The 142338-nt window shown below is 42.7% G+C and overlaps 7 protein-coding genes across 8 annotated transcripts; 5 read left to right on the plus strand and 2 right to left on the minus strand.

Moving 5' to 3' along the window:
• The first annotated feature begins 402 nt into the window (after positions 1 to 402).
• Positions 403 to 33890, plus strand: HEPHL1 (hephaestin like 1). The gene is made up of 20 exons (XM_040055221.1): positions 403 to 572; positions 8813 to 9057; positions 9838 to 10050; positions 11826 to 12005; positions 12952 to 13206; positions 14235 to 14403; positions 15077 to 15213; positions 15369 to 15500; positions 18387 to 18598; positions 19061 to 19211; positions 20382 to 20594; positions 23118 to 23331; positions 24923 to 25062; positions 26082 to 26222; positions 29288 to 29394; positions 29878 to 30100; positions 30805 to 30944; positions 31537 to 31696; positions 33009 to 33098; positions 33179 to 33890. Exons 1-20 carry the CDS (start codon positions 403 to 405, stop codon positions 33379 to 33381), a joined length of 3495 nt encoding a protein of 1164 aa, XP_039911155.1. The 3' UTR covers positions 33382 to 33890.
• Positions 33891 to 38991: 5101 nt separating this feature from the next.
• PANX1 (pannexin 1) lies at positions 38992 to 62596 on the plus strand. The gene is made up of 5 exons (XM_040057195.1): positions 38992 to 39250; positions 48235 to 48374; positions 57542 to 57765; positions 59255 to 59925; positions 61594 to 62596. The coding sequence occupies exons 1-5, from the start codon at positions 39070 to 39072 to the stop codon at positions 61671 to 61673; spliced, it is 1296 nt and encodes a 431-aa protein (XP_039913129.1). The 5' UTR covers positions 38992 to 39069; the 3' UTR covers positions 61674 to 62596.
• Positions 62597 to 71385: 8789 nt separating this feature from the next.
• On the minus strand, positions 71386 to 76222 carry GPR83 (G protein-coupled receptor 83). The gene is made up of 4 exons (XM_040056126.2): positions 75836 to 76222; positions 74845 to 74970; positions 73681 to 73814; positions 71386 to 72865 (listed from the first exon to the last, which is right to left on the minus strand). Exons 1-4 carry the CDS (start codon positions 76220 to 76222, stop codon positions 72241 to 72243), a joined length of 1272 nt encoding a protein of 423 aa, XP_039912060.1. The 3' UTR covers positions 71386 to 72240.
• A 3123-nt stretch (positions 76223 to 79345) lies between these two features.
• On the minus strand, positions 79346 to 99289 carry MRE11 (MRE11 homolog, double strand break repair nuclease). Of its 2 annotated transcripts, XM_040056288.2 has the most exons (19): positions 99059 to 99289; positions 98420 to 98552; positions 95882 to 96042; positions 95169 to 95256; positions 94150 to 94291; positions 92622 to 92736; positions 91411 to 91596; positions 90785 to 90956; positions 89985 to 90065; positions 89328 to 89454; positions 87469 to 87569; positions 86166 to 86339; positions 84963 to 85025; positions 83746 to 83962; positions 82748 to 82831; positions 81727 to 81782; positions 81206 to 81273; positions 80758 to 80836; positions 79346 to 79697 (listed from the first exon to the last, which is right to left on the minus strand). In XM_040056288.2, exons 1-19 carry the CDS (start codon positions 99076 to 99078, stop codon positions 79653 to 79655), a joined length of 2112 nt encoding a protein of 703 aa, XP_039912222.1. In that variant the 5' UTR covers positions 99079 to 99289; the 3' UTR covers positions 79346 to 79652. The 2 variants fall into 2 exon arrangements, with proteins under 2 accessions (XP_039912222.1, XP_039912223.1); XM_040056289.2 differs by lacking the exon at positions 99059 to 99289 and having other exon boundaries at positions 95882 to 96023; positions 98420 to 98550.
• A 39-nt stretch (positions 99290 to 99328) lies between these two features.
• Positions 99329 to 101541, plus strand: ANKRD49 (ankyrin repeat domain 49). The gene is made up of 3 exons (XM_040056290.2): positions 99329 to 99387; positions 99867 to 100137; positions 100587 to 101541. The coding sequence occupies exons 2-3, from the start codon at positions 99880 to 99882 to the stop codon at positions 101043 to 101045; spliced, it is 717 nt and encodes a 238-aa protein (XP_039912224.1). The 5' UTR covers positions 99329 to 99387; positions 99867 to 99879; the 3' UTR covers positions 101046 to 101541.
• A 1253-nt stretch (positions 101542 to 102794) lies between these two features.
• Positions 102795 to 107115, plus strand: C2H11orf97 (chromosome 2 C11orf97 homolog). Its single transcript, XM_040055222.1, has 4 exons — positions 102795 to 102987; positions 103462 to 103566; positions 105243 to 105368; positions 107030 to 107115. Exons 1-4 carry the CDS (start codon positions 102795 to 102797, stop codon positions 107035 to 107037), a joined length of 432 nt encoding a protein of 143 aa, XP_039911156.1. The 3' UTR covers positions 107038 to 107115.
• A 6745-nt stretch (positions 107116 to 113860) lies between these two features.
• On the plus strand, positions 113861 to 118934 carry FUT4 (fucosyltransferase 4). The gene has a single exon (XM_040055223.2). It carries the CDS (start codon positions 113861 to 113863, stop codon positions 115058 to 115060), a length of 1200 nt encoding a protein of 399 aa, XP_039911157.1. The 3' UTR covers positions 115061 to 118934.
• The last annotated feature ends 23404 nt before the right edge of the window (positions 118935 to 142338 follow it).

Genomic DNA, 142338 nt, shown 5'->3' on the forward strand with positions numbered 1-142338 from the left:
AGTTAAAACAAAAATTTTAAAGAACACTTTTTACAGGGATGCCAAAAAGACTGAGCCATCCTCTGCCCCAATATGCCACATCACTTAGTCTGGAAAAAGGAGGACTAAAAAGCATTCAAACTTCTAAAAACCACCAACTTGCTCTAGCCTGGACAGGTAAGTGAGTAAATTACTCACTAACCAAAGGATTGGCAAAGGTCCTGCCATGACAGCAACCTTCTCCCTGCTCTGCGTAGCCTGGCTCTCTACCTATCCCAGTCCTAACCTGCTGGAAAGGAGGAGCTTTGCTCTGTCCCTTCCTTATTTATAACTTGTAGAGAGCTGGGAGGGAGGGAGGGGTGAGCTCCCTGTGGTGCACCCTGCTGCTGCCTGCCCGTGCCAGCCTCGCAGTCGCCACCACAAATGCCTTCCGCGCAGCGCGGTGGCTGCCTCCGCGCCCTGGGGTTCCTCTGGCTGTGGGCGCTGGTGGAAGCAAAGACCAGAACTTACTACCTTGGGATTGTGGAAGAGAACTGGGACTATGCACCATCTGGGAAAAACCTCATCACAGGGCAAAGCCTCTTAGAGGACAAGTAAGTGACTGGGGGCTTTGATAAGCTGGAGGTGTACCAACAGCTCCAGGACAAAATTGGTAAATGTTGTAATTTTGCTGCAAATGTCTTTAGATGGCCTTTTCCTTGTTTTTATTCTGATGATGTTGTCATGGGTGGGAACATAGCTTCAAGGCAAGAGTAGACTTTGATTGCTTTCTCTTCCATTGTAGTTGATTAAGCAAGCTGATAGCATGTATTTGAAGAGGATGTTAATAAACTGATTTTTGTCAAAATAGCATCAGGTATGGGCTCAAAATTCCCTACCTGTATTTCATAGAGACGCAGGTATCCCTGGGAGTTGGTATCAAAAAGCAAACTGCAACTTTGCTATAACTAAGCACACTCTTCGCAGTAAAACACAAAACCCCGTTTTCTGGCATATTAAGTAATTTTAAGTATTTTCCCTGATAAAATTTGGGTAACTTGGTAAGATATTCTGAAATTCAGATGCGTATGGTATCTACGAATGAGATACAAGTCCCTATATCCATGCAGTCTGTACAACTGTGGGGACTTCCATTTTGGAAATGTGTGCTTAGATACGCAACAGTAAATGGCCAGATGCAATTCCTGGTGATCTCTGAAACTGGGGAGCGTAGGTGAGCACTGTGATGAATCGCACCTCGGCCAGTGAAAACAGGTGTCTGTTCTCATGTCCACAGGGCTGGGGCCGGCTGTGTTCCTCCCACAGCAGGAGAGCTGGCCTGGATGTTGGATGGAGATTGCTCCAATCCCTGGTGCCTGTCGAGAGAATAATTTGGGATGGAAGGGACCTTTAAAGGGTCCTCTCGTTCACCTCCCCTGCCATGTTCGGGGTCATCTTCAATTAGGTCAGGTTGCTCAGAGGCACTTCCAAGCTGAATTTGAGCGCTTCCAAGGATGAGGCATCCACCACCTCTCTGGGCAATGTGTGCTGGTGTTTTACCACCTTCATTGTTAAAAACTTTTCTCTTACATCTGAATTGACTCTTTTAGTTAAAAACCATTGTTTCTTACATCATGGGACTCAAATGTGTGGGAATATTTTTAAGATGTCATTGACATTTTTGAGGTATTTTGGGGATTCTTCCTCAGTGTCTAGGCTTGGGATTGGAGTGAGAGCTGTGAGTAGGTGAGGAGGTCCTGGTCTCTGTACCAGGTTTGGAGGTTTACTGGGAGCTAGATGCTGCATCCCAGAAACTAGAAATAGAAATGTACATTCTGACTTTTCAGGAAATCCCAAGCAAGTCCGGACATGTCTCTAGTGGTCAGTAATTTCAGAATCACTCACAGATGAATTTCATAAAAGAAACTATTTTGTCACAAGAAGGAGATGAGAAAGAGTTTTATTTTTCAACACAAATTTATGCTTAAGTTTTTAACAGCTAGAGGTCCTCAATGGCATCCAAGTCAATAGGTATTACATTTATAGGTAGAATTAAGGGTAATAGTTTGTTCCCAGCCCATGAAAACAAGCTTTACTGGCAAAATTGTTCTCCATTTATATTAAATATCTGAATTTCTCACTTTCCTAGTCTTTATAGCAGAGGATAACTTTCTCCACTCACTAAACTAGAAGATCTCTCACTACAGAGTAGTTCAGCTTTAACTGAAGAGCAGCTACTTATAAATCCACTTCAGTGGAGAGGTCTTCAATAGAGAGATACCCTAGAGAGATTGGAATCTGTTCTGTAAATTGTACTTTTGAGGCTGTCTGTGCTTTGTGCTCCCTTAACATCAAGTGGCACATTTACTTCTAAATCTGTGACATAAATGCAATTTTTCTACTAAATGGCAACACGGGGACGGAAGATACCTTATGTCTTCAATCATCATGGCAATGTAATAATTACAGAATGCTAATTACAGAAGGTTTACCCACAAATGATTTTAATCTACACTACACATTCAAAGCTGGGAGGATATTTGCCATGAGCTCCCTACATGCAGAATAATTAAGTAATTTTTGTTATTTTATTCCATTTTTAAATTGTATTGAGTTGAGCCAGGATGAAGTGGTGTGTTCTTGAATAATAGTGTGTCTGCATAAGCATGTGTGTTAAATAGTGAACCAGAAATAACTATTTTAACTATACAGCTTTTTAGGATAATCTTTAATGTAGATGTTAAGCAGTATACTAATGGGCTACTTTTCAGCTAATTAATTGGTTCCTATGGATATTATAAAAAAAGTAGTTCCATAAGCAAAGTTTAAAGATCAGTTTCCAGATAGGGATATGAATATCTTTTGAACCAGTTGGCTGAGCCAAGCACTTCTCACCTTGTGAAGCATCCTCACAGCACCCATCTGATGCGGCACTATCCCAGTTTTATTGAGACCAAAGTGAAGATAAAGAGGTTGCAGACAAGCTGATTATCTTTAAAAGAATTGGTGCATACACAAAAAGGAATGTTCCCTTTGATTCCAGCTAGCCCACAGAGATATAATCAAAACCACTTATTCTTCAGTACGTAATGAAAATCTTGAATTAGCAAGTGTGCAATGGAAAGTGTTACATTACCTGGATCAGATAGTGATCAAATAGTGATTAGATAGTGATTTAAGAGATGATTTTCAATTGTGCTTGCCAAAGTCAATAATATCTTCCTCAACCTTTAGTTATTAGTAGAAAAGAGGATAAAGGAGGCTTTGGTAGCTGACGCGTGGGGCTAGAAACCACGTGAGCTGATTCTGGCACCAGACACAACTATGCTGCTCAATTCCTGCTGTGCTGGTGCTGATTGAGCTGCCTCTGGAGCCAGGAATCCTAGTGCTGCATCAGAACCTGCCTGGGTGTGAGCTGAAAAGACTGCCTCTCGTCAGAGCTGACTAGCCCAAATGAGCCCTGTCTTAGCAGAACTATTCTGCTTGGATGATAATTTTTATTATGCCTTGTCTTACTGCAGTGCTCTGGAGCCAGCATGCTGCTTGCACAAAATCAATTATCTTGCTGAACATCAGGACTTTTAAAGACTAATGAGGCTGTTCACCTCTGCCCTTTGTCTTGTCTTAGCTTGAGACCTCAGACTGTTCTACTAATTCTCATAATCTGGAGTGTTGTGAGTATAACCAAGGCATTTCGCTCTCTATTCTCCCTTCAGAAATTAAACTTACATTTTCTGGAGCACACAGGGCTTTGGAAATCGCAGGTCCAGATTATGGCCACTGAGCACAGGTGAGCTGTGAAGGTGGTCAGTGTTCCTTCCCACCTGACATAATTGGTTGAAGAGCCGACGTCATTAAACCATGCTGGACTAGACACACAGGGTGCAAGGTGCTGTCAGTGCTGCTGGATGTGCTGCAGATCCCAGTGAGATTTCATGAGTTAGGGCATGGCTATTGCTGCTGCAGGAGGGTGAGCTTGGATGTTTTCTGCTTTCTTTAATTGTCACATGGAAAATGACCTTTTAAGAGTAAAATATACCTAGGTATTGTGGTTTGACATCCACCAGTCATTCTTTCCCCACTGTAGCTCAGTCCTCAGGATTAAAGTTCAGCTGATAATCCCTTGAAATTAACTTGATACTGGTTTATATGATGGATGCTTAAATCTTGCTCTGCTGGTGGTGGACGTTAGTAAGTTTTGCCTGATGTAGCAGCTCATCCCTTCTCTTTAGGCCACCAATCCTACATTTATCTGGGCCAAGTCTTGCACCCACCAACACTAACGGGTGTTTTTTGTTACCACAGTATCAAAACACAGTTTGTGCAATTTGCCTATGAGGAGATCCCACCCAGAGAAATGACGGTGAAACGATCATCATAGATGCTACACTAATGACTGAGTCATTATGAGGCCAAATAACCCAATTGCAACAGCAGAGATGATCATTGTGGGAAGGGTCAGCATCAAAAAGGTATTTGAGGTGAAATCCTGGCTCTAATGAAGCCTGAGAGGAGCTTTGTTACTGACTTCAGGGGCAAGTTTATTGCAGGAGGGAAGCTGTCATACCACACCAGTGACATCTCAGAGCCTCATCTAAGATTTTATGGATTTTATTGACCTCTGTGGCTCATGTGGGTCAGAAAAAGCCCAAAAACATCCTTTGAGGGCTTTGTGTCTCTGTCTTTTGAGGACACTCAGCTTTGTTGTTTGGCACTTTGTGGTCAGGGCTCCATCTACCAAGGTGAGTTGGCACCACTGGTCCCCCTTCCATGGCCATCCCTCAAGTACAGACATTGTGCTGGCCTGGGCATGGGAGTCATGGTTTCTTGGAGGGTTACCTTAAAGTAAAAAACCATTGTGGCAGTCTGGAGCCCTGTCCTGGCACTGTCCTGGCTTGCTTCAGCCACAGAAAAAATCAGGAACTTTGAGGAAATAAAATGGTTATAAACCCAAACACAGAGTATGTAAAGAGGGTGGAGAATAAGGAAGGTTTTACCATCTACAGAATTTAGGGAATAAACCCATAAAGATGGTTGTTTAAATGGTTATGAGTGTAAAATCTATGGGACTTTAATGGGACAATGACTATAAAAAGAAATTTTGCATTTGTGTACATTTGCACCCAGGAGTGTACAGTAGCTATTGGGAATGTTAACCACAGGAGAAAATTTGGGACTCCACTCCTAGCAGTTATTCTGAGTGCTATTTTTTGGCACTCAGTGGTGATTACAGCAGCAAACAAACTCAGGAGGCTTTGAAACTGTATCTGCGAGGATCTGTCTCCGGGCTACTGAAGAGCTGTTTGCTTGGCCATGCATGGGTGTCCTCCCATTTCTTACTGCTCACCGTAACACAGTGCTCATGTAAGCACCTCTTGGAAAATATAACCTCTGTTAGGTTGTAGCCTTGAGGTCAAAGCTAACATAAGCACAGTAAAAGTTATGGCAAAACTTCTGTGTGATAAAAGAAATGGGTGTAGAAATTGCACTTCACACATGGATTTTCCTGGAAATGGCAGATTTTCTGCACGTCTAGTCTTGATTTGAAGTAGAATCTACATGATCTTGTTTTACTCTCTGTGGAAGTTGTATTGCTTGTCATTGCAGGGAACCGGATGTCTACAATTGTGCTTATACTTATTTTAAAGAACAAGAGTTAATTTCCTGTTAATAATTTCCTGTTCCACTCAGGGGCATTTCCAACTTTTCTTGGAGCTTTGGAAGTGCTGAGAAGGGTCAAGCAAAAAATGAAATCAGACACAAACAAAGGCAGGATTTGCATGGTGTTCTTAGTCAGAACAAGAACTTTGTGCCAATTTGCAAACCTGCTTACCTCTATATGTGACCTCAAGACTGGAGGAGATGGAGGAAGGAATTTAGGAAGTTTGCATAGGTACTGCCCCAGAGGATGGAGTATTCCCCTTCACTGTAGGAAGAAAGGCTGTCTGAGCATCCTGACTTCATGCACATGAAGTGCAGGCTGACAACTGAGTTGGAGGGAAATAGTTAAAATTTAGAGGAGCAGCTCTTACATCTGCAGAAGATTAGAAAGATGGAAGAGGTTCAGACAGCAGCATCACAAAGCCACCAGAAGGATGAAGCAATTTGAAGTGAGCAGGAGAGTATGAAGAGGCAGGGAGAAGCTTTGTCTTCTTGTGACAAGAGAGGAATGACAGATAGGAAACATTTTGGCATGAGGTCCAGTGTGGATAGTCCTTGTGCAAAAGGACTTTGAGCACTGTAATGTGAAGCACAGCAACACCTGTAAAGAGTGCGGCACGGAGCTGCCAGCTACTTGGGAAGACTGAGGTGGGCCCCCCCAAATCCTCCTGGATGAAATGGGGCAGCCTGGGCACCTAGAATGGGACTCATAAGAACCAGAGTGCTGTTTTCAGGCACTGAGGGCAACTGAAAGGACATGCTGAAAATACATCTCTGTACACACAGAGCATGACCTACACTGTGACTGGCTGCAGCTGATACCCATTACACCCATTTGAATAGTCCTCCTTCCAGAAAGCTGCCACTAAAAGACTAAAAGACTTCTTTTCCTGACTTCTAGATGGCTTCAAGTAGGAAGCAAGCACAGATCCAGATATTATAGCATAGTTTTGAGCACTGAGACTTCCTCAGTGCCTAAGCCTAGAGGGTTTTCTCACGGTAATTTCTTGAACTTTGATAACTAACTGGATTTTGGGATCACAGTCTATGCATTTAAAGGAGCTAGGCTCATGTGAAGTGTTTAACAAAGCCTGACGAAGAAGTGCATTTTTCTGGGGTACAATTGTCCTTTTTCAGAACAATGTATCCCAGGGGTGTTATGGGAGCGTGCAATGTTGTCGGGACATAAAGACACTGTCATCATGGCGAAAGCATGGTGCCACTGCACCAAAATATTTGGTGGCTGGTGAAATTGGAAAATAAAAACCTGATGAAAAATATCTCCTGAAAATAGGAACTTTCTGAAAAAATCAATTTGATATTTTTCTAGAGAAAATTTCTTATTTTAAAATTCAAATTAGGGCATTGCCATGTGAATACATTGCCATGAGGTAAGGAAGCACATGCATTTACACTGCACTCCTACTGACACCACCTCCTACTCTGTGGCAAACACTCTGGTAGCAGCTCTTCCCCCAGGCAATAGAAGGTATCTTCTCCTTGGTGAGTGTGGTGTTACTTGCCAGGTCTTGCTATGTGCACAGACTACAGACCTGTTAATTCACTGAAAATCCAGATTTCTTGACAACTCCTTCCTCAATCCTGCCTTTGGGGTGTATTTATCGGGCATACATTATTCTGTGAAGAAGCAGAATGAGAAGCTTCTGTCCCTTCTCCCCATCCTGCCCCACTATTTCTGCTCCAATATAATTTGTAATGTTTTAATTAATGCCAAAGCTTGTGGCTTCTTACAAAGCACACATTTCAAATGGAAAAGTGTACTTTTTGGAGGCTTTTATATCTGGATCACTTCTGTCTGTTTTAGACAGGGATTGTGGAAGTGTAATGACCACAAGTGGGGGATGTTGTGTGTTATGGTGGCATAGAAATCACAAAATCACAGAAGGGTTGGGGTAGAGGAGAAGTGGATGTTGTGGTGAAGAACCTAAAGCAAATCATGACTTTCAACTTATGTGACATCCACCACTTCCGTTGCTTGCACTTCACAAAATAATTTAAACAAAATTGGTTAAGCAAGCTAACTGACCAGTCAAAAACTTCACAATAAATATGAAATTTCTTTATTTCTGCCAGTAATACTTCAGGAAAATTTAGTTCAACTTTTTAATGAGTTTTTTAGGAAGCATGCAAGTTCAAACAATCTTCAGGGGATGAAAAAACTCATGGTCTATTATGGTGAAATTAGTAATACTATCCCCTGCTTGCTGTGTAGCAAAGGGTTTAATTTCTGCCTTCATCGAGTGTTATAATTAGGGATGGAGATTGTATATCATATTTACCAGCTGTAACATGGAGGGAATTAAAAAATGGATTTTATATCATCAGAGATAGGATGAACATGGGTCATCAGTATGATGTTACAGTTAAAAGGGCAAAACTGATTCCCAGTTATGTAAGAAATATTGACTGGGAGCATCTCTGGCCCTAGCTGGAATATTACTTGCCTGTTGTGTGAGTTCTTGTGTTCAGATTTCAACAGAGATAGAGAAATATTTGCTTTCAAAAGGGAGCTTTGCGTAAGATTTGTGGCATAAAGAATGTCTGTGTTCTTGGTTTGTCCAGACGAAGGGTAGGAGGCAATTTAGTCAATTAATTAAAACTTATGCAAGTGTCTGCATAGAAAAGAAGTTTCTGATGGTAGGTGGCTCCTTTGATCTGAGACAGAACTCGGCTGGAACCAGTGGTTGCAGTGTGGAGCTGGATGATATTAGACTGCAAATGCAATTTAGGCTTCGAAGGAAGCAGGTATTTAAAAGCTGTTAAATGTTAACCACTGACTATATGGTGGGTTCTCCATCACTTGAAGTTGCTATAAACATAGACTCTGGAATGTGGAAGTTATACATTTCATGCAAAACACATTTAATGCTACTCTTCCAGGGAGTTGAGCTGGTTGATTAGAATCTCTCTTATTGGCTTTTGAAAAAAAATCTTAATTTGGTTTTATTTTCCTTCTGAACAATCATGCTTTCAGAGGTGAGGTTTCAAACCTTCAAAAAAGGGAGAAGTTGTTAAAACTGAGCATCTTGATGCTTGAGTGGTCCTGAGCTTTAATTCCACCAGCCACAAGATGTGTCCCAGGGAACTATTTATCTGCACTGCAAGCACCAGTCATTTTATCATTTCTTAAGGCAGATTTACTGTCTCTCAAATTTTCCCTTCCCAACACTAGGTTTGCAAAGGTATATGCAACAAGAGGAGCCAACCGGATAGGACGTGTGTACAAAAAGGCTCTTTTTAGGCAATTCACAGATGACACTTACTCCCAGGAGATCCCCAAAGCACCATGGCTGGGGTTCCTTGGTCCGGTCCTGAAGGCAGAAGAAGAGGATGTCTTTATTATTCATCTGAAAAACTTTGCTTCCCGCCCATACTCTGTGCACCCACATGGAGTCTTCTATGACAAGGACTCTGAAGGTAAAATCTGGCTTGCCTTTTCCTCTTTTTCCCTGGGGTAACTAATATTGTGGCTACAAGTCTGTCCAAGTATTTATTGTTATTGACATTGACATCAGAGGACTTTAGATCACCCTCTCATAAACTCATCAGTAATTGCAGCTGATGACTAAAACCAGGAACAGCCTCATCTCAAAACTTTTTGCCACAAACTTTCGACACCTGGGATAAACCCAGTACTGAAACAGGTTAGATGGGTCTTTCTGCCTGAATTATTTTTCTGAATCATAAGTTACCAAAACATCTTCCCTCCTTCCTTCCACCTCTCGTCTATTTGAATAGATGGAGTTCTTGCAACTGAATGGTCTCCTCTCTTTTGCCCTATAACAGACATGATCTAATTTTCAGAATCCCGGACCTATGCATGTGTGTTTTTTTTAGAAGATTGTGTGGATGTGCCTACAGTCAGTATTCTAGTCAGTTTTCTGTGAAAAAATACACACTGTTAGATGACAAAATTCTAGATGACTGATAAGATTGAAGATACTAGGAAAAAACAGGGCCTGTTAATGCATTTTTAAAGCTTTATCTACCAATAAAAAAATGGATTTTAACTCCCAATATATTTGTGGAGAATTTGACAAAAATTCTGATTTTTTTCATAATTTCTCAGTGATTCTGTATTTATGAATGCTGTTATTATTTTATAAATACAAGTTAAAGTAGAATAAATTACACACTCATTTAACAAAAACAACTGAGGGATAGCTAAAGTCTTCCTTTTTCCTTTTTATGTATTAGGAGCACTTTACCCTGATGGAACTGGCGGTAAAAGCAAAGAGGACGACTTTGTTGTTCCCGGTGGAAATTACACATACACATGGCCAGTAAGGAAAGATTATTCCCCAACTTTGGCAGACTCAAACTGCTTGACTTGGATTTACCATTCTCACATTGACACACCAAGAGATATTGCATCTGGTTTAATTGGGCCTCTGCTGGTGTGTAAAAAAGGTACTGAGCTAGAAGCACTGATAGAGCGAGCCCCTCTGCCAAGCTTGGCATCTTAACAGTCATTTTTGCTTACAGGTTTAAACATGATGGTCTAGAGTCTATCCCTACATAGCCCATAAAAAGGGGCAAGGAATAGATGGGCCATTCCAGGAGCATCCCAGGGTAGGTATTGTAGCTCTGGGACAACCCTCTTCCTGCTCCCCTTTGGCTTCACGATAGATTTGCCTCGGCTGGTGGAGGGCCTGCAGCATGCTCTGTGACCATCCCATTGTGGCCGAGACCGAAAATAAGTGTTCCCAAACTGGGGAAGTTTCAGGATGAACAAAGGACTTATTGCTCAGGAGATCAAATTAGAGCTGGGTGGGTGAATTTGGCATTAGCGTTTACATGTTTGAAAGCCCAGTCTTTGTAGTTTTTTCCACATAGAGAGTATGTATTTATTTTTGTTTCCAAGTTATATCTCACAACCATATGGGGATGTGCACTGAACAGCCTGTCCTGTGTATTCCATAGCCTGCTGATGTTGTGCTGGAGCCATCATGAGCCAGCCCTCTCCTCTTTATCAGCTGAGTCATTGCCCCCTCTCCCCCTGGGCACATGTAACTCTGCCACCTCTTTTCAGAAACTCCCGAGTACAAAATCAGCCCTGATTTCATATACAGAACTTCTAAGTGAAGTAGGTTCTACACAGGAAGAAGAGAAAGACTTAAGTGAGGAAAAGGCAGGCCTGGTTTCCAGCTTAACTCACACAATTAAAATGCCTCAGACTTACATTCTCCTCAAGAGCCTTTGAAATCCACAGAACTGAATATGTGACACTGAGCTGATAACTACGAGACAACACATGAAGCTAAGAGACAGCATATTCCCAACAATCCTAGCCTGAAAGGCTAGATTATCTGCGTGTTTGGCCTTGAATTCATGAAGGTGGATATCTAAATGATGTTACTGCTCTAGCCCTCCAGGCAGTGGAGGCGGACACAGGACTAAGAGCAAGTTTCCTCCCATAGAAGGCAGAGGAGGTGAAATTTTTTGTGGGATCAGACTGATTGGAATGAAGTCTACACTCTCCAGTGGGTGATAATAAGACAACTCAGTATCACCAGTCCTATAGTCTCAGGCTGCTCCCCAAATAGATACTGGGATAAAGATATTGAACTTAGCTGGAATAAATTCTGTGCATCCTGTCTTCAGCCTTTTTAAATTTAAGTACCTAGTCCTAGATAACTCTCACGGAGTCCTTGTCAGTCTGTGGAGAGCGAGCAACAATTTAGGGGGCCACTGTGGGGGTATGGTTCAGCAGTGCAACAGAAATACAGGCTACCACTCAACACTCCTTAATTCCTTGTCAAAAAAACCATGGGTCACTGGTTTCTGGATAGATCCAGCTCATGACCTGGCTCACTGTCTAGGAAGACAGATGCTAACGCTCACTGAAGGATGGGGTTGGGTGCAAAGGGTCAGAGAGTGGGGAAATGGGACAACAGATATCTGGACAACAGATACTAGTGCTTGTGCTCACGTCAGACCAAAGAGATACCGAAATATCAGCTTGACTTAGCTTGGCTTTGCCTTCTGGAGGCACTCATCTGTTCAAAGTCTGTTGGAGGGGGGTCAAAATGCCTTAGAAGAGCAAAATTCGGTGAAATTCATCTTGCTGTGCAGACTTTGGGCAAAGAACCGTATTCCCTCAAGTGCTCCAAGGTTATTGTCATTTTTATATTCAATCCCATCCCAGGCTTTTTTTATCACTTTCCTTTTCGTTTGCAATTTAGGAACTGCAGATGACACCACAATAGAAGGGACTGGTGCTGCTAATGCTTTTGCCCTGATGTTTAGCATTGTAGATGAAAACTTCAGCTGGTACCTTGATGAGAATATAAACACCTTCTGCTTAGAACCAGACACAGTTGACAAAGAGGATGAAGGTTTCCAGACCAGCAACCGAATGCACGGTGAGAAGGACTTTTGAGTAAAGGGTGACCTACAGCAGTGACCAGGCTCTTTTCAACTCAGTAGGACTTTCTGTCCCCTGTGCTGTCTCTCCTTTATCTGTGTCAGCAAGGAAAGGGTCAGAATGTTGAAGTACTGTGTTGATAAAAACCTCTCCCTAAAACAGCATGACACTTGCAGAAAGGAGATTCAGCTTTCATGCCCAGCTCTGACATTTGTTTAGCATTTTATCTTAGGCAACAATTGAAGCTTTTTTTTTTTTTTTTGTCCAGCTGTGAAAACAGCAAATAAAGCTGTAGAGCAATTTGATGAGATGTGTGTACTGAAAGAATTCTCAAAATGCTTGTGGATGGTGGGCTGGCTGGTATAAACACTCCTGCCCTTCAAAGATATATTGGCCAACGGTACTTTGTGTTATTTGGACATTAGGTGTAAGAGGTTAATTTTAGATATTTCTGTATATTTTGTTCATTCCAGGGAGCCTAGGAAATAAAATATTTTGCAAAGTATGAGTCTCATTCTCATAGCGTCCTGATACATTATCAGATGTGGAAGCTGAGGTAGACAGAGCTGACTTCACTGATTTGGCTGATATAATTTTCAAATCTAAATTGCTTGAGCCTGGCATATAATGGTATATTTATGACTTATGACAAGAGGAAATAGATTTAAGCCATGCTAAATAGCTGCAGAACAAGTTAACTTCATTTTTTGGTGATGACTTGGCCTTTGCAACAACTTGATATTACCCAGGATGTTTTTCACAGACACAGAGAATTTGGGGCATTTGATCAAAATGCTACTCTTCATCAAGGAGCCTTTGAGGGCCTTATTCAGTGTGAACATTCGGGTAGTTTCTTTTCTGGGCCAGGAAATGATCATCCTTAGAAGTGGGATCAGAGGCACTTCTCTTTCACCTCTCATAAAGACTCATACTTTTGTTTTTAGCTATTAACGGTTATATATATGGCAATCTCCCCGGCTTGGAGATGTGCGCTGACACTTCCATGTCCTGGCACTTGTTTGGCATGGGAAGCGAGATCGATATCCACGCTGCTTATTTCTATGGCCACACGTTCACTAGCAGAGACCAGAGAGCAGACGTCGTCGGTCTCTTCCCGGCAACATTCATCACGGCCGAGATGACTCCTGGCAGCCCCGGGAGGTGGCTGATAACGTGCCAGGTCAACGAGCACTTACGAGGTACGCTGCTCTACATCTCCCTCATCAGCCTCTGTTATGCTTGGATGAGAAAACTGGGAGATGTTTCCAGGGAAAGCCAGATTTGACACTTTTTTGGGGGGGGATTTAGGAACAATTTGCAGCTGTTTCACCAGATAAAGATAATGATTATGAGTTTATTCACCAGAAATTATGCATGTTGGGCCAACTCGTCAGCTAATACGAATGACTTGGCCGTGTAAGTCGTGTGAGGAAGACTTGCTAGACCCAGCACTGTCACCATGCTTCCTAGGTAAACACAAGACTTTGATGAGCAATGAGAGGAGCTTTCAACACCAGTTTTTCAACACAGGGTTTTTTTGTTGTAGATAAGTACTTACACATAAAAAAAAATAATCATGCCAGCTGAACACTTAATAGCTTTTTGCTTTATGGAAATCAGGCAAAACTTGGCCGTGTTTTCAGAAAACATTGTGTGAATGAATATGATGGTGATGTTCTGATATTTCTGCGGTGCAAGACCCCAAAAGAATGTATCATAAACTAGGTGTCAGGGCAGCAGGCAATGTATAATTTTCATAGCAGAGGTGAGTTGGGAGAATTTTTACATATTGATTCCAGTGGGATTTGCATCAGGCAAGACAGACTTAATTCTGGCAAGCAACAAATACCTTCATTAGAAGTAACCCGTCTGTATTTCAACGGAAGTCAGGGGGAGATTAGGCTATTTTTCAGATTTCTGGAGGCACTCTGACCTCCAAAATCATTCTACCATCCTTATGCAGATTTAGGAATTGAGTAAGTCCAGTAACGAGTGTCACTGATGTCTGTGGGTTTCACCTGTTGCATAAAGTGTACCACCTTGCAAAGGAAGAGTGTTGGTACCTGGCCCATTATACACAGAGAACGTATTTTGAAATAGGAACTCACTCTAGTAATGGTTTCCAATCCATGTAGCTCCCAGAGAGTTTTGAATGTGCATTTGCATCCATGAGATTGCTGACTCTGCAGCTGGTCAGGGACTGTCTCCAGACTCTTTCTCCTCCCAGGTGGCATGGAGGCGCTATATGATGTTCAGATCTGCCAAAAAAACCTGTCTCACTCTTCACCAATCAGTCATAAGAGAAGATATTACATTGCTGCCGAAGAAGTGCTCTGGAATTATGGACCTGACGGTTATGATAAATTCACTGGGCAGGGTTTGAACGCCACTGGCAGGTAAGGTTTCTTGTCAACTCCCGTTGTGCTTTAATTTCAGGAGTCTGTGTGACACTGCCCCAGTGATTCACATGGGCTAGGTCCTGCACTGTCATTAACTTTAATTGAAAGGGGCAGGGAGGAATGGATTTAAACAGCCTTGTCAGGAAGCTAGATACATAACTGCAACACTTCAAGGTGTCTTCTGGAAGCACTTATCTTACTCCATTAAATCTGGGGAAAGTGAGGCACGCCAAGTTCAACAGTTAATGACCCTTCTTCAAGACTCTTCAGGTAGCTTTCACACTTATAATCAGTGCTGTTCAGAGGTGGCACAGTAGCAGAATTTTCCCCCTTGATATTACTGATGGAGACAAATTGCATTATAGTGTCTCTCAGAAAAGCCAGCAAGGATTAGACACACATTGTGCACAGTTCTTTCCCTAAGGTAAGTTGATATAGATACCTCCCTAAGTAAATCAGGGTTAAACATAAAAGTATAATGTACAATGAATGCTCATTTGTTGGCAAATTCAAACCAGTAATATCTTTCTTTGTGTGCTAGAAAAGTGTACGCAGATTAGTCACTTGGGGGGGTCATTTCTCCTGTGTCTGGAGTAATAACTTTATCTGAAATGAAGGGTTCTGCTTGAACCTTCAATTATTTAACCAGTCCAATTTGCTAATTCTACAGTGAATCTGCAACATATTTCACACAAGGGACTGACAGAATAGGAGGGCAATACTGGAAAGTTCGCTATGTGGGATATACTGACGCAACGTTCAGTAAGAAGACTTGGTCAGAGGACATGAAGCACCTGGGAATACTTGGTACAGTGAATATTTTCCCCTCCTGTCATTACATCAGGTTTGAATGTAGAACCATCTGGACTGAGAGGGGAATTTATTGCACACAGCTCTCTCTTAATTTGGTGTAAATATGCTGGAGAGCAGTCCTAATACCTTCCCTCACTCTGTTTTTTAAGGCCCTGTTATAAAAGCTGAAGTGGGAGATACGGTGCTGGTTACTTTTGCCAACAAAGCCAGAAGAAGCTATAGCATTATGGCCCATGGTGTAAGCTTCAGCAAGCTGTCAGAAGGTGCTCCCTACTTAGATGGTAAGTTTTGGCTGCACTACTATATCATCACATCCACAATACTTGAGTCCAAAAATCTGCTGCTGAGCTCTGCAGGTTTGCCCTTTTGTGGATGCTAAGGGACAAAAAGGATGATTTGATTCATTTGTCTCTACCCTTCATGACACAATCACTGGGACTCCACAGTCTGCAAATGTGATGGTTCTTCTCCTTGGATATGTACCAGACAAGATATCTAAAACTAGCTGAGGTCTATGTTGAACAAAAGTCACAAGCACAATCCAATTTATATTAGTTCTAATCTAATATCGTTCCATTGCAAGAAGTGGATCTCCTCTGGACATACTCCAGAATTATGATTCTTAGGATCTGGCATGATGACCCTGCTGAGTCTTTGGCTATAGTTATCCTCATGGTCTCAGCTGCATCTCTCCCAGTTCTCTAATCCAGGCTGGGCATTGCCCTTGCTGTCATGATAGTCAGTTTCAAAGGCAGCTTTTATCTGATTGCCCTAGAACATGAAGCAGTGATAATCCTTATTAATTATCATAAATACATAAATGCTGGAATGGAGCATTTACAAAAATCTTCCTCTCATTTTGTGCAAGAACAGTCTTATTGTCTAAATTTAACTATTGAACGTTAAATATCATGTTTAATTGGTAGGCACCTTTTACAGTCAGTGACAAGAAGACCCTCTGGAGATGTGATTCTGTCTCCACCAACCACAGAAGTCTAGAGTTTGAGTTAGGGATTAAGCTTGAGATGACCCAATCAAGGTGAAATGAATCCCATTCATAGTATCCACAGAGAAAACGCTGTGGTCTTTGAAAAAGTTTTTGCTGCATTTTCAGCACTGAAAAGAAATGTATTTTTCTTGTTGCCTAAATTTCTTTGTTTCCACTACAATATCAAAAAATAACTATGTAAAGTTGCATCAAAAGTAACTCATGGGACATAATCCCTCTTTTAAAAATTGTGCTGAGAGAGAACTAGGTCAACGTGTAAAACTCATCATACAATAAAATCAACGCAAAAACGCTTTATTAAATTATTGTCTCTTGTTGCTGACCTTTCAACTCAACAAATTTGCCAGGAGGCAAAATATAAAAAAACAGCTGGCTTCAGTTCAGCCTTGAAGTTATCTGCACAGACCCTAATGCCACCCATGTCAGAGACAGCTCTCCAATGGAAGGGCAGCTTCCTGCTTGCAGAGCTGTCGTGCTTTCATTTAACAGCCCCTGGTCATAGTGCTCTTCAGCACTGCACACTTCAGTGTGTAGCAAAATCAACCCAAAACCTACAATTCAGCAGCCATGTGAGCTGGCACATCTCTGGGTCTTTGGTGGGAAGAATGACTCCAGATTCATCAATAATCTTTCTGCCCCTCCTTCTCCCCTTTGAACTCCTGTGCCGTGAATTTCTGTTGCCTCTATCTCCAAGTGTATACATGCAGGAATCCTGCAGGTATACATGCAGAGGTTGTATGTTTATGCTGAGGGTAAATAATTTTTCAGAGGTTGTGCATTGTCTAAGTGCAGCTTACTCATGTAAATAAAAATACTTACGTCTAGAGTTGTCTGCAGATACCTGTTTTGCTCAGTGCTCTCAGGAAATACCCTTGCATGTTGCGTTTGACACTTGTCAGCCTCAGAGGGCATTTGACTCCAAGTCAGTGTTTGTCTCATTGAGGACTGTTGCAGGATGAATCCAGTAGTATTGGATACTGTGGTGTCACTGAGACACACAAAGCAATCACACGCAGACAAGAGATTTTCGCAGAGGTTCCTCTGATCCAGCTCCCAGGTGAAAGAGCGGAGAGAAGAGACCCCTTTGTTTATTCTTTTACTTTTATACATTTGTGGGTCTAGCAGAAGATTGGCTTTTTGGGGTTTCCACCCCTCAGCCTCAGTGGCTAGACGAATTGTCAGTTACAATTGTTTTCAGGTTAGAAATATGCAAACAAAGGACAAAGAATGAAAAACAAAGGGTTTGTTTATATTACTTCTGTGGGAAAGGTAGAAAAACTGCTCTAATATTCTACAGTAACTAAAAGATCTGACTCCATTTATGAAAATCCAAAGGCTAATAAAAAACTCAGAAAAACCAGGGTAACACTGTGGAAGCTATACTCTGCTTTCTGTTGCAGTTTGCAGCTGTGCTCAGATGTTATACTGCTATTTTCACTTGTGTCTAAGTTTCTAAGATTTTCTTGGAGTACTAGAGACTGACTGTGCTGAGAAAATATAGACAATGGATGCTTAAGTGTCAAAGAAAATCTAAATCCACCCTTTGCGTGGCAGCAGATAATGGCCCAAATCCTTTAAAAGTAGCCTCCCACAAAGAACAATATCATCCACTCTCTGGAGATGCTGACAAAGGCTCTTGTGCATTTTTACAAAATCAAAAAGAAACAATTACCAGGATCAGATTTGTTTTGAACTTCTAAAGAGCCACAGCTCCAGCTCCCCTGACTAATGCAACTGATTTGTTGGCGCTTAATGAAAAGCAGAGCCTGAGTTTGTGCCCCAGATAAATTCCTTGATAGGGCAGGTAAGCTACAAACATTAGAGGAAGCCGTTTAAGCACTAGGATGAGCTCTGCATGTCTTGTCTGACTGAATCCAGATAATCCAAAGTGGAGTTGGAAGGTGTCTGAGTGGAGCAGCTAAACTTGTTCTGCAGGGAGTGGGCTTGGTTGTCCCCATGGAATGGGGCTCATGTGAGATGTTCCTATGGCATAACTGCCCAAACTATGGGATGGTGCTCGAGCCCAAAGTATGGGGTGGTGGCAAGGTGGAGCTTCTCCGCTGAAATCAGTAGCTGTGCCTGACTGCCATCTAACTCTCGTAGTCAGGAAGACAAAGCCTTCCTGTAATCTCGGTGCATCTCCGCTTTCTCTCTGCAGGCTACCTGAAGCCAGGAGCGCGTGTCAAGCCAGGTGAAACCTTCACGTACAAATGGAGGGTGCCTGAAAATGGAGGTCCAGCAGAGAATGACCCCCCGTGCCTGACCTACCTGTACTATTCAGCCACCGATGCTGTCAAGGACACCAACTCTGGCCTCGTGGGACCTTTGCTGGTCTGTCGGAAGAACACCCTGAATCACGACGGGACACAGGTGCCCAGCGTGAATATTTGCTTGTCCCTAAGAGCAGGGTGCTGCACTGGGGGCTCCCACACAGGCAATTTGCCCAGTTCCCAGCTCAGTTTGCAGAGATTAAATTAAATGTGACTCCTCAGGGTTAAAGCTGATCTAAGGGGATAGTTAAGAAGACAATATCATCATTCCTTAATATCCTGGCTTTTCCCTAGCTTTTCTGTCTTTTCCATGCAAATAATAACCCTTTTCACACCGCATAATGGACTCCTTATTTTTCCTTCTGACTGATGAAAAGGTACCAATTTCCGTCTCTATGCAGACTTAGTAAGAAGGTGGCTTCAGGGAAAAGAATGCTTTCTTATAAAAACCTATTCATTTTTATTGAATAGCCTTTTATTTTTTTTTTCCTTGTCTTTTTTTTTTTTTTTTTTTTTTTTTTTTTTTTTTTTTTTTCTGTCTTGTCTTCCTTCTTGTCCACAGAAAGGAATAGACAGAGAATTCTACCTCCTCTTTTCAATCTTTGATGAGAATGACAGCTGGTATCTGAACAAGAATATTGAAGCATTTACTGGAGACCCTTCGAAAGTAGATGAAAATGATGCCGATTTCATGGAATCCAACAAAATGCATGGTATAAAATACCTAATATCTCTTAATGATACCTTTCCTTCAATCATATTAGGCAGGTTTTGTCATCATTCATAGCTCTCCGCACTGCACTGGAGAGTGATCTGGAAAGCTGTCAGTCAGCTTATGGCCATCTCCTGATGCCCTTGGAGTCCACGTTGAAACCCCAGTCACAATGGCAATGAATGCACCCGTCTACCAACTACATCTGGAAAAAGGGAGTAGAACATTGGTCTTAGATGTAATACTTAGTTCTATAAAAAGGCACAATGCCAGAGACAGGCATCAGTTGAAGAAGAAGCCAATGTTCATTAGTGTTTTAAATTTCACTGCTGGCCTTGGCACTTGACTCATGCAGTAAAGTCTACCTGCCCTGCTCTGCCATCTCCCATTTGGGCAGTGAACACCTCTGGAAGTGGAGATGCAAAGACTAGGGGAATGGCCAAAAATATTCTACAACATCGTTTCTGGATGCAAGTATCTGACTTCAGCATGCATCTCCTCCAAGGTATCCCTGGGATGACAGACTTGAGCAAATCACATAATCTATCCTTGCTTTAGATATATATTGTTAGGGAACTCTGGGGCTTTCTGGACCTATTCTTCTGCTATGAGATAGATCTCATAATGAAGTTTTGTTCTTTTATAGCATCTTTCACACATTGATCACAGTCAACACTTGAGGATTAGGGAGTTTAGTCTTATAACACCCTTGGAAAAGAAAGATATACATTTAGGAAGTAAAGGTGGAAATCAAAGGTCAAAATCACATAAAAAGACACCACCAGAACTGAATTTGTAACTCAGACTCTTTATGGCCCCCTCCATAGCCTTAATGGCCTGGTTATACATTCTCCAGGCTGAAAGGAAGTACCAAATTTGTACACTTGGCTGGTGTCTGGGAGCTACACTGAAAAGCTCGGAGGAGGAGTGCTACATCATTGCAAAGGGATGTTACAAGATTTTACAGGTCAAAACCAAAGAGGTAGAAGTTCTGTGTTTATAGGAATAGCACTTAAATGTTAATTTGGTGTCATCCAATGCTGCCTTTGGTTCACAAAATGCCCCTTTAGTGACTTGCTGAGTTGTGAGTCTCTGGCCAGGTAGGCAGTAGGAGGCTCTGTGATGTATTTCTGTGGACTGCTGCTAACCAGGATTTTTCCATCTCCTCCAGCTGTCAACGGTTATTTGTATGGCAATCTGCCAGGCCTGACCATGTGCAAGAACGACAAGGTCTCCTGGCACCTCATTGGGCTGGGCAGTCACTACGACATGCACGGGGTTCATTTTCAAGGAAACACCATCGACTTGAGAGGGACGACGAGGGATGGGCTGGCCTTGTTTCCTCATTTATCAGGGACAGCACTAATGCAGCCAGACCGTGTGGGTACGTTCATGAACTGATTTTGGTTGTGTGGCACTCGTAGATACCAGTCAGCCAAAATAACAGACAGTGAGATGATCTGCTCTGGACAAGGAGGCTGAAAGCATGGAGAGAGACTCTGGGGACCCGGCACAGCTGAGAATTCAGGCTGGATTACTTCTCTGGGAAGCTGCATAAATCAAATATGCATGTGCAACAAAGACCAGAGGATTTAACGACCTGGGGATGGGCAGAGCAGCAGGCAGAGAGATAACTAATCGGATGCTCACAGAATTTTATAATTTTCCAAACAGACTTATTTAGAAAAGCAATTCCCTGCCATGTCAGCATCATTTAAGGTATTTTAGAACTTCAACAAAAGCTTTTCAATAATAGTCAGTCTCTAGGAGTTTCTTCAGAAGCTTATACATTAAAGGTACTTTTAAATCTCATGGGTAATCCAGTGATTCATACTTCAAACTAGGAGAGTATGAGTTGTTTACTGGAGACATCAAATAATCTTCATAATATAGAGTACAACATTGCTGTACACTGGTGCAACTCTGTTTAAATTAACAGAGTCATCAGGGCTGTACAAGGTTATGCCAAGGGCATCCATGGCCAGGGCACCGGATAGAAATGTATATTGGAGCTGTGTATGTGCCAGGTTAGACCTCTGTTGCAGATGCCTGTAAGACAAATTAATTTTTCCTTACACTAATCCCAAAAATTTCCACCAGCTGCCATGAAACTGCATTGTAGAACTCACACAAAACAATTTTTCTAAGAGATTATTAATTTTTGGCTAACCTTCTACTGCAATAAGAGAAATTAAATGTATTACCAGATCTTTACAATCACCAATGCATGTGATTTTTTTAAAAATAACATGTTATTTTATTTTTTTCATCACTTTTGCCTCTGAAGCACAGGAAATGGACTGACATCTAGTCTGGACAGAGCTATGCTTCTAATTCTGGATCTATCACTGACACACATACAAAGCAGTTGTGAAAGACCTTTCCTTCTTCACACAGTGCTAGCAGGTGGAGCTGTACAGGACAACATCAGAGTCAGCTTCTGTTTGAGTAAATGGGGAGGAGAGAAGGAGAGTATAAATATTAAAATCTGCCCATGAACATGCCAAAATGTGCTCCCACAATCACTACCATCTTTGACCACCAGAGCTACCAAAAAAAAAAAAGGCCCATGGTAGCTTGGCCTTTCATGGAGGGAAAGCAAAAGGTCAGAAAATTACAGTTTATCTCAACTGTGCATGTAGATAAATGATTTTAAGCAAACATTCCTGTAAAGTGGGTCTGTATCTGCATTGCGGAGCCCTTCATCAGCCTGATTACACCAGGCAAACTGCAGAGGCTCAGTGGAGAGTCTCGTGCACTGAAGGCTGCTACAGTGGCTCTGTGCTCAGGGATAAGGAATCAGCATCTCTGAAACACACCCCTTGTTCCTCCATGCCTTTATGAGTTTTGCAATGAATGCTTCCTCCTACGTCTTCTTGTGTTCCTCATGGGCATAACTGCAGCATGGGCTCACTGGCAGTGAAGGCTTGCTGGCAAGCTTATTCCTGCTGCCAGATATCTGAGTGCTTTCCAGAGTTTCCTTGGCCAAGCTAATCTAACTCAAACAGTTAGAAGTAATTTATGGTGATTTTTCAGTGAAGATGGAGCAGGCTAGTTTTTCCTATGGAGCAAAACAAGATCAAGTCCTGCACTTTTTCACAATAACCCCATGTAATGCCAAAGGCTGTGGGCAGAGTGTCTGGAAATCTCAGCAGAAGAAGACCTGGGGGTGCTGGTGAGCAGCAGCTGAACACGATCCAGCTGTGCTCAGGTGGCCAAGAAGGCCGATGGCATCCTGGCCTGGATCAGCCGTGGTGTGGCCAGCAGGAGCAGGGCAGTGACCGTCCCCCTGCCCTGGGCACTGCTGAGGCCACACCTCAAATCCTGTGTTCAGTTCTGGGCCCCTCCCTGCAAGAAAGACATTGAGGGGCTGGAGTGTGTCCAGAGAAGGGCAACGGAGATGGGGAAGGGTCTGGAGCACAAGTCTGATGAGGAGTGGCTGAGGGAGAGTTTAGCCAGGAGAAAAGGAGGCTCAGAGGGAATGTTCTCACTCTCTATAACTAGTGGGGTGTTAGTCTCCTTTCCCAGGTATTAACAAGTGACAGAAAAAGAGGAAATAACCTCAGATTGCATCAGGGAGTTTTCGTTCATTGGAGCAGGCTGCCCAGGAAGTGGTGGAGTTGCCACCCCTGGCAATTTAAAAGATTGTATATACAGCCCTTAGGGACACAGTTTAGTGGTAGTCTTGGCAGTGCTGGGTTAGTGGCTGGCTTAATAATCTTGGAGGTCTTTCCCAGCCCAGAATATTCTATCATTCTACTTAAACATTCCCCTTGCTTGACTTTCTATACAGCACCATAGATTAGGATTGCCTGAGGACAGATCAGAGATGTACCCAAGACCTAATTTGCAAAGCTGCTTGCTAGGATTTTTTAACCGCTTAAATGTCATGTGCTTTTCTTTCCAGGCACATTCAAAGTGGTTTGCAGGACCTTTGATCACTTTGTTGGTGGGATGAAACATCTCTACGAGGTCGGCAGCTGCCGCAACACCACCAGAGCCCAGCAGCAGCGTGGAGCCATGAGGCTCTACTACATTGCTGCAGAGGAAGTTGAGTGGGACTATGCCTCAAATAAGAGCTCGGCACCAAAGATTTACAACATCAGCAGCTATGAGGAAAGGTACACCAACCCCAAAAAACAGTTGTGGGCACAGGACACACTTAGAGTGGAGGGGAAACTTTGAAGCACTTTTTCATGATGCCAGCCTTGTATTTTTTAGGAGGATCTCTTCGCCAAACATAATACGCGAGTACGTATTTACAAAGTCACAGCCTCTCAGACTAGACTAGTTCATAGGCAATCCAGTTTCAAATGGTTAATTTCAGAGTGTCTTGTAATGCTGTTGAATTCAAGGTGGCTTCCAAATTTGTGTCCCAGCCCTGGCTCAACCTTACAATGATGCCCCCCAACCTCCTCCTCTCCCTTACTCTCCCCCGCCTTGCCATCCCAGAGTTCCGGTTTTCATAGAGGAGAAAGGTACCTGTTCCAAATGTGAGCTCCTGTAAGCAATGCAGATGCATGAACGGGGTGATGAGCCTCCTTTCCTGCAGCACGGTAGCCCCTAGAGCCCCTGAAAAGATCAGAATATAAGTAACCCTGCAAGTGAATCAATGTACTGTGTTAAGGAATAAAAAAACTTGCAAAAAAAAAAAAAAAAAAAAACACATTCCAGATCATACTGCATAGACTGGTCTCTGAGGAGTCTTTGGTCAATGCAAAAAGGAACATGTCAAAAATAAACCTTAGAAAAACATCTGGGAAACTGCTTCTTGTACAGAGGAAGGAGAGTCTGTTAAAAACACACCTGAAGGGTCACAGGTGATGATGTGAGTTTAAAGAAAACATAAACTCCAATACTGTCAAAGGCTGCTGCTGCACACATAGCTCACTACAGAGTAAGCAGTAACCCTGGGGCAGTTTTTGGTTTTATTTAGTGTATTGTGAGCCAACCTGGCAACTCCCTTGCCAGGGGCACCTTGGAGATGAGCTGCCGGGAGACAGCTGCTCCCAGAAGAGGGTGAACGCTCAGCTGCACAGCGGGTTGTGAGTGTCCTCTGCCGGCGAATCAGCCCTCTGGGATCCCAAGGGAGCAGCAACAAATTGAGGGTAAACCTGGAAAGCAGCCTCTTCCAGGTGCAGAAGGGAAATAGATTTCTCCCTTTATGGTCATGCTGGGAAAGCATCCAACCTGTCCAGCACACAGCGGCAAGAGGGAAGGGTAAAGCAGCTCCCTCTTATCTCAGATGATGGCATTTATTTTAGAAGGACAAGCTTTGTTTATCATCTTGCCATGGCTGACTAATAGCCAAGGCAGCAAAAGCAGCCATCATGATGAGAGGATTCAGGTTTCCAGGAACAGGCATTCTCTTTTATCGGAGCGAACAATGCAGCTGGAGAGGGCAGCTGAAACCACTCTCATCTCGCCTCCTGCCTCTGCTCTGACAGCTCTGGTAAAGGATTTGTGTTCCTAGAATTCTGGGAGAGTGCAGCTTACCCTCAGCTTTACCTGTTTGGAGAGGGTGTGCATTCAGTGAGGATTATCACTCTCGCTATTTGCTATCTAAATACCCTTGCATCTCTCATGGCCTTCAAACCCATCAGCACATTGGATCAAGGTGTACATTCACATTGCATCTATTGTGAATAACACAACAGTTACCAGCTTTCAGGTACGTACACTTTAGTGCTTTTACTGCCTTTTATTTTGCAGCTATGGGCATATTTTTCTGGACCAAGCAGAGGACTTGATCGGTTCAAAATACAAGAAGGTGGTTTACAGGGAGTACACAAGTGGTGACTTCACACAGCGCAAAGTGAGGACAGAAGAGGAGGAACACTTGGAAATCCTGGGCAAGTAGCTCTCATGTCTCACAGACCAAGCCTGTGGTCAGCAAGAGGATTGTTTTCCAAAAACTGAGATGTTTTCTAGCTTTTTCAGGAAGGAAAGTAAGGAACAGTGATGCCTGTTCCAGGTATCAGTGATTTTACACACTATTTATGTAATTGCTGAGTGTAAAGATCCTTTCCAAATTAAAAAATTCATTTTTGAACATGAATAAGGAGTATCCTAAGGAGTGCTATAATAGCAGTTCCAGGATTCACCTTAGCTTCAGAGGTTATAACATGGGGGAGACTCTTGTAAACAGATTAAGACAATATTAAGGAGATGGATTTGGGTTTGCAATTGGACAAGACGTAATTTTACCCACCAAAAAATAACCGTCAGCTCATGTTTTTTTATGGGGTGAAAAGCAGGCAAAAATTGGTCATAAAACAGTCATAGAATCATAGAATATTTTGAGTTGGAAGATCATTGAAGTCCAGCTCCTGGCCCTGCACAAGATCACTGAGCGTAAACACCTCCTGAGCTCTGTCAGGCTTGGTGCTGTGACCACTTCCAGCGCCCAGCTATCCTCTGAGTGAAGAACCTTTTCCTAATATCGACACCAAGCCTCCCCTGTACAGTTTCATGCTGTTCCCTCAGGATAACCTTCTCTAGGAATATATTTACCGTTTCCTTTTCTGAAGCTCGGGAGCTAAAAAAAAAAGTTAAAAATGCAGCAATTACCAGCTTGAGAAATAAAATTTTGAGAGATTCAAAATATCCTCAGGATCTTTCCTTAAAAACCAGCTGTCCAAAGACCTGTCTTCAGTGAGAACAGTTCTCTTCATTGATTGAAAAGAGATTATTTACACGTATTGAGCTTTCCATCAGCTGAGATAAACCAATTTTGATGGCTTTCCCGGAAGAATAGAAAAGCCCAATGGTTTTGATAGAGACCTTGGCTCTACTCCTAGGCCAAGCTATTGAAAGTTTGTTGAATTCAGAAAAGCAGCACTAATCACTGGCCTCTTCTGTTTGAATTTAGGGCCACTACTCCATGCCGAGGTCGGTGACTCTGTACTGATTGTATTTAAGAACAAAGCCAGCAGGCCTTACTCAATAAGTGCACATGGTGTAGAAGAAGTGGGTTGTGAAGAAGAGCCTGAAACACCAATTACCCTCCCTGGTAAGGCTCCACCACCCCCCCACCCCTTTTTTTTTTTTTCTAATTTCTTTTCTTTGAGCTACAAAAGCTGTATATAAAAGCATTTTAGCACATGAATGAGAATCTCTCTTTCAAACTTGCCCATGTCTATATGTTCTCCCAGGCATAATATGCTCAACGTTTATTCAGCTACAGTTCTGAGTTTTTATACAAGTAGGTTCTTGATCCAGTGAGCATGTTTGGGCAGAGAATAAGCCTTCATTCCTATCAGGGGTAGAAACAGGAATGCAATATCACTGGAGAACCTCCAAAAGAGAGAGAAGCAGGCCCATAATCATGGCAAGAGAAATGTGAGCCAGTGCTGCATTTGTCTCCAGACTGACACTCTAACAATGTCTTAAAAACTTTCAAATTCAGAGGTAAGAATTGCAGATGTTGATATTAACTCTGCCTCTCTCAAGCTACACAGAACTGGCATTTGCATTCAGAGTCGTGCATAAAATGCAAAATGTAGCTGTGATGCGAATTAACAACCTTTGGAAAAGGGTACCAAATATGCCTCAATTTCTTGTGAGGAAAACAGTGGAAAATAGCTTTTAATATAGAAAAATTCCAGTTAAACTTTTTGAACTTCAAATTTTTTCATTGGGTTTACGTTCTAGTAGAAAGTCAAACCCAGGCATTGCAGTCAATCCAAAGTGTACGCACCTTTGCTTTTCTAACATCCATGCAATTTTTTCACAGCATTTGTGAACTGCAGTGTGAAATTAAATTAAAATATATTTTGATGTAATAAGCTCTTTGCAAGCTGAAATTCCTTTCCTTTGAGCAGCTGTGTTGGTACAGTACAAATACACAGAAATTCATGTCCAGATATGAGAAAACATCTGCCTTGCTGGAGTTTGATGAATGTATACCTGAGGTCAATACATGAGGAAGGGGGAAAAAAGGAACCGATTTATATACAATTCTCTTGTTTTGTTATTTGCTCCATGATGTTGTTGATGCTGTTAGGCTGGCGGTTGAGATGGAACAAGGGGAACACTACTGTCGTGTCTCCTGTGTCCACATGGGAGCAGGCTTGGGATGAGTTAGATGAGGGAAGGTGTCTGTGCTTGAGAGTAAGCCAAAAGCATTCTTCAGCAAGCCCCAAGGAGAGACTTAGAGTTTGGAAAAAAGTAGTTTTAACATAGAAAACAAATCGTTGAGAACAAGAAAAATTTCTGGGCACCTCAGTCTCCACCACCATCATCTAGAAATCCTCACTGTCTGTCTTCCTAGGCCAGGCTAGACTACTCATCCCACTCTTGCCCAAGACTGTCTAATTCTACTAAAACTTAAATCAATCATCAGACAGATTTGCATCCTGAAAAACTGTACTCCTGAGAGCACTGCCAGCTCCTAAAGAAATTGTGGGGGACGTGGTAAATGGATGCAGAGATCATATCCATAACAGCCTAGGCTAAACCAGCCCTCATCTGCCACAGCTTTGTTCCCTCCCTGTCCATTCTTCCATTTAGCCAGAAAAAAAAGGGGAGAAAACATCAGTTTTCCTCATGTTTATCACTCTTTTCAGGGGTTATACCTTATTTACACTTCAAAGATGGGTCTTCAATGCCTTCTGAATTGTGTCAACTTTTAAGTAAGGTGGAGATTTTTATCCATCTACAGCCTCCAAACATCCTGAGGTGAGGAGGAAAAACCAAGGAAGGGGTAGAGGACCATGACTAGCCTCCCTTCTCACATCACGCTCTCTAAAAAGAGGTGATGACATGTAGGTGGATACACTTCCCTGGCCTATGTCTCCATGCCATGGCCTTCTTGTCTCCATGACATGGTGCTTATCCTGTAAGAGTAAATGATATTGCAATACTTACATGGGACCCATCTCATGTTGTATGAGAGTTGAGAGTCACCATTTTTTTGTTTTTGTAGTTACCGCTGTACAATAAAACCCGCTGTTCATGATGCAAGAACAGTGTAGTCGCTCAGTGACACAAAACTAGGCTCAGTCGCATCCCAACCCTTTAAGCTTGAAAACTCTCCTTGCCCAGATGCCCACAGCTATGTTGGGTGGTAGCTGTACTAAAGCCATGGTTCTGTGATTGTCTGGTTTTCACCTGACTCATAGCATGTCCCAAGATGCTCTTGGCTGTTGTCGCCCTAAAAGACTTTTGGCACAGAGATTCCTTGGTTCAACATTTCTTCACCACTTAAAAGGGAAGGTGATTACCACATCTTGGTTTCCTACCCTTTCCTGCAGTACCGGCAAAAAAAACCCAAAAAACCAAACCAAACCAACCAACAAACAAACAAACATACAAAAAAAAGCAGGGAAACACATCATAGGCAGTTCATCTGAACACAGATGTTTGTGTTCAGTGTAGAGAAATGATCCTCACCCAAACAGATCATTTTCTCATCCATTTGTTACCATTTTTTAAAAATCAGAGCTCAGGGAATTACTGCTCAGGGAGGATGTGGCAGAGATGGTGACATTTGGGATGGGACAGAGGTTCTCTGGTAACTGCTGTGGAGCAGGGGCTTATCTGGAGGAAGAAAGAGCCCCCCTGCTGCTCCCAGATAGCAGGTTGGTACATATTCACCTCTCCTATCTGGGACCCCAGCTGACACACTTCTGCAGCACCCTCTGCAAAATCCCAGTGGCAACTGCCACTTCTTTTTGCCCTTTTCAACTGAGGAGGTCCAAGAAACATTTTCTGGGCTTGGCTCCCAATGCCTCGACTGACCTTAAGCATCAGCAGCCGAGATCACTGAGTGACCACAACTTTTGCCAAGGGGAAAGATGAAGAGTCCTCTCTGTAAACTTCCTTCTGAGGGATGTCACTTTTGTCAGTAGCATTTGCAGATCTTTTCCAGAACAATCTGCCTTCATTTACACCACTGGAACCTCACTGACGTCCTGGAAGGCAGAACCATATCCCTATCCCATTGCTGCATGCTTCCACAGGTAGTTTTGATGCAGACAGTTGTTTGATGAGGAGGGTAGGAGGTCTGAGTTAGATACTATTCAAAGCCTCCAATACTTAGCTGCTCAAGGAAAAATTGTTCTCTCTCTGTTTCAGGGGAAATAAACACCTACAGGTGGAACGTCCCAGAACGATCTGGTCCCGGCAAAACAGATCCAAATTGTATCACTTGGGTTTATTATTCAACGGCAAATTTTGTTAAGGTAACCAAGAAACGGCCATTAAAGGTTGCATTGCTTTGGCTAACATGATGTGCCTTGTGTAATGTTTCTGAAAGGATCCTGCTTCTCATCTGGGAGAGGACCACAAGCAAGAGAAACCATTTACAGAGCTAGATGTCCTCTTTACTAACAGTTGCACGTGCCTGGGTAATTTAATCTACAGAAATCCCAAGGCATATACCACAGTAATGTGATTTCCTCCTTAAAGAATAGTTGAAGGGATTATGGGTAAAGACAAAACATTGCATAAAATCATGCAATCACAGAATGAGTAAGGTTGAAAGGAACTTCTGGAGGTCATTGCTTTGGCAAATTACCGCAGAGGCACACAGAGAAAGAAGTTTTAATCAGACTGATTTTTTTCTCATCTGCTAGGAAAAAGCAATTTAATCTTCAGTTAATCTGTATCTATTTCAAAACTGGATGAACTGAAAATCTGTAACACATATATTTATTTTATTTCAGGATACATACAGTGGTCTGATTGGGCCTCTTGTAGTTTGCCGAAAAGGAACTTTAGATGAAAGAGGTCTAAGGAAAGACATCGATCGTGAATTTACTCTTCTCTTTATGGTGTTCGATGAAAATGAATCCTGGTATTTGAAAGAAAACATTGAAACATACCTTCATAAGAATCCTGATGATTTTAATTCCACTGAGAACTTTGAAGAAGGCAACAGCCTGCATGGTATGAAGGACTTGGCAGCAGCAGCCAAGAGGAAAGAGGTTTATTTTTTGTTTTAGGAAGACATTGGACTTAGCCTGCAGTTACCAAACCGACAACTTCATAAAGTGCAATGCTGGATACAAAAAGATTTCACAAGTCAAGATATATTTCTAGATAATTTACTCTTATACTTTTGGGAAGAGGCTGCTCTGCCAGAATTCCTTGTCATTGGGAGCCGTGTTCCTCCAAGGCTTGTTTTCTAGGAGTGTAGGGATGATATTTTAAAACTGTGTCTGTGTTTGCAGCCAGTCCAGGAGCCAGGCAGAATAGACTGGATGGAGACACACACAGCCCTGTCAAAGCAAACTCTTCTTTTTATAGCTGATACCCATTTTAGGCAACAATTCTATTCCCTCTTTTTCCATGTAGCTTCTCAGCATAAATCCAGTTTGCTCAGGAGTTCAATCTCAACCAGTAAAAAAAAACCAGTTTGATGCTTTGTAAGACAGAAAAATGTTTGCTGATGTATACTTACACAATTTGGAAACTGAAACAAAAGTATGACTCTCTCCTTGCAGTGGGGAGACTTGTCCTGACCACACATACCTGTCCCCTCTCTGCCTGAGCACTCCTCCCCTGAAAGTGCAAAGGGTACCTGAAGTGGAGGTTATAATCACCCATACTGTGGCAAAATATTAATCATTCCTATTTTGTCTTTCCTCCAGCAATCAACGGGAAGATTTACAACAGTCTTTTGGGTCTAACGATGAATGAAGGTGATAGGACAAACTGGTATTTGATAGGAATGGGCAATGAAGTGGATATCCACACAGTTCACTTCCATGCACAGACCTTCATCTTCAAGGTTAGTAAAATAAATCAAAGTAAAACTTTTACAGTATGATGGGAAATTTATGAGAAAAACAAACAAACAAAAATTTCCATATTTCCAGCCTGGTTTTGTCACTTAGGCACAGAGCCTTGGGCTGATGCTGAGGCTGGTGGGAGTTTTGCATTTGAAGGAAATACAAAATGAATGAGATCCTTGTGAGACTTCTATTACTCTAGTAGAGGACATGCTTAGGTGGGTTAAAATATGTGATTACCCATAGGTGTACGGGAAGATACAGGGAGGAAATTAAGAGTTATGCCAAGTTAGAGTATGGTTTTATGCTGTGATGGTTTTCCACTGGCAGGACTACCTGAAAAATCTACCTTTCAAAGAAACACCTTTGCTCAACCAACAGTTGGAGTCATCAGGAAAGGGTCTGCTGTTGTATAATGGATTAAATAAGAGGTGTCCACAGACCTCAGTTTCTCTGGCTGATGCTCACTAGAAATGTACAAGAAGCATTTGATCTACCTTAAGGAGCTGGAAGCCTAACTGGAATATTTCAGTTCCCGTGGGGGAGTATTTGAGGCACAACTCTCACAATTCTGGTTTTGCTTTGCCACAGACAGATAAGGACCACAGAGGAGATGTATATGACCTTTTCCCTGGGACTTTCCAGACGGTTGAACTCGTAGCAGAAAACCCTGGCACATGGCTTCTGCACTGCCACGTGGCCGATCACATCCATGCTGGCATGGAGACAACCTACACCATCAATAAATCAGGTGCAGTATCAGAAACATCCTTGGACTCAGGTGGTATTGCAGCACAACTGGATGGAAGGCAGGGATGAAGAGAGCTCACCTGTGCACTATTGGGAAGCACCTGCACTGCCACAGCCAGTTAGCAGTGATAAGAGACAGGACAAACACCTCTAATGACACGGCAAAGACAGCAATCTTTGGTGCCCTTTACTGCAACTTGAAAGCAGTTGATGCTTCACAAGTGGCCTTCTGAGACAGTGGCAGCCTAGGGACCATTTGTCCTTTAAAGGTAGTGCAGAAAACGTGCAAAGCTGTCTTTCAGCCTTTTTGCCACACTGTGTGGGGAAGGCCTACAATCTGGCACGGTGCTGGTTCTTTCCTGTGACCCCTGATGACTTGCAGAGCTGTTTAGGCTCCTCCCTGCACAGGCAGACACCAGCTGGGATAAAAGCAGCTCCAGAAAATGGTTGTTCATCTTGTCCAAGAAATGGGTGATCACTTGACTAAAAGAAGTTGGCAAAATTTTTGAGTGCTGCTTGTCTCTTCCAAGACATGCGAGTGAAGACAAAAGCAATTTGTGAGCCTCTCCACATCACGTAATTTCATAACTAAACCTCTGCATCCAGCATCTCCCGCCTAGGAATGTAGCCACTGTGGTGGCTACATTCCTCTAAAAGAGGTGAAACAGTGCCAGTAGGCAGACCTCATACCTATAACCCTGTAACAGCACAATGACAAATGTGGATGCCAAATGTAGCCAAAATACTCCTTCCTTGGATATGATGAATTTATTTGATTCCACATATTCATGTGGGCTGTGAGATTTCAAAAGGACAAGCAAATGCAGAACTGAATCATGGAATGGTTTGGGTTGGAAAGGACCTTAAAGATCATCTAGTTCCAACCCCCCTGCCATGGACAGGGACATCTTCCACTAGACCAGGTTGTTCAAGGCCCCATCCAGCCTGGCCTCGAAGACTGCCAGGGATGGAGCATCCACAGCTTCTCAGGGCAACCTGTGCCAGTGCCTCACCACCCTCACCACAAAAAAATGTGTTCCTTATATCCCATCTAAATCTACCCTCTTTCAGTTTCAAAGTTACTCCTTGTCCCATCACTACAGTAGGTAGTGGAGTAACAGAGATGCCTACAGAGAAGGGGAATGTTGCTCATGAAACTGCCCAGATGAACAACTGTGATGATCTGATTACAATTTCTGTTCAGATCAACAAGGTAGAAATAATGAAATAAAGTCAACTCTACTTTTTCAAGAGAGAAAAAAATTATTTATTAAGGCTTTCAACTTAACCATGTTTTTTTTCTCCCTGAGAAGAGAGACGAGAGTGGGAAGTTCCTTCAGAAGGAGGACACACAACTGGAGCATACAATACAACTACTGCAACAAATGGAACCACTGCAAAGGGTAAGGATTTTTTTTAAAATGCCATTTAAAACTCTTCAGATTCATGCGCAGATTTCTTATTAAAGACTCTCTTTTAACAGATTATGACAACAAACTGGGCAATTTTTTCGGCAAAACTTTGAGTCCTGGAGAAGCCAGCCTGATACTCGCAGCTTTTTTTTGCATTGGACTTGTTCTGCTGTCAACAGCATTAATCTTCTTCTGCTTCATCACCCACCAAGGAAATAGAATCCATTACACAGCTCTGCATGATAAAAGTGCATTTCTGGCAGATTCCCTGTAAATCCCCACTTTCAATATTGTTCATAGGGACTCACTGGATTTCACAACATAGAACCATAAAACAATTAAGGATGGAAAACACCTCTAAGATCATTGAGTCCAACCATTTACCTAATACTGCCAGGCAACATGCTGCGAGTAAAACTGGAGCAGGGCACATGCTGACAGTCCTACCCCACGGCCAGTGCTCACAAGAGTGAACACGAGCTGTAGGGCTCAGCTCCGAGAGCCATGTACCACCCATCACCATTTCCACTCCTCTGGAGTTCAGATGAGTTTTGTCCAAGATCCAATCTGGCAGCTGAGCAGAGCAGCACACCTCTTGGCATCCACAGGGTTTTCACAGGAGTAAGGATGAGGCAGAATGGCATCCATGTGCTCTGTGCAGAAACACGGGGTTCACACTAGGGAATCAACGCCACCAGGGACAGACTTAAGTTGTTGGCTTCTGAAGGAGCAGGTGCTAATCTCCTGCAGTCCCTGCAGTTTCCCAAAGTCTGGCTCAATGAATCCACCACCATTCAAGTGATTGTCCCCCTTTTTTTTTTTTTTTTTCCCCATGTTAAATGAGGAAACTGTGCTCCGGGGTCAAATTTATGAAGACCTGCAAATAAATTTTAGCACCTAATGGGTTCAGCAGTGCCTGGGCTGTTAGTTTCTAATAGCTTTTATTTATCTCTAAAAATCTAGCCCTGAATAACCTCCAAGAGATTAATTGACTTAATGCTGCTTGTTATGGTCCTGATTCTGTACCTCTTCTTTGCACTGAGCAACACCTCTCTCCCTACCTGTAATGAAGCCATCAGCAGGATGATCCCTGTGCTCTGCAAGGCAGACAGACAGAATTAGGACATGTTTAGTGATACTTGAATGTTTATAGCTCATTTTTTGTTAGGTTGTGTTCATTCTTGCCTGCTCATGCCTGCTATAACTCTTCCAGAGGAATTCCCTTTGTAAAAGAGCTCTTGCAGAGGAATTCCCTCTGAACAAAGACCTTTGTAAAACTGTTTACACAGATTTGATTTTGAATGTAAATTCAAGTTGCTGGTTTGTTTTTTTTTAATTCTATTTTTTCCACTTCTGTACTCTAAAGTATGTTCAAAGGTAGGAAATTTTACTGTGGAACACCCTTACTGTAGCTTAAGTGTGTCCTGCATTGATGTCCAGTCAAACAATATGTTGAAGGTTCTTGGATGTCTCTCAGTAATTTCTTTGTTTTCCTCAGTCATTTGAAAGCACACACATGAAGCAGAAATGCAGGACCGAGCCCTTATAGAATTTTCTTCATATCAACAAGCAAAGTTTCCTTCTCAAATCTCCCGTTTGAGCTGGCAAAAACAGATACTCTAAACCCTTTTATCTTCCTGTCCTCTAAACATTAAAATGGGGTCTCTTGTTCTGTGCAAAAATACTGTCTGTGCAGAACTTTTGTTCTCTGTGTACATATGAAATTAAAGCTTTTCACTTAAAATGCACTGTTAAGAAAGGAAATTATTTGGTACTTCACTTCTAGGGTAGCCAGTGGCCTGATGTTTTAGAAAGAGTCATAAGTATCTTTTGACTGTAGAAACTAGTTTGCCAAAGTGATTACACTGATAATAAAAAAATCCAGCTATTTGTATGAGCCTCCTGGCACAGTTCATTTCCTCTGTCCTGCTCCTCAGCTGGGCAGTGGCTGTGAAAGCAGAACAAAGGCTCCAAAAGGGCCCAGGACATTACTGCTGCCGGACCAGGTGACACAGCCTGCCACAGGGATCATGAAACGTCACAAAAAGTGTCAAGAAACGAGTTTACCACTGCCTGCCTGGTGCAGGCAGCCCTGTGCCCTCTGTGCCCTGACACCTGTGTTGAAGGACAGCATCTGTGTTGGGCTAAAGCACCGGCAAGAACAGAGTTAAACAACAAAATGAACAGAAGATCAAGTCACCAAGGCAGGGATGTTCTCCACTGAGTGCTACAGGCCATCAAAGTATGAAAAATCTGGATTGTAAGCTGGGGTAGCAGTTGGGAACTGTCCTAAATCCACAAGCTTGAAAGGTGACAAATACAAGGTCAACCTTCAAAAACTTTCCAGAGGCTGAAACAGCTCTGTCAGCCACACAACAGGAGCTGGCTGAAACTTCTGAAAACAAAACCAGGAAAGTGTCCAAAGGAATAGAAGAGAACATAGAAGAATTTATACTTTTTTTTTTTTTTTTCCCATAAGAAAATTGTGTCTTAGGAAGGTTTTTGAAGAACTCAGTGCATAGGTAAGAAACATGGATGAATATAAACTGCTTACATTTCCATAAGGTCTTTGGGAAGGTCTTCAGTTAAAGTTTTTTAAGGAAATTAAATCACCATGAGATGAGGAGTCCATGGAGGTTAAATAACTGGTTAAAAGACAGTGAAAAGTGGTCAGATTTTCTCGGGTTTTCTCTCTGAGATTCAGGTGGTTTTAGAGTTTTTTTGCCCTCTGCAAAACTCTGAGCCAAACGCAAGAAAGAAACGGAGTCTTCAGGTTCTGATTTTTCAAGGTTGCATGCTTCATTTATTGTTTCTTATCTTACAAATTTCTCAGTGCCCAACAAAGGTCTGTGCAGCTGCTCGGGCATCTGGTGACTCCTCGACTCCTCCTGCGTGGGGCTGTCACTATCTTTTATACTAATTGCTACGTATTCTTTATTTATCATTATTTGTCAATACCTATCACTTATACTAAACAGGTCATCCCTACTCTGACCCAATCTCTTTAAACTACTTTGTGCCACTGTCACTGCAGAAAATGGAGTGAGGGAAGAAGAAAGAAGAAGCAGGAGACAACGCCCCAAATCCTCCATCTTGCCCCCATTCACTTCAATACTAAAAACCCAAACCTACTATTTTCTTACCCTGTGATAAGCTAAACTACTATCTTTCACACTCCTGTGGCTTGCAATCCTTCCCGCAGTGCAGGAAGCCTTTCCCATGGACTGGGATCAAAGCCAATGTCCCTCTGGGCTCTGGGCCAGGGTTCCAGACCCTTCTGTCCAGGTCTCTGACCCTCCAGGGCAGCCAAAGGAATGCCCTGGACTCCAACAAGATTTCATGTTGAAAGTCACTCATGGGCTGCTACATGACTCGTAGTCCATGCTTGTCCTTGCTCTTCACTATTTTACTAAGTGTTGAAAACCACTTAGTCCTATTACATAAATGTCTGGGGCACCTGCACCTTGTATACAGCATGAGTCAAATCCCCTGGCCTCATCCAGCAAAGCAGCACAAGACAGTCACAAAAAGAACAAGAAAGGGAATCAGTATTGTAGAAAAATATTCCATATGAGGAATGATTTTCTTGGCTAATGACTTGGAAAACATAGGAAAGACAATTGAAAGCAGACAAGATAACAGTTTTATAAAGGGGAATTTGAGTGGAGAAGGGAATAGTTTGTCCTTTTTGTAGAAAGCAATGAGCCGGGGGAGTGTTACGTGAAAGCACAGCACAGGAGGTGGTGTGATTTTCAAGGACCCAATTCTTGAATGAAGATTAATCTAAACTTTGATCATTACTAGTTCTCAAAAAAGGTGAAAGCTAAAATGAATATTTGTCGTTATGGTCTGAAAGACCAAGATACCACAAGGATATTTTATAAAAAATTATGTCCTAACTATTGCACAGTAACAGAAAATATTCTTATTTTAGATATTCAAATTCATAAAGAAGAAGATTTCTTTCCCTCATCTCCTTACATATAGACTCCAGCAGCACAAAAATAAAACAAAACCTCCCACCCTGCTAGCCACTTCATTGATATTCTTCCCCCGGGCAACTGTGTATTATGAAATTCAATGAAAACCCCTTCCTCTGACAGTATCCTGCTAAAAACATATAAAATTGTCAATGTGAGAATTATTCTCCCTTTGCAAGGAGCACACATTAATGAATTATGGTCAAGTATAACCATCTATAATTAAATTCCCTTGACAGAGTACAGCTTGTGCAGTAGCTACTCTCCCCCCAAACCACATGGTTATCAGTCTTGTAAATTCAGTTTAGATCACTATGCTTCATTTTTCAGTGTTCAACTAGTATGAACAAAGAGTGATTTCCGACAGTAGGTTTGTAGATAAAGATTTTTTTTTTTTTAAATACTGTGAATAATGACTACTTATGCAACCATGTTCTCTAAAAACCACAGGAAAGGGAGGCCATATTTTACACGAGTCACTTCATGTTGACATATCAATCACAGATTTTTTTCCACTTAAAAAAGAAAAAAGTTAATTAGATATACTCTGCAGAATCTTAGTCACTTTATATGCAATAGGATCTTCATGGGGCAGATGTGGGACTTCTTCTGTGACTCCTGGGCTGAGGATAATCCAAGCTCACAGAGATCCAGAAACCTCCAGGAAAAGTACAGAGGGGCAAATAAATTAAGGGTTATTGAAAGTGAAGGGACTTCACCAGTGACTCCCCAAAAAAACTGACCTGAAAAGCAGTGATCAAACATTTTGGGCGGGGAAAATGCCACAGTACGCGATACTAGGCAGGTTAGGGGCTTGGAACATCTGTCAAACTGTGCTGGGGAGATGAGTGCTGGGACTCATCAACCTGGAGGAAGTGCCTCAGGGCCTCTCCTAGTGTGTGTCAAACAGCTGCTGGAGGAGTAGCATGGACAGAGTCAGATTGTTCTTGGCAGTGCCTGGTGAGCCGACCTGAGCTGCTGAGCACAAACTTGACACAAGAAGTCTCCATTCAAACACTGTACCTGGGCTGAGGCAATCACAGACATGAGTACAGACTGGGAGAACCCACTGAGAGCCCACCTCATTAGGGGCTCTTGTGGATGAAAAGCTGGACATGAACAAACTCTGGTCAGAGTGCAAAAAGCTAAATTCATCATGGGCTGCATGAGAAAGAGTGTGGCCAGCAGTCCAAGAGAAATGATTCTTCCCCTCTACTTTGACAGCCCACCTGGAGTGCTCTGTCCAGCTCTAGGGCCCCCAACACAAGAAAGACATGGACACTCTACAGCACATCCAGAGGAGGCCACAATGGTGCTCTGTGCAGGGGCTGGAGCAACTCTCCTAGAAGACAGACTGAGAGAATTGGGATTACTCAGCACAGAGAAGACAAGGCTCTAGACAGACCTCTCTGCAGCTCTTCGGTATCTAAGGGGGTTATAAAAAGAGGGAGAACGACACTTTACAAAGACATGCAGTGATAGGAGAAAGGGGAATGGCTTTACACTGCAGGAGGAGGGTAGGCTTAGAATAGATTTTATGAAGAAAGTCTTTATTGTGAGGATGGTGGCACAGGTCGCCCAGAGAAGCAGCAGATGCCCCATCCCCGGTGGCGTTTAAGGCCAGGCTGAATCTGGTCCCGTGGAAGTTGTTCCTGCCCACAGCACGGGGGCCGGAACTAGGTGATCTTTAAAGTTCCTTCTAGGCCAAGCGGTTCCGCGGGCCGTGAGCCCCTGGCCGCCCGGCAGCGCCCACAGCCCCCCTTCAGGGCCGCAGCTCGCCGCTCCGCGCCCCCCGCCCCTCGCCGGGCGGGGCCGGGCCGGGCCGGGCCGCGGGGGCGTTCCCGAGCGGGGCCCGGCCCAGCCTCACCCGGCGCGGCGCAGGCCAGCGCAGCCGTGCCGAGCCGAGCCGAGCCGAGCCGAGCCGAGCCGAGCCGAGCCGAGCCGAGCCGAGCCGAGCCGAGCCGAGCCGAGTGGAGCCCGCAATGGCCATCGCGCACATCGCCACCGAGTACGTCTTCTCCGATTTCCTGCTGAAGGAGCCGCCGGAGACGCGCTACAAGGGGCTGCGGCTGGAGCTGGCTCTCGACAAGATCGTCACCTGCATCGCCGTGGGGCTGCCGCTGCTCCTCATCTCCCTCGCCTTCGCCCAGGAGGTCTCCATCGGTAACTCCGGCAGCCCTCCTTTCCCGGTCCCGGCGCCTCCCGCGGCGGACAAAGGGCTCGGCGGGGCGGGGGCTGCGGAGCGGAGCTCGGGCGGGAGGGAACGCGGCGCTCGGTGGAGCTCAGCTGCCGGGAGGGTTCCCGCTCGGGGCAGGGCTGAGGGCGCCTTTGGGCCGCGGGAAGGAGAGCTGCCTTCCCGGAAACAGCCGGCCCGGAGAGCATCCCTGGCAGCAGGCTCATTCAGGTGTGCTGGGCTTCCCGGCCGGCCCTCCCCGCGCTAACCCGCGCCCTCCTGCTCTCCGGGGCATTCCCTGGCCGCTGCCGTTCTCTCGGCGCCTCCCGAGCAGGAGCCTGTCAGCCCAGCATCTCCTCCCGTGGGAGCGATGGGGGAGCGCCGAAGCCGTGCCGCCCTTTGTTTCCCAGCGCGGTTCAGACTGGAGCAGCCGGCCGGGATGTGTCCCGGGAACTGCCCGTCTGCTGCCGCTCCCGGCGCTCGGGATGTTTGGCGGTGGGATCTCGGTGTCGCGGGGCAGCTGTCAGGGACAGGTGCCGCGGAGAGGGGCTGTCAGAGCTCTGCCTTGGCGCTGCGGGCGGCTCGGAGGGGTCACCCACAGGACGGGCAGTGGGAGAGCTCTCTAAAGCTTTCCGCTGCTCCTCTGCCCTCCTGCAGCTGTTCCAGTTCAGTTGTCAATTTCTGCTGTGACTCGGCAGGTGAAATTATGCTTTACAGGTAAAGGGCCAAGTTTCCTAACTATTTTACTATCCGTTTATTTACCCACCTCTCCAAGTTGCAGAAGGGATCGTGCAGCAGCCCTTGGTGTGAGGAGTGGAACTAAATGATCTTTAAGGCCTCCTTCAACCCAAGCTTTTCTATGATTTGCTAAGAATAGCGCTATGTGAATGAAGATTTCAAAGGTGTATAAGCAATACTGTCCATTTTGAGACAGGGTTGAATCACAGGATTTCCAGCCTTTCAAAGAGTTACTTTGATTTGCTTCATGTACCTGTTTTTTGGCATTCAATGTTACATCTACAGGATTGAGTCAAAGTGAATGTCAGGAGAGTGGAAACTGGAACGGCACCAGTTGAATGAATGGTGAATCTGTGCAAAGCCATCATGAATAGCATTAGTCAGATACCAGACTACTTAAAAGATATGACGCCCCAGATTGCTGTATTTACAAACAGCTACACACCTATTGCACTAGATGTGCACTTGACCCAGATCCCTGTGGCCTGCAATAACTGCACGGGGACAGCCAAACTGGCAATGCTGAGCCCAGATCTGAGGCCCGTGGCAGCTCTGTTCATCCAGAAACTGGATAGATACATCCATATTTCTGCAGTCTAACCCGCTTCTTTTATTTTAGATCTGCTACTGATATATGCACATTTCTTCCTCTTAAAGCAATGAAAAAGAGGATTTGTGTTTCTGTACAGTAGCTTGTATATGGGCCCCTTAATTCTTTCTACTTCTACTCTTGAAGTGCTGGATCCAGTTTGAAATAGTGCCTGGGTACCAACATTTCTTTTATTTCTTTCATTTTACTCCCTTACACAGAGATCAAGCACACAGTTGAACTGCAGAGTTTGGTAACGTGTGCCTTTCTTTCAGATTAGTCAAGTTCACATCTTTCAGTTATTTCAATATTAAAACTATTTCAAGTTGAATCTGTGAGTGCAGTAGATTCATTAAGCAAGAACAAAAACGTGGGCTAAACATCTTGCTAGTGTTTCTTTTTGTTTATAATCCTGAGAACCTGTTAGAAGAGATCATTGGGTTGGAAACCCAATGAGCTTTTTTAGTTGAAAAAGAAATATACAAATAATAGAAGAACTTATTGTTGTTATTTCCGGGCATGGGTGACACTGCACCACGTGGTGTCCATACAGAAAGTGATAGTAAATCTGCCATGCTGCTGTGACAGCTGTCACCTACTTCCCACACAGTCCTTGCAGCTCAACAGGCTGGCTGCTTATGGGACAGCCCAAAGCTGCTTCCATTAAGGATTTGGGGGAATACTGAGGATTGTAAGGGCTGGAAATGCCTGGTTGTCTGTGCTGTGGTGTTCAGCCAGCGATAAAATAGGCAACAAGGTCTGTTTTCAAACACTTTGTGATGTAATCACGCTTTAAAAAAGCTCAGGAGTGCTAAACTGAGGGAAAATTTCAGGGTCTGTTTTTAGGTCTGAAGAGGAACAACTCAGAGGTGGATATGGAAGTGCTTGGTGGAAATACCTGCCTCAGAGTACAAAAACTGAACACCCTTTCCAAAAATGAATGCTCAGTTCCTATTTCTGTTGGGATAATTGCATTCTTCCCACCTTGGATTCTCTTGGCACCTCATCCTGTCACCTTTCCTTCCTGCTCTGCTTTCCTGTTCTGTTGCAGTGTGGTGTCAGACATCTGCAATTTTCCTCCTACACGTGGTTGCTCTTAAGTGTGCGGAATTACTATAATGTGTACAAAGGCTATGGAAGTTTTCTGATGCCACCAAGTTTAGTTTTGATGGGAGTTTCAGGAAATAAATGATATTTCAGCTGAATCACAGAGGATTTTTCTGCTAGGGGTGTGGAAAACCCAGCTGCAGCACCCAACTGGTGAACAGTGCTGAAACTCTGGGGTTACTGCCTGCGCCTCACTTTGGCATCCTTCAGGGGCAGGAGGAGAACTAACCTGAGTTTACTTTTGGCTGTATTTTAGAAACCCATGGTTAGTTGTAGTTTTGTGAGCTGGTTCTGGTAGTAGTTAAGCAGAGACTGAGCTGTTGTCTGCTATCCCTGGGAATCTTTGCTGCTTGAAATCCTGTACCTGTTACCTCTTTGCAGCTAGACCTTGTTTTCTACAATTTTACGTAATTTTATGCAATTTTGTTTGTACTGGGAATGGGAAAATGGTAATAACAATAGGATTGTGAGGATTGTGTTGTACATATATATTACTTAAATATACACAATATTATTTCCTTATATTATTTGGCAGTTTTTGGGTAAATTATACTAGACGTGATCAGGTAGTGTGGTAACAGAAACCATCTAAATATAGCTAAATCACCAATTCTTCCTATAAAGGGGGAAAAACCCTGAGAGATGGGGCACCCTCAGCAGTGTATGAGCCAGAAATGAATAGAATTTCATCTGTCCCATTTTTTGTAAGAACAGCTCTGAGCTGGGATTGAAATTCCAGTTTCTAAACTCAGATTGTGTGTATTGCAAGATGTGCTTTCTTACTGTAGACAGCTTGACTGAAAACATAGACATTTATTCCCAAGGTGCTGCTTGGAGCAGGATGCTGCTGCCCTAAGCGGGTACAGTCTGATGAGCAGAGAGGAAATCGAAACAAGCTGCTTTGTTTGGCCTCTGCCAAAATTCTGCTTAGTTCTGGAAAAAGTACCCATGGCTGTCTTGGGTTGCAGCTGAAAAAAAAGCAGATGTGAGAAGAGCTGTCCACTCAACATCAAATATTTTCATCTTTTTCTGTAGGAAGGAAACTGTGAGCTGCTCATCCGTACTTGTCACCAAATGATGTCTGACCTCCTGCACACAACAGCATCCAGGCACAGCTGTGCAGTGGGCAGCCTGTACTGGCTGTGGGAGGTGATGGCTGGGAAGGGACACAAGAAGGGAGGGAAAGAGTGGAGAAGAATGGAATTTTGTGGTGGCCACAGCAGCCCTTACTACGTGTTTGGTTTGGCTGTTGGTTGTGCGTGGCTCATACGTAGCTGGGATGAAATAATCCACGTGTTTTAGCATCTCTCTTTTATCATATAAGAAAACACCTTCTAAACCTTTCCAGGACACAGAAACTATCACATGTTAACTAAAGACAGCTGAGAAACTTGGTTGTAATCATAATGAAGGCTTAGGTGGTGCTTATCACCTTATAAGGTGGCTTATCAGTTGTGGCAGGATGCTGGGCTAGGAAGTACTTGACCATGGGCCAACCCACAGCATCTGCATGGATCTGTCAAAATGGAGATTTGCTGCACTAGAACCATTAAATCACAACAAATATACTGGAAACAACAGTCATAACTCTGGAACTGGGCTCCTTTCTTCTCTTGCTACCTCCTGTCTGGTCCTCCCTTCTGATGTCCCTCTCCCTTCATGTTCGCCAGTTCCTGGGGTGGCTTTTAGGAAATAATCCTATTTTGTGGCTTTGTAAGAGCTGGGGGCTAAAGTTGGGCTGGGTGTACTTAAGCCCAAGACTAATATTATGGCAGCTGCTGGCTGAGAGCTGGGAAAACCCCTCCCAGTGCTGCTGAAGCAGGCTGTATGCTAATAGTTACATTTGCACACCTGAAATTTAATGCAGCAGGATGCTGTGAAACCCGGGGCGTTGATGAAGAACTGAGGCAACAAGTGTGTGAGTAGCCTCAGCCCAGAGCAGCTAGACAGGCTGAGAACTTCTGTCAGCAGAGGTGCAGATCCCAGCAGGATACACTCTCTGCTGGGATTCACTCTCTGCTGTGCTGCTCTTTGGTATATAAGAAGTGCTCAGGAAAGAGCAGAAGTCCCAGCATCAGGCACAGGCCTGCCTGGGCAGCCAGGACAAACTTGTGAAAACACTTGCTTTACTATCAAGTTCTGAACTGTCATTGGGTGAGCATTTCCAGCTGTTGGTAAGATTTTTTTCTGTTTAATTCATATAGAGCCAGCTTTACATTTCCTGTGGAAATGATGGGGAACTGATTTAGGTGCCAGAATAAATGTAAAAACAATCATGCACCTCTGGTGTTGCCTGAGATTTGGGGTACTACCCATGTTGGCAGGGAAGCCAGATGGCCGCTGCCACTGTTTCGTAATGCTTCTCCTTCAGATGAAGGGAAACATTTTGTTTTCCTTAAATCTCAGGGGTGGAAATTTAATTTACAATTCTTTTTCCCCGTGAATCAAAAAAACTTATCACTCTGAAGGCTATGCCTGATAAATACCCAGTTCTTTTCCCACTGCATGATTTTGAGACTTCTCTGAGGGATAACTTGCAGCCCTGTGGAGAGAGAACTACAGCTGCTAATTCCTCTGACCCACTTCACTTAAACATTGTATCACCTGAGCTTTACATTCTGCTAGTCCTCCTTTGCCAGAGTACCTCTGGGAACAGGTTCTTTTCTCCAGGGCACCCATTTCCTCTATACTTCCTTCTTCGACAGGTTCTGTTTCACCCAACCTTCCACTCTGGTCATTTCTTTGTTATGCATTGGGATTCCTTTTTTCATTGCTTAAAATATTTTTTAATTTTGGTGCGGAGGATGTGTGCTGGATAATGCCTGGCAGTCCGTACATTGTCCATGTGTGTCTTGATTTTCTTGTTTAGGTTTTTCTTTAGTGGCTACTAAAGAGCATAATTCTCGCTAGATCAAATCAGATGTTTGGGTATCACAGCAAGTTCATTTTGCTTTGTGGAAAATTATAGTAATAATTAATGGCCAGGTTTTCCTCCAAGCGTATGCAAATCTTTTTGCAGTGACTGCAGTGTATTAGAATCCAAATAATTACTTACTGAAGGTTTAATCCTGTCAACTGCAATCATTTGATCCTGGTTCAAGAAAAATAGTTAAGCCTATGATTAGCATTGATTCTTGAAAGTCCTGTCTGTTAGTTGTAGTTTCTTAATTAGATGTGTAAGTCAGCAGAGAGGGTTTGAGCCACTGAAGAAGAAACCAGTCTGGTTTGCTGGCTTTACCCTCTCTTTTGTAAAGGGTGCTCATCTCTCAGCTCATGCTGCCTTGGACCCAGCAAGACAGTCCAGTACTGGACAGGGATTCTCCTTTCACTTTGAGATTTCCTTGGGGTTCTGGGAGTTTCTTCTCATACACAAATTTCCTGTGTAGGAGCTGCAGAAGAGCCAGTTGCAGGGTAAGAAAGGGTATTCCTGGTACAGACGTGGAGGCAATAGCTGGAAGTTTCTTGGCACAGCACCCATGAGGACATGCCACAGCTGGGAGGGGTGACAGCTCGTCCTTGCTGTGCACTGGCTGCAGTGACTCAGGCTTGTACTCTGCACTCAGTTGCATGCCTGAAAGTAATTCCTGCTGCCAACAACCAGCTCCATCTGGTAATCTTAGCACTCTTGGAAAAGTGTCATTTCATCATATGTGATTGCACACCTATTGCTGCCTTAATTTTCTGCAGCTCTTTTGGGTGGTCTGTCTTTAGGACAGCCATCATAAATGGCATTTTTTTATCCCCATTTTTTTTCTAGAGTAAAAGCCAAATCCCTATTGCTCTTTCTCCAAAGCTAATTTATTATCGGGAAATGATTACCAAAAAAGTGCATTGCCAAGTGTAATAAATTGGCCAAAGACTCTTGTGACGACTGCTTAACAAATGCAGTCATTTGTTATTCCTCATCCTTCTTGCTGTATATTTCATCTCCCTGCTTTTCTGGGCTTGTTTGCAGCTTTTCTTTTTCCCAAGCTATTACTTGTGGGAGCAAAGGACAGGAATGGCTTCATGTCACCAAGCCAGGAGGCTGTTCCTGTGATAGCAGAGGACTATTAGCCTCTCATAAACTAGCCCTGTGCATAGCTGTGTGCACAGAGGGTCTGTGGAAGGCATGTAGCCCTGTGCCAAATTTCTCTGATAGAAACTACAGATTTCCTTTTTCAGCTTCCTCCAGAATAGTCCAACATAAAGTAAATTATCTCTCTATATATACACTGCTATTACTTCTTTGGAGGAGACAAGGAAGAAAGGAAGAAAAGATGGAAAATGGGGACCATTTTCTGGGGCGTGTAATGGTCTGTGTTTTGTAAGAATGGTGCACACAAGCATCTTCCCTGTATAAGTCCTAACATTACTACCATTACTGCAAAGTTGTAATTTGAATTAACAAGTGTTCACAAACAAGACTGCAATCAGTTAGTTAAAAACCAGAACAACAACTGGAGTGTCCCCCTGCTTGAGGCTGATCTCTGTCTGCTTGGCTGCCAAGTCAGGTTTCCAGTGCCCCTGGTGAAACGCTGGGGGTTGTGAGTGATGGTCACTGCTCTGCTGCAGCACTGGCATCGCTGTAGCTATTCTGGTATGAAGTTGTGCACATGACATTTTGGAGAAGGAGGCTGGCTGCCTTTTTCATCACTAGTTTTTGTAGAAGGGGCCTGCCTGCCTTTTAAACACTCCATCACTTTAAGTGGTGTTCCACCCGTTAATGAGAATGAACACATTAGTCAGGAATGTGTTTCTTTTTGTGGATACACAAACATGAATAAGACAAAGCATCTTTCTGAGCACTCCATTGCTCTTCTTTTGAAAGGGTCACTTGTTTGCTTCTCCACACTGGGCACAGCCACCAGCAGGAGACTGGTTAAATGATGAGAGCAGGGCATGAATCGTCCCCATCCAGTGAAGAGACGACATTAAATGCCTGCCTTTTTCTTTGCTTCTTTTCCTATTTTTTTTTTTTCCCGTGGTATATTATTTCTTAGCTTTTCACAACTAATGGAAATCATCTGGAAGACAAAAACTCCCAAGGCTTTGGGGGAGTGCAAGTGCTTGTCTGGTGCCAACTTTGCTAAATCACGTGAGCTCTGCTCTGATAAACAGTAACTTGTTTTCCATAAGAGAGACTCGTGACAGGTCAAACCATGATGATCAAACCATGTCTTTATGATACTACAGCCCTAGAAATAATTATAATAGTGAATCATATGGAAAGGCTTTTATTCATAAAGCTCCTTGACTATGCTACATTGTAAAGAGGCTGTACAAGTTACAAGGCGAATGCAGTTGCCTCCTTTTCCCAAAGGAGTTCTTATTCTCTGAAAACTAAGCTAGCAAAAAGGCACGACCATTGATACAGTCTTATATTACATACTTACTCCCATAAAGCACTCAGCAATGCCATTAGCATAACTTAGATAAATATGTTTAGGGGAAAAAAATATAGCAATATTTTCCCCCGTTGGTCTTTAGATATTGGTAAAAATGTTGGAAGTGTTGCTCTTAGAAGAAATGTCCATGGAAGAGCCATTATTTGGTGAATGACTGTTCTGTTGCAACATTTATGAAAGTCTGGTGGAAACGTATGTGTGTTGAGGGGTTTGCTTTCACTATCAAAACTTCAGAAAGGAAGTTGAACCCCTTCATCCTGTTTTACAAGGCTGAGGAGCCACTGATACTCCATGTCCCATAACCACTCTTCCTGGCTGAGGTATGCTGTGGGAGGAGTCACCTGCTGCCTGTGACTGGACAGAGCAGAATTTGACCCTAAGGCTGGCAAGTAGCTGCTCTTGCTGTCAGTTAGGGCCTTGATCTTAATTTGAAGCTCCTGAGTAGCTGGAGAGATCCTGGGAGTAAATGGGAATGATGGTGTCGTGCATAATCTTGGACGCAGCACATCACTGCACTGATGAGGCGGGGCCTGGCACCCTCTGGAGGTATCTGGGGCCACAATTTCCCTGCCAAAAACTACAGGAGGAAATCCTTGTTTTCACAGATATAATTTGAAGCCCTCCAAGTAATTTGCAGTTTCAGAGGCAGAAGTGGCAGCACCCTGGGAAAACCTACCCTTCCATCATTGCAAGGAGTGCCGGGCCGCAAGAATGGTGTTTGAGGTCTTGTTACAATAGACATGTGAGCTGTAGCTTGTGTTCTTGGGAAGTTGTAACACGATGGTATGTGATGGCATTTGTTGCCTCAGGCCTGATCTGCTCAAACTTTGTTACTTCCCCTTTGGCCAGCCTGAGTTAAGTGCTGGTGAGAAAGGTCTTTAAGGTCACATTCCCCACAAAACTTACAGAAACAGGCCGAAAAGATAAGTGTTCTCATGTGCTGTCTCAACCCTTTGGAGACTTCCTTAGATGAATCCCTGCAGGAGTTACAGCCTTTGAACTGCTGTGCTTTGTCTGATTGCTTAACCTGTTAACTTTGGATACCATAACATCTTAAATGTGCGCTTTGACTTCCAAAACTAGTTTTCTTCTTCTCTTTTTTTTTTTTTTTTAATCTTTCGAGGATGCAATAACTTTTGCTTTGTTTTCCCAGGTGCTCAGATAAGCTGTTTTGCACCCAGCTCTTTCTCCTGGCGACAAGCTGCTTATGTGGACTCCTACTGCTGGGCAGCTGTGCAGCAGAGGCAACCATCCCACAACAACTTAGAAAACATACCCCTGTGGCTGCATAAAGTATGTATAGGTCTCCATCTCCTGGCAAAGTTATTCCCAGATAGAAACCTACCTTTGCCTCACTTTTCTTGTTTCTCTGCTCTGCTGTAGTCCTTGCCTTTGACTTGACTTTCTATTTTTAGAATGTTTTCTTCTCCTTACTTCCAAAGAGGGTAGTACTAGAGAAGGTATTTTCTGCTTATAAATAATGGGTCACCAATTATCTGACACAAGAATAATGTTAATGTTGCTGTGTTGCCCTGGAGTGAATGCTTCACCTGGCTTTAGCCAGGAGCTATTTTAAAACTGGAATACAGGACACAACAATTGCTTTAATGCTTATATCAAAAGCTTATTTTAGGAAAAGAGGGTAATAAAAACATTTTGTATTTTTGTTGTGTTACTCTTGGCCAGTTGTGCATGGAGAGAGACTTGTGGCAGATAGACATTTTGGGAGAGATGAAATGAATCACTGGTACCAACAGGTTTAACCCCTGTCTTCAGCGTGCTCTTCTGTATGGCCACAGACGAACCATGAGCTGGCTTTCATTGCTTCAGGTAAATCAGCATCATGTGAAGCACAGAAAGAGATTTATTTTATGGGTTAAAAGTGCAGTAGGTTTTAAGACACTGGAGCTGGCTCAAAGCAGTTAGCAGGGGTTTGGCAGGAGTCACACACTGAGTTAATGCCACGCCAAAGCCTGGAGCTGACTCAGTTCGAGAGGCAGCTTCGGCTTGCTCGGGCAGTGCTGATGCCAAAGAAAGAAATGCTTGTTGGGCTCTGGAAATTTGTGTTCTGCCTTCCTCAGCCCTTTTATTACTTGCCCCAGCAAATAAACTCCTGGCACCTGGAAGCAGAGGAGAACCTGGTGCTAGAGGGAGCTCAGGTATTAGACCTGCAGCACCTGTATTTCTGGCTTTTGCTTCTGTATCCTGAGCCTCAGATTTTATTATGTGGTCATCCGGTGGTATAATCTCTGAGAGACTACTCAAGGCTGTCTCTGATTTGTTTGCTGACAAAAATCATTAATTGAGGATTTACTGTTGGCTTCTCCAGTTAGCTGCACAGATAACCTCTCATGAATATTAAAGCCAAACTTGTTGGTTTCTAGCCTGAACTCTTCTTTGCACTGTTAGAGCTCCACTTCAGCCAGACCTTCTACAGAGGCCAGTCTAAGCTGCTGGAACATCTCACAGCCCTGGAAACTCCACCAAACCTGGATATTTTGCTGCCCCTTTCTCTTGAGGGAATGAGCTCTTGTTACCCAAATTCTTTATTTTGAATTTAATGCGATAGTCACCTGCTGATAGCACTGGGTCTGCTTGTTGGCCAGCCAAAAATAGCTTAAGCACTCATACTTTTATGATGCCACCCATGCTAATTTGCTGACTAGTGCTGTGCCAGAAATTGCTGCAGTTCCTCCATGACTTGTAGGTATATGATGTTTCCTTGTAAATATCCTGCAGACTGCCTGCAGGATGTGCATTTGCACAGCTGAGCCAGGGGCTGTAACAGGCTGGTGACTCATCTTCCTAGATCCATGATTAGCCACCCTACCTTTTGATCCAGGCATTGGGAGCTGCAGATACTCTTGGGAGGTCAGCATTGACTAATATGCTTCTGGTTGTTGATCAGCCTCTATGCCTTACAAGTTTACAGGGCAGGAGTGGCATTACAGCTGTTTAACAGTGAACTTTGGTTCCCACTGTGGTGTTTGAAGGCTGTTCTTTGCGTCCAGGGCCAACAGCTGCTGGGTTGGCTTTGGATCACTTCTGTAGGAAGACTTGGGTTCTCCCCCCAACCTTGCACTGCAAAGTATGCAGAAGCTCATTGCTCTGCGGATTTTGGCTCGGTAATAATTTTAACAATGGCTGGAGCAGAGCCTTTTGGGAGCACAGTGATGTTAAGGAGAAAAGGGAGACTTCCTGTGCTCAGATCAGTGGAGACCTGACTCTGCAGTGTAAGGACAGGGATGCACATAGAGCGACAGCAGGGGTCATTAGGCCCAGTTCTTCTTAAAACAACACTTAAAACTTTTTTCCTGCTTTCTGGGAAGCAGAGCTTTTATTTGCAGCGCATCTCAGGTCCTTTCCAAAACTCTGACTCACTCAGTATCTCACTGTATTGGCATGCTAGAAGGCTCCATAAAAAACTCTTAAGGAGGCATTATATGAAGATTTTAGGGGAATGAGGTTGTAGGCCCCATTACTGATTTAAATGGGTGGATTTCCTTCTGGCATACTCTCTGTGCTCTGTGAGAAGTGCTGCCTCCTGGGATGGTGCTCAGTGTGGTAGAGAGAGAAAGTAGGAGCAGGTGTAGCTCTTTGGTGAAGAAGCCAACTTGTAGTAACTTGCACTGCTTTTGTTCTCAGCGTCTGGTTGCTCTGGAGGATTGTCAAACCCAGGCTGCATTACAGAAAAACTGGAACCTTACCATCTCCCTCCTATTTCAGAGTTCTAGTTTGCTCTGGGATTTTTGGTTTTCTGGTAAGAGTTTCAGTTCTGGGCACTCCCCAAAGCTTGGCACCTTTACTGGTTGTCCTCTCTGCTCTCGGAGATCTCTCCCAGGGGTTGAATTTATCAGTTTGTAAACTGAAAAGGAGCATATTGCAAACTTCTGGGTTCCTTGACTCTCTAGTGGTTGGTGTGCTCCTACAGGGTGCCCAGGACCTCTCTCCATGGAGAATGGGAGTTCTGAAATTTCCAGTGATCCTGGAAACTCTTGACACTAGATTAAATAACTGCAGATAGATAAATGTAAAGAAGAGACTGAGTTGGTCCTGCATTCTTATTTTAATGCTAAGATTTCCTTCTCTTTGTCAGTGAAAGAGCTGTCAAAATTATTATATAGTTAAGTCCTCTGACAAGAGACAAACCTCTTCAGGTTTGTCATTGATGAAACTTACTCTGGTCAGGCTTCACTGTTTTGTTGCCTCTGTTTTCTTATGGGATTTTCCATTCAGGTTTAACTCCCTTAAGAGGTTTCTTGTGTCTGTCTGAAGTGTCAGAGCAGAGATGTTGGTTTCTAGAGGTGAGTGGGAAAGACAGACAGTCAGTGGTGATGAGGGATGGAGGAGTTTTGTCTTTGCCTGCCCTGTGCAAATAAAGATGAATGCTCCAGCTGACAAGTTATTTTGGTAAAACTTGTCTTGATTCTTAATTGGAAGGAGAAGCTTTCTTAATTGGAAGGAGAAGCTTTTGGCCATTGTGTGTAGGGGTGGAGACTGCAGTGTGAAGCCTTTTTTAATCCATAGTGCACAGAGAAATTTATAAAAGCTCAAGCAGGAAAACAGTGAGCATCATCTTACTGGCTCTTGATGGCAACCAAGCAGGTTGAGGGGTGGTTGAACACTGAATGATGACCAGTTTATAGCCCTGAAATTTGGATTGCTAGGCTGGAGCTGCCTATGATCAAGTGTCTTCTAGGGATTTTTTTTTTTTAATTACTGTGTTCTCTAGTCTGCTATTAACTGGAGAGAAGCAAAGAAGATAAAGGTAAGCAAAGAAGAGGTGAAGGGTCATTGAGAAGAAGCGGATTTACACTCAGAAGAAATGCAGGCAAACAATTCACCTGACTGAAAGAAGAGGTCTGCACATGTGGCACAGCCAGGAGAGGTCAGTTGTCTGGCAGATCTTTCAAAGTTCAGGACAGGTGCTTTGGGACCTGCTGAAAGCACTGCATACAGAGAGTGGTTCTGCAGTCTTTGTATGCATGAAGTAAAATTATGTGAAAACCCTTGCTTTTTATAAAAGACATGAGATTTACCATGGAGTCTTGAGTTGTTCTTTGAGTCACGTGTCTGTAAATACACCAAAACAAACCTTGGGGTTATTAATTTTATTGATGATACAGTTATAATCATGAATTTTACCTGCTTCTAGTTACACATTGTTTGTACAATTTCTTAGTTGACTGAGGGCTCCTCATGTTTCACCTGTAAACCCTTCTCAGAGAGATTAAGGGCTGTCAGATCAAGGAAACCCATATGCAGGTGCATTAATAAATAATTGTTTGAAAGTGTAGTGCTAGAGCTACTTCAGTCTGTTGCTGATGGAGTCATCTACTTCACTCATAAGAGAGAGGCAGCAATGTGTTGATATAAAACAGTGAGTTAATACTGTTCAATGGTAAATGTGACAGTGGTTTATCAAGATTCAGTGGGAAGATACACTTCATTATTTAGTGCATGGAGGATAGAATGAGAACTGTTAGGGAGACCCTCCTGTTGAGCCATGAGGTTCAGAAAGGACTCCTTGTATTCTAAACTTCTCAGGGAGGAGTTCAGGTGTGGCTAGGTCCAAACTTAGTCCCAGACTTCTCGACAGTTTATGTCTAAATGGTTATATGTGCACTGCCAATCCTTCATATCACTTAGCTAAGACTTCAAGCATGCTATTAATCACCTACAGACAGTGAGTTATAGCAAGGAATTTCTCAGCCTTGAGGAGTGACCTTGAGAGGTATCCCTGCTCAAGGGGAGAGCCTGGCATGCAGTCTGTAGCCATGCAGGAAAGTTTTACAGGCCCTGGGCTGCCCACTGCTTATGGAGTGTGATGACCGACTTGTGTACACCAGCAAGAGGTCTGGGGCACTGTTCCAGGCAGCCCTTGACTACCACGTTGCTGTCCCAAAGTCCAGAATAAACTGGATACAACCATCACAGCCTCCTCTGGTGATCATGTCTTGAGCTAATTGAAAATGAGGAAGTACAGTTTTGAAGCTGTATCAAAACAGAGAGTATGTAACAGGTGGGGTAAAGGTCACGTAGGGTTTGAGATTCACTTGTAGATTTGGGGACAGGATAGGATCTCATTTAGAGTGGTCCGTCATTTATAGCTGTTTCTGCTGAACACCAATGAGACACCTCCCATTGCTGCAAACAGGAATAGGGTCGTATCCAGAGGGAGTTCAATGTCTTTGCTTCTGGAAACGTGTAATTACTGTCATTAGCCTGTTTGGGGACTAGTGCCTTTGCTTGGGCTCTTTTCGAAGTTGGAATTGAACAGGGAGACATCTCACCATGTTCACGTATTTTAATGTCAAATGAGTGAAGGCACTTCAGTGCTTCATTCTTTCAATTGTCTGCCAATTAATTTTCTCAAAGCTATTACCCAGACCTGTGCAGCTAAAGTTTTGTGCTATTGTACTTCAAGCTACTCTTTGACCGTGGTCAGGTAGGCGGAAGTCAGAATGCTTTCAGTCACTTGTATGGTGTCTGCTAGAGGAAGTAAGAACTGAAGATGCAGTAAAATTAGAAAGCTGTTGTTTTCTAAATAACTGTTTATTTTCATCTTCTTCCAGGCATTTTTATCCAGACCCTGGCAAGCTTTCTGTAGATTAGGTCCTTGAAAATGCCTTTTGCGTCACTCCACCAATTCCAGCTTGTTGGTTTTTTTGGGTTTTTTTTTAATGATAAAAGCATATTTGAGGTTATAAAGCAGTTATTTAAAATGCCCTTTTAACTTATTTGCTGTGTATTTTCTTCATCTTAGCACAGTTGAAGCTGGTGATGACAGACTATTTTGTGTTTTAGTCTGATTTTATCTTTCACTTTTGGGAGAGTGTGGTGCTTATTCATCTTCAAAAGATAGTTTTATGATTCTAGCCCCTTATGTTCTTCTGCAAATGGACTGCTCAAATGCCTCCTCTTCTCTACCCATGCACATGCTCTTGCTGAGCAGTAGCTGAGTACTAACAAATTTACTTAAGCAGCCTGGAATGTGCACAGGGCTCGAAGGCTTGTCAAGTGACATGACCTGCAGCAGTACAGGGGTAGCCTCTTGGCTTCCAAGTGCTCTGCTTCCTTGGGAGCCTGCTGTCCCCCACAGTGTGCCATCAGACTCAGGCAGGAGAACCTGCTTCCAGCATCCTTAGCTTTCAGGAGCTCAGCAATACATAGCAGAAAACATACAGGGCACTGCAGTTTGAGTCCCTGCTGCACACACCACTTGTTTTGTCAGTCCCATACTGGATATGTTGAAAAGGAACTTGATAACTACACAGCAAAGGAAAAACTGAGTTTTACTTCTGGGCCAGTATCTTTCTCTGGCGTATCTTTGACCATCCGGTTTGTGGGATCGGCGACACTTCCTTCTGCTTCAATGCTACAGACTGCGCAAGGCTGAAGTGGCATTTCCTCCTTGTGTAGTCGGCGCCTTGGGAGCAAATAAACCATAAAACCGTAAACCGTAAAAGAAAGGCAGATGGCACATGGTTGTCTGTGCACAAATACCACAGAGTCCTCTTCTTAAAATGGGAAGTTATTATGTTTGACTGTCAAGTGTAGTCAGATGAGCTGGACAACCCAAGTCTGTTGCTCTCTGAAACCTAGGACTCATGCCAGATGACTTTGCATTTTCACTTCAGCCTGTCACTCACAACCTTAAATTTTAATGATTCAGAACAATTTGCTGGTTATCTAAGCCTACTGTTAGCAAATAGAACAAGTGTATCTTTCATTTTTACTTTCATTTTTAAAAAAGCCAGGATCTGGGAAGGATGGAGTTGTGCATGAAGTGCTGTGGAAGAGATGACCAATACAGACTTTAGTTTGCAAACCAGAGCTGCGCTGATGATCGTGTTGTTGCTCTGGTTTTGGGACTATTCCGAAAAGAGTTGTATAGAGTTTACTTATGCTGCCATAAGCTGCAGCTTTGGGAGTGATGAGAGGCTGGGGAGAGGAAGCCCAGCAAATGCATGGCAAATGTGCCTTTTCCCCAGCAGCATGATGCTCCTGGATGAGGAGACAGTGGTGAAGGAGCTGGGGAGAGGAGGAGGTGCAAGGCAAGATGGCAGAGGCTGGTTTTTTCAAGGCAACAGCCTAATGAGGGCAGGCTCGAGGGGGACATTGGAGGACATCTGGGAAGGAGCAAGAGGGCTGATGCCCATGTACAACACAAGTGCAGAATTCTTTAAAATTATAAAGGAAGAAGTAGAGACTGGAACAATGGAGGTTTGGGGCTGTAACTTCATTGTGAAAACTATCTTGCCTCTTACCACATGTCTTGTAGTACTCAGGGCGAAGAGCTCTCTAGGATTATATGGGATACTGCTGATGGTGTTTCCAGTTTTGAGGGTCAGGAAGGGAATGAATAAATCGTATGCCTGTAAAATTTGAAATGAGTGAGTACTAAAGCCAAGCGGTGCCAACCAATGTAAGGTGTTTTGGTTGCTCCTTACACTAAATCAGATGTGTCTTTGTCATTTCTTTCCTCACCTGGCACCAGTGGAATTTGGCTCAGAGGTGTATGACACAGGTGTAAGTGAAGTCCAACAGGCTTTGCGGCTATACAAGCAATCTTAAGCATTTGCTAAGACCTATGGAAAATGTGTTTCAGCAGCTTAGATAAGAGTAAGATGGGTTCAAAGACAGATTGTTTCTATTTCTACATAATAGAGAATTTAGAGGTCTAATAGAGCCTGGACGTGAAACTGTGAAGTTTTGGGTAGACCAAGGCATCAGGACTCAGACCTGATTGTGGTCTTGTGGCATTGTCCACAGTTATAAATAAGAAGACCAAGTTCTTGTGCTGTTGATGAGATGTCCAAAACACGTTGGACATGCCAGAGCTTTACATCTCAATTGGAAAGTCTCCACTTGGGAGAAGGAAGATGATGTGATGTTATCTGTTGTGTGCAGAGGAAGGAGAGGCAGCAGTGAAGGCAGAGCTCTGCACGGTTTTTATGGGCTGCAGTGGGTAGAGGAAGTCAGTCATGTAAGGTCTAATACATCATATGCATTCCTACTGCCAATAATAACACAGGATTTTGCTTTAATGGTAGGTGATATTAGAAGTAGTTTTCCTGAATAAAATGTTTCATAACATCAAATTACTTGTTTTGTGCATGGAAAACTTTACTCTCTCTTGATTAATGCAAACACAAGTTAACATAGTTATATTAGGGTCAGATTTTCTTCTTGTTAAATACCTGCAAATGTACGTGTAGCTTTTCCACTTGCTGTGATTAATGACTTCAGTTCAAGCTTCCTCTAACAATCTCCGCTGGCTTTGCCAATGAATGTGTGCATGGGCACATGGCTGTAACACTTGTGATGCCTTACATCTGTTTCATATTTGTTCAACTCATTTAAAGCTCCTTATGAACTGATGCTGGATTTGAGTTAGCGTGCTTGCTATCAAAAGCTGAATGTAATGAATTAGAGGTTGGCCGAATCTGCAGTGCATTTCATTAGCAAACTGCTCATCTAACCAGATCTTACATCATGTCTCTGCATACATAATGTATGTGTCAGAATATAATGTCAGAGTACATAGAAAACACCACCTTTCCTGCAGCTGGAAGGAATTACAGTAAAAATTGCATGACAGAAGCTACTTGTGAATGAATAGAAGAAAGATGGAAAAGCTTCGGACTTGTATTTTATACATGCTTCAGCCCTTTCCCTGAGCAGTTGTGACCATGTAAGAGCTGACTTTTCAGGGCTGCATTAACACCAGACCATTCTGATGTTGGATGTTGGTTTCCATTTAGGTATTATCTGAAAATATTTTAATACCTGAAGTATTACAGCCACACTTACATCCTTTACAGTCACTGGATGTCATGCTCTCTGAGCAGATGTGTGTTTGCAGGCAAAGCAGAGCTCTAGCAGCTCTGTTCTTTAACCTGGCAGCTAATGGAAAGCAGGAGAGATTTTGCTGGTATTTGGAGTGTTTTAGTTGCCGTGAACAGTGGTGACACATCGAGGAGGGAGAGTTAGGCAACACTATCTTCTTTCAGTCAGCCCTTCTGATAGCTGCTTTGCTTTGCTATTTGTTTTTCCCCAGGTTAATGCTGTCTTTCTCAATGTCAGCTCCAGCAGTTCTGAGTATACAGAAGATGGAAAATGTTATCAGGATCATGGCACCTTTATTCTGCATGCCTTTTTTTTTTTTTTTTTTAAATTTTTAAAAAATTATTTATTTTTTATTTTTTATTTTTTTTCCTTCTTTCCTTTGGTGGGAGTAAGCAGCAGCAAAGTTATTGGAGCTGTTTGAAAAGAGATTTTGCTTCCCTGCATATCCCGAGTAATCACAAAATTGGGTGTTAGTAGAAGGATTTAAATAAAGTTATAGGGATTTAATAGGCCTCTAGGAAGCCTAATGCTTATGGGAAATGGTGGTGATTGGCTGAATTACTACTTATGCAGGTGAAGCCTAATTAGGGTTTATTTTCTCCCTGCAGTTCTTCCCATACATCCTTCTGCTTGTTGCTATCCTGCTGTATCTACCATGTTTGTTCTGGCGCTTCACTGCAGCACCTCACCTTTCCTCAGACCTGAAATTTATCATGGAAGAACTTGACAAAGCCTATAACAGGGCAATCAAAGCTGCTAATAGCATTCGAAGTGGAGACCCCAGGGACCCTACTGACTTGATTCCAGCTGCTAATGAGAACTTGACACAGAGGTAAGATGCTGGAGCTTGGGTTCCTCTGCCCTTTTCTTCAAGTTTGTAACAAGTGTGACATCTCTACTCACTTAAAAATTTATTGCAAAGGTTTGAGTGGTGACTTGACACAGTTTTAAGTTTGGTTAAAAATAAAGAGTATCTCTGAAATGATTACTTTGGTACTTGGAGCTGGAACTTAGCATTTTCTTTTTTCAAAGAAAACATGTAATGAGCTCTTCAGATTACTTAGTACCTGAGATGTTCTGATTTCTCTAGTTGCAATAGGTGTTAAATAGTTTTGCCCACCAGAGTGTAAGAAAAGAGATACTTCAGTCCTCAGTTCTCAATGTTCTTGACAGTCACTTGCACACTGCCAAGTTACTTGCTGTAACTTGTTGCTGTTCTCTAAGATATAGGTCTGCAAAGCTTCTGATCAAAAAAATGATTATAAAAACCCTAACATCAAAACCACAAAAGCAACCCCCTCCCATTCTGATCAAGCTGGTGCACTGTTCCAACCAGATCCAGTTCCTTCTTCCTTGTAGGTCAGGGTACCTGTTTCTGTATGTGGGGGTACAAGTAGTGCACTGGGAATTTGGGTCTCCTCTTTGACATATGGAGTGAGGTCTTGACAAGTAAAAAGCCTTCAAGTGTTCTGTTTTTGAACAAGTGCTTGGAGAGTCTGCTTTTTCACATGGATTTGCTTTCTGCACCTGTTCTGTACTTGGACAAAAATATTTTGTTGCCATGAGAGTTACAAATTTATTTCAATTTTCCAGCATTTGAACTCTTTGTTTCTTAAGCGACTTTTCTATATTAGTGTTGCTATTTTTCATTTATCTGCTATTCTATTTGTTTTCTATTGACTTCAATAAAACTACCCTTCATTTGCCTCAATAAGAGGATGTGAACATGTTGGAGTAGGTCTGGAGGAAGATTGTCGAGATGATTGGAGGGATGGAACACCTCTCCTACAGATACAGGCTGGGAAAGCTGGGGTTGTTCAGCCTGAAGAAGAGAAGGGTCCAGGGAGACCTTAAAGCACCTTCCAGTACCTAAAAGGAAAAAAATACTGGAGAGGGGGTTTTTAGAGGGGCATGTAGTGACAGGACAATGAGGAATGGCTTTAAACTGAAAGAAAGTAGGTTTAGATTAGATTTTTTCCTTGCATCAGGAAAAACATCTTCCCTGTGAGGACGGTGAGGCTGGCACAGGGAAGCTGTGGGTGCCCCATCTCTCAAAGTGCTAAGGGCTGAGTTAGGTGGGGCTTTGAGCAACATGTTCTAGTGGAAGGGTGTCCCTGTCCATGGCAGAGCATGGGGATTGCTTGGAAATAGATGATGTTTAAAGAACCCGTCTAATGGAAACCATATTGTGATTCTATGATTTTAAGAAGGTTTCCAATCTTTTGTCTCTTTTAGAACACTAGGTCTTGTTGATATTTGAGGTAGGTGAATACTGCAGCATCTAATCTATATGATTTGATTTTTTTTTCTCTCTTTTTCAGTTTGTGGGAAATATCTGAAAGCTACTTTAAGTACCCAATTGTGGAGCAGTACCTGAAGACAAAAAAGAATTCCAAGTGCTTAATAATTAAATACATTACATGCCGTTTGCTCACACTAGTAATTACTTTCATTGCATGCCTCTATCTGGGTTACTACATTAGTCTCTCCTCTTTGAGTGATGAGTTTCTCTGCACTATCAAAACTGGGATCCTGAAGAACGACACAACTGTTCCAGAAGTGGTTCAGTGCAAGCTTATTGCTGTTGGTGTCTTCAAGGTACTCAGCTACATTAACCTGATAGTCTATCTGCTGTTGATGCCCCTGGTAGTGTATGCAATGTGTGTTCCATGGAGGTGGAATTCAGGTTTTCTCAAAGTGTATGAAATCTTGCCAACTTTTGATGTTCTGAAACTTAAGTCGAAGCATTTTGATGACTTAAGCCTTTACCTCCTCTTTCTTGAGGAAAACGTGAGTGAACTTAAATCATTTAAATGCCTTAAAGTGCTGGAGAACATTGCAGTTTCTGAGAAGTTTGATGTCATGCAGCTTTTGGTAAACCTTGGTACTATTAAGACTGATACCATAGATGGGAAGCCAGGGACCGCTGAGTTGGAGAAGCCTGAAGAAACAATTACAGATGAGCTGGAAAAAGATGCAACAGAATTACAAGGTAAGCTGATCTAGATGTGTATTCCTACCAAAAAACTTACTAATATATTCTATAAGGTGATGGACCTGCTTATTCCTTGCTATGCTGCCTGCTGTGTTAAGTGCTGTAACCTCCAAAGACTGCAGTGGTGTAAGTCTGTGACACAGCTAAACCCTGTTTGTTAGGCTGGTGGTCCTTGCTGACATCTCTGCTCTGGCACTAAGCTGTTGGAACTTTAACTGCTTAAGACCCCCCTGCACACTAAGAGAGAGCTCTAGGGTAGGTTGGGTTTGAAGCAGCTCAGGTGAGAAAGCTGGTGGTTTCAGGACTTTTTTTCAGAAAGAAGCTGCAAACTGTAGTAACTGCTGCTTCTGCTTCTATTCAGACTTTGGCAGAAGTCTTGGGTGAATATAAAAATAAGTCTGATGCTCAGAAATGCTGCTGGCAGAGGAACAGAAAATGACAAAAGAAGGGAAGTGGGACTGGGGTTAGTGAACATGCTCCAGTTCCTGCTTTCACAGAGAGCAAGGAAGATTGACTGCAAAGAGATTTTTATCAAAATGGTCTGAGTCAATCTGTGTTGGTGCAAATTTTCTGGATATCCCACCAGTCTGCAGACATAGTCAGCTTGAACAGTCACTCTTGTAATATACAGTCTAGGATTCTGTCCTAAAAACTGTGGTATATCTTAATTGTGAAACCAGTTCCTTCCTCAAGTACAGAATTAGAGAAGACAAATATCCAGGGAGAGGTATAAACCAAAAGTGAGGATGCATTAAAATTTAGAAGCTTACCTTGAGTACGTGAACACAATGCTGTAGGAAAGTTAGAGGGCTGTTTCAAAGGTAGGAAAAGAATAAATCTATTTTCTCTTCAGAAAGCTATGCCCTGTAATTAATAAAAAAGAAGCATCAGTACCCAGAGGTTAGCTGTTCCTCTGTACTTGGGTCAAACAGTTCTGGTAGTCTGAGATTTGGAGAAGTCAACTTATATACAACAGGGGAATTCAGAACAAACAAGCAGAATTATTTTTGAACCAGAAGAAGCCCTTTTGGCAGCCAGCTCTTGTGCAGCAGCTCAGGGTAATTCTGACATCATATTGTTTTCCTCTCCAATCTGTCTGATTTTGAAATGACAGGGGAGTTTGGAAGTAAAATATAACAGCCTAAGGTGGAGATCTGGGCTCAAGGAGCTGAAAAAGTTGATAGAAAATCTGACTCATTTCTGTCTGAAAGCAGAATTTCTGAGATTGTTTTCATCTCATGAAAACACTTCAAGGATTTATTTTTGTCCAGATCAGAACAAGCTCATGCTTGAAGCTCTGTTAAAATGCATTGCAGAAAGAAGCTGCTGTGTTTGTGACCAGCTCGGGCTGGTGCAGCCCCTCTCCTGCCTGGGGACAGCTGCAGGCTCCACCGCCCATCAACAAAGCTTTGCCCACAGCTCATCGTCTTGTCCTCTGTCCCTTGTGGTGTCAGCATGTTTTAATTAGGGGCCGTGTTAACAAACCAGTGGTGCATGCTGGCTCTGGGAGAGCGCTGTGCGCCCTGGTGCGGGGCGTGGGGACAGTGGAGGCGGCCCAGGACCGCGGGCGGTGCAGCACGGCCGTGGGGGCAGCTCCTTTGTGCACCAGAAGGTGTTGAGTGGTTTGATGGCCCTTTCTCTTCTAAAACTTGACCTTCTCTTCAGTTCTGACAGACGATGGTGGCAGCGTGAATGCGAGAGAAGACAAGAGGCTTCGTCAAAGGCTTGTAGATTCCTCGTGCTGACGCTCCCCAGCTGCGGGAGCCAGGAGCCTGTTCAGCGGGAAGGCTCCTCCTCTGCCTCCGCTGCGCTCAGCGCAAGGTGCTGCTTCTTGAGTGCAACCTTCTCAATCGCCTGACAGTTCCCCAGAGGCCACACTGGTTTACAGACTATTTGTTATGTAATAATCAGGAGCCTGAAAACTGTACACTTCCATTATTTATTAAAAAAATCAAACCACACACAGAGAGGAACAAGGACAAAACAATTCTATCATGGGTAACAAGTGAACAGTTGAAGCTGGCAGCTGGACAGAGCTCGCTCCATTCTGGACAGGGATGGGAAACATAAACCTGCAGGTAGCAAAAAGATATGGCCATGTTGCATTCTGAAGTGTTGCTCTGCAGCAGGGGCCATCTCACTTCTGGGGTTTAAGTAAGGTAACTTTGGGCTCTCTGACCTGGAGAAGGGGGCCAGGGGTGGGGTTCTGTAACAAATCTGGTTAATGTGTCCTGGATGGTGGCTGCCACTGATACTGGCTGTGTCTTCATGGGAAAAATAGAGGTTTCTCTGTTCAGCCTGAGATGTCTTGGTTAGTCATCCCAACATTCATGTCTGGGATTAACTCGACACTGGTGGAAAAGAAGCTACAAACAGTTTTAATGTTAAGAAGGTACAGTAAATTTTAGGGATTTTGAATTTTCTATGGTTAATAAATTAATGATGTCTTAATACTTTTTTTTAAAAAAAATGTAATGATGTGTAAGCTAAGTATTGTTTTAATTTCTATCCCTCAGTCGTTTTGGTCTTAGTGTCTAACAAATCTGCCTTGGAGTTTTGGACTGAAGATCAGTGAAGTTGGTTCTATTTTTGTAATAGTTTGTCAAATTTTTTTGTAATTTTTTTATGTGTAGAATTTTTCTCAACATGTTTGTAGTATCAAATGCAATATTAGTTGTGCTGTTTTCCAAACCATACTTGAGAAGACAAACTAACTTGTGTTAAAGTAGCACCCAAATGCCTTGGCAGAGCCAAGCACCCGACAGCCAAGGTGAAGTAGATGTAAATACTATGAAAGGTTGTTCTCCCCCACACACATTGTGACTAGATTTTAATTAAAGATGCTTAAGTGTATTGGAATAGACAAAATAAAGGGAAATGTTTGTACATTAGTTTGTTATCGGACCATTTGGGGAGAGTAGAATTCAGCTTTAATGTTGTCCCCTCTGCCCAAGACCTCAACCTTCAGTGAGTATTAAAATCACCTTTCTCTTGAAATATTAGCTGCAAGGTGAGGTGGGTGGGGGCTGAAGCACCACAGTGGCAGTGTGTATCCTTCACAAATGTGATATACTGACTTATTTTTCTGTATTGTCCCTGTAAGTGAAATTACTTGCCTGTCACCTCTTCCAAGTTGGCTTTTTAAACAAAGAAGGACTTCTTTTGCAGCTAGGTAAGACTTCCAGTTTCCAGCTCCTTAGTGTCACCCACATTTGTATTCTCATCTGCTAGAATTCTCCATCTGGCTGTAGACGAGGGGCAAACAGGAGCAATTGGTGTTACCATTTTTGCACAGAACTCTGTGTGCTGCAGCAGATCTCAGAGATTGTGCCCATACTTGAATCCGGCAGCCGCTGCTGAACAAGTGGATCTGAAAGTGCTGCTGTGCCACACTTAGGGCTGGTATTACAAGAACCCTTCAGTTTTCTTATGGCTTTCAACTAAGACAAGCCTTATTTTAAAAGAAGTCTTTAAAGCCATAGTTTTATGCTACCTCTGCACAGGACAGCAGTACAGCTGCAATCCTAATGTCACTTGCATTACCAGCACAAAACAGGGCTTATGTTGGACACTGGTGGTCCACACTGCTGAATTTTACTGCTATACTTCTGCCACCAAGCCTGCAATCCCTTTGACCCTTCCTAAATTCTGTTTGGCTATGCTAATGTGTTGCTGATGGCCTTTTATATGTAAGCAGTGCAGGTGCACTTTGTGCATTGTATGTCCTGGACTATGAGATATAGTGCAATACTGAGATTTTGTGATGCAGATGTGTTTGAAAGGTTTGATGTAAGTGAAGTTCTCAGTCTTTAAAATTCAAAGCTCCTGAAAGCCACATGTTCATGTTTCATGTTGGATATGTACCGAAGTTTTCACTAATTCCCCTTTTTGTATTTAGAAATACGGCTTGCTGCAGTGAATCTGTTGTTGTCTTCTAAAGTGTTTAATAAAATGCCTATCAATTTTCCTTGGTTATTAAAATAAAATCAGTTTTGTGAAATAAACAGCATAAGCATCCGAAGGTTCCAGGAACAGTCACATGTTGCCATAGTGCAAATACATGTGGTCTGATGCTAAACCCTGAGAAAACATTTTGGACAGTGGGTATAATTCTGCTCTTTTATTTTTTTTTCCTCATAAAATTGTCAGAGCAATTTTTTGAATTGGTTCAAAATCTGTTTAACCTTGAAAAACTGTTCAGAAAGTGTCAGCACATGATAAATAGCATATTCACCATGTAATTTACCATCTACAAATTGACCACAGTCCAACTTTTCAGCTGTAGCTTCCCGTTTTAAGATGTGTTTCTTAAACAGATGTGTTTCTGAACCCAGCTCAGTTCTACTTATGTTTTAGTGACACAGCTCCTGCTGTGTTTTACCATTTTCAAAAGATGGGCTGAATTCCAATTTAAGCTTTATGGAAAAGAGTCCATCTTCAGCCTCTTCATAATAATCCTCTAAATGCAGGAGAGTTGCAACTAGTTCCTCTGCACACTCTTTGCCTTACAGTAGCTCTTGAGACATTTAAAACTTGTGATTTGAACTGCAGAGAGCAAGTAAAAATGTTTATTCCATTAGCAGATGGCATGCCTCTAAAAGCAGCTGTACCCCGCTGTTTTTCTGCCTCCGGATGTTGTCAGTCACTTTTAGAGCAAAGTTATATTTTATGTCCATTTTTTTTTCCTTATTGGGAACAGTGGATGTTTTAGTAGCAGCTTTGATGACTGGTTTAGTGCCTAAGCCTAGAACCCCATTAACAAAGGATGTCCTGACTGCACACTGAGAACAGAAGGACGGAAATCGGGTTGTGAGTGGTTTTCTGAAGGTGGAGGTGGTAATTAACCCCCAGTACAGGCACAGGTGAGCCTGTCACAGAAGGGGGGAAGGGTCAAAGTTGTGCCACTGGAATAAACTTTCCTAGAAATCTTTTTTTTGAGCACCACTTTGCACAGACCATATGAGAGGGGCACAAATGAAAACCTAGCTGTAGGTTTGGGGCAGTTTGTGTGTTTCTGTCACGCAGGTTGTGTGGCCAGAAGCTCCAGAAGAGTGCTTTCTTCATAATGGAATATTTGACTTAATATACTAAATTACTAGCATAATGCTAATTACTCCTATTAAACATTAGAAACTGTATTTCTGAAGTAATGAAAATATTACGGCTTTATATCATTAAATATTCAAATATCTATTTGGTTCATGCCATGTTATCAACCCTCCCCTGAAGGACTGCGACGAAGAACTCACAGTATTTAATATTTTATTTAATCTTTTTAGGTAGTAAAATTATTCAATTATGTAATTAAACATTATTTAATCTTTTTAGGTAGTAGAATTTGCATCTTCTCTTTTGTTTCTCTAGATTCTTTGATGTTAGTTATCTCAAACTTTTTATAATCATTGAGATTAACTGAACACCTTCATGCAAACAACATTCCTGGCCTGCTAATGAACTCCCACCAAACCCAGGGGCTGCTGAGTTTGTCCCCTAAAATCAGATTCTCCCTTCCTCACAGAGTCCAGGGAAGTGCTAGGTGCCTTTGAGGGCATTTGAATGGGTAAGCAGTCCAGGGATGAGAACAGCCTGGGCTCACTCTCCTTCTGCTACCTTTGAATTGCTTTAGCTTTTGCACTCTTACAAACTTCATGTACCTAAACCAACAGCAGTGAAATCTCTCCATTCACAACAAAAGAATTGGGGGCTTTGTTTGCCTTTTTCCCTCTTATCTGAGCTCAGTTGGGATGAGAGAAATATATGCTGCTGCAGAGCTCAGAACAAGGCCTCTGCTGGGAATCTGAGCTGCAGGTTGAGAAACAGAGCCTAAGGGTACTGACTGCATGTCTTGGAATGTCTTTGCACTGCCCAACAGGAATACCAGGGACGAAGCTCAAGGGTTTGGTCCTTGCTTTCCTCCTTGTTCAAGTGTCAGATCATTCTGGAGCCCTGTATCAGGACTTCTTCAAGACAAATCCTGGGCAAATAGTTCATTTCTAGAGCAACTTCCAAAAATCACTAAGGATGTGACCATAACAATTTGATTATCACCATCCTACATGTCCTTCCAACATAGCCCACCAAGTTTTGTACCTTCTGAGGCTGATGACGTGCTTTTAGAACATCTGATACATGCCCTTAACTTCATGTTATTAAAAAACTGGTGACCTCTGACAGACCTGTCACATCATAGTATTTTTAACTGGGGAAAAAAAAAAAAAAAAAAAAAAAAAAAAAAAAAAAAAAAAAAAAAAACACCAAAACACCACCACAACACACACACACACAAAAAACACCACAACCCACAAGAAAATGTAATTATCTCCTAAAAGCCTCATATTCCTGTGACCTTAGGGGCTAGGAATCAAGCACTGTGTACCACCACATATCTGGTCTGCTCTAGATGGACCTAACCCTACATGCTGTGGAAATCAGTGAGCTGACACCTTGGAGCCAGGGATCATTTGTTAGACCTTCAGTTATTTAATTGGTGTCCTGGTTTTAACTGGGATACAATTACCTTTTTCTTAGTAGCTGGCACAATGCTGTGTTTCAGACTCAGTATGAAAATTATATTGATAACACACTGATGTTCTGGTGGTTGCTGATCAGTGCTTACCCTCAGCTAAGGACTTTTCAGTTTCCCATGCTCTACCAAAGAGCAGGTGCGCAAGAAGCTGGCAGGAGGCATGGCCTGAACAGCTAACCCAGAGTGGCCAAAGGGATAATCCACGCTCAGTTTATAAGCTGCGGCAGATGGCCAGGAGGCACCGATTTGTTTTGTAGATAAAGGCAATTTTTTCCTGGTCAGGACATTGTGATGTGACTCTGCCTCTCTATCTATCATTAATGGCTTTGAGCCTAAGGCAAGAGGCGGGAAGTTTTGGGGCACCGTGACTCAGAAATCCCTTCAGACTTGCAAGCCAGAGGACAGGCTATGGGAACACTGTACCCAGAAGAAAAAAGGATGGACCAAAGAATTTCCGTTTCTTTAATGCCAGTGCAAACCTTCTCCCACGGCCACTGCGCCCCCCACCCAGGAAGGAGCAGGGGCTGCCCTTCTGTTGGGCTGCGCGGGATGGGGAGAGCAGAGGAGGATCCCATCCTCATTCCCCTTCGGTGGCGCAAGGAAGATCAGGAATGAGACGGCAAGCCGCCAGCGGCCGGCACTGCACACCGAGGCTGTGGGAAGGCACGGCGTTCCCAGCCAAGCCTCCGAGGGCTGTTCGGTGGTGCAGGTGCCTTCGCGGGTGCGAGTGTTCGCGGCGCGGTGCTTTCGATACAAGGCTGCGCCAGACCCGGCTGCGCTCTCACCGGCACTCAAGAGCCCTATGAATAAGGCAGATGTGAATAATAGTTATTCTCAGTCTCCTGGGAAACTGCTATTCTAAAGCTCTCTCTCTGTGTCCACGTGCAATTTCCAGGTCAGGCTACTTAGAGGACTAAGGTGTCCCTGGAGCTCTTGAAACAACAAAGTGCACTCACGGGTCATGGCTCAGTGCTGTGCAGATGTAGTTGTTCTCATCCAAGAGCTGTACAGCTTCATCCAGCTGTAGCTAAGCCCAACATAAGCTCAGTAGCTTCAGTGCACAATTGCAGCCTCAAATTTGGAATAAGGAGACAAGTCTGTAGCTGGCAATGATGTCATGGTCTTGTAGAGTGAACCATTAATGACTTCTATAGCCAGACTGTCTTAATTGTGATCTGCCCGAACTGCATCAAAATACATCCTGAAGTTTCACATTCAATATGCAAATATTTAAGAGTCCCCATAATAAAATATCCTGAGTTGGAAGGGACCCATCAGGATCATTCTGGCCCTGCACAGGACTCCAAGAATCACACCCTGTGCCTGAGAGTGTTGTCCAAATGCTCCTTGAACTCTGTCGGGCTGGTGCTATGACCACTTCCCTGGGGAGCCTGTTCCAGTGCACAACCACCCTGTGGGTGAGGAACCTTTTCCTGATATCCAGCCTAAATACACCAGACTCAGCTTCAGGCCATTCCCTTGGGTCCTGTCACTGGTCACCAGGGAGAAGAGATCAGTGCCTGCCAGAGATAAAAACCACGTTTGTAACAGCTAGTTGTGGCTAGTTAATACATTCATTAAAGAAATTAGAGGTTCATGCTTCTCAGAAAACTGTGATTTTGAAGTTTCTGGGATCTCCCAGTACTTCTTCTATAGAAAGGGTGGAAGTAAATAAAGATAGCTTGGACACGGCGTCTGATATCCTTTGAAAATGCCAGAGAAAAAATGGAATTATTATTCCTGAAGTTACCTTTTCATCTTCATCATCTAAGAGGAGAGATTCATCCCACACCTGACAGAAGAAGAGGTGGACTGCCCCGCAGTCAGAAACAACCAACCAAAGCTGAGGCTCCTTTCTTCTGTGCAGGAGAAATTTGTCATCTTTTCCTTGTGTGATCTCAGTCTGCTTCGAAGAATTATTCTCCTTTTATGTGTAAAAGCAAGAAGTGTTTGCAAGGATTTGTTTTCCCTTGAGTACTATTCAGAATAGCACAAGCTGCAAAATACGTCACGGCACTTTCTTTGTTCCCTTACAGTGTCTCTGCATCATTCTACACAGAGCATATGAATAAAACACTAGGAATGTTGTTAGAAACTGAGAATTAATATTCATGAATTCCTAGAACTTGCAAGTTATTTTTCTTAGGCCTGTTACAATATTTTTCTACAAAATAGAAAAATAAGAAAGCAGTATTTTCAATACAAATAAAAATGCACTTTTGAGTAGAAAAATTCAAAACACACTAGACCATAGACGTTGTAGAGCCAGCCACTCAAAATTTTGGAGATGCCAGCATTAACTTTATCTTTGTAACCCTAACTGAGTTCCTTTATTCATGTGCCTGATACCGTATTCTCTGAATGCAGATCATTTTCCCACAAAATGCCTGTTACTGGGCTATGCAGATCTCCTGCAATGAACAGCTGTTGAGTGCCTTGTACAACATCTCCCAAATTCAAAAGATATCAAAAACTCCAGCTACAGCAGGAAAACACACACCAAATGGAAAATTAATCCCCACTCTTATTGAATTTCTCAATACTTCTGAGCATGTCCAGCACCTTACAGAAAATGGCTTAAATCAATAGTGAGATGGCATGGTTGAGTATGTCTCGAAAAAGCCAAAAGGTTTTAATAAAAGAAGAAAATAACATTAAAAAACAAAGAACAAAGCCAAACACCGTGGAGGGACAGGTGCCACCCACCTGCTACAACATCTCAAGAAAGCACTGAGGAGCCTCGTGTCCTCCCTTAAGTATTGGACGATTTAGGTGGGAGTTTTTGGCAAACAACCCAACAGAGAATAGCTACTTTTTTGAGGAATAGAGAAACAGACTTATCAGTGTTTTTGTCTTGGCACTAAGCCAATTATTGCCAGGAGAGCAAATAAGCTTCTAGTGTTCTTTCCTTAAAAGGTTTTGGGGCGAGTCTTAAACCTTCCCCTGTATGAAGACACCTGCATTGGTGGGGTGCTTTACTACGCTCTGTACACGTTGTGTCTCATTTTATCATTATCCTCCCTTCACACTCACTAAGAAGGCATCTGAATGCAGTTTGTGCACCAATGGCTGTATTAGAATTTTAAAAGAACCCTTTGGTCTACAAGAGAGATGGGGTCAAATGAAAAAATGCCCATGAAGCCTGGATGCCCAAATTAATTTACCATAACGTAATATTTTTGGAGTACTTAGTATTGTACTGCACTTTGTGTGCACAGAGCACAAACCCCCACTGATTTCAGCAGCACTGGTGAATGCCAAATGCCTGTCCAGAATCCCAAATCAGACATGAAGAACATGAAAATTAGCTAATGATTAGAAATTACACTGTACCACACTGAGTACATTGTAGCACACACAGTGTGCTAAAATGGCTTTAACCGCTGCTTTAACCAAGTTCCCCTCTTCCACCTTGTCCAAGTCTCTCTGACACTTGTCCCTCTGACACTTGTCCCTCTGCTGGACACCAGCCACCTGTTCATTCCTGGACAGGTTCCTGAAGTTCACTGTCCAATCTGTTCTTTTCTTTTTATCCAGTCCATCCCTCCTGTTCCTTTGAATTAAATCAAACAGCTTCAACTTCTTGCATCGCTCCCTTGTGCCCAGATTCAGGATTGAGCAGAGCCTGGAGGAGAAAGTTTTGCCACCCAGTGCAGTGCAGGGGTGCAGGATTCAGAGCTGTAACTGCAGGAGCCCCACTCAGACCCAGCAGCAGCATTTGAATGGGAATTTGAGGATTTTGTCTCCTGGAGTTACAGCAATGTTTTTCATATACAGCAGGATGACAACTGCACCCCAAATGGTGAATCTTAAGATGTTTCCTTCGGCTTCAGAAAGAACATCTTACTAAAGTACTCAGCATTCTCAGAGGTTTATTTGCTAGTAAAGTGCTGGATTCTGCTGCCTCTGTGGTGGGGAGAATGGTTCACAAACTCTGCACAACTGAGAAATTTAGAATAGAATAGAATAGAATAGAATAGAATAGAATAGAATAGAATAGAATAGAATAGAATAGAATAGAATAGAATAGAATAGAATAGAATGGTTCATTTGGAGGGACCGACACTGATCATCCAGTTCAACTCCCTGAACAATTCAGGGCTGAGGTGTTTCAAGTGTTGAGGGAAGAAATGGATCTTGATATAAGAGGTCAAAGAAGGCAGGAGGAAAGATTTGATTGTAGATCAGTGATACAAAATATACTAACTCCAGAGGCATTGATAAAGGGCAGTAAAGTGGCACTGGATTCACTGAGAAACTGATAACCATTTGTGCGAGGGCAGGTTAGCTGCAAGGAGTGGTAGATATTTCAGTCTCTTTAAATAATGAGGTGTGAAAACCCTGAACAAAGTTTAAAATTATTTCAGAACTGTAAGTTTATTACAGGACATTGAGAAGAACAGCTTCACCTTTTTTTTTTCCCCCCATTTATAATAAGATTTTTCTCACTTCACTGCTGAATGCTGCAAATGCTGCAAGTTAAACGTGGAATAGGGGCACCCTACTGTGATGTTCAAGCTAATTTCCACAGCACAAGGAGGTATTGTTTTTTGTGCAATATAAGATACAGTTTTTGGGATTTTGCCTTTTTTTTTTTTTTTTTTTTTTATTCAAACCCATATTTTCTTCTGCTAAGAACATTAAGCTCTGAAATCTACTTCAGACTCTTGCAGTTGTGATATTTCTTAAGCCAGTCCAAATAGGACACATCTCAGCTATTCTTAAATGCACCAAAATTGTACAATCACCGGAGGAAGGATAAGTAGCCGATAAATGTTCCACTTTTATTACTTGATGATATCAAAGATATATTTTTTTTCTCTCAAGGCAGTTCATTTAAGAACTGATTCCAGAGAACTAACTTTTTAGTTGGTATGAAATGTACCAAATGTCTGAAGTGACAAGTACACAGGTGTTTTACAAGGTAAGAGAGCAATATTCAAAGGCAAGTTAAAAAGCCAAACTGTGTGATCCATTAGCAGCAACTCGACAATGGAATTGGTTCTAGTCCAATTCCACAGTAGCACTTAATTATCCATTGTCCAACTGTGAATGGCATGTCCACCTTTTTGTACGTTTTTTTTGGTTTAGTAATCTATTTGAAGAAAAAACATCTACTTACTTGAAGAATAGGCTTCCACTCTTTTTCAAATCTAACTTTGATAAATAGGAGTCTCTTACATCACAGGAACCTTCTCTATGTCTATCATATCCTCCACTTCTCTAAGTATATTTACACACACACACAAACAAACAACCAAACAAACAAGGAATAGATCTGTTCACTCCTTCTGAACAGGTCTTGACTTTTCAGACCCCAATTCAGAAAAGATACTTTCCTACTCAGTTGCACTGGATCTCAGATAGCAACCTAAAGGTCTACATCTCTGCCATTTCCACGTTGTTACGAGGAGACTCAGAAGAGGGGAAGGGAGATCTAATGTGATGAGACTGTTGTTTAAGTACCAGCAAAACACATGCACAGTCCTAGTTCTGAAAAGTCTTAGTCATGCAGGTAACAGCAACACATATGCAGAGAATCCCATCCTGCGAGCCGGTCCAAAGTCACCCTGACAAAGACTAAAGTTCCCTCCTGGGAAGGGTTTACTTTCTCCCTTCTAGGGTCTCCACACCATTGTCACCAGCCTGCATCAAACATGCAGCTCTATCATACTGCCTCCTGCAGAACCTCCTCCTTGGTTTTATCACCTGTTGTGTGGCCAGGGCTCCACATCTTCCCACCATTTTAGCCCTTGCCAAATCTATGTGCAGTCCAAGGTCACCGTTTAGCTCGCAGCTACTATTGGCTCAACTGCAGAGATGTCTGTCTTCCCCGACTGCAGGGTGGAGGACGGCGGAAAGACATGGGGGGCCTGCGTCCTCTTGAAGCTGCCGTTTTCTGGCCAAGCCGGTCGGTAGGATGGGACTGCGGAGGGAAGCCTCTGTTCCGTGGGCCTGGGGCGTTTTCTGCACATGTTGAGCAAAGCCTTTAGTTCCGACCGGAAGCTGTCGTTGAGCCAGCAGTAGATGAAGGGGTTGTAGCAGGTGCTGCTCATTGCAAACCAGTGGAAGGCGAAGTACAGGGCGTTGTTGGTGTGGATGGTCTGGCTGGAGAGGAGGACGACGTAGCAATTCAAAGGGAACCAGCAAACCGCGAAGAGGACGACAACGAGCATCAGCATCTTGATGGTCTTCTTATTCTTTCTGCGAAGGACAAAGTACTGCTCCGTGGTGACGTCCCCGATGACATTGCGCAGCCAGAGTTTCTTTGCCACCGTCACGTAGGCAGCGGAGATGATCAGAAGGGGCAAGACGTAGAGCAAAATGAAGGTTGTTAAATCAAGGTACTTCCAAAAGAGGTCAGCAGGCTCAGGGAAATCTGGCAGACACAGGCACCGGGTGACATCCTCACTGCAAATGGAGAGATGGGACAGGATGAGAGGCGCATGTGGCCAGGCACAGCGGGATAAGTACATCAGAAACAAGGAGGCAGCTGGGAGAGGGCTCCTGCCACAGGGCCTGAAAGAAAACACCGTGTTTATCTCACAAATGTCACAGCTGAGCAGAGCTCTGCTCTTCAAGGATCTGAGCCATGGAGCAGCCAGTCAGCAGCGTGCTGATAATTTCTTATGGGCGTTCATGACCTTATGATAGTTTTATGAATTTCATCAATTACAAAATTTCCAGCTGCGCATAAGCAGGTTTTATTTTCTGTCCTTTGGCAAATAGGAACATGGTCTTGGCACATATTAAGGACCTTTCCCTCATTAAAGCACTTTCCAAATACTAAGGCTCTTGACGGCTGAGGCAGATTTATCTACTTTCCTATGGCTAAAGAGTAGATTAAAACCTCTTGGGGTTTAGTGGGTTTCTGTTTCGTTGGTTGTTTGGTTGACTTTTTATTTCCCATTTCTGGTCTGCCCAAACAGGTCAGATTGGTATATGGCATAAAATGCCAGTGTATAGGAGTAAAGGGTCAAGCCAGATCCTCTAACTTCTTAGCCTGTTTTGTGTGATTAGTGGGACAGAATAAAGATAAAATATTAAAAAATAAAAGGGACAGGACATGATACATTGCAAAAGGAATCAGATGAAAATTTTAGTTTACATCCATATTTGACTGACCTTGACATAAGCTAAAGGCTTTCAGTAGAACATACCAAAGTATGACTGCTCAGAGTTTGGCCTCCAGGGAGACTGTGGAGGAAAGGAAAGCACATCCTTACCTGTATTCAAAGGTAAAGAGCTTTTGGTAGATAGCATGCGGTAGGGAAAAACAAGTTGCCATGATCCAGATTACAGAGATGTAGAGAACTCCTTTTCCAGTAGATATGCGAGGTTTCAAGGGGTGCATTATAACCTGTGCAAAACAAACCAAAATCTGGCCTTTTTACATTTCTGGAAAAAATTATACTTTTTTTTCATACAATCTTCCAGCCTTAAATCTATCACTTAACGCGGTAATTTAACATGTAAGCAGTACAGTCTTCACCCAGCTCCCAATGACTCTAAGCTGTACATGAAAACCTGAATTTTAACACCATGAAGTGTGGTTTAAGTCAGATCCTAGTTTAACCCTCACATTTCAGTACTTTCATCTAGGTGGGGAAAACTGCATACCAGGAGGTGTTAACTTATGTTCATTAACAGGTTCAAGTTCCTTAATAGAGAAAAAAAAAAAAAAAAAAAGAGAGAGAGAGAGAGAGAGAGAGGAGAAAAGGTTCAAACTCTTCAGTATTACTGACCCAAAGAACCAAAGGGTTTAACCAGACCTCCATGGGAATGCTTCTGATAGTCAGTGCATTTTCTGGAAACAATCTTTCTACCAGAAAATGCCAGCTGTAAACAGTTTTGTACAGTCGTTGGGTGACTCCAAGCTGATAATACTCAACTGTCCCCAGTTTTAAGCCCAAAATCAACAACAAGCCACAGCTGCTTGTGACAAACACCAGTGTACTACAGTCAGATCTCCAGTATTCAGGGCAACAGGAGGTGGGACATCCCGGGACATCAAGAGATAGATAGAGCTGTCAAAGTTAACTAGGATGTCATTTACAACCCTGGTGCTGGACAAGCCTCCCCAAAGGAGAGCTGTCCACATAAATTCCTATCAGGATCTTGATCTTCCTCCTTGTTTGAGAGCTACTGGATTATCTACTGCATAAAAGCTCCAGCTACTCAGCTGGAAGAGGTAGCAAGGCAATGGATACCTCCTGCCTTGCTGTGGGTTTGAAATTGTTCTGACAACTGGAACTGCCCCCCCTACCCTGTTAGCTCCCCTTGAATCTTATGGTACTCAGGGAGCTGAAAGGGAAAGGACATGGGATCATCCCTTCTCAGTTTACTTATGCCCTCCCAAGCTTTCCATCTCTGCTTCAAAGAGGTCTCACCTGGTGCCTGTCCACAGCAATGGCTGTAAGGGTCAAGGCAGAGACATGGAGGGAGCAGTACTGTGCAAACCTACTGACATGGCACATCCCCTTCCCAAAGATCCAGGTACTGTTCACAAAACGAGCCTAAAAAAGAAGACAATTAGTTTTGTGCATGCCACTGCTTATAGGTACATTTCCTGTACACAGTTCCTTGTGCTTGTTCCTTGTGTAAAAGACACTTATAAGATAGCAGGTTCTTTGTTTAATTGTGTAATTTTCTGGCTTCCGAATCCTGAAAAGATAGGTTGCTGCTGCTCAGTGGCCTGGCAATATCCTCCAGAACAATACAGCAGTGCAGTACCAAAGATGTTTGTTCTGTTTTATTTACAGTGTGTCCTTCTGCAGCCTTACTATTGAGTCAATATATTTGCTCTTCCTTTTTAATCCCTCCTTATGGGATAGGGCTGGCCTGTACATATTATCTCACTTCAAGCAAACTACAGCTTTTCAAAACAGCTTGTTTAACGATGATGAGCCTTTATTTTTTTTCCAAGAGATTTATAGCAATACTTTCAAAATACTTCAGAAGAAAGAAGAAGGAAAAAAGATCTGATGCTACAAAGTACTAAGCAATCACTGCAAGGTTATTATCGCTGAAGTACTATCAGGGCCACGCTTAACAAATGGGTAATTTCCAATCTTCAACTAGCTAACAGGAATCAGAGAAGAAAAAACACGTGGAGTTTTCCAAAGGCAACTCCAATGGGTGCAATTTGGAATGGATAGCTATCTGCAGAGCATCCACGCACTGCCTGAGCAGTGTAAAGCAGGAAAAGCCACCAAAGCGCCTTTATGGCACCGCGGAGGCCCGGAGAAATGGACTTTAGCCCTGGGGTAGATGGTGGTGGTGCATCCCCCGCCCTCCCGGGCCGCCCCGTGTCCGAGAAAGGCTGAGGCGCTCCCTTCCCCTGCGGGGTGGGGCGTGCCCGGCGCCGCTGCCCGCTCTTACCAGCGTGAAAGGCGTGTTGAGCAGCGTGATCATGAGATCGGCTACGGCCAGGTTCACGATGAACAAGCTGGTGGCGGAGTGCACGCGCCTCGTCTTGATGACAACGTGGCACACCAGGACATTGCCGAAGAGGGAGAAGACGATGATGAAGGAGTACGCCGCGATGAGCAGGGCTTTCACCGTGGCGCTCTGCGACTCCGCTCCGTACCGGCTCCTGTCCACAAAGCTCCGCCAGTCGGCCAGGCTCTCGTTATCCCAGGAAAAGAGACCCGACGCGTTCGGGACCGCAGAAGTCTTCTCCAAGCTCCCGTTGAGGGGCACCTTTCCGGGGATCACGAAGGCGTTAACCAAGTCGGGGAGGGTGAGCCAGACGAAGCAGGATAACATCTCCGGGATGCCTCCCTGCTCCTCCAGCTCTGGAAGAACTCGTTCGCGAGAGCTGGACCCGCTCCGTGCGCCGGGAGAGCCGCGCTCGCCTCGCTCAGCCCCGGCTCGCCCGCCGGGAGATGCTCCTGCCCCCCGCAGCGTGCTTCCCTCCCGCTCAGCTCGCCGCTACTTTTGCTCCTTCAGCCGGCTTTATATCCCGAGGCGAGCTCCGAGCCGGGATCTTCTGCAGTCATTGGACTGCATGACATAATTTGTGCTCTGACGTGCTGCTTTTCCACGCAGTTGCGCTCCCGGGAGCTACTCCGAGGTAAGTACATCTGTGAGAAAGGTAAAATCACTCTCTTAGGATGTCAGAAGCCGTTTTCTCTACCAGCAAATCACATGCTGTTTATACACCAGCAGCATGTGTGCCAGCTCTGCTCTCTCCCAGGACAGGTCAAATCCGAGCTGTTTTACAGGTCTGGCAGGCAAATTTCAGCCTATTTCTTAGCATAATGAATAGACTAGACTAGAATAGAATAGAATGTAACAGGTGAACTGTGAATAATAAGCTGCCTTATTGTACTTACAGTATTTTTTCCAAAGACCTTTTTTTTTTTGTCTCAGAAAGACATGGAATACTCGTGTTTTCCTTTGGCAGGTATTTCCTCTCAGCTGAAGGAATAAAAGTCTGATGTGAAACTGCTTTCTAGGGTTTGTAGAAATAGAGGTAGTTACAAAGATGAGATTATAAAGGACAAAGAGCAGGAACTGTCCCAGCCCAGTGAGTTCAGCATCCAAAGCAAAAGGCAGCTTTATGCTGGTCCCAAGCACTGATGAGATGGGAGCATGTGTGTTCCCTCTGCCTTCTCCACAGCAGGAAATAGAAAATCAGGACTGGGAGACCAAGACCCACAGATCTTAACACAGAAAGATGTGCCACTTCCCAAGTGCACATGTACAGTGCTGCACCTCTGCTGAGGACAGATCTGATGGGGTGGTGTCAACTAATCCCAGCCAGAGCTGGTTTTATACATAAAATAGTATTTAACCGTTACTTAAATGACCATTATCTGAAAAGCTTGTATTATAAGCTGGTCACTCAACAGGGGAAAAATCTTTTCCTAAAGATGTTTGTGACTGCTCAGGCTGCCTTCTCTTCACCACTCCTCGGGAGCTGGACACAGTAAGAAAAGCAGAAGGGACAGCCACAGTGCTACTCTGCACACTGCTGCCAGTCTTTCTTCCACAAAATTGTCCATTTGAACTCACACCTGACCATTCAGAGAGAAGAGACCTGTCCCACTCAGAAGCGCTGTCATGAAACCAGTCTCAAATAAAGGCCCAAGAAAATAGCAGAAAGTAGGACAGAGCAGTGTTCTTACAGGTTTGGGATGAGAACAGAGGGGTCACTGGCATATGTCCCCCAGCTTGCTATGCTGCTCCAGCAGCTCCCAAGTCCCCCTCCTTTCCAGCACTGCTGGCCAGTGCATAAGGGCATTCTGTCTTCTGCCACTCAAACACCAACCCTTACTGTTTCACATCTATTACATCCTGTTCTCCTGTACTACAATTTGTATCCCATTCATTTATTTATGCTCCTTGATCCAATTCTCAGTTTCTAGCAGGGTACCCTTACATACATAGCTAGAGCTGCCACTGCCTTTGAAGACCAGGTGCATCCAGGAGAGCAGGATATCTTTTCACCTCCTAACCCAGGCTGCTGCTGCTCAGCTCAAGGACATCCTCCTCAGAGCTGCATTCTGTGTCTTGTCATCCAGAGGAAGTGGCCCAACCACACACTGGGCAGGGACACCCAAAATACCCACAAAGGGTTATGGAAAAGCCCAGTGGAAGCTCTCTGTGTCACGTGTCTCCCATGTTGCTGGTGTGTCTTCCTCTGCTTCACAACACCTTTCAGATTTAGTTTGTATTTGAAACACGCTCCAGTATGAGCTGTTTAGGCAGCTCACGTACGTGTGGTTGTTACTAGAAAACAGGCTATAGCAAATTTGGCAGCTTGGTACCTGCTCCTGACAACTTCACCCTTGTTCAACAATCCCCACTCCAACAGTAAAACAAGCAGCTGCACAGGAATATCAGGATTTGACATGCTGAATGTGGTTTTTATAAAAGCTACCTGTAAAACAATGCAATTTCTAAAGTGAAAAATAATGTCAGAAATAAAGCTATATGGATGGACCATGAATTCAGGTAATAAAAAAAAGTCATCAAAAATACCTGTGCAAGAGTACTCTTAACAAAATTAGAAAATTTGTTGGCCTGGTGGGAATAAAGATTATAAGAAGAATATAAAAAAGTTTGGAAGCATTCAAAAAGAGGAACAATGCCTTTTTTCTGTTTTTAAATACACATTGTGCTTTTCTCCCTGCCCCTGCTCCTGGGAACAATCTTTCACTACCATGGCTTTAATCAATTTTTGAGCTTTGCTAAATTATTGAGCTTTTCTGGGCCAGAGGAATTGAAGTTACATGGGTGAGAAGTGATTTTTCAAAAACTATCCAGTGTGACCTCTGAGAAATCATGTTGATCTTTGGAGCATCCTAACCCCTCATATAACCAATCACATAAATGTTTAGCACAAGCATCTCTTTCCAGTACAGTTTTTGTCTGCATACCAGTTACATGTTTTCCCCTGAAGTGAAGGCTGCTATGTTTAACTTCCATAGATAAAACACAAAGCCACCATGAATTTGACAGCTGACAAAAAAAAATTGTGAAAAGGGAGAAAGAGCCTTTGATATGAGTTCTATTATTCATGTACACCCAGCTAAAATCTATTCCTAAGATTTGTGTAACATCAAAATACAGAGTCCTCTTTCGTACTTCTTGAATTACAGAGATGAATTCATTCCCACATATGATGATGTTTAATAATAGTGCAATACTGGGTTCAAGTTCTCTTGGTAGAGTTAAAATCACAAGGGCATTTTACAGCTTCAATACTGAAAACTGCATTCTTGTGTCCAACTACGACTCTGAATTCACAGTTTTCAACTGTATCCAGAGCAAATTGCAAGTACAAGTTCCACTGTGCTGAGACTGTGTCCATATTCCTACCTGCAGACTACTATAAATTCACTTCTCTGCAAAATTCAAACCAAAAAGATGGAGTCTTCCATAAAAGATATAACTGTCATTTTTATTATCATCCCAAAAAGAAAACAGTTTCAGAGTTTTAGAAAGAACTTGCACTTCCAGGCAGTACTTCAGAATATGAGACCTTCTAGCCTAGTGCATCAAGCAACGTAACAGACAATATACCAAATTTGGTGCTGCTGAAAAGAAAGCAACCAACCCAAACCAACAGAAGTGAGAATGGAAGGCAAGCCATCGTTTACAGAGAAGTATCACATAGAGAAAGTCTTGTAAGCTGCTTTCCATTTTCTTCACAAACTTCCATAGTCTCTCCTGCATAGTGAGCCAGAAATCACTTGGTTCTTCTTGACGTGGCAGGGCTCACGAATGGATCATCCTGCAATTTGCAAAGAGATAATATTACTGAAACTAGCAGGCATTCCAAGACATAAAAAAGCAAAGTCACCTCTAGATTAAAACAGAAAGCCTGGCCATATGATTCCATGTTTTCTGACAGGCCTGCTTTTGTTGGTTTTGATATGAAAGAGTTCATTTATTGACTTAAAAGGCCATGTGATGTATGTGCAGAGAATAGAAGTTTATGTCAATAAGACCAGAACAGCTACTTTGATATAAGGAACAGTCTATATTTCAGTTGTAAATGAGCAGCACATACCACAGTAAAATTATGTCTATGTACACACTGCACATCATAATTTACTGATATTTTTATAAATCAAAAATACTGTTTCTTTTTGTATATTCAAGCAAGCATGTAGGTTTTTATTTCAGGTACAAAAAGAGATAGTACAGAGGGGGGAAGGGACAAGAACATAGTATTTTCTCTGAAGTGGCCATCGTCTGACACTGTTAAGGAATGGATTCTGACCATGCATGACAGACTGTGAAAACAAACTGCACAGTGCTTGAATAGTGTCCTCTATTCAGTGCAAAACTGTAAAAGTTCTACTTGTTTAATTGTGGAAGAAACCTTTCCTAACAGTGTTCTAAATTTTTTAAAAAGTGTACTTAGACAATTTGCAACAATAAAATGCCCAGGAGAAGGACCATTTCAAAAGAAAAAAAAAAAAAAAAATCTTCCTTTTTACAAGCATAAAATATATAACTAGATGAAAGGATATAGCTAAGCACTAGAAGAGATTATAATTACTTTCTCTCCCAGGCAATTCCAGGTCCACATTTCAGTAATGACAATTCACGGATTAAAAGTTGAAAGGAAAAAGGATTGGGTATTTTTCTGAGGTCCCTCCCAGCCTTATTTTTGATAATTATGCAGGTAGTGTAATCAAAGTTGGTTGCAATAATTTAGCCCTGTTTGTAGGGAAAAAAAAAAAAAAAAAAATTCACTCTGAAATGCTTTACTCAAATAGCTGTAAAACAGTGAGCTATAGAAACTTATGTGAAATAAAACTAAAAAATAATACTGTACACCATACCTCATCTGACTCAAAATCAACCCCTCTAGATGCTTGGTTTTGTGAGCCTCTTTTACTACGCGAAGATACAGTTGGCAACCTTGAAACATACAAAGAGAAAAAGGCATCAGCATGTTCTCAGTCACCAGACATTCCAATAACTTCCCCTTAAACTTAGAGCTGGACCACCAATACACAAAAATAAACAGATATAACAGTAAGTAGAACAATATAAATTCTTAAAACAATATATTAATACTAAAGCTGTGATCAAAGTTTACCTCAATCAGTAATCTAATTTTTTCTGTTATAGAAAGATAACCCATATTAACAAGTAAAAAACCATATAAATTCTCTAAGCAGTGTTATGACTTTCCAAAAAATCTGGTAGCCAATCAGATCCTTGGACTCTGCTGATTTCCAGTCAGAAATAAGGCACACATGGCATTCATGAGGCAAACATACCCACCTTTGATTTACTTTGGAAGAAGGAACAAAAGAAGTATCTTCTGCATCAGAATCAGCATCTATAATATCCTGAAAAAAAAAAAGTATAAAGTTTTTCCACAGAATTTATCCATACAGAGAGAGTGCATAATGTGTCAGTACTACAGCACAGAACCACTGGGTTTTCTTCCAACTGTACAGCTATTTAGATAGAATAATATACACTCGAGAGGGCTCCAGGCTAGAACTGCACAAATTTTCAAACACAGCACAAGTTCATTCTTCACATCTCTGGCCCTGCAGAACCCACCAAAACACATATATATACACCTCCTATCTCAGACTGTGGACACAAATAAAACATGGCTTTTCTCATACAAACACCATAACAAAAAAGGATACAAAAGGTCTAGATTAACATGTAGAAACTTAATGCTGGACTGATAGCTTGGGAACATCTACTGACTTAGGCTAATGTTTTGACTGTGAGTTTATTTTTCTAATCAACAGTAAAAGCACAACTTCATACAACAAGATGCTTACCTCAGAGTAAGACTGGAACGAATTTAAAGATTGGTCTGTTTTCGAAGACCTAAAGGCTAGAATAAAACATATGTAATAAATCTAAATGCTCACACAATTGAATGCAAACAACACTATACAGTTCTTTTTATTTAAGATCTGCCTAGCATGCATTTCCACTGCAAAACACTCTGTAAAACAAACCAAGCAACCAACCCAAAACATAAATCAAGTCTGTCAACCCAGGGATATAACCCTCTGTGCAGCTGCAGGTGCTTCCCAGTTGGAACCATCACTTAACATTGGTTAAGAGGACAGGAAAAATACTACTGTTACTGAAATTCCTGTTTATCTCACAGGTTAAATTTAAACACATCAACTAATATTAATTTCTCTGCAATATTTCAGGTCATTTGCTGACAAATTTAAAATAAAGGTAATTTGCTGATTAATTTAAAATTCAGTCTACCTTGGGGTATTTTGTGGGGGGGGTTATGTGTAGATTAGTGAGCGGTATTTTTTTCTTTAATTCTCAGATTACCTATGCTGTTTCCTCAGCACCTTTCCTCTACAGCAAGGAACAGCTACTCTCACATATGTAGGCAGCTTAAAGGTAAGGTTTTCTTCCTTAGTAAAAACTAGCATTTCCAAAACTTTCTTCAATGGAATGCTAAATGGATTTGCATTAAAGCCTACTAACTTGTAAGCATCAGTCAAATTTAACTTTTTATCTCCTGAGAAATATTCCACCTAAAATGTTAAGTCACATTCTTTCTATGCTTATGCCTTAAGAAACTGCATTATGTAATATGTTTCCTATCTGCAGTTCTAGCCCGAAGCTCCTAACACATTCCATTTTACCCCATGACAGAAGTATATCACTATTTTTTTTTTCTTTTTCTTTCTCTCATCACTGTTAGTTATTCTATTTCATTAGCGCTGAAAGAATCTCTCACAGCTGAAATGGCCCAATAGAATAAAAAGCCATTAAAGCACTTCATCAGCAGAGCAGATTAGAGTACCAGACAGAACACAGGCCTACCATCTATTATAGACATATTCTTGCCAGGCACAGACACAGGTTTGTAGGATCTGCTGCCAGAAGCTGACTCTTGGCTAGTGGTTCCTGTAGAGATAACAAAAAAATGCAAATCTGTTCAGCAGTTTTTCTTTTTTCCTCTTTAGTCTATCATTACTGAGTGGGAAGTCGCTTGAAAAAATCTACAATCCTCTTTACTCCTCACTTTCTCCTTGAATTAAAGCCCTCCTTACATGCAGAAGAAGTGCTCTGGGTCAAGTATTCAAAGGTCAACAGAAAAAAACTCTTAACACAAAGGGCTCTGCTCTGATGGGATCACAACAGTGCTGGAGCACAGGCTCACAGAACGAGTTTAAAAGCACTAACCAATTAGTTAGATCCAAAATGACAGCCTTTGTTTCAACTCAACCTGCTCTCAGACATTTGGGGATATTACTAAGACAACTCAGAGGAGTTATTTATTTATCTGTATGTATCTACACAGTGAAAGTCCATCTATAATGGAAGTACCACTACCACTCTAAGTGTACAATCACACTCAGTCCAGGAGCTATTTAATGCTTTTTGCTTAAGAAACACTCCCCATTTTTTTCAGTCACCAGAAACACTAAAGTCTCCTGTAAATTACGTTAGGATAGAGACAATCCATACCTTTACTTTACAATGATCAAATGCATTACCTTTAGCTGTGATAAAGGTCTATCCATGCACTTCATTGTACAGACCTTCCCAATAATGCAACTTTTAGGAGTATAGTATGCTTCCACAGCTGAGAAGTGTGATATTTTTTCTTTTAATCACAGCAAAAAGTCACAACTTCAGCCTTGTAAGGCAGTCAGTTCTATGTAATAGGATACCACAAGTATTTGAGAAGAGTTTTTTTTCTAGGAGGAGTTCTTAAGCAGGAAATATCCACTTGATGGGAAGCATTAAAAGAGAGTCGCCTTCTAAAGAAAAAAAATTCAGGAACTGCAGTGCAAAGACTGCAAAGTTTTTCTTACCTCTTCCTCTTCGAGATGAACCTCTTGCTGCTGAATTCTGTCCTCTCGCACCTCTCGCCCTACCTCTTCCCCGACCCCTTCCTCGGCTCAGCGTTGAAGAAAAGCCATCACTTGGATTAGCAGTGCCTGTCATCTCCACATCCATGGAATCTTCATCACTGGAGGCTGCAACCAGAACTTCATCCTCAGACCGGTGAGCTCTGGCCCTGAGCATTGCCTGAAATGGAACAGTAATTTACAGGAAAGAATCTTAAATCACGAAAACAGCACTGTTAAAATTCTAGTTATGTACAATAAATATATAATATAACTATAAATAAAAATGTGTAATTCTAAACCAGTGAGGCTTAGAAGACATAAACCCAGTGTTATGGAAGATGAGGACATCTGTGAAAATACTAGGTTTATTTAATTAGATGCGTACACATAAAGTAGTTAGCTAAGATCTGACAACAGAATGGAGCTTGTTAATGTGACACACTGTCAGTGAAGTCTAGTGAACAGCTCAGGTCATCCTGTGTCAGCTACACGGGTCTGCTCAGAGGAAACACCCTGCGGGCTCCGCTGACTTGAACTTTATTGATTCACACAGGGTGCTTAAGACAACTAGCTCAGGTGATGATATCCCAGATTAGGAAAACTGAATCTCACCCCAGGTGCCTTTTATCTCAAAATTTCATTCCAGTCCCACATTACCTGCAAAGACAAAGGAGCACTCATGCTACCAGTAGCTGGCAATTTTCTTTGGAAATACAAATGTAATCGAAGTATGAAAACGTGGGAGATCTAAGATTTAAGATTGCTGATAAGGACACAGTACCTAAGGGTTTACCAATTCTCTCCATTTGTTACAGTAATATCACCCAATATAGTGCATCCACATGTCCACTGGTGATGAGATCACAAAGAGCTGAGGCTGAAAGATTTTTGAAAGTCACCTGCCTAGTCTAACCTCAGTTGAAAGCAAGAAATAATGAACACTCATGTTCACAAATTTGTACAAGAAAAGAGACCTCGAAAGCCAAATTGAGCAGTAGCTTAGGTACATATTATCCTAACAAAGATTTAAAACAGACTTACTAAGCTTTAAAGGCTGACAGGCACTTTTTGGCAAGGACAATGCTGAAGTATTGCTGAAGCACTGCTAAATGACTGCATTTATATGCAGAAATCAGGACTCCATTTTTCAGCCTATGTTCAAAATTCAGAGTAATTACCTCACGGACTTCCTTATCTTCTTCTTCAATATTCTTTTTTCTACTCTCCCTGAATTTTCGCACCTGAACAAAAAAACCAGTTCCTGTCAAAATAACAGTTCATGTCATACAATAATCCAAATACAGTAAGTGTGAAGCTTTAATCACTGAATCATTAAGTCAAGCTCATGTGAGAAGTGAAGAGTACAAGAATAACTGAACAGTTCAGGGACCTTTCATGTTGTCCTATGATTTAAGACTCTCACATTCTGGAGCTACATCACTGGGGAGGAAGAAAGCTTGGGACATGAAAGAGGCACTGTGTTTAAGAGAAGGAGAGTACAGTAATTTTGACAATAAGGGACACTGAAATATGAATAACTGGAAAAAGAGGCAAACTGAAAGAAGAAGCAAGACAGAAAATAACTATTATGAGATGAGACAATGTTGCAGTACATATACATCTTAGGAAGCTCAACTTGACAAATATGGGAAAAGATATGAGGCATGGCAGAAAGAAGATACTAGTTCTAAAGAAAAATAATCACCAAAAAAACTACCCTAAAGCGTCACAGAAAGCCTGCAGGCAACTAATTGTTCATGCTCTCTTTCAACCCCCCATGAATTAGAGCAATCAGTAAGAAAACAGGTAGATGCAGCCTTTCTTCCTCACCAAATTATTCTTTAAACAATGCACAGATAAGCTGCAGAACAACTTCCTCTACAATGTTGAGTATTACAGCTGAATACATGGGCCCATTTGGAAGCTCAACAAGTTGACAAAAATGTCTTTCAAGGGCTGATCAATACACATAAACCAGGCCTGTCTCTGGGATACCCTGAGGTGCAGGCAGTTTGAAGTAGAGCACCTGAAGGATCAATTTCCCTTATATTTGTCCTGTTCTTGTGCTCTCTCCTAATCCATGATGAAAAAGCTATAAACAGATTATACCTACCATCTTTCTCACAATAGTGGTAAATATGTAGTTCCACATGGATTAGACAGATTTTTTCTATGAACATGTGTGCAACTTAAATGCTCATTTTCAGTACAAGTTTTGAAATCCATCATAAACTAATCATTCAGTTATTAATTGCAGAAAATGACTAGAGGCAAGTGTTGCAGATGCTCCACACACAGGCAAATCTATTAAACCATGTTTGAGCACTTATTTTTCTACTGTCTTGACCTCTCTTGGGGAAAGAACATTACCGGAACATTACCTCCTCATCTATTTTTTCTTCCTCTGCATCAGTGCGACGCTCCTTGAGAAACCTCTGTGTTTTTTCTAGTTGAAATTTCACCAGCTCTTCTATGGCATCTTTTTCCTCTTTGTCCACAAACTCTTGCACTGCCTCTCCCATTCCTCTTTCAGTTAGAAGTGAAAGCTGTACTTTCTTTAGAATTGGGGAAAATAATTTGTTAAGAAGCATCTGCTATCAGAGAAAGCAAGCAATATTCCAGCTATTTCAGATAAATATTACATTAAGTTGGTTGCACAAATAGTAATGTGCATTGAATATTTAAATCAGAGAAAAGCACAGCAATAAGCAAATGTTATTTGTCATAACCCAGTTACAACTCTCTTGCTACTAGCATGTCACACCAACTTCACAGAGTATTTTTCAAACTAGTCAAAGCAAAAGGCTTTATGAACAGTAAAGAAACCACAGCTAAAACTAAAATAAAGCCTTTCAGGAAATAATGCTGCCCAGAGGAATAAACTTTCTAGCTATTATAAAATATAATGTTTAAATAAAATAACAAAGGACTTCTGCTGTCCTAATACTGACACCTAGCATGTGTCTAAGGTTAGGCAGGATGCTGTAATTTGAAGGATCTTTACCTCAAGACTTCTTGCTCTAAAGTCTTTCTAAAACTGAAATCACTTCTGCAAGTTATGCTTGATCAACTGCACCAAGCATTAATGCACCTGGCGCACTGGTTATTTTTTTATCTCTTAGATGTTACTGCACTGGTGTTGGGAAAGGGGAATATACTAGATTTAACAGCAGGGTGGGAAGAAAGCAAATTATCAGGTGTCTCTTCCTTCTCCCTGCTCTGCTTTAAATAAAATGTGGAAGTCCACTACATCTGAGGACACAAATATACTGCAAAGTAACGAGTGACTCTTAAGTCAGCTGGTAATAGTAGATGCTACAGTCTCACACTGGCCCTCGAATAAATTAAGGTAGCTCTTCCCTCACATGCTGCCTCGCATTTTCTTCCTGTACTTGAGCACAGGACACATCACTTAGTACAGGGCACACACTGCAAGTCCACACACAGAGCTGTCATGTTCTCAAACCAGTGTGCGTTCACACACCTACACAACCTATACACAACAGCTACTTGCTAACCTAAACACACACTTCATGTGCTAATTCTCAGACACTTTTATGGGAAATGAACTTACTTCTTGGTGAGTATCAGAGACTTTTCAGGGCACACTACTTCCATTAAGAAAGAAAAAGAAAAAAAAATCGTATGACATTAAAAAGGGAAAATATAAAAGGTAGAAAATACCTTCTCTGCTGTCTGGAAATACTGCTTTACAAGATCTTCCACCCTCAGTGTTGTTCCTTCAGCAGGTCTGCTAACCAATTTTCCAAAATTAAGATCAATGCCTAGAACAGAAAAGCACAGTGGCATCATCCACATTTACAGCTTTTAATTATCACCATCCCACTGACAGTAGCAGGAAAAAAGGTTAATGCAGGCCTCCTAAGAATTGTGGTCCCTATTATATGTAAAGCTTTTTGTTCTTTTTAGAGTCTATTCATTGGAAACACGGAGAAACATATAATTGTGCAGACAACTCCACCTCTACCAGATAAAAAGAGTTCTAACTAACATACGTCTGGACTTATGTAATGAACACTGTGTTCTGAAGGTTATAACTGAACTCTAGAAGATCACAAATGGAAGAAAATCATAGGAGCAATCAAAGCACAGAAGTTTTTATAAGTAACCCATTTACTAGAAAGGAGATTTTCCTCCACAGCATGCTGATTTTCAATAGCTCAACCCCCCATCTCAGGCAGCAAGCAGGAGTGGCAGAAGCATGAGTGGGATAAACACTCTAGGTTAGCACATACCACACAAATACCATGAAGTGCCTATAGACTGCTTTAGACTATAGACTGAATTCCTGAAGTGTTAACATCACCTGTACTGAACCACAGTGTGCACATCTAATGAAAACACTGAGTGCTTCATTAGCCACTTCTCTGTTACTAGAGGCTGTCTAATGAAGCAATGAAAAAGCCATAGCTGTACTTTTATACTCCCTTCCTGAAGCTGACACGTCCATTAAGTAAGAAAAGTAAATTAGTGAAACATGGTGGCTGACGTGGTAGCTACTGTGTATTCTGAAAATGTTAATGAGATTACACAACTATAAAAACGGAAACCAAAGCAAAATAAACCAAGATCAATACAGTGTAATTTTTAAAATGCCTCACTAAAAGCAGTTTTTACTCATGAAATGATGTTTTGAACTTCATAGAATTGACAGTAATCTTTAAAACTGTCACTGGAACTGGATGATGCACTTACAATGCACTAATGCAAACTATAAGAGTTTTTTAGCACATTATGTTCCTGTACAAGCTGAATCTTCATTAGCTATGTTCCTGTACAAGCTGAATCTTCATTAGCAACTATTACAAATCCAGTGTTTGGACAACATCTATTAACCATTTATTAAAAATTCTAAGCAACAGCGAGAAATGCTGCAATAGTTACAGCTATATATTGGTTTTGCCAAAATATTTGAATAGAAATATGCCTGGAAGGGACAAGCCAAGAGCACCTCATACACATGATTAATTAGGGCAAACAAAATGCAATCCTACATTTGGACCCTTTTCTTTTTAAATATATGAACATCCCTTAAGCCCATAGCCTTCATTACTATTTTAGGTATGAACAAATGAACTACTACAAAATAAAATTAAAATATAAAGGGAAAAAGCACTATACTCATCTCTTTTCCTTCCGAGTGTTCAAACCCAATTGTTCTATTCTAAGAAGTCTCAGGAGTGAGCCACTTAATGTCTTTTGTGGTAATTATCACAGAACAATAGAGTAACTCAGTCTGGCATGGGGCTGTATGTATTACCACAGGCAACTCAATAAAGTCTGAGGCCAAAGGAAAATGAATAACTGTCAGAAGATGCTGTGCTGAATATCAGAATTTTGGACAATCCAAGAAATAGAAGAGAAATAATTGTGCAATATATACACAAGTAAGACAATGCATCTTTACTCCTCCTATAACACATCACATGGTAGACACCAAGTCTTTGCAAGTTCTGAGCAACAAAATACAGACAGATGAATGAAAACAAAGGCCAGCCAATGATTCCTTCTTTCATAATCACCTTTTTTCTCTTTTTGTTCCCGATGCCTGAAAAAGTGTATGATGTCTTTTGGGTTAGCCACCCTGTGCATGTACTTCTGGCTGAAACGATGGACACTGAATGGTTCGAAGCCACCTGCATAATCAACCTAAGTGAGGAAAGTACAAATTTAAATATGAAACAAACTGAAATGGAGAAGCCACACAATTCAGAACAAATTTGTTATGCTTCAAAGGAAAAAAATTAACAGTAAGAAATAAGTCAACCTAAAATTAATGCCTTACTACCCAGAATGGCTAATAACAGTTTACAATAACATTAACAAAATAGCTAATAACAGCTCATATTTATAACTTGTTCTTAATTTGTTTCATTTACTAACCTTCACAACAGTTTCCAACTGGGTTAGGAACGCACGCAGAATAATATGACTTAAAAAACCTTCACAGTAAATACCACTTCAGAACTGCAGTGAAGTACATTTATGACCAGTCTCATCCTTTACCTTAGAGTACTGGTTACACAGGTAAACGGAAGTATGGTAGGTGATTTATATTTGACTGTACACAGCAAAGAAAAAGTATATATTATGTGTTTACACAAAAAGCATGATCTTGCTTTGAGACTTTTCCCAGTGACCTTTAAAAACAAAGCAATCCAAGCTGAACAATTTCTTACTCTTAATCTTATGATAGGCTTCTCTGGTTGGCGGGGATTTCCCAAGCGTTCTCTTTCTGCAGTGTCCAGCATCAATTCCACCTGTGAAGGAGAATTATAAATTCAGTTCCACTTTGTTCTCTCACAGGTGCCTGAATGTTTCAAGTATATCTTTAAATACATCCAGTTGCAAGGGGAGCTATCAAAAGAAATCCTTATAGAATGTGCTCTCATTCCTCAACACATATGTACCAGAATGCAGCCAAAGTCCACTAAGAATGACTGAGAAAAAAAATGACAGTGACAGGCTTATCCCTCAGATACAGTGTAGTCTAGCAGTATCAACAGCACTGATCTCTCCTATTTTATTGCCACTATGCTTTGCTAAATTTCTAGTTCCAAGGAAAAGCAGAAAGAGCCACATAAACCTAAGAACTAAGCAATTAATAAACTTGCTTAGTTACTTCTGCCATTTCAGACTGCATGGCTGAGCTCTCAGGGTTTACGTCAATATACTTATACTGGCTCCAAAGTGCACATCCAACACTGCCCCACACCCAGGTGCAAATTTTTGTAAAAAGATGATATGGACACCCAACAAGCAGTTCCAGCTTATTTCAACAGGTCATTCCAATCAAGGAATCTGGAAGCCAAGGCTGCAAAGTGAATGTCATGGAATTAGCTTCCTAGGGAAACAGTGTCTACATTTGTCTTAATATGGGACAAGACACAATTTCTCATCTTTCAATCTCAAAACCAGTCACAGATCCCTTCCCCTGTCCATACACTGTTATCCATAAACTGTTAGCATCACAAGTTACCTTTTCCATGCAGAATGCCTGTATTGCCTGAGTAACATTAGGATTGTCAGGATTAAAAAGATCTGGATGATCAGCTAGAACAATATCCTCTATATGGAAAGTTCGCACTGTCTCTAGAGCAATCTTCTCCATTTTCATTTTTTTCCCTTTAACATGCAGCAAACCAATGTGTCTAGAAGGAGAAAGGCAACTTACTAGAAGATAAACTGAAGAGCACTGGTATAAAGATTTGTTTTCAAATTAATGTTTACTTTTCAGGGACAAAATTTCAAATGCTATAGGAAGACCTGTACTTCAGGGTTGGCCCTGCATTTTATTATATTTAGATTGTGCCTGCTCCATATACAAGCACCTGCACTCAGTTCCTTGTATTCCAATTTATCAGTATGTAACTCCTCTTAGCTAAGTTCCATTTGCTTCAAATTATAGATTAAATTGTAAGCAAAGCAAAAGTTACACCAGGCACTCATTCCATCTACTTTGCTTATTATGTCACACTCTGAAGCTAATCCACACAGTATTACAAGTCTTTTCATACTGGATACAAGTATTTTTCTTTTCTCAAAAGAACACCTGAGACATGTAAGACAAGGGATAAACAAGAACAAAAAAAAAAGCTCACGCACTTCTTCACAGCTTCTCCAGGGGACAGAGATGTCACCACTGAACTTCCTGGCTGAGAAACGTAGAAACGTTGCTGTTCATTTTGGAATGGAGCTATTTTGCACTCATGTTCATGACCCCACACAACAAGATTAATAAAGTCATCTAAAAACTGCTCTGGAATGTAGTTGGTAGCTCCATGTTTGCTCCTGTTCGAGAGAAGAGAAGAATAATGGATGGGCAAGCGGAGAGTGAAGAAAGGAGAAAAACATCAGTGTGATTTAAAATGATACAGGAACTCCAGCAATAATATCAGACATTCATGTCAGGTCTTCTTCACATTTATTCCTTTCACAGTTGTTTAGTGTTTGGTTAAACAAAAGAGCAACTTACATAGCTCACTTTTTTACAGCTCACTCTTTTCTCCTCCCCTCCTTTTATCTGGATCCCCCTTTTATTGTTACTTAGCTCATAAGACTTCTGTTTTTGTTCTGTATGAATGCTTTTATAGCATCTCATAGCAATCAGTTTTGGTTGTTTTTTGTTTTTAAATGGTGGGGTAAAACCCACTGAATTAAACAGACACGGGACATGCCAGCCCCAATGTCCCCATGTCTTCCTTCTGGAAGACAAAGGGGAGTGAGTTTCTGCAGTCTACAGGACAGAAATCAGTACACAGGGTAGTATGAGCTATACTTGTTTACATCTGCCTCACCATTATTTCAGCATAAGGATTGCCCTTTTCTTCAGGAAAAATCAGAAGAAAGTATTTGGAAAAGAACTCTGCCTGCTCCTACTACCACTGCTGGGAGAAGCCTGTAGGCAGAGAGAACACGTTGCCTATCTATAAAGCTCAGCAGAACATTGGGTGCTTGTTGAATTGTGGTTCAAACAAAGATAGAAAATACAATAAGAAGTTTGATGTTCTCCCAGCTCTAACAAGCAGAAAGGACTTAATTATATGCATATTACACTACAAACCCTCCACTGCCTCTGACTATGAAAATCTGGGAGGAGATCTCTCAACTCCCCTAACTCATTTATTTCAAACCTTTTCCTTTACAATTCTTTTCCAAACAGAGCTGTAAAACGAAGTTTTTACTTGTAAAAATCTTAAGACGCCAGCTACTCATAATAAGCACGAACTAAAACAGCTGGCTTGCTCACCTACCCTTTTCCAGGCAGTTTAATGAAGCAACACAGTAATTTGCTGTAATTTATTCAGTACTGTTACCTATTTTGATGAATCACAAACAAGTTAAACCAACTATCTTCATCTTCTTTTGGTCTCAGCATGGTTACTTGCTTATTGACAAACATACGATACAACCTCTCATCTGGAATAGCTCCTGAAGTGGACAAACAAACACAAATTTGTGTGATGAACAAGCCTGTATTTCATAGCATTTTTACTAGCAAGTCTATTTAAAAAAGCATGAGAAACAAAAATACAGCAGCCTTCCAGTACCCAAAATGGGCTTACAAGACAGCTGGAGAGGGACTTTTCAGAAGGGAAAGCAGTGATAGGACAGGGGAATGGCTTTAAATTGAAAGAGGACAGATTTAGTTTGGATATTACGATGAAGTTCTTTACTGTAAGGGTATTGAGGCACTGGAACAGCTTGCTCAAGAAAGCTGTGCATGTCCCATCCGTGGAAGTCACTGATTATTTCCTTGATGTTTTTAACTACGAAAAAAACCAAACCCCAACTATCCTTAGCCAGGCTCATGATAGATATCAACAAATCCCATATTTTGTGTAAGAACAAATGCTCTCTGAATCAAAGAAAGTCAAAAATATATAAATAATTCTGGCACAAACACAAAGAAACACATCATGAACATCTTCATGCAGCACCACTGGCACTTTAGAAAGCTGTTGCATTTCCCAGTACCAACTTTGGCATTGAAAACTTTTATATTTTGATATTAAAACATTCTAGCTACTACTAAACTTTCAAACATCTAGCAAGCTTTCAAAGTATCTCATTAAACACACAAAATCATGGCCAACTAGGACTTAATTTAGAGCTATAAAAGTTGCTTGGAATTCAGAGTTTAAGCACTCATGACTGAACAAAAAATAAGGGTGAGAAAATAAGATCTTAATAGTTAATTTCTCTAGACAGAAAGCAGTCAAAAATAACCATTCTAAGTAAGAAGTAAGGGGAACTCAGTGGGGAAAATACAAAGGAACAAACCTGAAGTTCAAAATTTATCATAGAACTACTTTAAAGAATGAAACTCTTAAGTTTCTTTAAAGAAACTGAGATTACCCATGGCCAGTGTTACTAATGAACGACTTCAGACAGACACATAAGACATTAGATTTCTGCTCAGACAGCCTATGTCTTTAAATACAACCAAAATGGCACATGAACATAGGGTGCTTGAGTTTTGCCTAAGTAGGATGAAATAAGCTTAATATACAACAGAGGGAATTCAGGAGTGTGACTACTCTGACTTGATACACTGGCACTACAGTTAACTTAAGCAGGGTTCACTTAACACCAGTAAAAGTACAAAAAACAAGTTTAGGAAGATTTATCTAAATGAGCAAACAAAGCCCTGTCAGCCAGTGACACAAAGCAGGAGGAAAAACTTGACACTGTCACAGAATTGATATGCTCGAATTTAGAATCAGGTAGACCTTCATGTTTGTTTGTTTGCAGCCTTATATGTTTGTTTCAACTTTATTTAGACCTATTAAATTTCAGTAATGCATGAACAGTCTAGTCACAGTCTGGCAGCCAAATACTTACCCAAGCCATACAGAGCAATTTTTGTTCTGCCTTTACGCAATAAAATGGGACTAATATCTATTTTCTCCACAGAAGTTGAACGTCCAAAGTGATTCAGCAGTCCAGCACAGCTTAAAATATCCAATGCACACAGTGCATCTGCCTACAACAAATATTAAGAAAAAACAAATACAAAACTTTGAGTAGAACATTAAGTATTTCATGTCAAAATGAAAGTAGTCTCAAAAGTAAGAGAGAATATCTTTCCTTAAGTAACTTCTGCAGTTGAAAAGCCCCATAACATACATTACGTGTTTTGCTAATACTCCAGCGGATAGAAGCAAATCCCTTTTCCTTACAAGTCATTCTTCATTTGAACAATATAAAATTAAACATTAAATCTTTCAGAAAAACAAAAACACAAAAAACCCAGTCTCTGAACTGCTACAAAAATTATCTGGTTAAGGTAACTACCTTATAATAAGTTCAAAGTTAAACTGCTGCTAAAACACCCATTTCTGTGATACACTGCTACTTGATATAAAATGCAAAATTATTAATTTAACACATGTGTTTTAATGCTTTCTAAACATCCTTTTCCTGCTTACTTTTAAGCTACCATTTCACTATTATTAGATTATCCTTGTTGCAAATGCATGATGCATATCAATTACATATGCACAAATCAAAATATCAAAATTCTCTTCCTTTAAGAAAAAAGCATTCAGTCTCTACAGATGGAATGTTTCAGAAATTTTCTGAAAGACTGCCACTTCTTGGCATGAAAGTGATTCTGTTCTCAATGACAAAAACCTACATAAATGAAGAAATTAAACACAGTTTATATGAATCTCTTATTTCCATTTGATTTTAATGTCACACTTAACTTGCTGTCAGTTATTAAGAGAATTCCTAAAGATACACAAAATATTTAAATAAAGAGTGTAGCAACTGACTAAAACTAAGGTGATCTCCCAGAACTGTATTTTTATGCAAGTTTCTATATCTTTGTCATGCAACAGTACAATTATAATAATTACCCCTGTGGGATCATCATGATTGCCATGAATACTAAAAACTGGGATAGAAATGTTGAGATTTTCATCCTGATAATTCACCCAAGGAAACCTGGAAAAAAAAGAGAGTAAGAAATTAAACTATATCTGCAATTTGTGTATGATTCTAAATATTCTTTTCAAATTAGCTCCATCACAATAAATGTGGTGCAAATCAGAATGAAGTGATTATGAATAAGCATAAGCTTAAGCTTAACCACAAGAAGATTCTTACTTCTCATGGTCTGGAATGGCACTTTCCATGGAGAACAGGGTAGCAAAAGAAACCTATTTTTTTAGAACAAGCCATGAAAAGAACTGTACAAAAAAATTGTATAGTAGTAGTGGATTACACTGTGCAACCTTTGCTTACACACAAGGAACTCTACTGATTTTACCAAAACAACTCATGTGACTTGGTTTACTTTAATTGTACATTACATAAATATATCAAATGTATATACATAAATATGTGTCACAACACAAAACAACACGTTCAAAAGTTTCTCAAAATATTGTATGCTTTCCTTTACAGACTGAGATGGCAGGTGAACTTATCCTGTAAACTGTCCCACACAGACAGGCCTAAAAATTCCAGGTTCGAGTCATGGAGGATATAAAATAAAAATCACAATACCAATACACAAACCCAATACACAAACCAAGCCTTACATGATAATTTATAGTAATATACTTACTTGCTGTAATGAAAATTAACTGCCTGATCACTCAAAATTTCAAACTGAACAGGACGATCACCCATGCAGTATTTTCTCAGTGACTCCAAACAAGAGTGTATTGTTTTTCTGGAGGGTTTGTTGTCGTGAAAAAGGTCTCCACCTAATAAAATAAAGTCCACCTGTATGTAACAAAAAGCTTTATTATTTTAATACAACTTTTTGTATTACCTTGAAATACTTCTAAGTAAATTGTTTAAATTATTTTTTCTAGGGAGTTCCACATACTTCCTCAAATATGAGGAAGTATACTTCTAGGTAAAAGGAGTTAATAGTAACAGAAACAATATTTAATTTCCTTATTTAAAAAAAATAATTAAATTATTAATTAAAACAAAATCAACCCCGAAAAGACCATTTATGAAGAGCCATAGGAGAAAACAAATGATAGTGGTAAAAAAAGGATTAGTGTACTGTTGTAATAAGGGTCTCCAAATTGGCTCCTGAACATTTTTTGATAGGCATGAAAAGCTGCACTGTTTTCTCACTGCTGCACTACCTAGTGCAAATAAAACCAGTAGCTATCACCACAATATTTTAAGAAGGTACTAGTTGCAGTTTCTGCATATATTGCATATCTTTAGCTTTTGGTAAAGCATTAGGAGAAAACCTCATCAAAATTACAAAGAATCTGACTGATAAACATCCAGTCCATAAAAATGGAATCATAGACTCATAGGTGGGAGCTCCAAGATCACCAAGCCCAGGCATTAACCCAGCACTGCTGAGTCCAGCATTGAAATCATGTCCCTAAGTGCCACATCCATACATCTTTTAAATACCTCCAGGGATGGTGACTCCACCACTCTTCTGGGCAGCCTGTTACAGGGTTTGACAACCTTTACAGGGAAGAAATCTTTCCTAATATCCAGTCTAAATCTCCTCTGGTGCAACTGCAGGCCACCTGCTCTAGTCCAATCGCTTGTTGCTTGGGAGAAGAGACCAACCCCACCTGACTACAGCCTCTTTTCAGGCAGTTGTAGAGATCGATAAGGTCTGCCCTGAGTTTCCTTTTCTCCAGGCTAAACACCCCCAGCTCCCTCAGCCACCCCTCATTAGGCTCCAGACCCTTCTCCAGCTCCGTTGCCCTTCTCTGGACACACTCCAGCCCCTCAATGTCTTTCTTGCAGGGAGGGGCCCAGAACTGAACACAGGATTTGAGGTGTGGCCTCAGCAGTGCCCAGCACAGGGGGACGGTCACTGCCCTGCTCCTGCTGGCCACACCGCGGCTGATCCAGGCCAGGATGCCATCGGCCTTCTTGGCCACCTGGGCACACCCTGGCTCACGTTCAGCTGCTGTTGACCAACTCAGGCCCTTGGACTTCCCTAAGAAGTGGAGGCAGTCTGCATATTGGGCCTTCAGTTCCCAACAGAAGGGGGTCTCCTGTAACAGTCCATCTTTTTTCTTCACGGAAGGAGTTTTGATATTGAGCTCAGGCAACAACCTCAGCATCACCTCTATGCTAGATGAACCACTGTCCTTGTTCAGTTCCACTTGCAGAGCCTCACACCTGCTCTGCCAGGGCACGTGGGGATGTGGGGCAGTCACGGAGGAGATGCACCTGCTGTTCTGGGCAGGAACTTGTTGCCATTGCTCCCTGTCCCTTAATTCAGTAAGTTCACCCAGAGGGAGCGTGAATAGGGAATCCCCTGGACCATGCCTGTCAGGCCTGCCTCAAAGAAAGTAGGCTGTGATTCCAGTAGTCTCTCTCTCTCTCATGCACACTCCCTGAGCTGTGTCTGGATAGGGACTTCTGTCTGGGCAGCTCTCGCGGCTGTGGTGGACGCAGAGAAAGGCCATGGCTTTCTGCCAGATAGATACCACCACTCCCTGGTGGGGCTGGCAGGGCTCAAGTGCTATTCCTGCACAAAAAGCCATGCCACAGCACGTCTGTTTGCCGTGTTGGAGATGCTCCTGCTTCCTGCCACTCCCCAGGAGCTTCTTTTACAGGTGTGGAGGAGGTCTTGGCTGCCACTGCTCCTGACCCCACCCAAGTCCCATCAGCTGCTGCGGCCTCCTGGCAGCTCTCGGCTCCCCCAACACTGCCCCAGTTCAGGAATCCCCGCTGTCCACCCCACTACAAGATTGTGCACCGGAGCTGCTCGGCACCAGAACTCACTTCAGCGACTCACCACTGCACGGCACTGCAAAAACTTCTAACAAATCTCTGCTGATTTGTCAGAAGACCGTATATCACTACTCTTGCTCTCCTCAATTATTTTTCCTCCTTGCAGTGACAAACCTTCTCTAGATACCACTGAAACTGGTTCAGGCAATCCAAACACACTGCTAATACAATTGAAGTCATGAGTCAGTAAGAACACTCTCACAAAGAAACAGGCGTTCACTGAAACAGAAATGAAACAATGCAACAAACAGTTCAGCCACTTGGTTTGGCATTACTAGACTGTACCAGGACTAAGCTTTACAGCTTCTGGCAGATTGGACCATATTTTCAACAGTCTCAGTCCTTCCCTCTCCAAAAAAGCAGCACTTACTTCATTTTTTTGAGCGTGGTCCAGAATTTCATTGAAAGTTACAAATGTATCATTTCCACGCACCGGATCCTTCTCCAAATAGCCAAGATGAATATCAGTAGCAATGAGTATTTTGAAGGTATCTTCACCATCCCTGAATAAGACAGCAAAACTTGTGTCAGAGAGCAATACACATAGGGAATTTCTACAGAGTCTTTGCTAAGGTAAGCTTATCTGTCCAAAGTCACGAAACACGGAGATTTGCCATAAAACTCTACCAAATATCACTCCTGTAAGGGTCTCAAAATACTTCACTACTTGTATTGCAAACAGCTCATCGCCAAACGAGCCAGTTGGAAGATATGTTTATCCCCATCATTCCGATCCAGTAAAGGGCTGCAAGCACCCCTCTGAAGTATCTAATTAAAAACTAAAGAAACCTTTGTATGTTTTTTTGTTTTCAAAAACACTTGTTAAACAGTCTAATTCTCTCTTTGCACTAGTAATCTACACGCTCATGAAGGCAAGCAGGGTGACCGTAAGGACCAGAGGGAAAACACAACCGGCGATCCCAGCTCTTCTTAACTCGTCCCAGACATAGAGAACACTTGCTGCCTGATGCGTCAGGGCTGCATGGAGCTGCAGACACCAGGAACTTACTGGGAGTTGATGGCGCTCATCCTCGTGCGAGGTTCCTCACGGGAAGGCTCTGGCACAGCGCAGCCAGCTCACGGACCAGCTTCTCTCTTCACAAACCCTACGCCAAGCGCAAGAGACGGAACCAGGCGCCGGGCCAGCGCAGGGGGCACAGCGAGGGCCGATCACACCGAACGACCCATCTCCGGCTCCCGCCGCCGCTCGGGCCGAGCACCGCCCCCAGCCCGGCCCGGCCCGGCCCGGCCCGTTCCGTCACGTCCGCGGCCGCGCGGCCCGGAAGCGCTCGCCGGGCCCCGCCCCGCCCGGAGCCCCCGGCGGCGCTGCGGCCGCAGGTACCGGAGCGGGGCCGGGCGGGGCGGATGGGAGACCCCCGGGGCGGGCGGGCATCGCTCGGTCTCTTGCGGGGCGGCGGGGCCTGCCCGGGGTGATGTGGGCCCGGCGGAGGGCAGCGGGGCCGGTGCTGCGGGCCGGAGCGGAGACTCTGCCCCGAAGCCCGGGCTGCTCTCCGGACCCTTTGTTAGTAAAGCGAGCAGCGTTTCGAGTGCGCCCAGCAAACCCTCGCGCGGTGTTGCGCTGCAGTCCGGAGGTGGTGCCGCTCGGGGATCGGGGTAACGCGGTGCTTTTCTAGCGTGGATATTATCTGTGAGTTCTGGCAGAGCTGGCAAAGGCCGGGTTAGCGGAGGATCACTGAGTTTTCCCTCGAGTTTTGCTGTTTGTTGATATCGGCATCATCCATCAGATAGTTTTACTGACGGTGCACCGATAATAGTTACAGTCGGTATAAATATTGTTGTTAATCTGCTGCTCACAGATGCTGACTGAAAATGAATAAAGAGAAGCAAGCCGATGAAGATGATGATGACAGCGAGCTGTTCGAAGACTTCACAGAGCATTTTAACCAGCTTGAACTACTGGAGACGCACAGGCATTTGATTCCTGTAGGAACTCAGAGCTGTTGGTCAGGACAGTCTGATGATGACGATGATGAGCAAGAAAGAACGGAGGAATGGTACGAAATGCAAGAGAAGAAAATGGAGAAACACCCAGAGAAATTGCTGCTCTGGGCAGCTGAAAACAATCGGGTAAGGCACTTGCTGTGTTCATATTTATAATTTACAAGAATGTTAATTTGAGCTCGCATCTGTAGTCTCATCCACAAACAGAAATTTACCTATACTTTTCATTCTTCCTCTGAGCTGCTTTGATCTGGTTTTGCAAGCCACAGTAAGGTAGCCCCCTTTGCAGCCCATGCACGCTAAAACATCTTTGGATCCATTGGCTTTTAGAACAAATTTTGATTCTAGTTCAAAGTTCAAGTAACAGCACTTTTCTTTTAACTTCTGTAAACTGAAAGCATGCTAGGCTCTTCATGGCAAATAAGCCTTTTAACTGCGGTGGCGAGGATGCATCCGAGATTTTCTAAGTGCTTTTGACACTGACAGAAATTGCTTTTCCATTGAACTTCAGGACCATCAAAACCATACACCTTGTTTCGTAGAATCACGTGAAGTTCCCTGTTTTCTTTAAACAGCTGAGCACCGTGAGGAGGCTCCTGACGGAAAAGCTGGCTCCAGTGAACGCTCGTGATGAAGATCAATACACTCCTCTCCATCGAGCTGCCTACAGCGGGCACTTGGATATTGCGCACGAGCTGGTGGCCCAAGGGGCCGACGTTCACGCGCAGACCGTGGACGGCTGGACGCCCCTGCACAGCGCCTGCAAGTGGAACAACACCAGAGTGGCCGCGTTCCTGCTTCAGCAGGGTGCAGACATCAACGCGCAGACCAATGGCCTGCTGACACCCCTGCACATTGCTGCGGGAAACAAAAACAGCAGGGAAACCCTTGAGCTCCTGCTGATGAATCGCTACGTGAAGCCAGACTTGAAAAACAACTTGGATGAAACTGCCCTTGACATTGCAAGGAGGACTGATATATATCACTACCTTTTTGAAATAGTAGAAGACTGCATAAATGCTGTGTCCCCATAAAAGCTTGTGAATGTGAGGTTTTCTGCCTCTTTCTGTTAGTGTTCTGCATGTCCATCGGTGGTGGTCTGTCTCTTTGCAACGAGGTTTTATTGTAAGATACTTCAGTATTCTCCTCAGGCAAAATGTCACTTCCTGCAGCGCAGCTCAGTGGTCACGCTTGTACTTTGAAGCGCTACTGCTGTTAGTCAAGGTAGTCAGAAAGTCTCAGTAATTTCTGTGAGTTTCTATTTAATTAGTGCAGATCTGGAGAGGCCTTTGTAAGTTGTCTGTAGTGTCAAAGCAGGAGGGAAAACTGGAATAATTACTTGATGTGAAAAAATTCTGGCTTGGTTATGCAGAGTTTATTACAGCTCACTTGAAAATTATTTTTTGAGAAAGTATAACTTTTTAAAAACTGCATGAAAGCTCAGAATGAATGTAACTTATTTGGGTGATACACAAAACGTTAAATGAACCTAATGTAAGGCTAATTATAAAATAAAATATTTAGCCCAAAGTGTTTTGTCATATTTTTAATTGAAAGCCCATTCATCAGTGCAATTGCCTCTTCATAAATCAAACACATTATTCATAGGATAAGAAAGTAGTTTTGGTTTATTTTTTTCCTGGTGTTTTTCGAGGAAGTGACCTTCTATCAAGATCTGTTTACTTTTCCCTTGCAATCAAGTTACATAAAGACTTAATGTCAAGAATGTGACATTAGCTGGAAAAAATGAGCCACTACCACGTGAGGATAAACAGCCAGTATACTGTAGTGTCTGATTTAGTTACAGGCAATTTAGTATTTTTCTTGCACTTTCAAGTTAGTACACTAAAATTTCCCCATGGTAAGGGCATGCAGTATGATTTTCAGCTTCAACTTTACCATCTGTAATTTAGAAGTGGAAAAAGTCGCTTCTCTGTTAAACGAATTGAACTGAAAATTGAATGTAAATGCCGAAGTACCATCAGCATGAGAGCTGTAGTAAACACTTCACTGTCCCATGCAGATGCTTTACTGAGTGATCCCAAGCTCCTTCCACGAACACATACGCAGCACGACTGTAGCAGTAGCAGCAGGGGTGGGATTTGTTGGCCCACATTTGGTGCTCTGATCAAGCTGTTGTGGAGGGTGTCACCTTTCAGAAGCAGTGTGTAACGTTCAGCACTTTCTGTTGGAAAATGGAGGCACAGCTTTTGAACTATGAGTGGTGTAACATGATTTTCGTGCTTATTGTTTTTGAAAGTTTGGTTTCAGGACGTCTGTGGAAGAAGATGAATATACGTTGAAATGTACCAAGGAATAATAGAGACGTGGATTACAAGGCCACAAGGCCACTTCAGTCCAATGAGCAGTGTCTGAAGATGCCTCTTTTTATGACCAAACTAGTACTTTTGAGTAGCGGTAGATACACATCAGTTAAACTGGACGCGGTCTCTTCCCTTCAGTCCGGCATCGCCTCGGGCGGGGATGACACGGCAGGTCAGTGGTGACAGCCCACAGCGGTACCGAGTTTGTGATGTGCGTGCCCCGCTCCCGCGGCCACGCCGAGTGACACGAAGGAGTAGCTGTCAATGGCACCCAGAGCTGTCCCCCAGCCCGCGGCGGCCGGGGCCCGCTGTCCCCGGGGCCGGCGGCCGGCCGCACCCTGCCTCGGGGGCCGTCCCGGCGCCTCGGGAGCCGGCAGCCGCCTCGGCGCAGCCCCGCCTGCCGGGCGGCCTGGCAACCCCGGCGCAACAGCCCGGCACAACCGCCCGGGCGCGGCGGCCATGAGGGCGGCGGGCCGGCGCATCCCCGCGGCGGCGGCCGGGGAGCCGGGGGGCGACACCCGCGGCGAGCACCCCCGTGAGCTCGGCCGGCCCCGGCCACCCCTGCCCCAGCCCGGGCCCGCCTCGCCGTGTCCCCTCGGGAGCCCAGGCGTTCCCCGCGACTCCTCGCTGATGGCCCCCGGCACGGCGGCAGGTGCTGGCCCTGGTGCCGTGGGGTGTCCGCGTCTCTTTTCAGCTCCTTGGAGACTTCCTGCAGCGAGGACGTCTTCTTGGGTGCCTCTCCGTCTACGGCCCCGCCTTGGGATGTCTGTCACGGCGAGGCACAAGTGGCCGTCTCTCTGAGTGGCCCTGGGGTGGCTTTGGCTACCAGCGCACCCCGTCTGGCTGTACCCGCCAGGGTCCTGTGCCATCCTCCTGTCCTGGGGAATTCTCAGCACTGGCGAGTAGGGCCTGGCTGAACGCTATAATGTATGGGTAGATCATTTGGTTATTGCTCAGTGTTGGGGAGTAGGGCCTAGCTGAACACTATCTATTGTAAATGATTTGGTTCACAGTGTATTGAAGGCGGATGCAGAGTAGCGTAACTTGACAATAGCATTCAGCAAAGTACATCAGCATTCAGAGGATTTATAATAACTGGTTGTTTTGCAATATATTTTACTAACAGGGCAGAAATGTGTATATGTTGAGCCACCTAGGAGAGTTAAAGAAATACTGGAGGAACACTTTCATTTTCAGAAAGAGGAATGCAATGTTAAACATCCAGCTGCAGGTAATTGTCTTTATCAGCAAGTGGCAAGTGTATGTCAGGAGAAGTGATGTTTTGAGGAACTGTGGCAAAATTACAGAATATTTATGCAATTGTGTGCAGAACATTTAGAAACAGCAGGATTGCATATGGTCATTATTACTTTTTTCTCCTTTTTTTTTTTTTTTTTTTTTTTTTTTTGGTCAGAAATTTTGAGACCAGAGAGAACACAGATAATTCCATATGATATATCAGTTTAATAAACCAGAAACAATTGCTAAGCAGTAGGCAGGTTTTGTTACCTTTTTCTTTGAAAAAAATGCTGTAGTTTTTAGAATACTGTTTTTCTTGGGTAGGATTGAGACCCATTCCTAAACTCACTCAAAATGAATTTAAAACAGTTGGATTCACGGGCAAAAATGTACCTAAATTAGGTGATGTAATCAGTACCCAGCAGATGTAAGGACCATTTGAGCCTGTAATTTTTATTACTGTGATTAGTCTCTGTAGGGTATTAAAGCACACACCTGCAAATGACTTCCTTAGGTAGCCCCTGTGTGTAGTAAGCAGAGGAAAAGAGGCACATTTGGACATTCTTTTGACTTGTCCTAGACACCTGTCGTTGCATGTGTCATGCTCTAAAAGTGCCTGTTCTTTTCCTGTTGACTGAAAAGGGGTCGTGAACACAGAGCTGAGTTGCAGATGTTAGCACTGGTCTGCTCAATCTTCTCATGTGCCTAATGTTGCTAAGAGCTGAACACAACTATTTTTTCTGCATCCCTCTGCCAGTGGATCAAAATGGTCTGGAATATTTCAGTCTGGTTGAATAAATGGATGCTACCTTATATGTTCTCATGACTTTTGAGGAGTGTCTCAAAGAAATGCATGTTACAAAGGCTTAAAGTACTAAAGATAATAGAGAAACTACACAAATATTTGTTACAAGACTGTATAATATGGATCTATAGCAAGACAATTTCAGTACAGAAATTGTATGTAAGCATAATGTTATAGGAATAGCATACAATGATAAATGATAAATATGATAAATATAGATACTGGTGCACAGATTATTCAGCAAGTACTGAATTCCTTTTTCAGCTGTTTGGACAAATAGAGATGCTTACTAAGTGGCACGGGCTCTGATAGACAACAGGTGTCAGGTTGTGGTTACTGATTTACACAGTTTAGATTACTAAAGTGTATTGTTTAAAATAAATTAGATGGACAGTAAATTGTAACCCTTCCACAAAATAAATTCGCTTTTAATTTTGTTCTGGTGGTGATGGCTTTGATTTTTTTATTTTTTTTTTTTTTTTTTTATTTTTTTTAAGTTAGTTTTTGGGTTGGGTTTTTTTGGGGGGTGGATGTTGTTTTCTGTATTTTCATGAGGGCATTTGGTATTCCAGTATGACCAAAAAAGGATGCTGACTGCATCAGTGGTGTTACTGCTGTTTCTTATTTATTATAGACAAGCTGTATTGTGCTTCAGTAGTCCTAAATTCATGCCTGAGTAGTCCTAAGAGCTTCTATAAACAGTAGAGAGCGTTGTTGTACCTTTAGCAATCTGAATTGCTCTCTGAAGATGTCAATCTCTTTTCATTAACTATGGAAGAACATTATTGTGTAGTTTTATATTAATTCTAAAACAAGCTGAAGTAATCTGTTATAAAGCTATTATTTTGTGAAATTGTTAACAGTGGCTCTGGAAGGAGTTTGGAATGTGAAGAACAATTTCTCCATTAGAAGCCTGAAACCAGTGTCACAGAACAGCAACGATTTACTTTTACAGCCTCAATTCTACTCAAGACATGCAAAAATGAAAAGTAAGAGTCAATAATAAGAAACTTTCACTATAACACCTCATTTTTAAGTTGCAGGGCATCTTTCTGCAGAGCTAATCCATCTCTTCCTTTAGTACGTAGGCAACAGACTTTGAAATCTTTGCGGAAGAAATCTGCTGTGTTGAGCCACCTTTTTTCATATTCTGAAAACTTTTGTAAAGGTTCCACATCTATTTTGTGGAATAATCACTTGGTTTGTACTGATAGATGGTGAGTGTTGGTTTCACGTTCATTATGAACCTTACTGTCCTTAACATCTAACCTTAAGAAATTCAACTGTTTGGAAAAGCACTCCTCCAGCACACCTCCTGAAAAGATCTTGATCTAGGTATTCTTTCAGGCATTTTCATATTTGCCTGCAATGGTCAGCTGGTGTTCTGGGAAATGTGTTTCTCTCTTCACAGTCTGTAGAGTGTGGCTTTTGTGGAGCAGACCTGTTTTTTATAGATTTTAGTGTAGTGTGTGCCCACATTCTCTCCTAACCTAACTGTCTTTAAACCCTAAGGAAACAGAGTTTGTTTGCTTTTTAAGAGGAATGTTTTTAGTGCCATGACCTGGCAGAATATATGAACTCAGCATATTTTGCCATTACATGAAGCTCATTCCCACATTCTTGGGGGATAGTGGTTTAAAAATACAGGAAGCTGCATGACTTGCACCTCTTTCTTCCTATCTTGATCTTGTGAGAACAGGAGATAGTGGCATCTTAGTTTCAAGAGCAGCATGGATTAAGCTGTTACTGGTATTAGAAGTGTATAACCAGTACAGCCTTCTGCCACACTGCCTTTACTTTAGAGTTTCTTAATTGTAGGAACGCTTAAGTTATAGAGCATACCTAACAACTACAGAATGACTCAGAGTTTTGAGATGTTGGCATTATTATAAAGCTCATGTACCTCAGGTTTCTACTGAAGGCAAGCAGAGTTTTCAAAGATCATGATCTTCTCCATTTCCTGTTCAGAACCATGAAGAAGAGCTTTAAAACAAAGCAGTTCGTTCAGATTGATGTAGGTGCTGAAAATCTGCTGATTTTCCTTTGGGAATTTGGATGGACCTTCATTCTCAGGGACTGCTGCTAGAAACAAGTGGCGCCCTCCTTACTAGCTGTGCTGCCTGTTTTGCAGTGGGCAGGCAGGCATCATGAGAGAAGAGGCGGCAGAAAAGATGCATAACGGGGTGAAAACTGGGCACAGTCTGGCTTTAGCTCCTATGTTCACCAAATCATCTCCGTTCATGCACACTTTTCTGTGTAAGGATCTGAGGAAGAAAGGAGAGACTTGGGGGGAGATGGAGTGGGTACAAATGGACAAAAGGGAAGAGATGATAAGAGAGGATGAGCCCACTGTGTTTAGTGCCAGAGGGAGAGGAACCAGTGAAGGAAAAGGAAGAAGCACTGATAAGGGGAATGAAAGAGGAGACACAGAAAGAAACTGTAATAAATGAAGGGAAAATATGCAGGTGATATAAACAGAAGAGAGAAAAAGAAAGAAAAAAAAATATATGTATTCATATTGCTGACTTTACTTAAGTAAAGGCATTTTGCTTCTTCCTTTTACTGCCTTTCCCTAAAAGTGACCAGTGGTTTGGAGGGCTCACTATGTGTGTCTCATCCATCCTTAGAGCAGATGTTGTCTTTTTTACAGATTGCTGAATGTCAGTGCTGTGAAGACCTGAGCCTGCTTTGATGTGTCAAATCAAACATCAGCATAACTAGCTACCTTTGGAAATGTAGATGTTTATTTATAGGATTTTAAATAAAGTTTTCCTTGAATATGGAGTTAGTTCCTTTTTGTTGTTTTATTCATATCCTCATACTACTTTTTAATCCAATGTTGTAAGTAGCCAAAGCTGATCCATATTTCCCCCAGCAATGAAAACATCACAATCCAAAGATTACAAGATGTTCTTGCTGAAAAACATGCAACTGTGAAAGTCAATATTTTCATAGTTTTCTCTTTTGCAAAGTGATTCTAAGTTCCAGCAGATTTTTTTTAATGCAATTGAAGAAATGCCTCATAATGCTTTAGGGTGAGTTCATCCATTAAACTGAGCATTTCACAAGGCAAGAGTTTGTGATTTGGTATCTAGCCTGATTTAATGAAAGTTTAATATAAATAAGCCTCTCTCCATATAAGAGCTATCATCATATCAAAGAACCACAGAGACAGCATGGAACCTGAAATCACTTGCCACTCTCACTCTTAAACCATTATTACAGTGAGGTAACACCCATTGAATATTAGTTTGCTATGTATTACCACAGTGACTTTTTACTGTCTAACTGTTCAGTTCTCCTTTCCTCTTTTTTTTTTTTTTCTTTTTAATTTTATTATTTCATTGCCAAACTTATCACTACTGTTTAGAAATGCAATTGTTATCATTGCTTTTATCATTACATCATTGCCTGTAATAGTACTAGTGATTAAACACGTTTTTCCAAGGCTGCATCTACATTATTAAGTAATGAAGCACAACAGGAGGCAGTCAAGTTATTAAAGCAGTTGGTATTGCGAGCCCCATAACTAGATTATATGTGGTTTAGGAGATTTACTTCAAATTAGGGCTAGTTTTGTCTCCTGGAGTGAGATATGACCCCGATCTCTGATGTTCAAATATGTCCAAAGAGAATTTTTACTACAAATCCTTGCTCTCTGTCGTGGGTAAAATGAGAGCAGTAGTGCTGGTTGCACATCACTGTCTCTTGCCATTGTGGCTGCATAAGATGAAGTCCAGTGCTCAGAAAACTCAAGGAGGATTGAAATTATTGATAACTGCTTACAAATACTCACAGAGCCAAATTCTGGCCTGCTGGTACCCACATGTGTGTCAGCTGTCTGAAGATTGTGTGGGACAGCCAGGAAAAAAAATCTGCTCTGATTTCTGCTCTGGTCTACACTGGTGAACAACAAAGCTGTGTGCTTCAATAGAAGACTGAAGAATGTCCTGGACAGGATCCTTCTTTCACAGTGTGCACAGCACATTTGTTCATGCCTGTGCCTTTGACCTGGAAATATCAACGTCACATGGTTTTAGTCCAACCTTGCTCACAGTCAGAAGTGAAACTGTAGCCAGGCAGAATATTTTAACATTGCTTTTGCTGCATATGCAGAAACATGAGTTTGTTTGTCCAGAAAATTGTCAGGCATCAGCTTTCAATTGGACTTCTATCTCTCATCGTATTTCCGAATTTTAAACTTCCAAGAAGAAAGATTATAATCCTGCATATGAAACACTAGGTGGTCAAATTACAGGTATTTAAACTTCACACTGAAATACAAAGTGTATCATTTATACAGAACAAAACTTCTTTCATCCCTTTTCATAGACAATTTAGGATCTTACTTGGCAAAACTAACATTGAAACCATAGGCACTATTTATGAAGAAGAGACTTCAACATCATTCTTAGTTTCATTTTGGTAGCAGACAGCATCCTCCTACGCTTTGAAGCTGATCACATTTTCTTATGATGAAAAACCCCACAAGGTTTCCCCAGCTGACAGAATGTCTGGGTTGATAGCTGTGGCTGAAAACACAACCCATGTATTACAGCAACTTTTCAACCATCTTTGTAGAAAGTTGACAAATAGCTTCAAAAACTTTTCTAGGCTTAAATATTTCTATAGTGTGACAACACAGAGTGAGTCAGAGTACAGGAGGAGGCCAGTTGGGAAGTTCAAGGTGAAAATATTTACTGCTGTTAGTGATGGCAAATATTCAACCTTCAAATAAGCAAAATATTTTTTATTTTGCAACAGCTTCATTACTAACACACAGCATATTATTTTAAATTCCTGACTATCAGCAACATGAGAACTTGCTGTGATTTCCACGTAGCAGTTAAAGCACTCCCAAGCTGCATATATAGTGCCAAGAAGTCTGTGTGGTCCTCAGTCCATGGGGCTATCTCCTGGACTGGTTTATCTCCAAAGCTGACAAAAGCAGATGTGTTCCCTGTGGGAGGTCTTCAGGCATCTGGCAACACTACTCAGCCTTCATCATATCATACTTCTCAGTGATGTCCATGGAGTTTTTCCCAAGTCTGAGTGAACAAAACTGCTTGACAACACCCTGCCAACACAAAGTAGCTGATGTGATTGTGCCAAGGATATGCTGTGTATTATGGCAGAAATGAGGCAAACTGAAGTGGACATGGGTTGCTGCCAGGCTGGTACTTCTTTCTCTAGACAAGAAATGAGATGATTAAAAGGGGAGAGAAACATCTGACCTATACACAGATCTGAGGACACCTGACTTCCAACCTTGGTCCTGACAGTGAGGTCACCCCTTGTATCCCTCACTCTACAGCAACACATCACATTTGGCTGTTAAATTTACTACACCAAGGTTTCTAGGAGTCTGCTAGACTTGTAGATGAAGGCACAGCTGTCATTATTTTCAGTAATGACTATGATGAATATCCAATTAAAATGCATTTCTGCTCTTCCCCATATGGGCAGGGTTTGAAGACAGCAGCCACAAAACATTCAGATCTGTAATTTGTAAAAATCCTAAAATATATCTCAAATATACATTTCATTTTGATGAATAATAGATATAAATTCTATAAAGATTTTTGAACCAGTGGACTACACACAACATGTAAATGTAAACATATATTTAGTTTCCACAGTGGCAGGTGTAAAAGGAAAATTAATTTAAAGTGACAATATTACTCATAGAAATTATTTAGGCTACTGTCCTCTCATCTTGAAATGATTAAATTCTTATTTGCCATAATAAACCCAATATTATTATAGCTCTGGATATCTATGTTGTGTATACAACTACAACATGCTGTGGATTTCAGTAACAGCTTGTTTTAAGATGCAGTGTAGAGCTTTAGCAGATGTTGTGTTGAGGAATTCAGAAAGCCATGTTTTGATCTCATGCTAAATAATTCAAGATATTTGTCTTGGCATAACAATAGTCTTAACATGGAGGCCATTGATGTGCAGATGAAAGTCACACTGAAGTTTCACTGTGAGACTGCAAAAAATCAGAAGTAACTGGGCAACTCTTGCTATGAATGCTCAAAGGAAAGTGTTGGTGTTTTTTTTGTGGTTTTTTTGGTTTTTTTTTTTTTGTTGGTGTTTTTTTGTTGGTGTTGTTTTTTTTTTTTTTTTTTTTTTTTTTTTCTTTCAAACTTTTCACTATTTGGCTTATAAAGATTTCCATGTTACATTGTCCTGAAACATTTCATAAATGCTGAATTAATACCAACATTTTTGTTGACATACCACAGGCAGGATCAGGCCTTGCATCATCAATGTAACCAGTCAGGCTTTGAATTTGAAACACTTAGAAGCAAATCTTAAAGCAATGGAAATGAAAAAATGACTAAAGACTCCTCCAAAATCACATATCAATGTTGAAAGCTCCTGAAGGAAAATAAGAATTGTCATTGCAGTTGATATGATCAAATTTATTGTGTGAATCAGAATTCCACAGAAGTCAATTGAGCTTTCCCACTCACTTTCACAAGCCCCAGATTTCTCATATTATCGGGAAAATGTCTGAATAAACAAAATAACTAACAGTTGTGTGTTTGGACCACTTTGAATCCTTGATTAATGCAGACTTGGGATAGTGTTCATTTTATGTAGTGTTAATTGTATGGGGTGGGCTCTGGATTGAATCTACATACAGCCTGAGGCTTCACAGAATTCTACTCTTTTCAGCATTGTATTTCTGTGGTTTTTTGTGTTTGTTGTTGTTGTTGGTCGTTTGTTTTGGTTTTTTTTTTTTTTTTTTTTTTTTTTTTTTTTTTTTTTTTTTTTTCCAGTTTTCTACTGAAGAAAATCAACTTCTCCACAATCCCATTTTGTGACTAAAATGAGTTCTTTATCAAGACAGGCGCTGGTGCCGGCCGATTCACCTCATCCACTAGGGTGGACTGGTGTTCCCCGGACATCCCTTCCAACCAACTCCGTGTGTTGCAGCAGGAAGCCAGATACCAACTCCAGCCACAGCTGTTGGCGTTTCTTCTATTTCACGAGTGCTTGCAGCAGGGACTATGGAAGTGTTATGTACACAGTATGGAATGACTATGTACAATAGGTTTATGGACTTGACTTAGCTTCCTACCTAACCTTAGCTTCTAACCTAATCCCACCCTCACACACAACTGTGCTTTATTGTTTTTTGAGTAAACAGGCCTGAATCACTTTTCTTATTAATATACAGTCAAGTCGAGGGCCTTGATGTATGTGGTATGTAAAATCTGTGCTGAAATCCAGTCACTGAGAATTTATGCCTGGTGTAACTCTGCTGCCCTCAGCAGATATATAGGAGAGGACCTTGGATCTACAGCTGTTGGATATGAGCATGTGCAAAGTCTGGAAACTTGTTCAGTTCTGTACAAACACTGAACTGTGTGAGTCAACAAGCTTTCAGTTCACTGAAGCAAATTACTTAGGAAAAAAGTTTCGAGCCTATGTGAAGTACTTTTTCACAGCAATTCTGTGAAGCAGAGCTGGAAAATGTAATTTTCTGGTAACCATGAGGTTTTGTAGTTTTGAAATAACTTTGAGATTTTAGAATAAACATGCACGATTCTAAGAAAGCTGTAAAGGAGCAAAAAGAATCCTCTTTTAAATTTTATTTTCATTTAGTTTTCAAAATTGTTGTGCATCCTAGAGGTGCTTTAAACTGATTGAATTTAGTAGGAATTCAAAGCTATTGTGGCAGCTGTCACTTCTTTTATTTATTTTTTTTCCTAAATAAGTGACTTATTCAAAATTGCTGTCAACCTCACTCTCTAAATCGCCTCTTTAAAAAAAAAAAAAACAACAACCAAAAAACAAAAAACAAACCCCAAAAATCCCCTGCATCTTCCAAGGGAGGCCATGGAATATAGTGGGTAGATCATAGCTCAGCTGGCTTGGGAAAACCCTTTCACTAGAGTTTAAAACCTCTGGCAGTTTCAGGTGTGCACTGGAAGAAATAAATGAGAACGCACATGAGAAGCAGCAGAGCAGTCCTGCTTTCTCATGGGCAACAGGGCAGGGGAGACCTGAGAGTGTGTCAGCCTTTGTGACATGTATGGAGGGACTCTCCTCCCCCTGTGGTCCTCTGCCCCCTGCTCCTACATGTGCTCATATATGGGGTTTGTGTGGCAAGGTTCTGGTAGTCATGGGGTGACAGAGGTGGCTTCTCTGAGAAGGTGCTAGAAACTTCCCCCATGACCAGTGGAGCCAATACCAGCCAGCTCCAAGACAGACACACTGCTGGCCACAGCGGACCCATCAGTGATAGCAATAGCACCTTCGGGATAATGTGTTTAAAAAGGAAAGAAGTTACTGCACAGAAGCAATTGCATCTGGAGAAGAGAGGAGTGAAAATATGTGAGAGCAGACATCAAGATCAGTGCAGAAGAAAGGGGTGGAGGTGCTGCAGGGCTGGAGCAGAGGTTCCCCTGCAGCCCGTGGTCCATGGTGAGGCAGGATGTTCCCATGGAGGACCTCACGCCGGAGCAGGTGGATGCCCATAGGAGGCTCCGCTGCTGAGCCGGCTCCTGGCAGGATCTGTGGCCCCATGGAGAAAGCAAGTGCATGCTGGGGCAGGCTCGCTGGTAGGACTTGTGACCCCACTGGGGGCCCACACTGGAGCAGCCAGTGTGCCCTGTGGAAAGGACCCACACTGGAGCAGTTCATGAAGAACTGCAGGCCCTGAGAAGGACTCACGTTGGAGAAGTTCAAAGAACTATGGGAGGACTCACACTGGAGCAGGGGAAGGGTGTGAGGAGTGCTTTCCCTGAGGAGGAAGGAGCAGCAGAGACGGCATGTGATGAACTACCTGCAGCCTCCAATTCCCCATCCTACTGTGCCGCTGTTGGGGAGGGGGCAGAGAAATTGGGAGCGACATTGAGTCCAGGAAGAAGGGAGGGGTGTGGGAGAAGGTATTTTTCAGCTTTGGTTTAATTTCCCATTACCCTAGTCTGATTTGATTGCCAATAAATTAATTTCCCCAAATCGGTTTTGTTTTGCCCATGACTGTAACTGCTGAGCGACCTCTCCCTGTCCTTACGTCGACCAGAGAGCCTTTCGTTTTATTTTCTCTCCTCTGACTTGCTGATGAAGGCAGCGACAAAGCGGCTGTGATAAAAACACGGCACCAAACCGAGATAACCCACCAGAGGTGCTAGGGCGCGTCCCCACGACCCTTCCCGTGCGTGCTGGAGCCTGGGTTCTCACCGGACCCTCTCCTGAGTGCGGGGACACAAATTCCTTCTACGGCCCCGGGTCGGGCACGAGCAACCGCCAGCGGCCCGGGGCCGCATCTCCCCGGCTGCCGCGGCGGTGCTGCCGCACGGGGGAGGCGGCGACACCGCGAACCCCCGCCGGGAGCCCGAGCCCCGCTCTCCCCGAGGGCGGAGCGGCGGCGGCAGCGGAGGGGGAGCCGAGGCGGCGCCCAGGGGCGGGGGCCGGCACTCGGGCCGGGAGGCGGCGAGCGGCGGGCGAAGGACGGGCCGGCATGGCCGGGAGGGGCGGCGGCACCTCCCCGCCGCCGGGGGTGGGGGCAGAGCGGCGGCGGCGGCAGCAGCCCCAGCCGCAGGATGCGCTGCCCGGCCCCGGCGCCGCCGGTGCCCTGCGAGGGGCAGAGCGGCGGCGGCGGGCGGCGGGGATGGACGCGGCCCGGCAGCGCTGCCGCGGCCGCTGCTGCCGGCGGCGCTGGCGGCGGTGGGCGCTGGCGGCCGGGCTGCTGGGCGCCGCCGCCGCGCTCGCCCTGTATTCGGCGCTGCCCCCGCCGGCCCGGGCGGACGACGAGACCGTGACCGTGCTGCTGTGGTGGGAGCCCTTCGGCCGCCCGCGGCGCTTGCCCGACTGCCGGCGGCTCTACAACATCAGCGGCTGCCGCCTCAGCGCCGACCGCGGCCGGTTCGGCGAGGCGCAGGCGGTGCTGTTCCACCACCGCGACCTGGCGCGGCACGGCGCCCAGGGGCTGCCCCGAGGGTCCCCGCCGCGGCCCCCGCGCCAGCGCTGGGTGTGGATGAACTTCGAGTCGCCGTCGCACTCGCCCGGCCTGAGGGGGCTGGCAGGGCTCTTCAACTGGACCATGTCCTACCGCCGCGACTCCGACGTGTTCGTTCCCTACGGCTACCTCTACGTCCCGCCGGCGCCCCGGCCCTTCGTCCTGCCCCGCAAGACGCGGCTGGTGGCCTGGGTCATCAGCAACTGGAACGAGGAGCACGCCCGGGTGCGCTACTACCGCCGGCTGAAGGAGCACCTGCCCATCGACGTGTACGGGGCGCGGGGGCTGGCGCTGGCCGAGGGCGGCCTGGTGGAGACCGTGTCAGCCTACAAGTTCTACCTGGCCTTCGAGAACTCCCAGCACACCGACTACATCACCGAGAAGCTCTGGAAAAACGCTTTCTCCGCCAGCGCCGTGCCCGTCGTCCTCGGACCCCGCAGGGCCAACTACGAGCGCTTCATCCCCCCCGATTCCTTCATCCACGTGGACGACTTCCCCAGCCCCCGGCTGCTGGCCACCTACCTGAAATTCCTCGATAAAAACAAACCCAGCTACAGGCGGTACTTCGCCTGGAGGAAGAAGTACGAAGTCCACGTCACCTCGTTCTGGGATGAGCATTTCTGCAAGGTCTGCGAGGCTGTTAGGGCAGCTGGGAATCAAATAAAGACTGTTCGAAATCTGGCCAGCTGGTTTGAAAGCTGATGTTCCTGGCGGCTGAGGCTTGCCTGGACAGCCTGGGCCAAGCGTCAAGGTGTCGGGGAGGATGGGTCTCACAGAGATCATTAGCCCAGGTAGTCGGCGTTAGCCACAGAAGACTGGGGCCAGCTGAAGAAACATACAGGTACAGGAAAACAAGCTGTGAAAAGCCTACCAAAAGAAGAATTTTATCAGAGAGAAAATTACGAAGGCACAAAGAGACATTATGCCAGCTGGTTCCTAAAGGGCAATGTTAAATTTCCAGAAGCTGTACAGTTACAGAACCTTTAAAGTTCTGCGCAGCTCAACATAAATATCCGATGCCAAATTCCTCAGCTGTACAGCTGAAACCAATTTTGGCGGCTATGACAACTTCCTGGACCGTGAAATTTTTCCTCTGCTCACAGAGGCTGCGCGATCAGTGCTGGTTTGCTGTAATACTAAGACAAAAATGAATGTTTTTAACTGTTTTTTATGCGTGTAAAAGCTTTTTACAGACAAATTCTGAGCCGCAAGTGTTGAATGTCAGACTCTTATGATACGGTAGCGCCTTTTAGCAGTGCTTGAAATTGCGGAAGCCCGCTAATAATGCTTTGAACCAAATAATTGTTCTGTTTAGAAAAAGTGCGTGGAGGGGACTGAATCTGAGTGGACAAACAGCTCAGATGATGTAAAGTATTTCTCCTACTACCTGCTGAAACCATAGGCGTGTTTATCCTGTATGAAAGTAGACCAGAACTTTAAGTACAGGGAAACTCAGACTGTAGGGAAGAAAGTTGGAACACTTCCACCCTCCCTTTATTCAGGAATTAGTAAATGTTTACAGCTATCTGCATGTTTTTCTCTGCAAAGTTATTGCCATAAAGGAAAATGCAGGGAAAGACTCAGAATGGCAGGGGTTTTATTACTGTATTGAGTATATATACTGAAAGGCTAAGTTTTTTTCTCAAGTATCAGTAGACAGTGCTGTTGTGTAGCAACTCTTTTGGTTTATGGCATGCATTTTTAAAAATTCTGCTGGGGGACAGACTAGTCAGAATGGTGTTTTGTTGTTTTTGAAATAATAATTACCAAAATAATCCCCAAACTCCCAAATTGCTGCCATTCAAAAAGAAAATTACTGTAGGAAATAAGATCTACATTTGTGGTAAAATATAGATTGCGTGCGGAAAGAAAATAAAAAGGGAAGGATTTAATATTTTCTCTTCCTTTGCTTTTGAGATCTTTTTCTGGCTCAGTTTTTTAATCAATAAATACGTTTTTAAGGTAGAACTCCCTTTGCTCAGTGCCTGTCAGGAATATTTGCAGCAGTTGTTCCTTTTTAGGCTCTCACATTTTGCTGGAGCCATCCTAGTAGTGGATCTGTGGTTGCTTCTTGGTTACATGTAATCTTGCTCAGCCAAAGCCAGAAAGAAACTTCAGTTACAATTACATATTCTTGCCAGGCTCCCTGTCTTTTGCAGCTATGAAGTCTGGTGGCAAAAAAATGACAATCTACAAGAGACCTGCCTAAATGAATAAGGTATTCATTCCGCTGCTTTTTAATCCATGGAGTTACTCAGAGACTTCATTCAGAATAAAATCATGGGCACAGAACAGGTGGGAAAAAGAGAAAGTCAGTTGCAAATAAAAGATGAGCATCAGAACAGGCAGCCTCACTGGCATTTGTGAGTCATATTTAGGTTAGGAAAGGATTAGATTTGATTTAAGCAGTATGGGATGTTGGATGAGTGCTTTTAAGATGTAAGAGCTGGCAGTCTACTGTAATTTATTTCTAGTTAGATGTTCCCCATGATTAGGTAAGCATGGAGCCAAGCATGATTGGGAAAAAAACCTAATAATAATGAGGTTCATAGATAATTTGCACTGTTTTATCAGTTCAGATCTTTCAGGCTTCTGCAATTACTCTTCTGCTTTTGTGCAAAGAGGGTTGGCTGAAAGTACTTGATGAACTTTTCTGTTGTCAGTGCCAGAGTTACTGTAGAATATTTATTGGAAAGGGAGTGAAATCAATCTATGCAATGTGGGATATAGTAGGGATGATTCTTACTGCTGCACTTTCACTTCAAGAGGTATCAAGTGATTGTTTAAAGTAAAAGAATGTTCTTCATGGCATGGTCATCTTTTTCTCCATCAGTAGTTACTACTCCCATGATACTAGATTTAATTTTTAAAACTCCAGTTTAGGCATAGTATTAACAGTAATACCTAAGTGTCAGAATAATAGGTTCTCTCTTTTCCTTTGAATTTATAATGTTTTTTTCTGTTCAGTTTTTATACAGTGTACAGTTTTTATTCAGTTTTTATGCCGTATAGTTCACATAACTGTATATAAAAATCTAGTCTTAAAAGTGATGAAATAATATTTAAGATTGCACTACTTTTTATCAGTCTGCTGAAACTAGTGCATTTTTTTCAGTCCCCCTAATTTTTTTTAGCATTTTGTGAAAGTTTACAGGCACATATCTGTGTAATCATTAGCAATGCCGCATGTAGAAGATCAGGCTACAGGAGCATGGGAATTTCCAGAAATTGCAAATGTTATTTTTTTTCTCAGCCTCTCTAAAAAAAAAAAAAAAAAGAGTTGAAACCTTTGAGGAAATATTTTTCTAAAATTCAGAAAAGAGCTGCAAAGCAATTCAAGCATCATTTGTGTAAAGTGATTATAATTGCACAGTATTTGTAAATTGTGCATTGAGGATTTTTAAGAATTGTTCAGTGAAAACTGCAGATTTGTAATAGTTATTGCAGAGCACTTGCATCATGAGAAGAGAAGCCTTTTCTAATTTCATCATTCTTACATGGAGGTTGCAAATTTGTGGCTTTCCATTTGGGAGGAAACTCAGCCCAGGCCTGTAGCTGCTGAAGTTGGTATTACAGAAGTTCTATAAATCTCTGGTTTTAGTCATCCACATCACAAGCTAATAGTGTACGGTTACAGGCAAAGGACCAGCTTTTGTAATACACTTTGTAGAGCTCTAGTGCAATGATAAATATAAAGTTTGCCTGAACAAACTGGTATGTACCTTGGGTACCAGACTCCACAAGGCATTGCAGATGATGTATACAATCCAGTTGTAAAAATTGGGGAAAGCTATTCTCTATTTTAAGTAGAAAAGTTTCCTTGAATACATTTTGAAAAAAAATTTATTCCATGCCTTAAAATATTGGGGTGGAGGGAGAGAAAGGAAGATCATTATCTTCTGGGTTTTATAAGGAGAAGAATTGCCATTACTTTTTGCTTATGATGTAAATGGACTAGAGAATTATGTGATCCCTCAAATTGCATATTGTATCTCAGGGAATTTTATACTCTAAGGTGTCTTGATCTCCATAGAATGAAGTAACTTTATATTAATTATATAGATTGATACTCAATAAGATTAAAGGAAGTAGTGCAAAACCACCCTATTTTTGTATTCTGTTGTCTGTGTTGTGAAGGCTGAAGAAAACTGCTTTTTAAGGAGAATGATTGTCTTTTCATATTTGTTTCATAAATAAAAGTGGCTGATTGTTCCCAAAGTAGTCAGACCATCTGAGGTTAGGCATGAAACTTGGTTTTGCCAGGAGAAAAATATTTTCATAGGAGAGGCTGTGCTGAGTTATTTTCTATATGAAAAGGTGCATTTGTTGAAGTTGGGTGTTGGAAAAATGTAATTTCAAACAAAATCAAAAAACAAACTTTCTCTTGACCTACAGACAGTTTGAATGTGGTTGGATCCTTTTTGCCCCCCCCTTAAAATTTCAAAACGAGACTATGTTTGTTTTGTTATCCAGCATGTGCTGAATATCTACATTTTTTAGCTACAGCTTTTTTCATGGTTGTTCATGGTTGTCTTCAACTGAGCAACAAAAGACTAAGGGCCAAAAAGCTGTTTTCCCTAAGGTTGTGTTAACACTGATTGCTGCACAAGTGATGGCTTACCCCTCTCTTTACTTATCTTCTGTACAGCTTGGTGCACAGTATTGAGAAAGCATTTCTGAAAATTCCTGCCCAGCTAGGAAGGGATCAGAGCTACAGATCTTGCTTTTCCCCCTAAGGTGATTGAAGTTGTATTATTATCACATTTAACTTTTGTAAGCAGAACTTAAACTGACTGCTTGCTTACTCCTGCCTGAGGGGGAAAACATTTTTTTGCTCATTTTCCAGATGGCAGTCAACACTGAGTTGGGGAACCTGGTGTAAATATTTTTCTGACAAATATTGGGTACCATTTGTTCAAGCTTGTTTGGTGACTCTTGAGTGAGTTATGCCTGATTAAACTCACACAGCTCTCTATCCAACAGTCATATAAAATGGTGTTTGTTTTAAGAGAGTAAATAACCCTTTGTAGGGTGCACAGAGCTGACTCAATCTAAAATCTGTTGATGAGAACACAGCGACTTAATGTGGATTTAACTGGTGTTTAACTAGAGATAACTCAGTATAACAGCCTGTTTTTAATCAGTAAAAATAGTCATGATTTGAATAACTTGCCTGTAACCAACTTGGTTTGTGTAACCAACTCAGCATAACAATTTGCATAATTATGTGTTTTCTTCTGTGTGGTCATTTAAAAAATAATACCCCAGGCCAGAATTTCTATGTCTTCTTTGCATTCTGCAGATTTTTTTTTTTTTTTAAATGGTCTTGAGCTAAATACTTAAGCTTAATTTTGACACAATGGCAGCTGTTCCTAAGGGTCTCACCCCAAAGATTATCTGAGATAAAAAAGTTGAACCTGTTTTTCAGGAGTGCTTTGAGTGCTGCAGGGATTTCTTACTGCTGGTGTTAAAGGTGCTCAATGTGTGCAGGAAGCATTGAGAAGCTATGACTCCCTTTTAATTGAAAAATTTTCTCTAAAGGAGTACCCAGTTTTCTGAATTCATTCAATTGTTTTAGGTCCTTATAATTGTATGGGTTTAATTTTTGCAACAGATTTAAAACTGGACTTTATTTCAGGAATGGTCAATATTTGAATAATACTCTGTTAATAACTGTGAAAAATGGTCCCAAATTTGGAACTTGCATTTTTCTCTATTTATCAAAACATTGAAGTTAATCAACCCATAGGTTGGCTGTATGCATTATGGAAGAAAATTCTGCATTTGCGTCCTTGAATTTGCCATTGATGTAAAAGACTGTAGATATTTTGGATTATGAGAAGCTCAGTCCAGGAAAACACGAAGTGTTAGGAATGCCCAAGCTGTGGCCTACTATGGCTCTGAGATCCTGATCACATGAGTGCCTGTGACTGGAAATTGGCCATCTTGCTTTTAAGCAGAAGGCGGAAAGATAATTGCAAATAGAAAGCACAGATTATCGGATTGTGCATATATTTCAGTGCATTTGTAATGCTGCCAAAGAACTTTGTCTAGTATAAAAAGGATTGATTCATTTGGAGGAAGCACAACAGGACTACATGAAATGCAGCAAAATAATTGTCCTACAGGCAAAGTTGGATTCAAAATAGAAAAATGATAGTGAAATTAAAAAAAAAAAAAAAAAAAAAAAAGGCATGCGATTGTGGGAAAGCATGGGTAGACATTTTGAATTGTTAAGTGAGAACAAACAGAGAATGTTCTTGGAACTGCTGGCTCTAGCCCAAATTGAAACCAGGAAACATAGGTTCAGAGTCATGCTGGTGCTCATGCTTACATCCACTTCTGAATAGGAATGGCCTCCTGAAATTAAGGCAGAACTCTGAACATTTTTATTCCCCTTCCAGTCCCAAGTGTATGTTTTGCTTGCCTTAATGTTGGTTTCGCTTCTCTGCCATTCACATGTTGCTCCTCAAATGTTCACAGACCTGAGGATGTCTTCTTTAATGCCTTGCTACTTTGGAGAAGGAGAGCTAAGAGGAGATAAGTCAATATATGAATATTTGCTGGGAATTTTGGTTGTATTTTGCAAGAGTTCTGGGGTAAGTGCAAGTGACCAGTACAAGCTGAATACAAAACAGAGGAGGCTGTTTTAGGGCAGTATCTTGTTGGAGACCCCACCCTGGTCTGAAGCATCACATCAGTTTTTAAGAGACTTTATGCTGTGAGTTTTCTATTTAGTGGTGAAGATTATTGTATCACATATCCCCAAACAGTCCCACTGATGTATTATCTGAGAATCAAAGAATCATAGAGATGGACTATGAGCAGGGACAGTAAGTCTGTGCTGTGAAAAAAAAATTGTCAGGTTAATTAGAGCAGAATTTGTCCTGAGTTCTGGTAAAGCATATTAATGAGAATCCTTAAAGAAAAAAAAAATCAGGTTCACCATACTATCTGTTACGGTGTCTGTGGTAAGGAATGTTTTCTCTGCTGTCTTTACGGTTGAGTCACTTTTGTTGCTACTACTGAGGTATTTATTGAAGTGAAGATTAATCCACAGGAGTTGCTGGGTTTCTAGTAAAGGAATTTTTATGGGACTACTGATACAGAGGAGATGAAATCTCCTGCTCAGAGTCAAGGAGAGAGGCATTCTGGAGCAGCCCAAAGGCACCATCACTGCAGGTAGTATGAGTGAGTAGCAGACCTGGGTTTGACTCCATTTGGGAGATGGAGAAGATAAAGAAATGTCACCACAGTGGCGGGAATGTTTTAAAGTTACTGAAGTACTTTGAGCCCCATTGCCTAAAGCATTTGAGAAATGCAAGGCACTTTAAAACAGAACGCAAAAGGAGCCTCTTGTCACAGGCATAGATTTTGCCGTAGTCTGAAAATGTTCCCATGGCTAAAAACTGCAGAAACAAGCCAGAAAGCCATAAGCTTTTTCCCAGGTAAGGAGCCAGAAGAGAGCTGAAGAAAGCAAGGACATCCCCGAGGCTGTAAAAGAAATGTATTTGTTGAAAAGTTTGCTGCAGCCACCCTGGCAGCCCCAGTGACCTGACAAGGACAGGGGCTAGGGGAGGGTTCTTCTTGGATTTCACATCTGGCAGTAATTTTACCCTGAGCACAGAAGCAAGAAACACCATCCTTTCAGCTGGGTTGAGTATCATCAATAGGACCATAGAGGCATTGAGGAACAAGTCAAGGTACATCTCCAGTGTTTCAGAAGAAAGATGAATCTCACTCCTCTTCTTGTAGGAGTGTGAGGCAGAGGCATAAACTGTGTTCCTTGCACTGGTTAATGACTTGTGACATACTGAGGGAAAAATCTTTTTCCGAGCATTGCCTCAAGGGCAGAAGTGGTTTTAGCCAACCTTTTTTCATAACCAATGGTCTTAGAACTTGAAAAGCTCTCACAACTGTCCAACCTCTCCAGCTGGCTGAGCCATGGACTCTTTAAATGGTGTCTGATGGCTGTGGGACATCTACACGTGGTATTTAGACATCTGAATAGGAGTTTTGCAGTTTAAAATGTTTGATTTCTTACTTTTGCTCTAGTGGTTGATGTACCTACCTGTCACATTTCTGCCATGGATCAACCTCCACATCTTGCTCTCATTTTCCTCTTGATGGACTGCTGGCCAGCTCAGCTTCTTGGGCAGGTTAACCTGGTCTGGTGGGTTTTGATACCTAGCAGAAAAGTAGCCTCATGAAACAAAAGGTGTGTATGTGATTTTCATTTTTGGTGGCCTTTTGGGATTGTGGGTAGTCGGGCTGGGGCTGGACAGAGAAGGAAAGTGAAATGTAGAATGGGGTGATGTATTTTCTTGCTTTACCTAAAGCTGATTATACCTAAAGAATGTAAGAGCTTCTAGAAGATAAGTGTGTCTAAAAGCCAAATTGAAGAATTTCTCTCTATTTGCCCTGTAATGTTCCTCGTGACAGTGGTAGAAATGGGGATGGAGAAATCTCCATTTCCAATTTTCTGAACAGCTGCTTCTCTGCAAATTCAGATTTGATCCTTGACTGCCTCAGAGCACTCCCTCATCTTGTGCCACTGCTTGTTCACCTGCTTGATCTCGCAGAACTGCAATGGGATCTGGATTGTTTTAACCTGCCCTTGAGGCCATCTGTTTTCCTCTGGTAGAGGTGTAGGGCGCAGACAGGACAGTGAGCTCTGTGTGTGAGTGCTGGCATCTCAGATCCCGTGCTCACATCTGCCTGGGGGATGCAGAGACAGACCTGACCGTGCTGTTCAGCTCCTGCCATGTCTCCCTATGCCCCTGCACCTTGTAACTTGTGCAGTGTTGCTTTTGGGTATGCTGGCTCTGCACAGAAAAGCCGTGAGCCAACAGCAGATCTTGGCCCCACATCCTCAATCAGGCCCACTAGCCAAACCCACAAAGTAGTCCAGATATCTTTAGGTACAGTTTTTCTGAGACATCGGATAGTTCAGAAAGACTGTTATCTAGGCCATATCCTGTGTGTTTTCTCATTAACAACTTCATTTGTTTTGCAAATGATACTTTAAAAAGGCAGAGTGTTATACTGGCCAAAGAAAAAGTAGTCTGCTTTTTTTTCCCTCTGATGTTAACTACTGGAGTATGTGCAGGCTGCCAAAAATTTCTGGTTGCTTGGGCTATTGTTCAGCCAGATCCTGCTTGTATTGTTCTGTCAACATCCATGTATCCTGTGGGTTTCACAAGTGGTTTTGGAGTACATAAAGTGTCATCAGCGTTTACGCAAATTTCTGCTTCTTATCGGTCTAGACCACAGTACGTGCTATGAAGCCAGGAGCTGGAGCAAGACTTTAAAAAAATAGATCAGTTTCTCTATGTCATGTCTATCTCTCTTGGTCTGTCTAGACTGGGATCTGTGTTTTAAATCATGCTGGGACAGTACACTTACTGCACTGGTGTACTTCGCTCTGCTGCTTTTGCATGTCTGGTGTGGTCTAGCAGCTTTAATGCTGCCACAAAAATATATGCAAATGAGCAAAGAAATAGAACAGATTTCATGAGTTAAGATGAAACTGTCACTTTATAACCCTCAGGTTAAAACTTAAGGATGCAGGGGGTAATTTCAAATGGTTTATCTGAAGTTACATAAATAAAAGGCAGCTTTGGGGACTGGGAACCTGTTGTCTTGTGTTAGAGTGAGTCTACTCTCACTTCCACATTGCATTCTGACTCTGGCCCTTTCAGCTTCAAGACAGACTGGATTAAAGCCCATGTGCTAAGTCACTATTGGTTTGATGGAATAAAGGTGAGAGGTGGACAACAAATTTCATCACTTGCTAATTTTTTCTGCTCTTCAGATGAAATTGGAGATCCTAAGCAGTGCTTATTAATTTTCAGCTCTGATGTGTCATATTGATGCATATGTGGATTCCTTATGGCTTAAATACAGTTTGAAGTGTGGTGTGAAAGAGTAACATGGATATAATTTTTCCTTTTTACAAATGTGCTTGTGTTGCAAGATGCTTCACCATCAGAGATCCTACAGGCAAAGCAGACTGCTGTACCATTAAGGTTTGGACCCAGAAGGATGCAGGCATTTCACTTGATACTGAAATTAAACCTGATTTGTACATCTGTAGGATTCTCTGTTTAGATTAGCAACATCTGCTTTGACTCCTGTTTCTGTCCATCCCTACTGCATTCAGCAGGGTGTTCTCGGGAATACTGAGGTACTCTCTTGGACTTGCCATCGAGATTTACCTGTGCACACATAAATGTTGAAGGAATGTGGCCTGGGCAACTGACGGGTGCCTGAGAGAACAAAAAGATGCCACTGCAAGGGAACACTGGCTTTGTTCTCACTGAAGGGTCTGACCACGTAGTGCCTCTTGTTTCTCGTGATGTTTAGAGCAGATTAAAGCTTTCTATGTTGAGCCTTCTGAAATGCTGCTTCTGGATCAAAGGGAAAGTATCCATTTGTTTCTGTGACATCTCACCTGTCTGGTTGTACCAGAGGCTTGCCAATCATCTGATATTACAGGTACTTCTCTATTATTTTAAAAGAAAATAATTTTACTTACATCTCAGGTTACTTGGTTTATATGATGAAAACTCAGCATTACAAGTAAGCTAAAGGAAGGTCTGGCTTTAGAGAAAATGTCCTAAAATTTTATCTTTGTTTCAGGCTCCACAAAGTCTGATATAAAACAAGAGAGAGGTCTCTGAGGGGTCGTAAGTCCTGTGACCACACGCGGAATCTTCCCTGCTCTGTTGTTAGATGGGCACGAAAAGAATGACACTCATGCAGTCAGTTGTCAGAGCAAAAGAGCAAAAAGAAGAAGAAGGTTTATTGCTCGACCTCGATTTATATAGATGCTGGACAATGACCAAGGATTGGAGAATTGAGGTTGCCACCTCTCTGACCCCACTGGTCAAACTAGAAGTCCATCGATTGTCCCTCCTCCAAAGAGGAATACAAAAACAGTCACTTTGTTTATGTTACAATCCATGAGAAACTCCACTACAAAAATGCAAACTCAGAAGGCACGAAAAGAATAGACAACACTGATCTTTGCTCTTAGGACAATATTCTAGGTATTTCAGGATTCTGTGTCTCCTGTAAGAGGTAGTCCAGGAGGCACAAGTAGATTTCATCCTTTTCTGAAGTCTTGCATATTCCTAATTCATTGTAAGTCATTTTAGCCTGGAGATAGCAGTGCTGGTTTCTAGGATGATACATTCCCCAGCATTTCCCTCCTCCTTCAGTTGGTGACCCAGTGTGAGAGTTGTGGAGGTGAGAGTCTCTACTCAGCCTAATATCTCAGGTCCATATGTGTGCTTATAGCTGTCCTTCACACAAAACAGTGCTCAAAGTAGGTAGATTTAGCTCATGATCATTTCTTATCTGAGCTCAGGGATGGTAGTAATTAATGGTGGTAGGATGCTGGTATGTTTGGGACAGACTGATTCTTCGCCCTAGGAACACCTCAGTGGAGTAAGACAGGACCTGCCCAAACCATTCCTTGTTCTCATTTTCCCCTCACTTTGACTACAGTAAGCAAAGAACCCCTCTGTTTGTAAATGTACCTAATATTATCCTTATTTCCTAGGGGGATTGTGTGGTATTTTCCTCCATTAATAAAGTACTTTGAGACCTATAAACAAAAAAGCTACCACAGTGGTATGAAGGAGCTGATGCTAGAGACTGAAGGAGTGCATGGCAGTCAATAAGTTGAGAAGACTGCTGTATTAAAGCAGCCTAGATCTATGACCTCTATGAGATGTCACTTTCATCTTTGCCCAGCTGAGACTCTAGTTAGGATTTGTCACTTCTGCTCTGAGAATGCACAGCACCATCTCCCCCATCCCCATTCCCACCCCATTCCTGTCCCCATGCTCTCCACGCTGTCTTTGAGAGGAACATTGTAAACATGATGGAGATGGGAGTGCCTCCTTTGTGTCAGCACTTCCCTGAAAGTTTAACCTGGTTCAGTTGAAAATGATCACTCACGTCCTATCAAAGCACAAGGGAAATCTCTCCAGTGGCTTTCTTGGTCTATCACCCTACGTGCTAGTGCTGTATTTGCCTACATGGCTGCAGAAATTATCACAGGAGACACAACAAAAGGACTGCTCCAACACCAGCCAGAGGGACCATGCTGGTGTGATGTTTATTCTGAAAGCAGAAGAAAATGAAATAAGGTCAGACTGTTCTCTCCACGTGCACTGTTTGCATTGCATTTGTGTAGTAATATGTTTATACACCCCTGATGTTTTGCATCTCTTTGATCTTTGCAATTTCACACACTGCAGCACAAACTGAACTGGGTGACTGACAGGGTCTGCAGGAAGCAACAGTGCATTGTGTGCCTTTGTTTGCAGTGAGGGTGACCTCATGGGTTGTGTTTCAAAGTTCCAGAGAAGCCCATAGCCCCAGAGCAAAAGCGAGGTTTCTATTCCTCACCACTTATGTACGCCTCTTTAATACAAAGGAGAGGTGTCAGATGGTCATGTCTTGTTGTGTTTTGATTTTCAGGGGACACACCATGATTTTCATTAACCTGGTGCTCTACCCATCATATGCTACATTTCATCTGCCTCCCTGGGGACACACACTGGCAATGGGGGACGCATTTGTGTCTGCACACAGCAAAGTGTCAACAATCTCAGGGGCCAGGGGGAAGAGGAGGAGCTGTATCAGAACAATGGGCCATTGCCACTGGGAGCAAACAGCAACAGTGATGGTGGCCGGCACCAACATCCATCCTTGGCCAGGTTGCTACGTATTTTGGGTAAAATGAGGTGATTTTCCTCATCTTTGAAGGTGGTGCTCCCTATTCTCTTCAAAGGCTAATAGAAAATTAGTTTGCTCTTACATGCATGGTATCCAGAGCAGAACCTCAAAACAATGGGCTAAAGTGAACGAAAGAAACATGACCTTTCAAGTAAAGAACAACTTTCCTTGATCTTCAGCCCAGCTTTGGAGATAAAAGTGTCCTGAAGAGTAATACATATACCAGCTAATGGAGCTCACTGCAGGCAATGTCCTTTTATAGCAGAGGTGGGCTTCTTGTTCAAGAGCTGCTGCCAGTTTTAAATAAGACTGCATTGAGCAAAAAGAATCACAGGCTCTTCCGTAGCCCACCAAAAAGCATTACAGATGTTTTGAGTAAAAGTGAGTATCTTGGATTTTATCTGAGACTTGAAGTGTGTCCTAGGACAGAGAGGTGAAAGACACAGGTGCAATTCAATTCTAGAAGTTCAGGTCCATGGGATCACCTTGGGAAAAGTTTGGAGGCCACCCTGGGTCTCATTTGAGCAGGTTTTCATACCACGGCCTGAGAGCAATTTTCTAGCCTTCTGTTGCTGTGGTCCAATCCTTAAGTAAGATAAGCACAGATAACTCAGACAAAGCCTACATAGAAAAAGGCCTGGTTGGAAAAATGCCCAGGTACACAGAGAACTCCTCCTTCTCCAGGAGCAGGTCAGGCCACCGTAGTGCTTCTGTTTTGTTCTGTACTTATATTACAATGGCAGCTGATTCCCATCAGTCAGGTACATTGGATATAATTGTCACTTTTGCTTCTGGTTCCTTTCCAGAAAAGAGTTAGGCTATCTCAGTCCTTGCCAAAGCATTGCCAGGTGGCTCTCACCTGAGACCAGGACTCACCTGAACACTGAATCCTTTGTTCTACTGCCCTTCCTTGGTCAGAAACGAGGCAAATAATCAGATCACTGTTTACTGGCAATCTGTTTTCCTTAGAGCATAGGCAAAGAGAATGAGATCAAAAGGTTTACCACCTGGGGTATTTTCTTTGTCAAATATTCATCTAGCAACCAACATTTTGGTATAAATTAAAGTGTTAAATGGAGACAACCGTACATGCAATAAGCTACTTGAGTGTTTAAATAGAATGTGTCCATGGAGAAATACTCAAAAATATCCATTTCCTTTGTTCTTCTCATTGCCACAGTGTCACCAGTGAGGACAACTGGAGTGTGCATGCTCTTGCAAAAAGAGTGGTCGCTGTCAAAACTCAAAAGATGTGACTTCTCTCTGCTGTGTTCATTGATAAATGCACTTCACTTGCTTATCAGTTTCCTAGCAGTTGTGGCTGTGCAGTGATTTAACTGGGCAGGCAGCTAAACATCTCCCAGCCATTTGGGAAAACAGCTGTGGGCTGACATAAAGATAGTTTAATAGGACAGAAAAGGAATGGAAAATAATAACAACAACAACAACAACAATAATGATAAAAGAATGTGCAAAACAAGTGATGCACACTGCAGTTGCTCATCACTCGCTGAATGATGCCCAGCCAGTCCCTTAGCAGACATTGGTCTCTCCTGGTCAGCTTCCCCAGTTTTATTATTCAGCATGATGCCATATGGCCTGGAATGTCCCTTTGGCCAGTGGGGGTCAGCTGTCCTGACTGTATTCCCTCCCATCTTTTTGTACACCCCCAGTCTCCTCCCTTGGCATAGAGCAAGCGCTACTTATCAACAGCTAAAACATCAGTGCGTTATCAGCATTTTTCTCAATATTATTCTCATCCTAAATCCAAAGATAGCGCTATACCAATTACTAGGAAGACAATTAATTCTATTCCAGCTGAAACCAGGACAAGCTTTGTACTTTGTGTTTTGAAGCCCTCTGCTGCCTCTGTACCTTGAATGCTCCTCTGTGTGCATTAAGAGTTATAAAAGGAGTGAAGGACTCCTCTAGGACTGCCTCTCTTTGACCTCTGTTAACAACATAAGGATTACGTGTATCAAGCAAGAAACCATACACTCTTCCTGAAACCTAAAAAAAGAAAAAAAAATCATAGTTACAGCAGCCTTTCATTGATGAGCACAGCTTGTTCAGTTGTCCTTAAAAGCCCAGCAACTGCGATAAGCATGACAGCAGGCTCTGGATGTTACAAGGTTTGAGTCATTTTGGTTTTGAGAGGTGAGGAACTGACTTCCAATGTCAGATTGCAAAATCCACTCCGCTAGCACCTGCCAGAGCTGCTAGTAACTCTTCCAAGATGGGTCAGAGATCTCAGATTTCAGGTATTTCAGATTCAGTAGAAAACAGCTCAAACTTCATCTCCTAATCTGTGCCATCAGTACAGAATATGGGATCTGGGGTTTCCTGCAGCACAATGATGCTGCAGATTCCTGTGGTCCAGCCTGGTGTCCTGTGTGCCTACAGGTGTATCTGTAGAACCCTGCAGAGGGAGAGGCACCCAGCTGCAGGTAGCAGGGTGCTAAAATTGCTTCTCATAAAGAAGCATGTGTTCTCCTGGGTACAAGGACTAGATGAGAATGGGTAAGGGCGTTGAGTTCAACAGGCTATTGCAAGTGCAGGAGGTAGAGTATTTAATGCTTGCAGGATGCCAGGCAGCTGAGGACAGGCAGGAGAGGAGTTTTTAACCTCTTTCCTCTTGCTGTTGATTTCTCCTCTTTGAACTTGCTGGTTCAGCTGAAGTGTTGTGTATTGAACCTCTGCTTTGTCGTGCCTGTGTCACGATGCTGCTCTTGTGCTGTCTTGCTTTTGGGGTGTTAAAGCTTCCAGTGAAGAGCAAGGTAAAGCTGGGGTTTGATGGTTTCCTTGCTCATTGCTTCTTCAGTGTCCCATATCTCTAGCTAGAGTGTGGGAGTCTGGGTGGGAGCTGGAATCCATGCTCACGTGTATTGGCAGAAGGTGACAGCAGAGCCAGCTCTGCTCCCCCTCTTCTCTCTGCTACAGCAGAAGCCAGATCCAGACAGATAAGGCAAGAACAATATGAATTAGGATGGTGTAAATACATAGAAATGACAGTCCTAATTAATTCTATCCCTTCACACTGGCATTATGAAAATGTGCACTCTACATTCCTCTAACTGAAAAAAAAAAAAAAAAAAAAAAAAAAAAAAGGAAATGAAAAGAAAAGGAAAAAAAAGCTGCATTAATTTGGGGAAGACATGTTTTTCTTGTAACTCTTGACAAACATTGCTATACTGAATATACGATGAACATTTTTTTCTGTGCAGCACAAAAATATATATGAAGAATGGTTATTTCTCATCTTTTAGCATTCTTTATCCATGCCTCTCTAGCCAGTTATATTTAGGATGAAATGAATCATGGACTGTTTCTGCCCAGTGACTATAAAAGGAGTCTTAAATGACCATCTCAGATGCAGATGTCTTTTGTAACTATTTTTGTTGTACTACCCTTCCTTAATTTAGTTTCACAGCTTGGATAGAAAAATTTGTTTGTACAACCAGACATCGGATCTCTTATGCCAAAACTAAACGCAAAATTAATTGATTTTTATATAATAAAATTCCATCTGGAGGTTATAAAAAAAATCGTGGGTGATGAAATAACCCCTGCAAGCATCTCCAGAGTCGTGGCTTGCTGAAGTGGGTGCTTTGGCATCTCTTGTGCGCAGCGGGTGGTGTGGAAGCACCGTGGCTCTCCCTGCCCATCGCCTTGCCAGCAGCCAGCCTTCCCACCCCCAGCAGAACACACGGTGCTTTTCAGCCTCTCTTCTTCTGGCCCGTTTTAGGCATCTGTGCTGCGGGGAGCTGAAGCTGCTTGGAGGGCTCGTTCCCCTCCCTTGGGCAGGGCTGATGTGGCCGGGTCAGGGCGGTGTGAGGCAGGTGAGGCCATGGCAAGGCTGCGCCCCCAAGGAGCTCACGCGGGGCAACCACGAGGAGCAGCGTGCCGGGGCGCTGCTGTGGGCATGGTACAGCGCAGATGTGGCCAGGTGTTGTCTGTGGTGCCACAGATGGATTGACGGTGTCTGCAGACCTGCTGAACCGGCGACTGCTCGGGTCCTGCAGCCTGAGAAAGGAGCTTGCACCTGGTCTGGCCACAGGGGAGCATCAAACCTGGCACCAGAATGTGCAACCAGCTGCCCTGCTCTGCCTAAGCAAATGAGTGGTAAACGACAGTAGAAGGTCATTAGGGCGGGGAACATCTCTTCTCTTCTCTCTCTCATTCTCTCCCTTGTTTCCTAGTAGAAATAATAATTAATTTCCTTATTTCCTAGTAGAGATAATAATGCCTTTATTAAATATCTGACAGGGTTGCTGAAATGTATTTTCTGACCTAAGGTATTGGTATCTATGAGATTTAGGCAAAGAGTACCGTAAATTAATTTCAATGTGTATAAAAAATGAAATGCTTTTTGTTTTGTAAAATAATTTACCTTTGTTTATAAAATAATTTATTTTTCTTTATTATTACATAAATCTTGGCAGTGTTTTGCAAAGTAATTTGTCTTTTTCATTTTTGAAAAAAGAATTAATATATTTTAATGCCATGCTAGTCATTAAACTGATCGGAACGAGTTTAGTAAGATTAATTTTGCATTCTAATGCTGAGTATTCTGCTGGGCAAATAAAAAAACAATTAACAAACCTGCAGACCTGCTATTCATTTTGCAAATCCATTGGAAACAGAAGACAGCAATGCTAGCTGTATCTAAACTTCATCAATCCCATTGGACCCATTAAAAAGAATAATTTTAGGTTTTTCTCCATATTTCCATTTTTCCCCATGTGCTTTTTCCATGCTGCAGGAGGGAGGAGTGTCCCAAAGGCAGAGAGGGGGAGGAAGGCTGACCGTAAAGTTCAGGATTGAGCAATAAATACCAGGAAGACAGTGTCAGATGGTAGAAGTCATAAACCCGCTAGAATAAAGCCTTTTTTCTTGCCCTTCCCTGCATTTATGGGATGGGGTTTGGACAGTGGCCAAGCACTGGAAGGAGGTAACCTTGCCGTTTCTGTTGTCAGTAACTCCTGAGTGACTCGATCAGCTCTCGGAAACACAAAACAACTCCTGTGCGAAGTTCTCATCTCTGCTTATAGGAAGTCATTACCTCTGAGAGGGTGCTCAGAACATGTGTAGGCGTTTTCCTCTGCCAAGAAAGTATTTTGAGGTGTCGGGTTTTTGACAACCCAATTTTCTTCCCATGCTTCAACTCCTTCTTGACAAGGCAGTTGTACAGAACATTTGTAATTTTTTTGGTTCAAGGGTTTTAGTAAGCCTAGTGAGGGCAAAATCCTGTTTAAAAAGTAGCAGAGAAAGCTTTCTTTTTTTTTTTTTTTTTTTTTTTTAAGAAAATATTATTTGTATTTTTAAATGCAGATATTAAATACAAATTTAAGTAACTTTTAAAATAAATTTACATTCACAGCTGCTTGTCAGCTTGGCTGTCTGATAGCATTGCTCAGAATTAGAATGAAATACCAGAATTCCTCAGACACACAGCACGAGAGTGATTGATCCCCCTGTGTTACCCACATTTTCCTGGCAAACACCAAGCACCTCCCAAGTTCATCAGGCACCCTGATATGTTTGCCCATTAGCAGCCTCTTTGCTCCTTAAAAACAGATGCCTCCTGTGTTCTATTCACGATGTTCTGATGTGATGCTGTGCTCTGTTCTATCCTTTTGTTAGTGTCTTGTAATGGGTTTTAAATCTGCTCAAAGAAGGACTAGGGTTGGTTTTTTTCACACTGGTGTGGTGCAGAGGGGAAATGCAGGGTCCATTGCTCCCATCAGCAGTTACCTGAAGGACATTTTGGGTTAGCTCTTTGCAGGGAGATACCGCCACAAATCCCAGTGGGGTGCAGCGGGATCATGCAAGGCTGTGTTCTAATGCTGACTTTCCAACAGGAGCTGTTTGGATGGGTGGCTCTGTGCCTGTCCTAATCCCTACTGAAGGGATTATGGCATTGTGCTTCCTGAGGGGCACTGGTGGATGTAATCCGCTGCTACGGGAGAGATTTGCCCTCGGATGATGCTGAAACGCAAAGCAGTATCTGTTCTGTCGCAGCAAACCCTTTGGTGGAAGCTACGAAAGATCCGTAATGGTGTGTGCTCGTTACAATGCCTGTCTGTGGGAGTTTGGCTTCTGTGCTGAACTCCTCAGTTCAGCCCCAGCTCTGTGTTATATTCAAACAGTATTGAAAATAACTGTTTTACATGCACCTGCCTTCTGTGGCAGATTTGCAGAGCTTTGGGTTTGCCTTCAGTGCAGTTGGTTCTTGATTCTGAGCCTTGTTTCCATTGTCTTTCAGGAGACCCCTAAATTTTAACTCAGTGTCAATTTACGTATTTTCACAGTTTACACTTGTTGCTTTAGAGTTAATTGTCTTTGCTGTCATCATAATTTCTATAAGGTAGTACCTATTGATAGTGGAATTTTTTTTTTTTTTTTTTTTTTTTTTTTTTTTTTTTTTTTTTTTTTCATTTAAAACTGACTTCTGTGGTGGGACTGAAGGGAAGGCAGACACAAGACTCACATAAGACTCTACAGTGTAAGGTTTGCCAAGGAGGCTGCAATTGTATCAATACTGCATAATGATAGATGCAAAACTGGCTTCAGAGTGCCTGTTGCTTGGCTGTACAGCCTGAAAGAATTTCATAGGAAAGCAGGAGCACCTGGTGGTGCTGCCACAAAACCTAGAAGATTTTGACCTTGCTGAGGTAGATAGACAGGCATGTAACTTTGCATGTGTGTATGGCAAGAGAAAAAATTAAAAAAAAAATTACTTACATGCTTTGTGAGCACCTTAAATATTATACTTTCTGGGCCTGAGTGCCACTTCCAACACAAACCTTTCTATAATTTTACCTTTTTCAGAAAAATGGTCTCACAGTGCCCATGCATCTAAAGCTGGGGAGTTAGCCTCCAAAGGCACTTAGTAAAGTCTAGGATGAACAGAAAAAAGAGACAGATGCTTTGTACTCCTCAGTGCTGATCTTGATGTGAACAGAAGCTGAATGCTTCGTTTTCAAAGTCAAGTTTTTCGGGGGCTCCTTTGCAGGAGTTTGAATTCCCCGGCATTCAGGTGGTTTTAGAGTCTTTTTTGCCCTCTGCAAAGCTCTGAGCCAAACGGATGAAAGAGACGGAGTCTTCAAGGTTACATGCTTCGTGTTTATTGTTTCTTATCTTACAATTTTCTCAGTGTCCAAAAGATGTTTGCCACGGCTCGGACATCTGGTGACTCCTCCTGTCTCTGGGCTGTCCTTATCTTTTATACTAATTGCTACGTATTCTTTATTTACTATTTCTTACCAATGTCTATCACTATTACTAAAAAGGTCATCTTTACTCTGACCCAATCCTCACTAACTACTTTGTGCCAACGTCACTGCAGAAATGGAGTGAGGGAACAAGAAGGAAGAAGAAGGAAGAAGAAGGAGACAACGCCCCAAATTCTCCATCTTGCCCCATTCACTTCAATGCCAAAAATCCCAAACCCACTGTTTTTTCACCCTGTGATATACTAAACTACTATTTTTTCACACTCTTGTGGCCTTTAAACCTTCTTGCAGTGCAGGAAGCCTTTCCAATGGACTGAAATCAAAGCCAGTGTCTCTCTGAGCTCTGGGCTGGGGTCCCAGACCCCCCTGCCCAGGTCCCTGACCCTCCAGGGCAACCAAAGGAATGCCCTGGACTCCAACAAAGTTTGATTTGTTTTTTTCTTATTGTAGCAAATTTATGGATTTACTGGCTTTTTTAAAAATAATGGTTGTTTCAATCACGTTTAACTAGACTAATCCCCCATAAAGTATTTGATTTTGCAATGCACATACTTAGGTTTATATATAATCAGTTCTTATTGGGGGCAACAAGCAGGGAAAATGAAGACTAGAGCAGCAACACAGCATGTGGTAAAACGAAATGAAAAATGTAAGCAAAAGGAGAGTGATGTAGTGTGGCTGTGCCTTTCCGCGCCGTGCGGGCGCGGGCCCCTGGCGGGCTCAGATCTGCACAGCGACCGGGAAGTTTTCAGGCGGATATGCAAACAGGATATCTTTACCTGCTGGGCTCGGCTTCTCAGCAGCAGCTGGCCCAGGTTGTGTTGTGACTGAGGCGGTAGATGAAAGGATGGGTGTTGGCTAAGCAGGTTTAAAGATGGTTTATTCAAGCCGGGCTGCGGGAGATCCGCAGCTCGTCCAAACTGCCGGCCAGAGAGAGTTTGAATTTCCCTCCCTCATCTTATAGCGGGGGAGGGTTCAGGGGAGGTCACAACAGGACAGCAAATCAGGGAATTCGGGGGGTAACAGGGGGTGTCCATTTCTAAGCCTCTGACCACTGACACAAAGGGCGAAGGAATTCCCCTGGGCACCGACCTATCACTCGACGCCTCCCTGGGAATTTCCCAAGCTGGGGAGGGGTCCCGAAGTGACAGACAGGCCCCAGAGCGGGGGGGAGAGGGGATTGACAAGGATAGGTGGGGGGTGGGATGATTGGCATGAAACAAGTCAAAGGGGATGGACTGTTACAGAACTGGGGGCACAGTGAACTGAACCATAACATAAAACTTACTATAAAAACTTAATAAAACAATTCTTGCACTGCCACAATGTAGCACGGGCTACATAGGAGCTGTGTGACAAATGAGTTATATGGAAAAGGCAGGGAAAGGGGGGTTTGGGGCTGGAGCAGTGTGTTTTTACTCAAAAGCAGCGCCCTGCTCAGCCAGCCTGGGCTGGCAGCTGCAGGTGCCTCTGCAGCAGCTGAGCCGTGTCTCAGTCCCCTAGATGGGGTTAGAGCACTGCGATTCTCAGCTGCTCCTGCTGCTCCATCTGCGCCCTGCAGGGACCAGCTGATAAAACAGGCAGTGTCCGGAGAGGCTCTTTGGAGGGGCCACATCGTGTTGGCGGCTGCCACCCCATCTAGTCAGCCAGTATTGGGGGTTGCTTTTCTCAATTAATTGTGTGAAATGCAACCAGAACCTTTGAAAGCTGAAGCTTGCTTATTTGATAGCTGTTTCTCAATTATGTTTGTGCACCCTTGAGTTCCTGTCTTTTATATCGAATGAAATGCTTCTGCAGAAACAGAGGCATGTCTGATGTTGCAGATTGTGTGCCAATTTTGAGTGAACCAGCTCTCACAGATGACGAATCTTAGAAGAGCAGAGAGTAAGTTCACAAACCTAACTTTCACAATAAATTGTCTATTTCTGTGTGTCTTCACAGTCTGGAACTGCCCTTTAAGTGTTCTTTATAATAACACATCTGGGCTTTCAAAACATGTGGAGAAAAGCCTGCTACCGGAGAAAGGACAGCTATGTCCTTGTATCAGTCACAAAGGAAAAGAAAGATTTTTTTTTATTTAATGTAGGGGGTTTGATATTCAGTGCTACACAGTTTGTGTCTGTGGTGTGTGCTTCCATGAACAGAAGTTCCTTGGCTGCAGGGGCTGCTTGTGCTGCTGTTCCATGGGGAATGACACTGGATTGCTTCTTTATCAAGGTGCAGGAGCTCTCAGGAATGACATTTCCTGTCTGCTGCTGGAGGAGGTTGCTTGTGAAGAGAGACTGTGCTGATTGTGGAAGTGTGGAGAGGCAAATGAGTGACACCAGTAGGTGCTGGGCTGGCATCTCTTTGCTTTGCTGCTGCTCATTACCCAGCACATTTCACAGGCTAAGCTCCTGCTAGAGCTGGGTTTACTTGGGTTAACTGCTTTGGACCACGGGATCACCAAGTGGTATGGATTGACTAAAGATCAGCCAGTTCCAACCCCACTATGATAGGGAGGGAGCCTTCCTCTGGACCAGGTTGCTCAAATCCCCGTTCAGCCTGGCTTTGAACACTTCCAGGGCATCCACAATTCTCTGGGCAGCCTGTACCACTGCCTCACTGCCTCTGGGAAAAGAAATTCTTTCTATTATCTAGTCTAAACCTACACTCTGTCAGCTTAAAAAAAAAAATAAAAAAATCTGCCTTTTCCTGTTACTTCATATCCTTGCAAAACATCCCTCTCCAGCTCTTCCATAAGCCCCCTTAAGGTGCTGGGAGGAGTTGTAATGTCTCATCAGAGCCCTCTCTGCTCCAGAGTGAACAGCTCCAGCTCTCCCAGCCTGTACTTCTAGCAGAGGAGTTGTCTCCTCTGAACTCTGGCACACACATGTTTGAACAAGGCATTTATGTCTGCAGACAGCCATTTTCCAGGGTCACAGTGGCCAAAGCTGCCACCTGAAGAAGCTGCTGTTGAGCATGCTACAGCGTGCAGATATTATTGCAGCATCCTTTGTAGACTCATTTTGGAAAAAACTCGAGTTACTTACCCCAAAAATCCAGATTAAAAAAAATAAAAAACAACAAAAACAAACAACCAACCAAACAAACATAAAACACAAAAAAACCCACCCCCAAACCCCAAAACAAAACAAAAAAAACCCCCAAACAACCAACAAAAAAACCCCACCCCAACACCCCAACCACAAAACAGGTTTTCTGAGAATTATATTTTGTAGATGTGGTATCACACTGGTGACTGGTCCTCATCTCAGAAGATGAGCAGCAGACTGCTATTTGCAAGGTTAGGGCATGGCTGGATGTGTTTGCTGCACACGGTTTTGGTCAGGTTACAAGCCCACAAGTGCTGGGTGGCATTCCTGGGGCAAGGCAGCAACACTCAAATTTGAAGCACAGCTGAGGCTGCTGCCTTTTGTTTACTCAGGCACCCGTTTGTTTTGCACTTGAAGAAAATGCAGCCTGACTTGTGGCCCTTAGGGAGGAGAGTCCGAGAGGGGAGCGAGTGTTGAGGGTACAGAGATCAGAAAACTTGGGGCTGTTATTTTGGGTACTGGTACCAGCATGACTGCAAGGGAGAGGAGCCACGTGCTGCCCTGCAACCTGCTCTGGAGCCCATGGCTGGGCTGTGATTTGTTTTAGAGTAGCTCACTGAAAGCCATATAAGGCATACTTGTGCACAGGGCAGTAATTTCTTTGGTTTTTAGGATAGATGTGAAGAGGCTGAGGAGGCAGCTGGATGGAAGTGCAGTAAGTGCAGGGTCAGCATCTGTGGGGACACTGTCCTGCTGCACCTCTAATGAAGTACATCTGCTTTATTTCCCCCCCAGAAAAGGGTAAGAGGGTGCATGCTGCATGTTATCCCTGGTCTTGGAAGCATTGGCACCACAGAGGTCTCCCCTCGAGTGCTTTCAGCTTGTTTGATGCTGACAGGATTCCCTCTGGAGCTGTCGCTGGTTTATTCAGCACAGTCCATCTGGGCAGGTATCCTCAGCTCTGCTACGTGGATCTTATTTTCCAGCTGTCATCTTGTATGAAAAAGCAATTTGTGGGGTAAGCAGATCGGTCAGAATTGATAAATTCTTCCCATCTCTTGTGAAAAACTGTGTTTAAAACAGTGGAAAAACCTTGCCACAGGGAGGCGTGTGGAAGCAGAGCCCTGCATCATCGGCTCCAGTGTCTCCTGGGGAGGGGACCCATGGGTTCTGTGAAATTTACATCAAGATTTAATTATAATAAATAATAAACCCAAAGACATCTGCATGTGTTGGGTCTTTCAGACAGATTATGTGAAGTAGCTGACAGAAGAGAATACTGTAAAACTAATTAGCCCTTTCTTTTCACCAATAGATCAGAAGTTATTTCAACTTCCTTTTCTAATTGGTCATTTGAAGGTGGATTAGGCCCACATTAAAATGATTCTTGATCCTCAAAAATAAGCAGGTGGTTTAGATATACAGTTAGACGTTTATTTAGACAATATTGTGCTTTTTATCAGTGTATTACTAATAGGAAAATTTGTCCCTATGTTGTTGACACAGCAGGAAAACTGTCTTTCTTTACTGTTTTTCTCCCTCATATGAATTATTTCAAAAAGGTTTGTCAGCACTGTAGAAGTCCAACCACCAGTATAATTGGGTCACACACGTTGATTTGAAGTGACCCCTCACTATGAGTATTGGCCTCATTATTGAAATTTTCCCATTTGGTTTGACTTCTGTGCATGGGGATGTCAGAGGCAAACTCCAGTGCTGGCAAGATTCCTGCCTCAGTTACAGACATAAACCAAATTATTTCCTTCAGAGCCTCTATCAGCACTCAGGGACTGTACAAGGGGCAGGATATGGTATGAGGCAATATAAGAATTGTAGAGTAGAAAATGTAATAATGCATTATCAGCTCATCAAAACTGGTTTATCACCAAGTCTCTCCAAATTTAAACGTGTTATTTCACAGTTCACATCACTCCTAGTGATGGATGCTGGTAAAGATCCCACCAGTGCAGAAGGCTGGGTAATGGTCTTGGTGACCCGCCCTAATTCCAGCATCGTGAGGTAAGGCTTTGCTAACACTGCTGCTGTTATTGTTGTGTCTGCCTTCCTTATTAGGGAAGTCTGAGGTTTAATTTCTCCTTGGACTGCCTCAGACAGATCAGATCATCACTGAACAGGAAGATGGCAAAACCCCTTACCATAACACTTGCAGCTGACCCAAACTTAAGGAAACGGATAAAAGAAGAGGGAGGACCTGCAGATGCCAAAATTACTTCCAGCCACAGCCAAATCCTTGCAGAATAACAGGAGGTAGTGACTCATCTGGTCAGCCTTATTATACAGCAAGGGGCTTTGGTCCTACCTGAAAGTGTGTGGTTTTGGGATGGAGCCAAGGGCACCTCCAGAGCCTGCAGGGAGGGCACAGAGAAGCCCAAATCAGGCTCTGTGTGGCAGTGCAAAGCAAGAGGGTAAGAGGCAATGGGCAAAACCTAAAATATGAAAGGTTTGGGTGGGTGTAAGGAGAAATTCTTTCTCTATGAGGACACCCACCCCACCACCCAGAAAGGCTCTGCAGCCTCTCTCCTTGGAGCCTGTCCAGACCTGAGTCAAGCACTGAGCGCCTGAGGCAGATCTTGGAGCTGACCTGCCAAGGTCCCTTTTAGCCTGAATTTTTCTCTCATATTATGGAAAAACCTAGTCCTACCAAGGGAGATGTGGGCAGACATTTATCTGTGCAGGAAAAGATCCAGTAGATCAGCTAATGCACCTTCTCATTTGGCACCGTTGTGGTGTCATCTAACACTGGGCCAGTTTAGGGGTGAGTCACAGATTTAATGAAGTATTGGGAAAAGTGCCTTTGTTTGAGACTCTTAATGAGTTCATCTACTTAGCCTAATGAAGTGAGGATTGAGAGCCAGCTTTGGCCCCTGTAACTGTTTATTTGAGTAACAAATTGGATCGTGGAGTTTCCAGTGTACCAGATAAAGTCACAGCAAAATCCAATGGCTGAAGTCAAGGTTAAATGGATTCGGAAGAGAGGTCAATAATAATCGCTAATAAATTTTTTTAATAAGGTTTCTGACTTTTTGGAAAAGAGTTGCCATGGATTATGATCAGCCCTCTGCTGTATTTAAATCAAATACATTTATTTGACAGATATGATCCACCTTAAAGGAGAGTGCATTCAGGTGAGGCCCTTGCAGCTCCTGATGCAAGCTGTGGTAGCTGAATGGGTGAACCTGAGCAGCGGTGCTGGCCTCATTCCCTGGTCTAGTACAGCTCAGGGAATGCACACAGAGCTGCATTCAAAAGCCTGGCACAAAACTACAACTTTGTTTCCAAGGTTCTGTTTCGTCACTTGGACAGGTGTTCAGCAATGCACTTAGTCTTGTAGTAAGAGTGTAAACGCTTCCAGCATTGAGAAGCAGCTTAAATTGCACTTAGTTCCCGTGTCTTGGTCATATGGACAGACATACTTCACTTCTTGCAACTGTCAGATACAGACAGTGATTCACTAAAATGCAGCATTTCTTTACTCATCTCTCTGTAATTCACAAAATGTGCAGCACTTTTGATGAAAGGCACATACAAGTGTTACCGTGTCACAACTAATTGACAGTCAGAGGCTTAACCTTTATTTCAAATAATGCATATTTAACGTGAGCTTACAGTAGAAAATACACATCCTTTGTCCTCATGTTTAGCCAACTCTCGAGATGTACTCCACTCTAGAGCAGTTTCCATCAGGAGGTTTAAATACATTTAAATGTGACATAATTGACTGTCCAGCATTTTTATGAGGAAAAAAATGAAGTGATGGTTTGATTATAAGAGCATATGGTGAGGACCAGCAGTACATCAAGCATAATTCCTCATGGTAACACTGGTCTTTGTAGCCTTAGGCATGATTTTTCAAGAGTTTGTTTGGGGTTTTTTTAATATTATTTAGAAAAGAGTATTTGTAATCTGCCCAGTGTGATAGTCCTCTCACAGTCCACCAGTTCTTACAATCCAACTATTACTGCCTACCCCCCTTGGAATGAATCTTACCTTGGTGAAGAAATTACTGCAGTACCATGAGCTGCATCAACTACTAGAATGCATTCCTGTGTAAATCCTTCTGGATTGATTCTAAATTGATTATTCTTTGTGTGCTTCACCAATACAGCAGGTAATACCGTGAATCTTGCCACTGGACTTTGTTCCACTTCCACAAATTTATATTGAACTTCTTGTGCTAATACTTCTGGCAGTGATTGAGTGCTTGTAAATCTTTGTTGCTTTGGTCAGAGCATGGTGCTAATAACGCCAAGGTCGTGGGTTAAATCCCTGTAGGGCCCATTCACTTCAGAGTGGGACTCAATGACCCCCGTGGGTCCCTTTTAACTCAGAGTATCCTGTGCTTCTGTGATTCTGTCAATACAGTCAGCTAAGAGTTGTCAGAGTGCTGCCAGCTGAGGTGTGAATGGGTGCTGAGAAGCACAGATGGATAAGCAGAATAATGAGAAATGACTCATCTAGAGGTTGTGGGATGCAGAAATGCTGCCCTAACCGGAATCAGACATCCCAGGCCACCCAGGACTCCTAATGCACTGAGAGCATGACATCATCTTCAATGGGGAGAATGTCTCAAATAGCATGTGTAACAGTGGATAAACTCACATACCTTATTCACCCGTTCTGTTCTTTATCCTCATAGTAAAAGCAGCCAGAGATGGCCATGGGTGTTGGAGTTCCCCCTCTGCTAAACATCACCACAGGACACATGAGATTTCTTGGGTTTTTTTCCACACCCTAGGAGCCTGAGCAGGTTCAACACTTACCTGCAGAATTTGGGGTTTTTTTCCCCCAAAAAACATATATCCAAAAATTTTTAGGTCTTAATATTTCTTAACTTCTCTAAGGAAATCAAATGTGGAGAGACACCGCCTAGTTTTCTAACACTGGGTGTCTTTTCTCTTCCATGCCCAACAAATTGCTGCATTCACAGTGAAGGTGTGTG

Source organism: Hirundo rustica, chromosome 2, assembly GCF_015227805.2.
Source record: "Hirundo rustica isolate bHirRus1 chromosome 2, bHirRus1.pri.v3, whole genome shotgun sequence".
Classification (NCBI taxonomy): Eukaryota; Metazoa; Chordata; class Aves; order Passeriformes; family Hirundinidae; genus Hirundo; species Hirundo rustica.

Bases quoted from the DNA above. Each gene is read 5' to 3' on its own strand.
- HEPHL1 (XM_040055221.1), top strand. From the start codon at position 403: ATGCCTTCCGCGCAGCGCGGTGGCTGCCTCCGCGCCCTGGGGTTCCTC. The intron at 13,207-14,234 runs GTACGCTGCTCT...TTCTCCTCCCAG, and splicing joins GGTCAACGAGCACTTACGAG to GTGGCATGGAGGCGCTATAT. The intron at 18,599-19,060 runs GTGCCCAGCGTG...TCTTGTCCACAG, and splicing joins TGAATCACGACGGGACACAG to AAAGGAATAGACAGAGAATT.
- PANX1 (XM_040057195.1), top strand. From the start codon at position 39,070: ATGGCCATCGCGCACATCGCCACCGAGTACGTCTTCTCCGATTTCCTG. The intron at 39,251-48,234 runs GTAACTCCGGCA...TTGTTTTCCCAG, and splicing joins CGCCCAGGAGGTCTCCATCG to GTGCTCAGATAAGCTGTTTT. The intron at 57,766-59,254 runs GTAAGATGCTGG...TCTCTTTTTCAG, and splicing joins AATGAGAACTTGACACAGAG to TTTGTGGGAAATATCTGAAA.
- GPR83 (XM_040056126.2), bottom strand. From the start codon at position 76,222: ATGTTATCCTGCTTCGTCTGGCTCACCCTCCCCGACTTGGTTAACGCC. The intron at 74,971-75,835 runs GTAAGAGCGGGC...CTTCTTTTTTAG, and splicing joins TCAACACGCCTTTCACGCTG to GCTCGTTTTGTGAACAGTAC. The intron at 72,866-73,680 runs GTAAGGATGTGC...CTCCATTTGCAG, and splicing joins CTCTTTACCTTTGAATACAG to TGAGGATGTCACCCGGTGCC.
- MRE11 (XM_040056288.2), bottom strand. From the start codon at position 99,078: ATGAGCGCCATCAACTCCCA. The intron at 94,292-95,168 runs GTAATTATTATA...TATTTGTTGTAG, and splicing joins ATCATGATGATCCCACAGGG to GCAGATGCACTGTGTGCATT. The intron at 90,957-91,410 runs GTGCGTGAGCTT...TTCTCCTTCTAG, and splicing joins CCTGGAGAAGCTGTGAAGAA to ACACATTGGTTTGCTGCATG.
- ANKRD49 (XM_040056290.2), top strand. From the start codon at position 99,880: ATGAATAAAGAGAAGCAAGCCGATGAAGATGATGATGACAGCGAGCTG. The intron at 100,138-100,586 runs GTAAGGCACTTG...TTCTTTAAACAG, and splicing joins GGGCAGCTGAAAACAATCGG to CTGAGCACCGTGAGGAGGCT.
- C2H11orf97 (XM_040055222.1), top strand. From the start codon at position 102,795: ATGAGGGCGGCGGGCCGGCGCATCCCCGCGGCGGCGGCCGGGGAGCCG. The intron at 102,988-103,461 runs GTGCTGGCCCTG...TTTTACTAACAG, and splicing joins GGCCCCCGGCACGGCGGCAG to GGCAGAAATGTGTATATGTT. The intron at 103,567-105,242 runs GTAATTGTCTTT...AATTGTTAACAG, and splicing joins TGTTAAACATCCAGCTGCAG to TGGCTCTGGAAGGAGTTTGG.
- FUT4 (XM_040055223.2), top strand. From the start codon at position 113,861: ATGGCCGGGAGGGGCGGCGGCACCTCCCCGCCGCCGGGGGTGGGGGCA.